Genomic DNA, 144179 nt, shown 5'->3' on the forward strand with positions numbered 1-144179 from the left:
GCCCCAGGCCCGGGACTGGTGTGCCCCAGGACCGGTTTGAACTGGCATATGCACCGAGGCTCCTTGTGAGCCACAGGCATGTCTGGTTTCTTTCAAGCCCTACCTGACCAATACACAAAATCCTGTCTGGGGTGGTGCATGCACCTCCCCTGGCAGGAAACCCTTTGTCCACACCTCCCAAGCTGGAAGGACTCCCAGCAGCAGGAGGGCAGACTTGTGTCTGTGGTGGCAGCATCCATTTTGTGGAGCTGAGGCTATATCTGATTTTACCCTGGTTTCAGGTACTGTACATGTTGTGTCCCTCTAGAAGGGTGGAATGCTAACCCCGTCGCCAGAACTGGCGAGGGGTTAGTATTCCAATTCGTATGACACCTTACTCGACATGTTTTGATAAAGTCAAACCAAAGATAGCATTTAACCGCGAGGTTCATAATGCACTCAAGAGTATATGGTATGACGATATCTGGAAACGGTAGAAGGAAGTTGTTCCGACCACTGCAGACAGGCTCAGCTCATGCCAGAGCACCATCTCACATGGAACCAAGCACTCTGCCTTCAGGATTGTTAAGGCCTGCCATAGGAGTGACTTAGAGGTTAACATGTGTTCCATTTAAGGTTAGGTATAGGTATACTACACCTAAGTAAGAGGTGATTACACCAACTTACCCCAGCTGAGTGATCAGCCAGTTGTGTCAGATTGTTAGGCCAAGCCTGGGGTGGCATAATACATGCTTCAGCCCCTGGCAGGCCTTGGGTACACCAATGCCCTGGGTACCTAGTGTACACTGGTACAGAGCTGACAGGGTGATCCACTTCCAATTGGTTATGCACCTAGGGTGCATAGTGTAAATTTAGTAGAGAGAACAGCAGGCTGGGGGTCTGATTGGCAGGCCCACAGCCTCAATATGTCAAAAACCAGTGAAGCAAAAAGCAAAAATTTGGGGTGACCATAGGATAGCAGACCCTACTCTCCTACACTGACTGACACTGACTGACTGACACTGACTGACACTGACTGACACTGACTGACTGACACTGGCACTGACTGACTGACACTGACTGACACTGACTGACTGACACTGACTGACTCTCACTGACTGACACAGACTGACTGACACTGACTGACTGACACTGACTGACTGACACTGACTGACTGCCTGACTGACACTGACTGACACTGACTGGCACTGACTGACTGACACTGACTGACACTGACTGGCTGACACTGACACTGACTGATACTGCCTGACTGACACTGATTGACACTAACTGACTGACACTGTATGATACTGCCTGACTCACACTGACTGACTGACACTGACTGGCTGACACTGACTGACTGACACTGACTGACTGACATTGACTGACACTGACTGACATTGACTGACACTGACTGACACTGACTGACACTGACTGACACTGACTGACAGACACTCACTGACACTCACTGACACTCACTGACACTCACTGACTGACAGACACTCACTGACTGACACTGACTGACTGACACTGACTGCCTGACATTGACTGACGCTGACTGACATTGACTGACAATGACTGACTCGGACTGACTGACACTGACTGACTGACACTGACTGACACTGACTGACACTAACCGACTGACACTGACCGACTGACACTGACTGACACTCACTGACTGACACTCACTGACTGACATTTACTGTCACTGACTGACACTGACCGGATGACACTGACCGACTGACACTGACTGACACTGACTGACACTGACTAACACTGACTGACACTGACTGACTGACACTCACTGACTGACACTCACTGACACTCACTGACTGACACTGATTGACAGTGACTCATTGACAGTGATTGACACTGACTCACTGACACTGATTGACACTGACTCACTGACACTGACTGACACTGACTGACTGACTGATACTGACTGACTGACTGACTGACACTGATTGACACTGATTGACTGACACTGACTGACACTGACTGACTGACACTGACTGACACTGACTGATACTGCCTGACTGACACTGACTGACACTGACTGACTGACACTGACTGATACTGCCTGGCTGACACTTGCTGACTGACACTGACTGATACTGCCTGACTGGTACTGACTGACACTGACTGACTGACACTGGCAGATACTGCCTGACAGACACTGACTGACACTGACTGACTGATACTGACTGACTTACACTGATTGACTGACACTGGCAGATACTGCCTGACTGACACTGACTGACACTGACTGACTGATACTGACTGACTTACACTGATTGACTGACACTGACTGACACAGACTGACTGACACTGATTGACTGACACTGACTGACAATGACTGACTGGCACTGACACTGACTGACTGACACTGACACTGACTGACACTGACTGACACTGACTGACTGACACTGACTGACTGACACTGACTGCCACTGACTGACACTGACTGACTGACACTGACTGACACTGACTGACTCTCACTGACTGACACTGACTGACTGACATTGACTGACTGACACTGACTGACTGACAATGACTGACACTGACTGACACTGACTGACTGACATTGACTGACACTGACTGACACTGACTGACACTGACTGACACTGACTAACACAGACTGACACTCACTGACTGACACTCACTGACTGACACTTACTGACACTCACTGACTGACACTGATTGACACTGCCTCACTGACACTGATTGGCACTGACTCACTGACACTGATTGACACTCACTCACTGACACTGACTGAAACTGACTGACTGGCACTGACTGACACTCACTGACTGACATTCACTGACTGACACTGACTGACACTGACTGACATAACTGACACTGACTGACACTTACTGACACTCACTGACACTTACTGACTGACATTCACTGACTGACACTGACTGACACTGACTGAAATTGACTGACACTGACTGACACTTACAGACACTCACTGACACTCACTGACTGACACTGACTGACTGACACCGACTGACACTCACTGACTGACAGACACTCACTGGCTAACACTGACTGACTGACACTGACTGACTGACATTGACTGACACTGACTGACATTGACTGACACTGACTGTAGGAGAGTAGGGTCTGCTATCCTATGGTCACCCCAAATTTTTGCTTTTTGCTTCACTGGTTTTTGACATATTGAGGCTGTGGGCCTGCCAATCAGACCCCCAGCCTGCTGTTCTCTGTACTAAATTACAACTATGCACCCTAGGTGCATAACCAATTGGAAGTGGATCACCCTGTCAGCCCCTGTACCAGTGTACACTAGGTACCCAGGGCATTGGTGTACCCAAGGCCTGCCAGGGGCTGCAGCATGTATTATGCCACCCCAGGCTTGGCCTAACAATCTGACACAACTAGCTGATCACTCAGCTGGGGTAAGTTGGTGTAATCACCTCTTACTTAGGTGTAGTAGACCTATACCTAACCTTAAATGGGACACCTGGTAACCTATAAGTCACTCCTATGGTTTCGCCTTAACAATCCTGAAGGCAGAGTGCTTGGTTCCATGTGAGATGGTGCTCTGGCATGAGCTGAGCCTGTCTGCAGTGGTCGGAACAACTTCCTTCTACTGTTTCCAGATATCGTCATACCATATACTCTTAAGTGCATTATGAACCTCGCGGTTAAATGCTAACTTTGGTTTGGCTTTATCAAAACATGTCGAGTAAGGTGTCATACGAATTGGAATACTAACCCCTCGCCAATTCTGGCGACGGGGTTAGCATTCCACCCTTCTAGAGGGACACGACATGTACAGTGCCTCACCCGGGTAAAATCAGACATAGCCTCAGCTCCACAAAATGGATGCTGCCACCACAGACACAAGTCTGCCCTCCTGCTGCTGGGAGTCCTTCCAGCTTGGGAGGTGTGGACAAAGGGTTTCCTGCCAGGGGAGGTGCGTGCCCCACCCCAGACAGGATTTTGTGTATTGGTCAGGTAGGGCTTGAAAGAAACCAGACATGCCTGTGGCTCACAAGGAGCCTCGGTGCATATGCCAGTTCAAACCGGTCCTGGGGCACGCCAGTCCCGGGCCTGGGGCGAGCTGGACAAAGGATTGGGGGTGTAACCACCCCCCTTCCTGGTCCCACCCATAGGGAGGGACCTAGCAGGTAGTCCGGCCCCTAGAATCCGCTTAAAGGTAGGAGCAGTGTCCTAAGACTTCAGACATCCTGGAATCAACTTAAAACTAAGAAGAAGACGGGAACTTCGACGCTCTGCTGCACAGAGGACTGAAGCCAATCTCCCCTGTGGTCAGGGAGTGACCACCTTGCTAACGCAAGCACCATCCAGCGAATCAACGTCTGCTTTGCCGCCGCCTCCCGCCGGAGCCCGAGCCCAGAGACTGACAAGACCTGGACCTCCAGACCTCTCACCGCCCGATCCACAGTCCCTGAAAAGAGGAGACCCGTGGAGGCACCGAGACACGTGGAGCCAGCCATCTTGGAACGACTACGACAAGCTGACAAGTGCAACAACCGAGGCTCCCTCCAAGTTGTGCTTTGGGATCTGAGAAGCCCAACACCCGAGCAGCATCTGCACCAAAGGTGAGCCCTCCAGCATCTCCACGATCTGCGTGGGGCCCTTCTGCATTTTGCCACTCGACGCGCCTAACCGGTTGCTGGCCCGCTGGCTAGTAGCCATCTTGGCGACGAACTTCAAGAAATACACCGCTGGTCTGGTTGCTCCAGACTGGCCCTTGCTCCCCTCCAAAGGAGCAGTCCTTCTGACCTTGCTGGTCAGAACCATCAGCTTATTTCCTTTTCCTACAACAATTGCTTTTGCCAAGGCTTGTTTGCTTCAATCAAGTCGCCGACACCGCCGACAGCGAGAGCCTGCGTGGGACAGCTCGTGAGCCGACTCCTGGACGTCGTCGACCTCCAGGGACCACGTGGCTGCAGAGACAAGCTACCCCTTTCTTCCTGTTTGCACCCGACATTGCCTGGTACCCACCTGGTGCCACGCTGGTCACTGGCTAGTGACTGTGAACACTGTCCCCTCTGCTTACAGGTCTTCAACATCTCCGATCCACTCTTGGATCCACTGCATCTCTCCCGGACCGACCGCCTGCAGCATCTTTGTCTTCAAGCTCCACGGAACAGATAGAAGAAACCCGACGCACTTCGAGGCCTATGCACCCGCTTCCTGTGGGTGAGGTAAAGCTGGCACACCTGTGCCCAAGTGTAGTATTACATCTCTAGTGCCTGTGTTCCAAATCTTGAGTTCCTAGTCCATCCGGAAGATCCTCTTTGCAGTAACTTTGTACTTTTTACGCACCCATTGAAACCTATGGGAGCACGCGTGTGACTATTTGCTCTGCACACGCCACCCGTGGACCTCCTGGTCACTAACTGACGTTAGCTCCTTGTAGGCCCAGCGATTCTAGAGGCCCTAGGCCTTTTCCCTTTTCTGTTCGTGGTACTTATACCACTATTTTAGTATATGGTTTGAGTGGCCACCAGGGCCTATCCATATAACGTGCAACTTCTGTGTATTCTGTGATAATCTTGTTTGACGATTTGTGCTCCTGTGCTCATAAAGAGACTAGGGGTTACTTTGAGAAATAAATACATATATATTTTGAATATATATCTGTGTTGTGTCCTTTCATTGGTATAAAAGGGGGTTGCATTTGGTAAAACAGCTGGCTTAACACGCTTCACGAGTTTAGCCTCAAAGACTGCTTAGCCTACGCTACCACTAGGGCAGCTAGTCCGAAAAGGTTGACTTACAACCACACCATAAGGGTTGCTTGGCATGGTACAAGGTGATCACTTTAACTAGTGAGCATCATATACCAGGCCAACTTCTCACATTGGTGAGCAGCGGTTGGATTTGAGCTTGCTGTGTTTTACCATTGTAATCTCTTGGTTACCAATTGAAAGATCACATAGGTACCTGTAGGTACATATAAAACAAGATTAGATATACATAAGTTCTACTGAACTTAGTTGTTGTAGAGCAAAGGGAGTAGCACACCCTGACTACAACTGCTAGATAGGTTTAGTAGGCAAACCCAAGTGTAGGTAGATTGCAACACATCCACCCACACTTAAGAGCAATGGCCGGGGCAGAGGGGTCCACTGTACCCATCTCTGTTGAGAGTGACCCCCAGAGGGCACCATCCAGCTTTGCTACCCTTAATCAGAATGAGCTCAGGCATTTGGCAACTCTTAGAGGCCTTAAACAGCCCAAGAACCCTAACTCTGCTGAGCTCAGAGAACTCTTACAGAATGATGAGAATCAGAGAGAACTCAAGAAAGCTTCCCAGTTAGCCCCCTTAGGGACAGGAACAGGAGGCCCCCCTTCTGAAGATGCCACAGAGGTACCCCCTTTCAATAGTCACCCCTTAGATGGGATGCCTACCACAGAGGAAGAAAGTGATGGGGATACAGATGTGAGTGGGGATGAAGGGAGAACTAGCCCAGTGCCAAGTGTTATACTTGGCCCAGCTAAACTAAGGCTATTGGGGACTGACAGTGGGTTCACCCCATTGGATCTCCCCAGTGGACTTAACACAGGGCTTGGAAGGCAAAGGAATCGCTCAGGTGACTCCAATGCTTCCCATGGCTCTAGAGGCTCTCAAGATCACTCCAGAAGGAGACTGACCACCCCTCAGAGGAGGGAACATGAGGCCAGAATGCAGGAAGCCCAGCTGAGGATCAGGAAGCAGGAGCTAGAAGTAGCCCTGATGGAAGAAAAACTGAACAAGGCTAGGCAACCTAGAGAGAGTGGGTCTATACCCACTGGTGGCAGCATTGTCCCTAAGGACAAAGATAGGGTCTTTGATAATAGGAACCTGTCTAAGGTTGTGCCCCCCTACAAAAGTGGGGATGACATCCACAAATGGATAACTGCTCTTGAGAGAGCCTGCAAAGTACAGCAGGTTCCTGAAGACCAGTGGGCAGCAATCCTCTGGCTCTCCTTTGAAGGAAGAGGCAGAGACAGACTCCTCACTGCTAGAGAAGAGGATGTCAGAAACTACAGAGTCCTGAAGAGTGTTCTGGTAGATGGGTTAGGCTTAACCACTGAACAGTACAGGTTAATGTTCAGAGACACCCAAAAGACACAGACTCAGGACTGGTCTGAATATGTTGAATGTGCCACTAAGGCTTTGGAGGGTTGGTTGCTGGGAAGTAAGGTATCTGATTTTACAGGATTGTATAATTTGATGATGAGAGAACAGATTTTAAACAACTGTCAAAACCAGCAACTGCATCAACACTTGGTTGACTCTGATCTGACCTCTCCCCAAGAATTGGGAAAGAAGGCAGACAAATGGGTCAGAACCAGGGTTAAGCAAAAGAACCAGAACCAGGGCCAAGGGGGTGATCAGAAGAAAACAGACCAAAAGGGTGGAGATCAGAAACCTAAAGACCAGAAGTCTTCAACAGGGCCCCAAACTACTGCTAAGGAGGGTGGGTCCCAACAACAGTCCAAAAAGAAGAAAGAAGGTCAAAAGAAACCCTGGTGCAATCATTGCAAAAATACAACTCACTGGACTAGTGATTGCAAAAAGGGTGGAGCCCCCAACACTGTTGCCCCTAAGGCACCTGCTCCCAGTACTACTGTTAGCAGTGTTGGTCCCCAGACAAAGGGTGTAGTGGGAATCACTATGGGAACTGAAGGAGATTCTGACTTAGACAGAACCCTGACACAGGCAGTCTTGATCTGTGATGGGGACATTGATTTGTCCCTGACTGTGAGCCCCAGTAACCTGGGCAAGTACAGACAGACTCCTTTAATTAATGACAAAGTGGCTCAAGCCTACAGGGACACATGTGCCAGTGTCACTATGGTGACACCAGGCTTTGTGGACCCTGGACAGTACATACCAGGTGAGAACTACCTGGTGACCAATGCCAGCAATGCCACTACTTCACACAGTGTGGCAGTTGTTAACTTCTCATGGGGAGGGGTAACTGGCCTCAAAAGGGTTGTGGTTAGTGCAGACCTCCCAGTAGAATGTTTGTTGGGCAATGACCTAGAGAGTTCTCTATGGTCAGAAGTGGAGTACAGGACTCATGCAGAGATGTTAGGTATATCATCACATGTCCTTGCTGTGACCAGGTCACAGGCCAAAAAGTGCCTCACTGAACCTCAGGTCTTGGATCCTGGAACAATGGACCAAGCACCTACCAAGAAGAAGAACAGGAGGGTCAAGGCTGTGCCTTCCCCCCTGCCTCAGAGTGATGATCAGCCTTCCCAGGAAGCTGATCTAGAGGACCCTGAAGGAACTATCCCTGAAGAGCTTGAACCTGATCAGGTTGAGTTTCTGGGGACAGGGGGACCTTCAAGGGCTGACTTGAGGCAGGCTCAGTTATCCTGTCCCTCTCTTGAACCCCTCAGACAGCTGGCTGCTGCTGAGGCTGCTGGGAATGCTCAAGGTACCCATAAAGTGTATTGGGATGAAGGGCTCCTTTATTCAGAGGCTAGAGACCCCAAGCCTGGTGCAACCAGGAGGTTGGTTATACCTCTGCAATTTAGGGGCTTCCTTCTTACCTTGGCCCATGACATTCCTTTAGCAGGACACTTAGGCCAGAACAAGACTTGGGACAGACTTGTCCCTCACTTTCACTGGCCTCATATGAATGAAGATACAAAGGAGTTTTGTCGCTCCTGTGTTACCTGCCAAGCCAGTGGCAAATCAGGTGGCACAACAAGGGCCCCCCTGATACCACTACCTGTGGTGGGGGTCCCCTTTGAAAGAGTGGGAATAGATATAGTGGGTCCCATGGATCCTCCCACTGCATCTGGGCACAGATTTATACTGGTGGTAGTGGATCATGCCACCAGGTACCCAGAGGCAATTCCCCTTAGGACCACTACAGCACCTGTTGTGGCCAGGGCCCTGCTGGGAGTATTCTCCAGAGTGGGGTTTCCTAAGGAGGTAGTATCTGACAGAGGTACCAACTTTATGTCAGGATACTTGACAGCTATGTGGAAGGAATGTGGTGTCAACTACAAGTTCACCACCCCTTATCACCCACAATGCAATGGGCTTGTTGAGAGATTCAACAAGACCCTAAAGGGTATGATCAAAGGATTACCTGAAAAGCTCAGGCGAAGATGGGACATCCTTCTACCCTGCCTTCTGTTTGCTTACAGAGAGGTCCCACAAAAGGGGGTTGGCTACAGCCCCTTTGAATTGTTGTTTGGGCACCCTGTGAGAGGCCCACTGTGTTTGGTGAAGGAAGGATGGGAGTTACCTCTCAAAAAGCCTAAGCTAGACATAGTGGACTATGTACTTGGTCTCCGCTCCAGGATGGCTGAGTATATGGAGAAGGCATCCAAAAACCTTGAGGCAAGCCAGGCCTTACAGAAAGCTTGGCATGACCAAAAGGCTGTCTTGGTTGAGTTTCAGCCAGGACAGAAGGTATGGGTGTTGGAGCCAGTGGCCCCAGCAGCACTCCAAGACAAATGGTCTGGACCCCATACAATCCTGGAAAAGAAGGGAGAGGTCACCTACTTGGTCGACCTAGGAACTCCCAGGAGTCCCCACAGGGTACTCCATGTTAACAGGCTTAAAGCATATGTTGACAGGGCAGACATGGGCTTGCTCATGGCTACAGATGAGGGACAGGAGGAAGAGAGTGACCCTCTCCCAGACCTGTTGTCTCAGAACCCTGAAGATGGCTCAGTTGAAGGAGTGACCCTTGGAGGCAACCTCACTGCCCATCAGCAGACTGAATGTAGACAGGTTCTACAATCATTTTCACATATGTTTTCCTTGATACCTAGTCAAACTGACTGGTGTACCCATGTGGTGGACACTGGTGACAGTCTGCCTGTAAAGAACAAGCTTTACAGACAACATGACCACGTCAGGGACTGTATAAAGGCTGAGGTACATAAAATGCTGGAATTAGGTGTCATTGAAACCTCGAAGAGCCCCTGGGCTAGCCCAGTGGTTCTGGTCCCCAAACCTCACATCAAAGATGGCAAGAGAGAGATGAGGTTCTGTGTGGATTACAGAGGACTCAATGCTGTCACCAGGACAGATGCACACCCTATTCCAAGGGCAGATGAGCTCATAGACAAACTAGCTTCTGCAAAGTTTTTGAGCACATTTGACTTAACAGCTGGCTATTGGCAAATCAGATTAGCTGAGGAGTCTAAGGCCAAAACAGCATTCTCAACCCCAGGTGGGCACTACCAGTTTGTGGTGATGCCCTTTGGTCTGAAGAATGCACCTGCCACCTTCCAAAGGCTGGTGAACCAAGTCCTTACTGGGTTGGATGACTTTTGTGCAGCATATCTTGATGACATTGCTGTCTTTAGCTCCACCTGGGAGGATCACCTGATCCACCTGAAGAAGGCTCTTGAGGCCCTGCAGAGGGCAGGCCTCACTATCAAGGCTACTAAGTGCCAGATAGGGCAGAGTAAGGTTGTATATTTGGGCCACCTTGTAGGTGGAGGCCAAGTTCAACCACTGGAGAGTAAGATACAATCCATCAAGGACTGGTCCCCTCCAACCACCCAGACTCACGTTCGAGCTTTCTTGGGCTTGACTGGGTACTACAGGAAGTTTGTTAAGAACTATGGGTCCATTGTGACTCCTCTTAATGATCTGACATCCAAGAAGATGCCCAAAAAGGTTCAGTGGACAGTAAGCTGTCAAAAGGCATTTGATGACCTGAAGGAGGCCATGTGCTCTGCACCTATCCTGAAAAGTCCTGACTACTCCAAAGAGTTTATTGTCCAAACAGATGCTTCTGAGTTGGGTGTGGGAGCTGTGCTGTCACAACTTAATGTAGATGGTCAAGACCAACCCATTGCTTTTATTAGCAGAAGGTTGACCCCCAGAGAGAAGAATTGGTCAGCTATTGAGAGGGAGGCCTTTGCTGTGGTGTGGGCCCTGAAGAAGCTGAGGCCATACTTGTTTGGCACTCACTTCAAGATTCAGACCGACCATAAGCCCCTCTTGTGGCTAAATCAGATGAAGGGTGAAAACCCCAAACTGCTTAGGTGGTCCATTTCCCTACAGGGGATGGACTTTACAGTGGAGCACCGGCCAGGTACTGACCATGGGAATGCAGATGGTCTCTCCAGGTACTTCCACTTAGGACATGAAGACGAGACTGGTCAAGGCTAGTTTAATGTCCCAGCGTTTGGGGGGGGGTTGTGTAGGAGAGTAGGGTCTGCTATCCTATGGTCACCCCAAATTTTTGCTTTTTGCTTCACTGGTTTTTGACATATTGAGGCTGTGGGCCTGCCAATCAGACCCCCAGCCTGCTGTTCTCTCTACTAAATTACAACTATGCACCCTAGGTGCATAACCAATTGGAAGTGGATCACCCTGTCAGCCCCTGTACCAGTGTACACTAGGTACCCAGGGCATTGGTGTACCCAAGGCCTGCCAGGGGCTGCAGCATGTATTATGCCACCCCAGGCTTGGCCTAACAATCTGACACAACTAGCTGATCACTCAGCTGGGGTAAGTTGGTGTAATCACCTCTTACTTAGGTGTAGTATACCTATACCTAACCTTAAATGGGACACCTGGTAACCTATAAGTCACTCCTATGGCAGGCCTTAACAATCCTGAAGGCAGAGTGCTTGGTTCCATGTGAGATGGTGCTCTGGCATGAGCTGAGCCTGTCTGCAGTGGTCGGAACAACTTCCTTCTACTGTTTCCAGATATCGTCATACCATATACTCTTAAGTGCATTATGAACCTCGCGGTTAAATGCTAACTTTGGTTTGGCTTTATCAAAACATGTCGAGTAAGGTGTCATACGAATTGGAATACTAACCCCTCGCCAATTCTGGCGACGGGGTTAGCATTCCACCCTTCTAGAGGGACACGACATGTACAGTGCCTCACCCGGGTAAAATCAGACATAGCCTCAGCTCCACAAAATGGATGCTGCCACCACAGACACAAGTCTGCCCTCCTGCTGCTGGGAGTCCTTCCAGCTTGGGAGGTGTGGACAAAGGGTTTCCTGCCAGGGGAGGTGCGTGCACCACCCCAGACAGGATTTTGTGTATTGGTCAGGTAGGGCTTGAAAGAAACCAGACATGCCTGTGGCTCACAAGGAGCCTCGGTGCATATGCCAGTTCAAACCGGTCCTGGGGCACGCCAGTCCCGGGCCTGGGGCGAGCTGGACAAAGGATTGGGGGTGTAACCACCCCCCTTCCTGGTTCCACCCATAGGGAGGGACCTAGCAGGTAGTCCGGCCCCTAGAATCCGCTTAAAGGTAGGAGCTGTGTCCTAAGACTTCAGACATCCTGGAATCAACTTAAAACTAAGAAGAAGACGGGAACTTCGACGCTCTGCTGCACAGAGGACTGAAGCCAATCTCCCCTGTGGTCAGGGAGTGACCACCTTGCTAACGCAAGCACCAACCAGCGAATCAACGTCTGCTTTGCCGCCGCCTCCCGCCGGAGCCCGAGCCCAGAGACTGACAAGACCTGGACCTCCAGACCTCTCACCGCCCGATCCACAGTCCCTGAAAAGAGGAGACCCGTGGAGGCACCGAGACACGTGGAGCCAGCCATCTTGGAACGACTACGACAAGCTGACAAGTGCAACAACCGAGGCTCCCTCCAAGTTGTGCTTTGGGATCTGAGAAGCCCAACACCCGAGCAGCATCTGCACCAAAGGTGAGCCCTCCAGCATCTCCACGATCTGCGTGGGGCCCTTCTGCATTTTGCCACTCGACGCGCCTAACCGGTTGCTGGCCCGCTGGCTAGTAGCCATCTTGGCGACGAACTTCAAGAAATACACCGCTGGTCTGGTTGCTCCAGACTGGCCCTTGCTCCCCTCCAAAGGAGCAGTCCTTCTGACCTTGCTGGTCAGAACCATCAGCTTATTTCCTTTTCCTACAACAATTGCTTTTGCCAAGGCTTGTTTGCTTCAATCAAGTCGCCGACACCGCCGACAGCGAGAGCCTGCGTGGGACAGCTCGTGACTCGACTCCTGGACGTCGTCGACCTCCAGGGACCACGTGGCTGCAGAGACAAGCTACCCCTTTCTTCCTGTTTGCACCCGACATTGCCTGGTACCCACCTGGTGCCACGCTGGTCACTGGCTAGTGACTGTGAACACTGTCCCCTCTGCTTACAGGTCTTCAACATCTCCGATCCACTCTTGGATCCACTGCATCTCTCCCGGACCGACCGCCTGCAGCATCTTTGTCTTCAAGCTCCACGGAACAGATAGAAGAAACCCGACGCACTTCGAGGCCTATGCACCCGCTTCCTGTGGGTGAGGTAAAGCTGGCACACCTGTGCCCAAGTGTAGTATTACATCTCTAGTGCCTGTGTTCCAAATCTTGAGTTCCTAGTCCATCCGGAAGATCCTCTTTGCAGTAACTTTGTACTTTTTACGCACCCATTGAAACCTATGGGAGCACGCGTGTGACTATTTGCTCTGCACACGCCACCCGTGGACCTCCTGGTCACTAACTGACGTTAGCTCCTTGTAGGCCCAGCGATTCTAGAGGCCCTAGGCCTTTTCCCTTTTCTGTTCGTGGTACTTAAACCACTATTTTAGTATATGGTTTGAGTGGCCACCAGGGCCTATCCATATAACGTGCAACTTCTGTGTATTCTGTGATAATCTTGTTTGACGATTTGTGCTCCTGTGCTCATAAAGAGACTAGGGGTTACTTTGAGAAATAAATACATATATATTTTGAATATATATCTGTGTGGTGTCCTTTCATTGGTATAAAAGGGGGTTGCATTTGGTAAAACAGCTGGCTTAACACGCTTCACGAGTTTAGCCTCAAAGACTGCTTAGCCTACGCTACCACTAGGGCAGCTAGTCCGAAAAGGTTGACTTACAACCACACCATAAGGGTTGCTTGGCATGGTACAAGGTGATCACTTTAACTAGTGAGCATCATATACCAGGCCAACTTCTCACATTGGTGAGCAGCGGTTGGATTTGAGCTTGCTGTGTTTTACCATTGTAATCTCTTGGTTACCAATTGAAAGATCACATAGGTACCTGTAGGTACATATAAAACAAGATTAGATATACATAAGTTCTACTGAACTTAGTTGTTGTAGAGCAAAGGGAGTAGCACACCCTGACTACAACTGCTAGATAGGTTTAGTAGGCAAACCCAAGTGTAGGTAGATTGCAACACATCCACCCACACTTAAGAGCAATGGCCGGGGCAGAGGGGTCCACTGTACCCATCTCTGTTGAGAGTGACCCCCAGAGGGCACCATCCAGCTTTGCTACCCTTAATCAGAATGAGCTCAGGCATTTGGCAACTCTTAGAGGCCTTAAACAGCCCAAGAACCCTAACTCTGCTGAGCTCAGAGAACTCTTACAGAATGATGAGAATCAGAGAGAACTCAAGAAAGCTTCCCAGTTAGCCCCCTTAGGGACAGGAACAGGAGGCCCCCCTTCTGAAGATGCCACAGAGGTACCCCCTTTCAATAGTCACCCCTTAGATGGGATGCCTACCACAGAGGAAGAAAGTGATGGGGATACAGATGTGAGTGGGGATGAAGGGAGAACTAGCCCAGTGCCAAGTGTTATACTTGGCCCAGCTAAACTAAGGCTATTGGGGACTGACAGTGGGTTCACCCCATTGGATCTCCCCAGTGGACTTAACACAGGGCTTGGAAGGCAAAGGAATCGCTCAGGTGACTCCAATGCTTCCCATGGCTCTAGAGGCTCTCAAGATCACTCCAGAAGGAGACTGACCACCCCTCAGAGGAGGGAACATGAGGCCAGAATGCAGGAAGCCCAGCTGAGGATCAGGAAGCAGGAGCTAGAAGTAGCCCTGATGGAAGAAAAACTGAACAAGGCTAGGCAACCTAGAGAGAGTGGGTCTATACCCACTGGTGGCAGCATTGTCCCTAAGGACAAAGATAGGGTCTTTGATAATAGGAACCTGTCTAAGGTTGTGCCCCCCTACAAAAGTGGGGATGACATCCACAAATGGATAACTGCTCTTGAGAGAGCCTGCAAAGTACAGCAGGTTCCTGAAGACCAGTGGGCAGCAATCCTCTGGCTCTCCTTTGAAGGAAGAGGCAGAGACAGACTCCTCACTGCTAGAGAAGAGGATGTCAGAAACTACAGAGTCCTGAAGAGTGTTCTGGTAGATGGGTTAGGCTTAACCACTGAACAGTACAGGTTAATGTTCAGAGACACCCAAAAGACACAGACTCAGGACTGGTCTGAATATGTTGAATGTGCCACTAAGGCTTTGGAGGGTTGGTTGCTGGGAAGTAAGGTATCTGATTTTACAGGATTGTATAATTTGATGATGAGAGAACAGATTTTAAACAACTGTCAAAACCAGCAACTGCATCAACACTTGGTTGACTCTGATCTGACCTCTCCCCAAGAATTGGGAAAGAAGGCAGACAAATGGGTCAGAACCAGGGTTAAGCAAAAGAACCAGAACCAGGGCCAAGGGGGTGATCAGAAGAAAACAGACCAAAAGGGTGGAGATCAGAAACCTAAAGACCAGAAGTCTTCAACAGGGCCCCAAACTACTGCTAAGGAGGGTGGGTCCCAACAACAGTCCAAAAAGAAGAAAGAAGGTCAAAAGAAACCCTGGTGCAATCATTGCAAAAATACAACTCACTGGACTAGTGATTGCAAAAAGGGTGGAGCCCCCAACACTGTTGCCCCTAAGGCACCTGCTCCCAGTACTACTGTTAGCAGTGTTGGTCCCCAGACAAAGGGTGTAGTGGGAATCACTATGGGAACTGAAGGAGAATCTGACTTAGACAGAACCCTGACACAGGCAGTCTTGATCTGTGATGGGGACATTGATTTGTCCCTGACTGTGAGCCCCAGTAACCTGGGCAAGTACAGACAGACTCCTTTAATTAATGACAAAGTGGCTCAAGCCTACAGGGACACATGTGCCAGTGTCACTATGGTGACACCAGGCTTTGTGGACCCTGGACAGTACATACCAGGTGAGAACTACCTGGTGACCAATGCCAGCAATGCCACTACTTCACACAGTGTGGCAGTTGTTAACTTCTCATGGGGAGGGGTAACTGGCCTCAAAAGGGTTGTGGTTAGTGCAGACCTCCCAGTAGAATGTTTGTTGGGCAATGACCTAGAGAGTTCTCTATGGTCAGAAGTGGAGTACAGGACTCATGCAGAGATGTTAGGTATATCATCACATGTCCTTGCTGTGACCAGGTCACAGGCCAAAAAGTGCCTCACTGAACCTCAGGTCTTGGATCCTGGAACAATGGACCAAGCACCTACCAAGAAGAAGAACAGGAGGGTCAAGGCTGTGCCTTCCCCCCTGCCTCAGAGTGATGATCAGCCTTCCCAGGAAGCTGATCTAGAGGACCCTGAAGGAACTGTCCCTGAAGAGCTTGAACCTGATCAGGTTGAGTTTCTGGGGACAGGGGGACCTTCAAGGGCTGACTTGAGGCAGGCTCAGTTATCCTGTCCCTCTCTTGAACCCCTCAGACAGCTGGCTGCTGCTGAGGCTGCTGGGAATGCTCAAGGTACCCATAAAGTGTATTGGGATGAAGGGCTCCTTTATTCAGAGGCTAGAGACCCCAAGCCTGGTGCAACCAGGAGGTTGGTTATACCTCTGCAATTTAGGGGCTTCCTTCTTACCTTGGCCCATGACATTCCTTTAGCAGGACACTTAGGCCAGAACAAGACTTGGGACAGACTTGTCCCTCACTTTCACTGGCCTCATATGAATGAAGATACAAAGGAGTTTTGTCGCTCCTGTGTTACCTGCCAAGCCAGTGGCAAATCAGGTGGCACAACAAGGGCCCCCCTGATACCACTACCTGTGGTGGGGGTCCCCTTTGAAAGAGTGGGAATAGATATAGTGGGTCCCATGGATCCTCCCACTGCATCTGGGCACAGATTTATACTGGTGGTAGTGGATCATGCCACCAGGTACCCAGAGGCAATTCCCCTTAGGACCACTACAGCACCTGTTGTGGCCAGGGCCCTGCTGGGAGTATTCTCCAGAGTGGGGTTTCCTAAGGAGGTAGTATCTGACAGAGGTACCAACTTTATGTCAGGATACTTGACAGCTATGTGGAAGGAATGTGGTGTCAACTACAAGTTCACCACCCCTTATCACCCACAATGCAATGGGCTTGTTGAGAGATTCAACAAGACCCTAAAGGGTATGATCAAAGGATTACCTGAAAAGCTCAGGCGAAGATGGGACATCCTTCTACCCTGCCTTCTGTTTGCTTACAGAGAGGTCCCACAAAAGGGGGTTGGCTACAGCCCCTTTGAATTGTTGTTTGGGCACCCTGTGAGAGGCCCACTGTGTTTGGTGAAGGAAGGATGGGAGTTACCTCTCAAAAAGCCTAAGCTAGACATAGTGGACTATGTACTTGGTCTCCGCTCCAGGATGGCTGAGTATATGGAGAAGGCATCCAAAAACCTTGAGGCAAGCCAGGCCTTACAGAAAGCTTGGCATGACCAAAAGGCTGTCTTGGTTGAGTTTCAGCCAGGACAGAAGGTATGGGTGTTGGAGCCAGTGGCCCCAGCAGCACTCCAAGACAAATGGTCTGGACCCCATACAATCCTGGAAAAGAAGGGAGAGGTCACCTACTTGGTCGACCTAGGAACTCCCAGGAGTCCCCACAGGGTACTCCATGTTAACAGGCTTAAAGCATATGTTGACAGGGCAGACATGGGCTTGCTCATGGCTACAGATGAGGGACAGGAGGAAGAGAGTGACCCTCTCCCAGACCTGTTGTCTCAGAACCCTGAAGATGGCTCAGTTGAAGGAGTGACCCTTGGAGGCAACCTCACTGCCCATCAGCAGACTGAATGTAGACAGGTTCTACAATCATTTTCACATATGTTTTCCTTGATACCTAGTCAAACTGACTGGTGTACCCATGTGGTGGACACTGGTGACAGTCTGCCTGTAAAGAACAAGCTTTACAGACAACATGACCACGTCAGGGACTGTATAAAGGCTGAGGTACATAAAATGCTGGAATTAGGTGTCATTGAAACCTCGGAGAGCCCCTGGGCTAGCCCAGTGGTTCTGGTCCCCAAACCTCACATCAAAGATGGCAAGAGAGAGATGAGGTTCTGTGTGGATTACAGAGGACTCAATGCTGTCACCAGGACAGATGCACACCCTATTCCAAGGGCAGATGAGCTCATAGACAAACTAGCTTCTGCAAAGTTTTTGAGCACATTTGACTTAACAGCTGGCTATTGGCAAATCAGATTAGCTGAGGAGTCTAAGGCCAAAACAGCATTCTCAACCCCAGGTGGGCACTACCAGTTTGTGGTGATGCCCTTTGGTCTGAAGAATGCACCTGCCACCTTCCAAAGGCTGGTGAACCAAGTCCTTACTGGGTTGGATGACTTTTGTGCAGCATATCTTGATGACATTGCTGTCTTTAGCTCCACCTGGGAGGATCACCTGATCCACCTGAAGAAGGCTCTTGAGGCCCTGCAGAGGGCAGGCCTCACTATCAAGGCTACTAAGTGCCAGATAGGGCAGAGTAAGGTTGTATATTTGGGCCACCTTGTAGGTGGAGGCCAAGTTCAACCACTGGAGAGTAAGATACAATCCATCAAGGACTGGTCCCCTCCAACCACCCAGACTCACGTTCGAGCTTTCTTGGGCTTGACTGGGTACTACAGGAAGTTTGTTAAGAACTATGGGTCCATTGTGACTCCTCTTAATGATCTGACATCCAAGAAGATGCCCAAAAAGGTTCAGTGGACAGTAAGCTGTCAAAAGGCATTTGATGACCTGAAGGAGGCCATGTGCTCTGCACCTATCCTGAAAAGTCCTGACTACTCCAAAGAGTTTATTGTCCAAACAGATGCTTCTGAGTTGGGTGTGGGAGCTGTGCTGTCACAACTTAATGTAGATGGTCAAGACCAACCCATTGCTTTTATTAGCAGAAGGTTGACCCCCAGAGAGAAGAATTGGTCAGCTATTGAGAGGGAGGCCTTTGCTGTGGTGTGGGCCCTGAAGAAGCTGAGGCCATACTTGTTTGGCACTCACTTCAAGATTCAGACCGACCATAAGCCCCTCTTGTGGCTAAATCAGATGAAGGGTGAAAACCCCAAACTGCTTAGGTGGTCCATTTCCCTACAGGGGATGGACTTTACAGTGGAGCACCGGCCAGGTACTGACCATGGGAATGCAGATGGTCTCTCCAGGTACTTCCACTTAGGACATGAAGACGAGACTGGTCAAGGCTAGTTTAATGTCCCAGCGTTTGGGGGGGGGGTTGTGTAGGAGAGTAGGGTCTGCTAGCCTATGGTCACCCCAAATTTTTGCTTTTTGCTTCACTGGTTTTTGACATATTGAGGCTGTGGGCCTGCCAATCAGACCCCCAGCCTGCTGTTCTCTCTACTAAATTACAACTATGCACCCTAGGTGCATAACCAATTGGAAGTGGATCACCCTGTCAGCCCCTGTACCAGTGTACACTAGGTACCCAGGGCATTGGTGTACCCAAGGCCTGCCAGGGGCTGCAGCATGTATTATGCCACCCCAGGCTTGGCCTAACAATCTGACACAACTAGCTGATCACTCAGCTGGGGTAAGTTGGTGTAATCACCTCTTACTTAGGTGTAGTATACCTATACCTAACCTTAAATGGGACACCTGGTAACCTATAAGTCACTCCTATGGCAGGCCTTAACAATCCTGAAGGCAGAGTGCTTGGTTCCATGTGAGATGGTGCTCTGGCATGAGCTGAGCCTGTCTGCAGTGGTCGGAACAACTTCCTTCTACTGTTTCCAGATATCGTCATACCATATACTCTTAAGTGCATTATGAACCTCGCGGTTAAATGCTAACTTTGGTTTGGCTTTATCAAAACATGTCGAGTAAGGTGTCATACGAATTGGAATACTAACCCCTCGCCAATTCTGGCGACGGGGTTAGCATTCCACCCTTCTAGAGGGACACGACATGTACAGTGCCTCACCCGGGTAAAATCAGACATAGCCTCAGCTCCACAAAATGGATGCTGCCACCACAGACACAAGTCTGCCCTCCTGCTGCTGGGAGTCCTTCCAGCTTGGGAGGTGTGGACAAAGGGTTTCCTGCCAGGGGAGGTGCGTGCACCACCCCAGACAGGATTTTGTGTATTGGTCAGGTAGGGCTTGAAAGAAACCAGACATGCCTGTGGCTCACAAGGAGCCTCGGTGCATATGCCAGTTCAAACCGGTCCTGGGGCACGCCAGTCCCGGGCCTGGGGCGAGCTGGACAAAGGATTGGGGGTGTAACCACCCCCCTTCCTGGTTCCACCCATAGGGAGGGACCTAGCAGGTAGTCCGGCCCCTAGAATCCGCTTAAAGGTAGGAGCTGTGTCCTAAGACTTCAGACATCCTGGAATCAACTTAAAACTAAGAAGAAGACGGGAACTTCGACGCTCTGCTGCACAGAGGACTGAAGCCAATCTCCCCTGTGGTCAGGGAGTGACCACCTTGCTAACGCAAGCACCAACCAGCGAATCAACGTCTGCTTTGCCGCCGCCTCCCGCCGGAGCCCGAGCCCAGAGACTGACAAGACCTGGACCTCCAGACCTCTCACCGCCCGATCCACAGTCCCTGAAAAGAGGAGACCCGTGGAGGCACCGAGACACGTGGAGCCAGCCATCTTGGAACGACTACGACAAGCTGACAAGTGCAACAACCGAGGCTCCCTCCAAGTTGTGCTTTGGGATCTGAGAAGCCCAACACCCGAGCAGCATCTGCACCAAAGGTGAGCCCTCCAGCATCTCCACGATCTGCGTGGGGCCCTTCTGCATTTTGCCACTCGACGCGCCTAACCGGTTGCTGGCCCGCTGGCTAGTAGCCATCTTGGCGACGAACTTCAAGAAATACACCGCTGGTCTGGTTGCTCCAGACTGGCCCTTGCTCCCCTCCAAAGGAGCAGTCCTTCTGACCTTGCTGGTCAGAACCATCAGCTTATTTCCTTTTCCTACAACAATTGCTTTTGCCAAGGCTTGTTTGCTTCAATCAAGTCGCCGACACCGCCGACAGCGAGAGCCTGCGTGGGACAGCTCGTGACTCGACTCCTGGACGTCGTCGACCTCCAGGGACCACGTGGCTGCAGAGACAAGCTACCCCTTTCTTCCTGTTTGCACCCGACATTGCCTGGTACCCACCTGGTGCCACGCTGGTCACTGGCTAGTGACTGTGAACACTGTCCCCTCTGCTTACAGGTCTTCAACATCTCCGATCCACTCTTGGATCCACTGCATCTCTCCCGGACCGACCGCCTGCAGCATCTTTGTCTTCAAGCTCCACGGAACAGATAGAAGAAACCCGACGCACTTCGAGGCCTATGCACCCGCTTCCTGTGGGTGAGGTAAAGCTGGCACACCTGTGCCCAAGTGTAGTATTACATCTCTAGTGCCTGTGTTCCAAATCTTGAGTTCCTAGTCCATCCGGAAGATCCTCTTTGCAGTAACTTTGTACTTTTTACGCACCCATTGAAACCTATGGGAGCACGCGTGTGACTATTTGCTCTGCACACGCCACCCGTGGACCTCCTGGTCACTAACTGACGTTAGCTCCTTGTAGGCCCAGCGATTCTAGAGGCCCTAGGCCTTTTCCCTTTTCTGTTCGTGGTACTTATACCACTATTTTAGTATATGGTTTGAGTGGCCACCAGGGCCTATCCATATAACGTGCAACTTCTGTGTATTCTGTGATAATCTTGTTTGACGATTTGTGCTCCTGTGCTCATAAAGAGACTAGGGGTTACTTTGAGAAATAAATACATATATATTTTGAATATATATCTGTGTGGTGTCCTTTCATTGGTATAAAAGGGGGTTGCATTTGGTAAAACAGCTGGCTTAACACGCTTCACGAGTTTAGCCTCAAAGACTGCTTAGCCTACGCTACCACTAGGGCAGCTAGTCCGAAAAGGTTGACTTACAACCACACCATAAGGGTTGCTTGGCATGGTACAAGGTGATCACTTTAACTAGTGAGCATCATATACCAGGCCAACTTCTCACACTGACTGACACTGACTGACACTGACTGACACTGACTGACTGACACTGACTGACTGACACTGACTGACTGCCTGACTGACACTGACTGACACTGACTGACACTGACTGACTGACACTGACTGACACTGATTGGCTGACACTGACACTGACTGATACTGCCTGACTGACACTGATTGACACTAACTGACTGACACAATATGATACTGCCTGACTCACACTGACTGACTGACACTGACTGACACTGACTAACTGACACTGACTGATACTGCCTGACTAACACTGACTGACACTGACTGACACTGATTGACTGACACTGATTGACTGACACTGACTGACACTGACTGACTGACACTGACACTGACTGACTGACACTGTCTGACAATGACTGACTGACAGTGACTGACTGACACTGACACTGACTGACTGACACTGACTGACACTGACTGACACTGACTGACTGACACTGACACTGACTGACTGACACTGACTGATACTGACTGACTGACACTGACTGACACTGACTGACTGACACTGACTGACACTGACTGACTGACTCTGACTGACTGACACTGACTGACACTGACTGACTGACACTGACTGATACTGCCAGACTGACACTGTCTAACACTGACCGACACTGACTGACACTGACTGACTGACACTGACTGATACTGCCTCACTGACTTACTGACACTGACTGACTGACACTGACTGATACTGCCTGACTGACACTGACTGACTGACTGATACTGACTGACTGACTGACTGACACTGATTGACACGGATTGACTGACACTGACTGACACTGACTGACTGACACTGACTGACACTGACTGATACTGCCTGACTGACACTGACTGACACTGACTGACTGACACTGACTGATACTTCCTGGCTGACACTTGTTGACTGACACTGACTGATACTGCCTGACTGGTACTGACTGACACTGACTGACTGACACTGACAGATACTGCCTGACTGACACTGACTGACACTGACTGACTGATACTGACTGACTTACACTGATTGACTGACACTGATTGACTGACACTGACTGACACAGACTGACTGACACTGACTGACTGACACTGACTGACAATGACTGACTGACACTGACACTGACTGACTGACACTGACACTGACTGACACTGACTGACTGACACTGACTGACTGACACTGACTGACACTGACTGACACTGACTGACTGACACAGACTGACACTGACTGACTCTCACTGACTGACGCTGACTGACTGACATTGACTGACTGACACTGACTGACTGACAATGACTGACACTGACTGACACTGACTGACTGACATTGACTGACACTGACTGACACTGACTGACACTGACTAACACAGACTGACACTCACTGACTGACACTCACTGACTGACACTTACTGACACTCACTGACTGACACTGATTGACACTGCCTCACTGACACTGATTGGCACTGACTCACTGACACTGACTGACACTGACTGACTGTCACTGACTGACACTCACTGACTGACATTCACTGACTGACACTGACTGACACTGACTGACATTGACTGACACTGACTGACACTCACTGACACTCACTGACACTCACTGACTGACAGACACTCACTGACTGACACTGACTGACTGACACCGACTGACACTCACTGACCTACAGACACTCACTGGCTGACACTGACTGACTGAAACTGACTGACTGACTGTAGGAGAGTAGGGTCTGCTATCCTATGGTCACCCCAAATTTTTGCTTTTTGCTTCACTGGTTTTTGACATATTGAGGCTGTGGGCCTGCCAATCAGACCCCCAGCCTGCTGTTCTCTCTACTAAATTAAAACTATGCACCCTAGGTGCATAACCAATTGGAAGTGGATCACCCTGTCAGCCCCTGTACCAGTGTACACTAGGTACCCAGGGCATTGGTGTACCCAAGGCCTGCCAGGGGCTGCAGCATGTATTATGCCACCCCAGGCTTGGCCTAACAATCTGACACAACTGGCTGATCACTCAGCTGGGGTAAGTTGGTGTAATCACCTCTTACTTAGGTGTAGTATACCTATACCTAACCTTAAATGGGACACCTGGTAACCTCTAAGTCACTCCTATGGCAGGCCTTAACAATCCTGAAGGCAGAGTGCTTGGTTCCATGTGAGATGGTGCTCTGGCATGAGCTGAGCCTGTCTGCAGTGGTCGGAACAACTTCCTTCTACTGTTTCCAGATATCGTCATACCATATACTCTTAAGTGCATTATGAACCTCGCGGTTAAATGCTATCTTTGGTTTGGCTTTATCAAAACATGTCGAGTAAGGTGTCATACGAATTGGAATACTAACCCCTCGCCAATTCTGGCGACGGGGTTAGCATTCCACCCTTCTAGAGGGACACGACATGTACAGTACCTGAAACCCGGGTAAAATCAGACATAGCCTCAGCTCCACAAAATGGATGCTGCCACCACAGACACAAGTCTGCCCTCCTGCTGCTGGGAGTCCTTCCAGCTTGGGAGGTGTGGACAAAGGGTTTCCTGCCAGGGGAGGTGCGTGCACCACCCCAGACAGGATTTTGTGTATTGGTCAGGTAGGGCTTGAAAGAAACCAGACATGCCTGTGGCTCACAAGGAGCCTCGGTGCATATGCCAGTTCAAACCGGTCCTGGGGCACACCAGTCCCGGGCCTGGGGCGAGCTGGACAAAGGATTGGGGGTGTAACCACCCCCCTTCCTGGTCCCACCCATAGGGAGGGACCTAGCAGGTAGTCCGGCCCCTAGAATCCGCTTAAAGGTAGGAGCTGTGTCCTAAGACTTCAGACATCCTGGAATCAACTTGAAACTAAGAAGAAGACGGGAACTTCGACATTCTGCTGCACAGAAGACTGAAGAAAATCTCCCCTGTGGTCAGGGAGTGACCACCTTGCTAACGCAAGCACCATCCAGCGAATCACCGTCTGCTTTGCCGCCGCCTCCCGCCGGAGCCCGAGCCCAGAGACTGACAAGACCTGGACCTCCAGACCTCTCACCGCCCGATCCACAGTCCCTGAAAAGAGGAGACCCGTGGAGGCACCGAGACACGTGGAGCCAGCCATCTTGGAACGACTACGACAAGCTGACCAGTGCAACAACCGAGGCTCCCTCCAAGTTGTGCTTTGGGTCCTGAGAAGCCCAACCCTCGAGCAGCATCTGCACCAAAGTTGAGCCCTCCAGCATCTCCACGATCTGCGTGGGGCCCTTCTGCATTTTGCCACTCGACGCGCCTAACCGGTTGCTGGCCCGCTGGCTAGTGGCCATCTTGGCGACGAAATCTACGACAAACACCGCTGGTCTGGTTGCTCCAGACTGGCCCTTGCTCCCCTCCAAAGGAGCAATCCCTCTGACCTTGCTGGTCAGAACCAACAGCTGATTTCCGAATCCTCCTGCAATTGCTTTTGCCAAGGCTTGTTTGCTTCGATCAAGTCGCCGACACCGCCGACAGCGAGAGCCTGCGTGGGACAGCTCGTGAGCCGACTCCTGGACGTCGTCGACCTTCAGGGACCACGTGGCTGCGGAGACAAGCTACCCCTCATCACCTGTTTGCACCCGACATCGCCTGGTACCCACCTGGTGCCACGCTGGTCACTGGCTAGTGACTGTGAACACTGTCCCCTCTGCTTACAGGTCTTCAACATCTCCGATCCACTCTTGGACCCACTGCATCTCTTCCCGACCGACCGCCTGCAGCATCTTTGTCCCAGGCTCAACGGAACAGATAGAAGAAACCCGACGCACTTTGAGGCCTATGCACCCGCTTCCTGTGGGTGAGGTAAAGCTGGCACTCCGGTGCCCATGTGTAGTAATACATCTCTAGTGCCTGTGTTCCAAATCTTAAGTTCCTAGGTCATCCGGAAGATTCCTTTTGCAGTAACTTTGTACTTTTTACGCACCCATTGAAACCTATGGGAGCCCGCGTGTGACTATTTGCTCTGCACACGCCACCCGTGGACCTCCTGGTCACTAACTGACGTTAGCTCCTTGTAGGCCCAGCGATTCTAGAGGCCCTAGGCCTTTTCCCTTTTCTGTTCGTGGTACTTATACCACTATTTTAGTATATGGTTCGAGTGGCCACCAGGGCCTATCCATATAAAGTGCAACTTCTGTGTATTCTGTGATAATCTTGTTTGACGATTTGTGCTCCTGTGCTCATAAAGAGACTAGGGGTTACTTTGAGAAATAAATACATATATATTTTGAATATATATCTGTGTGGTGTCCTTTCATTGGTATAAAAGGGGGTTACTATTGGTAAAACAGCTTGCTTAACACGCATCACGAGTTTAGCCTCAAAGACTGCTTAGCCTACGCTACCACTAGGGCAGCTAGTCCAAAAATTTTGACTTACAACCACACCATAAGGGTTGCTTGGCATGGTACAAGGTGGTCACTAGAACTAGTGAACAGCATATACCAGGCCAACTTCTCACATTGGTGAGCAGCGGTTGGATTTGAGCTTGCTGTGTTTTACCATTGTAATCTCTTGGTTACCAATTGAAAGATCACATAGGTACCTGTAGGTACATATAAAACAAGATTAGATATACTTAAGTTCTACTGAACTTAGTTGTTGTAGAGCAAAGGGAGTAGCACACCCTGACTACAACTACTAGATAGGTTTAGTAGGTAAACCCAAGTGTAGGTAGATTGCAACACATCCACCCACACTTAAGAGCAATGGCCGGGGCAGAGGGGTCCACTGTACCCATCTCTGTTGAGAGTGACCCCCAGAGGGCACCATCCAGCTTTGCTACCCTTAATCAGAATGAGCTCAGGCATTTGGCAACTCTTAGAGGCCTTAAACAGCCCAAGAACCCAAACTCTGCTGAGCTCAGAGAGCTCTTACAGAATGATGAGAATCAGAGAGCACTCAAGAAAGCTTCCCAGTTAGCCCCCTTAGGGACAGGAACAGGAGGCCCCCCTTCTAAAGATGCCACTGAAGTACCCCTTCCCAATAGTCACCCCTTAGATGGGATGCCTACCACAGAGGATGAGAGTGAAAAGGATACTGACAGTAGTGAGGATGAAGGGAGAACTAGCCCAGTGCCAAGTATTATACTTGGCCCAGCTAAACCAAGGCTATTGGGGACTGACAGTGGGTTCAACCCACTGGATCTCCCCAGTGGACTTAACACAGGGCTTGGAAGGCAAAGGAATCGCTCAGGTGACTCCAATGCTTCCCATGGCTCTAGAGGCTCTCAAGGTCACTCCAGGAGAAGGATGACCACCCCTCAGAGGAGGGAACATGAGGCCAAGATGCAAGAGGCTCAGCTGAGGATCAGGAAGCAGGAGCTAGAAGTAGCCCTGATGGAAGAGAAACTTAGCAAGGCTAGACAGCATAAAGAGAGTGGGTCTATACCCACTGGTGGCAGCATTGTCCCTAAGGACAAAGATAGGGTCTTTGACAATAGGAACCTGTCTAAGGTTGTGCCCCCCTACAAAAGTGGGGATGACATCCACAAATGGATAACTGCTCTTGAGAGAGCCTGCAAAGTACAGCAGGTTCCTGAAGACCAGTGGGCAGCAATCCTCTGGCTCTCCTTTGAAGGAAGAGGCAGAGACAGACTCCTCACTGTTAGAGAAGAGGATGTCAGAAACTACAGAGTCCTGAAGAGTGTTCTGGTAGATGGGTTAGGCTTAACCACTGAACAGTACAGGTTAATGTTCAGAGACACCCAAAAGACACAGACTCAGGACTGGTCTGAATACATTGAATGTGCCACTAAGGCTTTGGAGGGTTGGTTGCTGGGAAGTAAGGTATCTGATTTTACAGGATTGTATAATTTGATGATGAGAGAGCAGATTTTAAATAACTGTCAAAACCAGCAACTGCATCAACACTTGGTTGACTCTGATCTGACCTCTCCCCAAGAATTGGGAAAGAAGGCAGACAAATGGGTCAGAACCAGGGTTAAGCAAAAGAACCAGAACCAGGGCCAAGGGGGTGATCAGAAGAAAACAGACCAAAAGGGTGGAGATCAGAAACCTAAAGACCAGAAGTCTTCAACAGGGCCCCAAACTACTACTAAGGAGGGTGGGTCCCAACAGTCCAAAAAGAAGAAAGAAGGTCAGAAGAAACCCTGGTGCAATCATTGTAAAAATACAACTCACTGGACTAGTGATTGCAAAAAGGGTGGAGCCCCCAACACTGTTGCCCCTAAGGCACCTGCTCCCAGTACTACTGTTAGCAGTGTTGGTCCCCAGACAAAGGGTGTAGTGGGAATCACTATGGGAACTGAAGGAGATTCTGACTTAGACAGAACCCTTACACAGGCAGTCTTGATCTGTGATGGGGACATTGATTTGTCCCTGACTGTGAGCCCCAGTAACCTGGGCAAGTACAGACAGACTCCTTTAATTAATGACAAAGTGGCTCAAGCCTACAGGGACACATGTGCCAGTGTCACTATGGTGACACCAGGCTTTGTGGATCCTGGACAGTACATACCAGGTGAGAACTACCTGGTGACCAATGCCAGCAATGCCACTACTTCACATAGTGTGGCAGTTGTTAACTTCTCATGGGGAGGGGTAACTGGCCTCAAAAGGGTTGTGGTTAGTGCAGACCTCCCAGTAGAATGTTTGTTGGGCAATGACCTAGAGAGTTCTCTATGGTCAGAAGTGGAGTACAGGACTCATGCAGAGATGTTAGGTATATCATCACATGTCCTTGCTGTGACCAGGTCACAGGCCAAAAAGTGCCTCACTGAACCACAGGTCTTGGATCCTGGAACAATGGACCAAGCACCTACCAAGAAGAAGAACAGGAGGGTCAAGGCTGTGCCTTCCCCCCTGCCTCAGAGTGATGATCAGCCTTCCCAGGAAGCTGATCTAGAGGACCCTGAAGGAACTGTCCCTGAAGAGCTTGAACCTGATCAGGTTGAGTTTCTGGGGACAGGGGGACCTTCAAGGGCTGACTTGAGGCAGGCTCAGTTATCCTGTCCCTCTCTTGAATCCCTCAGACAGCTGGCTGCTGCTGAGGCTGCTGGGAATGCTCAAGGTACCCATAAAGTGTATTGGGATGAAGGGCTCCTTTATTCAGAGGCTAGAGACCCCAAGCCTGGTGCAACCAGGAGGTTGGTCATACCTCTGCAATTTAGGGGCTTCCTTCTTACCTTGGCCCATGACATTCCTTTAGCAGGACACTTAGGCCAGAACAAGACTTGGGACAGGCTTGTCCCTCACTTTCACTGGCCTCATATGAATGAAGATACAAAGGAGTTTTGTCGCTCCTGTGTTACCTGCCAAGCCAGTGGCAAATCAGGTGGCACAACAAAGGCCCCCCTAATACCACTACCTGTGGTGGGGGTCCCCTTTGAAAGAGTGGGAATAGACATAGTGGGTCCCATGGATCCTCCCACTGCATCTGGACACAGATTTATACTGGTGGTAGTGGATCATGCCACCAGGTATCCAGAGGCAATTCCCCTTAGGACCACTACAGCTCCTGTTGTGGCCAGGGCCCTGCTGGGAGTATTCTCCAGAGTGGGGTTTCCTAAGGAGGTAGTATCTGACAGAGGTACCAACTTTATGTCAGGATACTTGACAGCTATGTGGAAGGAATGTGGTGTCAACTACAAGTTCACCACCCCTTATCACCCACAATGCAATGGGCTTGTTGAGAGATTCAACAAGACCCTAAAGGGTATGATCAAAGGATTACCTGAAAAGCTCAGGCGAAGATGGGATATCCTTCTACCCTGCCTTCTGTTTGCTTACAGAGAGGTCCCACAAAAAGGAGTTGGCTACAGCCCCTTTGAATTGTTGTTTGGGCACCCTGTGAGAGGCCCACTGTGTTTGGTGAAGGAAGGATGGGAGTTACCTCTCAAAAAGCCTAAGCTAGACATAGTGGACTATGTACTTGGTCTCCGCTCCAGGATGGCTGAGTATATGGAGAAGGCATCTAAAAACCTTGAGGCAAGCCAGGCCTTACAGAAAGCTTGGCATGACCAAAAGGCTGTCTTGGTTGAGTATCAGCCAGGACAGAAGGTATGGGTGTTGGAGCCGGTGGCCCCAGCAGCACTCCAAGACAAATGGTCTGGACCCCATACAATCCTGGAAAAGAAGGGAGAGGTCACCTACTTGGTCGACCTAGGAACTCCCAGGAGTCCCCACAGGGTACTCCATGTTAACAGGCTTAAAGCATATGTTGACAGGGCAGACATGGGCTTGCTCATGGCTACAGATGAGGGACAGGAGGAAGAGAGTGACCCTCTCCCAGACCTGTTGTCTCAGAACCCTGAAGATGGCTCAGTTGAAGGAGTGACCCTTGGAGGCAACCTCACTGCCCATCAGCAGACTGAATGTAGACAGGTTCTACAATCATTTTCACATATGTTTTCCTTGATACCTAGTCAAACTGACTGGTGTACCCATGTTGTGGACACTGGTGACAGTCTGCCTGTAAAGAACAAACTTTACAGACAACCTGACCACGTCAGGGACTGTATAAAGGCTGAGGTACATAAAATGCTGGAATTAGGTGTCATTGAACCCTCAGAGAGCCCCTGGGCTAGCCCAGTGGTTCTGGTCCCCAAACCTCACACCAAAGATGGCAAGAGAGAGATGAGGTTCTGTGTGGATTACAGAGGACTCAATGCTGTCACCAGGACAGATGCACACCCTATTCCAAGGGCAGATGAGCTCATAGACAAACTAGCTTCTGCAAAGTTTTTGAGCACATTTGACTTGACAGCTGGCTATTGGCAAATCAGGTTAGCTGAGGAGTCTAAGGCCAAAACAGCATTCTCAACCCCAGGTGGGCATTATCAGTTTGTGGTGATGCCCTTTGGTCTGAAGAATGCACCTGCCACCTTCCAAAGGCTGGTGAACCAAGTCCTTACTGGGTTGGATGACTTTTGCGCAGCATATCTTGATGACATTGCTGTCTTTAGTTCCACCTGGGAGGATCACCTGATCCACCTGAAGAAGGCTCTTGAGGCTCTGCAAAGGGCAGGCCTCACTATCAAGGCTACTAAGTGCCAGATAGGGCAGAGTAAGGTTGTGTATTTGGGCCACCTTGTAGGTGGGGGCCAAGTTCAACCACTGGAGAGTAAGATACAGTCCATCAAGGATTGGTCCCCTCCAACCACCCAGACTCAAGTTCGAGCTTTCTTGGGCTTGACTGGGTATTACAGGAAGTTTGTTAAGAACTATGGGTCCATTGTGACTCCTCTTAATGATCTGACATCCAAGAAGATGCCCAAAAAGGTTCAGTGGACAGTAAGCTGTCAAAAGGCATTTGATGACCTGAAGGAGGCCATGTGCTCTGCACCTATCCTGAAAAGTCCTGACTACTCCAAAGAGTTTATTGTCCAAACAGATGCTTCTGAGTTGGGTGTGGGAGCTGTGCTGTCACAACTTAATGTAGATGGTCAAGACCAACCCATTGCTTTTATTAGCAGAAGGTTGACCCCCAGAGAGAAGAATTGGTCAGCTATTGAGAGGGAGGCCTTTGCTGTGGTGTGGGCCCTGAAGAAGCTGAGGCCATACTTGTTTGGCACTCACTTCAAGATTCAGACCGACCATAAGCCCCTCTTGTGGCTAAATCAGATGAAGGGTGAAAACCCCAAACTGCTTAGGTGGTCCATTTCCCTACAGGGGATGGACTTTACAGTGGAGCACCGGCCAGGTACTGACCATGGGAATGCAGATGGTCTCTCCAGGTACTTCCACTTAGGACATGAAGACGAGACTGGTCAAGGCTAGTTTAATGTCCCAGCGTTTGGGGGGGGGTTGTGTAGGAGAGTAGGGTCTGCTATCCTATGGTCACCCCAAATTTTTGCTTTTTGCTTCACTGGTTTTTGACATATTGAGGCTGTGGGCCTGCCAATCAGACCCCCAGCCTGCTGTTCTCTCTACTAAATTAAAACTATGCACCCTAGGTGCATAACCAATTGGAAGTGGATCACCCTGTCAGCCCCTGTACCAGTGTACACTAGGTACCCAGGGCATTGGTGTACCCAAGGCCTGCCAGGGGCTGCAGCATGTATTATGCCACCCCAGGCTTGGCCTAACAATCTGACACAACTGGCTGATCACTCAGCTGGGGTAAGTTGGTGTAATCACCTCTTACTTAGGTGTAGTATACCTATACCTAACCTTAAATGGGACACCTGGTAACCTCTAAGTCACTCCTATGGCAGGCCTTAACAATCCTGAAGGCAGAGTGCTTGGTTCCATGTGAGATGGTGCTCTGGCATGAGCTGAGCCTGTCTGCAGTGGTCGGAACAACTTCCTTCTACTGTTTCCAGATATCGTCATACCATATACTCTTAAGTGCATTATGAACCTCGCGGTTAAATGCTATCTTTGGTTTGGCTTTATCAAAACATGTCGAGTAAGGTGTCATACGAATTGGAATACTAACCCCTCGCCAATTCTGGCGACGGGGTTAGCATTCCACCCTTCTAGAGGGACACGACATGTACAGTACCTGAAACCCGGGTAAAATCAGACATAGCCTCAGCTCCACAAAATGGATGCTGCCACCACAGACACAAGTCTGCCCTCCTGCTGCTGGGAGTCCTTCCAGCTTGGGAGGTGTGGACAAAGGGTTTCCTGCCAGGGGAGGTGCGTGCACCACCCCAGACAGGATTTTGTGTATTGGTCAGGTAGGGCTTGAAAGAAACCAGACATGCCTGTGGCTCACGAGGAGCCTCGGTGCATATGCCAGTTCAAACCGGTCCTGGGGCATACCAGTCCCGGGCCTGGGGCGAGCTGGACAAAGGATTGGGGGTGTAACCACCCCCCTTCCTGGTCCCACCCATAGGGAGGGACCTAGCAGGTAGTCCGGCCCCTAGAATCCGCTTAAAGGTAGGAGCTGTGTCCTAAGACTTCAGACATCCTGGAATCAACTTGAAACTAAGAAGAAGACGGGAACTTCGACATTCTGCTGCACAGAAGACTGAAGAAAATCTCCCCTGTGGTCAGGGAGTGACCACCTTGCTAACGCAAGCACCATCCAGCGAATCACCGTCTGCTTTGCCGCCGCCTCCCGCCGGAGCCCGAGCCCAGAGACTGACAAGACCTGGACCTCCAGACCTCTCACCGCCCGATCCACAGTCCCTGAAAAGAGGAGACCCGTGGAGGCACCGAGACACGTGGAGCCAGCCATCTTGGAACGACTACGACAAGCTGACCAGTGCAACAACCGAGGCTCCCTCCAAGTTGTGCTTTGGGTCCTGAGAAGCCCAACCCTCGAGCAGCATCTGCACCAAAGGTGAGCCCTCCAGCATCTCCACGATCTGCGTGGGGCCCTTCTGCATTTTGCCACTCGACGCGCCTAACCGGTTGCTGGCCCGCTGGCTAGTGGCCATCTTGGCGACGAAATCTACGACAAACACCGCTGGTCTGGTTGCTCCAGACTGGCCCTTGCTCCCCTCCAAAGGAGCAATCCCTCTGACCTTGCTGGTCAGAACCAACAGCTGATTTCCGAATCCTCCTGCAATTGCTTTTGCCAAGGCTTGTTTGCTTCGATCAAGTCGCCGACACCGCCGACAGCGAGAGCCTGCGTGGGACAGCTCGTGAGCCGACTCCTGGACGTCGTCGACCTTCAGGGACCACGTGGCTGCGGAGACAAGCTACCCCTCATCACCTGTTTGCACCCGACATCGCCTGGTACCCACCTGGTGCCACGCTGGTCACTGGCTAGTGACTGTGAACACTGTCCCCTCTGCTTACAGGTCTTCAACATCTCCGATCCACTCTTGGACCCACTGCATCTCTTCCCGACCGACCGCCTGCAGCATCTTTGTCCCAGGCTCAACGGAACAGATAGAAGAAACCCGACGCACTTTGAGGCCTATGCACCCGCTTCCTGTGGGTGAGGTAAAGCTGGCACTCCGGTGCCCATGTGTAGTAATACATCTCTAGTGCCTGTGTTCCAAATCTTAAGTTCCTAGGTCATCCGGAAGATTCCTTTTGCAGTAACTTTGTACTTTTTACGCACCCATTGAAACCTATGGGAGCCCGCGTGTGACTATTTGCTCTGCACACGCCACCCGTGGACCTCCTGGTCACTAACTGACGTTAGCTCCTTGTAGGCCCAGCGATTCTAGAGGCCCTAGGCCTTTTCCCTTTTCTGTTCGTGGTACTTATACCACTATTTTAGTATATGGTTCGAGTGGCCACCAGGGCCTATCCATATAAAGTGCAACTTCTGTGTATTCTGTGATAATCTTGTTTGACGATTTGTGCTCCTGTGCTCATAAAGAGACTAGGGGTTACTTTGAGAAATAAATACATATATATTTTGAATATATATCTGTGTGGTGTCCTTTCATTGGTATAAAAGGGGGTTACTATTGGTAAAACAGCTTGCTTAACACGCATCACGAGTTTAGCCTCAAAGACTGCTTAGCCTACGCTACCACTAGGGCAGCTAGTCCAAAAAGGTTGACTTACAACCACACCATAAGGGTTGCTTGGCATGGTACAAGGTGGTCACTAGAACTAGTGAACAGCATATACCAGGCCAACTTCTCACACTGACATTGACTGACACTGACTGACACTGACTGACACTGACTGACACTGACTGACTGACACTGACTGACACTCACTGACACTCACTGACACTCACTGACTGACAGACACTCACTGACTGACACTGCCTGACTGACACTCACTGACTGACACTGACTGATACTGCCTCACTGACTTACTGACACTGACTGACTGACACTGACAGATACTGCCTGACTGACACTGACTGACACTGACTGACTGATACTGACTGACTGACACTGATTGACTGACACTGATTGACTGACACTGACTGACACAGACTGACTGACACTGACTGACTGACACTGACTGACAATGACTGACTGACACTGACTGACTGACACTGACACTGACTGACACTGAATGACACTGACTGACTGACACTGACACTGACTGACTGACACTGACTGACTGATAGTAACTGGCTGACACTGACTGACTCTCACTGACTGACACTGACTGACTGACACTGACTGACTGACACTGACTGACTGACACTGACTGACTGCCTGACTGACACTGACTGACACTGACTGACACTGACTGACTGACACTGACTGGCTGACACTGACACTGACTGATACTGCCTGACTGACACTGATTGACACTAACTGACTGACACTATATGATACTTCCTGACTCACACTGACTGACTGACACTGACTGACACTGACTAACTGACACTGACTGATACTGCCTGACTAACACTGACTGACACTGACTGACACTGATTGACTGACACTGATTGACTGACACTGACTGACACTGACTGACTGACACTGACACTGACTGACTGACACTGTCTGACAATGACTGACTGACACTGACTGACTGACACTGACACTGACTGACTGACACTGACTGACACTGACTGACACTGACTGACACTGACTGACTGACACTGACACTGACTGACTGACACTGACTGACACTGACTGACTGACACTGACTGACACTGACTGACTGACACTGACTGACACTGACTGACTGACTCTGACTGACTGACACTGTGAGAAGTTGGCCTGGTATATGATGCTCACTAGTTAAAGTGATCACCTTGTACCATGCCAAGCAACCCTTATGGTGTGGTTGTAAGTCAACCTTTTCGGACTAGCTGCCCTAGTGGTAGCGTAGGCTAAGCAGTCTTTGAGGCTAAACTCGTGAAGCGTGTTAAGCCAGCTGTTTTACCAAATGCAACCCCCTTTTATACCAATGAAAGGACACCACACAGATATATATTCAAAATATATATGTATTTATTTCTCAAAGTAACCCCTAGTCTCTTTATGAGCACAGGAGCACAAATCGTCAAACAAGATTACAGTAGAATACACAGAAGTTGCACTTTATATGGATAGGCCCTGGTGGCCACTCAAACCATATACTAAAATAGTGGTATAAGTACCACGAACAGAAAAGGGAAAAGGCCTAGGGCCTCTAGAATCGCTGAGCCTACAAGGAGCTAACGTCAGTTAGTGACCAGGAGGTCCACGGGTGGCGTGTGCAGAGCAATTAGTCACACGCGTGCTCCCATAGGTTTCAATGGGTGCGTAAAAAGTACAAAGTTACTGCAAAGAGGATCTTCCGGATGGACTAGGAACTCAAGATTTGGAACACAGGCACTAGAGATGTAATACTACACTTGGGCACAGGTGTGCCAGCTTTACCTCACCCACAGGAAGCGGGTGCATAGGCCTCGAAGTGCGTCGGGTTTCTTCTATCTGTTCCGTGGAGCCTGAAGACAAAGATGCTGCAGGCGGTCGGTCCGGGAGAGATGCAGTGGATCCAAGAGTGGATCGGAGATGTTGAAGACCTGTAAGCAGAGGGGACAGTGTTCACAGTCACTAGCCAGTGACCAGTGTGGCACCAGGTGGGTACCAGGCAATGTCGGGTGCAAACAGGAAGAAAGGGGTAGCTTGTCTCTGCAGCCACGTGGTCCCTGGAGGTCGACGACGTCCAGGAGTCGAGTCACGAGCTGTCCCACGCAGGCTCTCGCTGTCGGCGGTGTCGGCGACTTGATTGAAGCCAACAAGCCTTGGCAAAAGCAATTGTTGTAGGAAAAGGAAATAAGCTGATGGTTCTGACCAGCAAGGTCAGAAGGACTGCTCCTTTGGAGGGGAGCAAGGGCCAGTCTGGTGCAACCAGACCAGCAGTGTATTTCTTGAAGTTCGTTGCCAAGATGGCTACTAGCCAGCGGGCCAGCAACCGGTTAGGCGCGTCGAGTGGCAAAATGCAGAAGGGCCCCACGCAGATCGTGGAGATGCTGGAGGGCTCACCTTTGGTGCAGATGCTGCTCGGGTGTTGGGCTTCTCAGATCCCAAAGCACAACTTGGAGGGAGCCTCGGTTGTTGCACTTGTCAGCTTGTCGTAGTCGTTCCAAGATGGCTGGCTCCACGTGTCTCGGTGCCTCCACGGGTCTCCTCTTTTCAGGGACTGTGGATCGGGCGGTGAGAGGTCTGGAGGTCCAGGTCTTGTCAGTCTCTGGGCTCGGGCTCCGGCGGGAGGCGGCGGCAAAGCAGACAATGATTCGCTGGATGGTGCTTGCGTTAGCAAGGTGGTCACTCCCTGACCACAGGGGAGATTGGCTTCAGTCCTCTGTGCAGCAGAGCGTCGAAGTTCCCGTCTTCTTCTTAGTGTTAAGTTGATTCCAGGATGTCTGATTTTACCCGGGTTTCAGGCACTGTACATGTCGTGTCCCTCTAGAAGGGTGGAATGCTAACCCCGTCGCCAGAATTGGCGAGGGGTTAGTATTCCAATTCGTATGACACCTTACTCGACATGTTTTGATAAAGCCAAACCAAAGTTAGCATTTAACCGCGAGGTTCATAATGCACTTAAGAGTATATGGTATGACGATATCTGGAAACAGTAGAAGGAAGTTGTTCCGACCACTGCAGACAGGCTCAGCTCATGCCAGAGCACCATCTCACATGGAACCAAGCACTCTGCCTTCAGGATTGTTAAGGCCTGCCATAGGAGTGACTTATAGGTTACCAGGTGTCCCATTTAAGGTTAGGTATAGGTATACTACACCTAAGTAAGAGGTGGTTACACCAACTTACCCCAGCTGAGTGATCAGCCAGTTGTGTCAGATGTGTTAGGCCAAGCCTGGGGTGGCATAATACATGCTTCAGCCCCTGGCAGGCCTTGGATACACCAATGCCCTGGGTACCTAGTGTACACTGGTACAGGGGCTGACAGGGTGATCCAACCAATTGGGTATGTACCTAGGGTACATGGAGTCCATTTTACAGAGAGAGCAGATAGCCTGAGAGCCTGAATGGCAGGATCTCAGGCCAACTAAGTCGAAAAACCAGCTAGACACTAGGCAAAAATTTGGGGGTAACCATAGTCAGATATCCACCTTCCTACACAACCCCCCCCCAAACGAAGGGAGATAAGGCTGACCTTGACCAGGTAAGCCTATATTGCCCAAGTGGCCATATAAGGAGGAACCAGCACTGGCATGGTTACCCCCTGTCTCATGGTCCACTAAGCAATCCCTCACCCTAAGGGTATCAGAGGGTCTCCACCATAGGGAATCTCTACCTGTGGTGTGTCTTGGCAAAGTAAAAGGCTGGTGTTGAGATGGAGTACTGAAGTGAGTGTCCTCAAAGTGAGGCCTCAGCTTCCTCCAATCATCCTCCACCATGGATGCCTTTCTTTCTTTAACTGAGTTGCACTGTGCTCTCAGGGTCAGCCTCTGGCTACCTAAAGCTGGAGGCTGGGTCCCTTTTGTGGGCTTACTGGAGGGACAGGTCAGGTTTGGGGCCCTAGGGTCCCATGTTTGCCTGTGCCCAACAGAATCCCCCTGGGGGAGGTCCCTAACTACCTGTAAAGGAGATCCCTCAGGAATGTTTTTACCCATCACCTGACTAGGGCTACTAGCCAGGCAATCCTCATTCTTTTGATGGGGGGGTTCTTGTGGACAGGGGCCCTCTGGGGGTCCACTGGCCTCCCTGACCTCTGCAGCCCTGGGCTGACTGAGGCAGGGTAGAGAGAGGCAGGCTACCTGCACCAGACTGGATCCCACCTTGGAAGGGGCCACTGACATCAGAGGCTCTGCCAGGCCAGGCCTGGCTACCTCTGGGGCAGTTCCTTCACAAGGGGTGAGGTCAGATCCCTGAGGAGGCTGACCTTTTCCTAATGTCTGGGGAGAGGGAGACTTTTCTTCCTCCCCACTACTCTCAGTTTGTGTGGAGTGATCCATTGTTTCAGGCTTCACTACACCTATGTCGGTCTGAGTATAGGCTGAGACCATTACAGCCTTGCCAACCTTTTCAGGGGGGCACTCAGTTTGTGTTTGAGCTGTGACTGTCACAGCTCTGCCAGTCCCTACAGGGAAGTCTGTCTGTGCCTGGGCTGTGGCTACCACTGCCCTTCCAACCTTTTCAGGGAGGAAATCTATTTGGACAGGGGTTGTGAATGGCACAACCCCCCTACCCTTTTGTGAAAGGCCTACCATTTTAGAATGGGTGTCTTGTTCAACTCCAGCCCAAGCTGAGAGTTCTAAGTCATTCCCCAGTAAGCAGTCTACAGGCAAGGTTGGGGACACTGCTACCCTTTTAGGGCCAGTGACCCCTCCCCAGCTGAGACATACCTCTGCCATGGGATGACTGTTCTGTTTGCCATCAATGTTAGTCACCTGGTAGGAGAAACCGGGCAAAAGCTGCTCAGAGGGAACTAGCCAATGGGCCACCATTGTGATGCTAGCCCCAGTGTCTCTGTAGGCCTCAGCTTTTGTACCATTGATGTAGGGCTCCTGTCTGTACCTACCCAAAGTGTTGGGACAGGCAGTGAAGTTGGCAAACCCCATGCCACCATCACAGACAAGAGTGGTTGCTGTAGGGGAATTGGCTAAGCCAGGGTCCCCCTGTGTTCCCCAAGTAAACCCACCCAGATTTCTGGGGGCACTCCCACCACCTGGGGGATTACTGCTGACAGTAATAGGTGGTGTGACAGGAGTAATTGGAGGAACAGTTTTGTTTTTAGCCCTTGGGCAACCGCTGTCAGTTTTCCAATGCCCAGGAGTTTTACACTCATGGCAGTAGGGCTTTTTAGCTGTGGTAGAGGAGGGAGCTTGGGACCCACCACCCTGTGTGGAGTTTTGGGGCCCTGAGGAAGGTTTCTCTTTTTCTTTATCCCCACCCTTCTCTTGAGGCTTGGTGGTATCTTTCTTTTGGTCACCACCCTGGTTTTTAGGCCTGATCCTGGTCCTGACCCATTTATCTACCCTCTTTCCCAATTCTTGGGTAGAGGTCAAATCTGAGTCTACCAGGTGTTGATGGAGAAGCTGGTTTTGACAATTACTTAAAATCTGCTCTCTCATCATCAAATTGTACAATCCTGTATAATCAGACACCTTACTTCCCAGCAACCAACCCTCCAAAGCCTTAGTGGCACATTCCACATATTCAGACCAGTCCTGAGTCTGTGTCTTCTGGGTGTCTCTGAACATTAACCTGTACTGTTCAGTGGTTAAGCCTAACCCATCAACTAGGACACTCTTCAGGACTCTGTAATTTCTGACATCCTCTTCTCTAACAGTGAGGAGTCTATCTCTGCCTCTCCCCTCAAAGGAGAGCCATAAGATTGCTGCCCACTGGTCTTCAGGAACCTGCTGCACTTTGCAGGCTCTCTCAAGAGCAGTCATCCATTTGTGGATGTCATCCCCACTTTTGTAGGGGGGCACAATCTTGGACAGGTTCCTATTGTCAAAGACCCTATCTTTGTCCCTAGGGACATTGCTGCCACCAGTGGGTATAGACCCACTCTCTCTATGCTGCCTAGCCTTGCTCAGTTTCTCTTCCATCAGGGCTACTTCTAGCTCCTGCTTCCTGATCCTCAGCTGGGCTTCTTGCATTCTGGCCTCATGTTCCCTCCTCTGAGGGGTGGTCAGTCTCCTTCTGGAGTGACCTTGAGAGCCTCTAGAGCCATGGGAAGCATTGGATTCACCTGAGTGATTCCTTTGCCTCCCAAGCCCTGGGTTAAGTCCACTGGGGAGATCCAATGGGGTGAACCCACTGTCAGTCCCCAATAGCCTTAGTTTAGCTGGGCCAAGTTTAACACTTGGCACTGGGCTAGTTCTCCCTTCATCCCCACTCACATCTGTATCCCCATCACTTTCTTCCTCTGTGGTATGCATCCCATCTAAGGGGTGACTATTGGAAGGGGGTACCTCTGTGGCATCTTCAGAAGGGGGGCCTCCTGTTCCTGTCCCTAAGGGGGCTAACTGGGAAGCTTTCTTGAGTTCTCTCTGATTCTCATCATTCTGTAAGAGTTCTCTGAGCTCAGCAGAGTTAGGGTTCTTGGGCTGTTTAAGGCCTCTAAGAGTTGCCAAATGCCTGAGCTCATTCTGATTAAGGGTAGCAAAGCTGGATGGTGCCCTCTGGGGGTCACTCTCAACAGAGATGGGTACAGTGGACCCCTCTGCCCCGGCCATTGCTCTTAAGTGTGGGTGGATGTGTTGCAATCTACCTACACTTGGGTTTACCTACTAAACCTATCTAGTAGTTGTAGTCAGGGTGTGCTACTCCCTTTGCTCTACAACAACTACGTTCAGTAGAACTTATGTATATCTAATCTTGTTTTATATGTACCTACAGGTACCTATGTGATCTTTCAATTGGTAACCAAGAGATTACAATGGTAAAACACAGCAAGCTCAAATCCAACCGCTGCTCACCAATGTGAGAAGTTGGCCTGGTATATGATGCTCACTAGTTAAAGTGATCACCTTGTACCATGCCAAGCAACCCTTATGGTGTGGTTGTAAGTCAACCTTTTCGGACTAGCTGCCCTAGTGGTAGCGTAGGCTAAGCAGTCTTTGAGGCTAAACTCGTGAAGCGTGTTAAGCCAGCTGTTTTACCAAATGCAACCCCCTTTTATACCAATGAAAGGACACCACACAGATATATATTCAAAATATATATGTATTTATTTCTCAAAGTAACCCCTAGTCTCTTTATGAGCACAGGAGCACAAATCGTCAAACAAGATTACAGTAGAATACACAGAAGTTGCACTTTATATGGATAGGCCCTGGTGGCCGCTCAAACCATATACTAAAATAGTGGTATAAGTACCACGAACAGAAAAGGGAAAAGGCCTAGGGCCTCTAGAATCGCTGGGCCTACAAGGAGCTAACGTCAGTTAGTGACCAGGAGGTCCACGGGTGGCGTGTGCAGAGCAATTAGTCACACGCGTGCTCCCATAGGTTTCAATGGGTGCGTAAAAAGTACAAAGTTACTGCAAAGAGGATCTTCCGGATGGACTAGGAACTCAAGATTTGGAACACAGGCACTAGAGATGTAATACTACACTTGGGCACAGGTGTGCCAGCTTTACCTCACCCACAGGAAGCGGGTGCATAGGCCTCGATGTGCGTCGGGTTTCTTCTATCTGTTCCGTGGAGCCTGAAGACAAAGATGCTGCAGGCGGTCGGTCCGGGAGAGATGCAGTGGATCCAAGAGTGGATCGGAGATGTTGAAGACCTGTAAGCAGAGGGGACAGTGTTCACAGTCACTAGCCAGTGACCAGCGTGGCACCAGGTGGGTACCAGGCAATGTCGGGTGCAAACAGGAAGAAAGGGGTAGCTTGTCTCTGCAGCCACGTGGTCCCTGGAGGTCGACGACGTCCAGGAGTCGAGTCACGAGCTGTCCCACGCAGGCTCTCACTGTCGGCGGTGTCGGCGACTTGATTGAAGCCAACAAGCCTTGGCAAAAGCAATTGTTGTAGGAAAAGGAAATAAGCTGATGGTTCTGACCAGCAAGGTCAGAAGGACTGCTCCTTTGGAGGGGAGCAAGGGCCAGTCTGGAGCAACCAGACCAGCGGTGTATTTCTTGAAGTTCGTCGCCAAGATGGCTACTAGCCAGCAGGCCAGCAACCGGTTAGGCGCGTCGAGTGGCAAAATGCAGAAGGGCCCCACGCAGATCGTGGAGATGCTGGAGGGCTCACCTTTGGTGCAGATGCTGCTCGGGTGTTGGGCTTCTCAGATCCCAAAGCACAACTTGGAGGGAGCCTCGGTTGTTGCACTTGTCAGCTTGTCGTAGTCGTTCCAAGATGGCTGGCTCCACGTGTCTCGGTGCCTCCACGGGTCTCCTCTTTTCAGGGACTGTGGATCGGGCGGTGAGAGGTCTGGAGGTCCAGGTCTTGTCAGTCTCTGGGCTCGGGCTCCGGCGGGAGGCGGCGGCAAAGCAGACGTTGATTCGCTGGATGGTGCTTGCGTTAGCAAGGTGGTCACTCCCTGACCACAGGGGAGATTGGCTTCAGTCCTCTGTGCAGCAGAGCGTCGAAGTTCCCGTCTTCTTCTTAGTGTTAAGTTGATTCCAGGATGTCTGATTTTACCCGGGTTTCAGGCACTGTACATGTCGTGTCCCTCTAGAAGGGTGGAATGCTAACCCCGTCGCCAGAATTGGCGAGGGGTTAGTATTCCAATTCGTATGACACCTTACTCGACATGTTTTGATAAAGCCAAACCAAAGTTAGCATTTAACCGCGAGGTTCATAATGCACTTAAGAGTATATGGTATGACGATATCTGGAAACAGTAGAAGGAAGTTGTTCCGACCACTGCAGACAGGCTCAGCTCATGCCAGAGCACCATCTCACATGGAACCAAGCACTCTGCCTTCAGGATTGTTAAGGCCTGCCATAGGAGTGACTTATAGGTTACCAGGTGTCCCATTTAAGGTTAGGTATAGGTATACTACACCTAAGTAAGAGGTGGTTACACCAACTTACCCCAGCTGAGTGATCAGCCAGTTGTGTCAGATGTGTTAGGCCAAGCCTGGGGTGGCATAATACATGCTTCAGCCCCTGGCAGGCCTTGGATACACCAATGCCCTGGGTACCTAGTGTACACTGGTACAGGGGCTGACAGGGTGATCCAACCAATTGGGTATGTACCTAGGGTACATGGAGTCCATTTTACAGAGAGAGCAGATAGCCTGAGAGCCTGAATGGCAGGATCTCAGGCCAACTAAGTCGAAAAACCAGCTAGACACTAGGCAAAAATTTGGGGGTAACCATACTCAGATATCCACCTTCCTACACAACCCCCCCCCAAACGAAGGGAGATAAGGCTGACCTTGACCAGGTAAGCCTATATTGCCCAAGTGGCCATATAAGGAGGAACCAGCACTGGCATGGTTACCCCCTGTCTCATGGTCCACTAAGCAATCCCTCACCCTAAGGGTATCAGAGGGTCTCCACCATAGGGAATCTCTACCTGTGGTGTGTCTTGGCAAAGTAAAAGGCTGGTGTTGAGATGGAGTACTGAAGTGAGTGTCCTCAAAGTGAGGCCTCAGCTTCCTCCAATCATCCTCCACCATGGATGCCTTTCTTTCTTTAACTGAGTTGCACTGTGCTCTCAGGGTCAGCCTCTGGCTACCTAAAGCTGGAGGCTGGGTCCCTTTTGTGGGCTTACTGGAGGGACAGGTCAGGTTTGGGGCCCTAGGGTCCCATGTTTGCCTGTGCCCAACAGAATCCCCCTGGGGGAGGTCCCTAACTACCTGTAAAGGAGATCCCTCAGGAATGTTTTTACCCATCACCTGACTAGGGCTACTAGCCAGGCAATCCTCATTCTTTTGATGGGGGGGTTCTTGTGGACAGGGGCCCTCTGGGGGTCCACAGGCCTCCCTGACCTCTGCAGCCCTGGGCTGACTGAGGCAGGGTAGAGAGAGGCAGGCTACCTGCACCAGACTGGATCCCACCTTGGAAGGGGCCACTGACATCAGAGGCTCTGCCAGGCCAGGCCTGGCTACCTCTGGGGCAGTTCCTTCACAAGGGGTGAGGTCAGATCCCTGAGGAGGCTGACCTTTTCCTAATGTCTGGGGAGAGGGAGACTTTTCTTCCTCCCCACTACTCTCAGTTTGTGTGGAGTGATCCATTGTTTCAGGCTTCACTACACCTATGTCGGTCTGAGTATAGGCTGAGACCATTACAGCCTTGCCAACCTTTTCAGGGGGGCACTCAGTTTGTGTTTGAGCTGTGACTGTCACAGCTCTGCCAGTCCCTACAGGGAAGTCTGTCTGTGCCTGGGCTGTGGCTACCACTGCCCTTCCAACCTTTTCAGGGAGGAAATCTATTTGGACAGGGGTTGTGAATGGCACAACCCCCCTACCCTTTTGTGAAAGGCCTACCATTTTAGAATGGGTGTCTTGTTCAACTCCAGCCCAAGCTGAGAGTTCTAAGTCATTCCCCAGTAAGCAGTCTACAGGCAAGGTTGGGGACACTGCTACCCTTTTAGGGCCAGTGACCCCTCCCCAGCTGAGACATACCTCTGCCATGGGATGACTGTTCTGTTTGCCATCAATGTTAGTCACCTGGTAGGAGAAACCGGGCAAAAGCTGCTCAGAGGGAACTAGCCAATGGGCCACCATTGTGATGCTAGCCCCAGTGTCTCTGTAGGCCTCAGCTTTTGTACCATTGATGTAGGGCTCCTGTCTGTACCTACCCAAAGTGTTGGGACAGGCAGTGAAGTTGGCAAACCCCATGCCACCATCACAGACAAGAGTGGTTGCTGTAGGGGAATTGGCTAAGCCAGGGTCCCCCTGTGTTCCCCAAGTAAACCCACCCAGATTTCTGGGGGCACTCCCACCACCTGGGGGATTACTGCTGACAGTAATAGGTGGTGTGACAGGAGTAATTGGAGGAACAGTTTTGTTTTTAGCCCTTGGGCAACCGCTGTCAGTTTTCCAATGCCCAGGAGTTTTACACTCATGGCAGTAGGGCTTTTTAGCTGTGGTAGAGGAGGGAGCTTGGGACCCACCACCCTGTGTGGAGTTTTGGGGCCCTGAGGAAGGTTTCTCTTTTTCTTTATCCCCACCCTTCTCTTGAGGCTTGGTGGTATCTTTCTTTTGGTCACCACCCTGGTTTTTAGGCCTGATCCTGGTCCTGACCCATTTATCTGCCCTCTTTCCCAATTCTTGGGGAGAGGTCAAATCTGAGTCTACCAGGTGTTGATGGAGAAGCTGGTTTTGACAATTACTTAAAATCTGCTCTCTCATCATCAAATTGTACAATCCTGTATAATCAGACACCTTACTTCCCAGCAACCAACCCTCCAAAGCCTTAGTGGCACATTCCACATATTCAGACCAGTCCTGAGTCTGTGTCTTCTGGGTGTCTCTGAACATTAACCTGTACTGTTCAGTGGTTAAGCCTAACCCATCAACTAGGACACTCTTCAGGACTCTGTAATTTCTGACATCCTCTTCTCTAACAGTGAGGAGTCTATCTCTGCCTCTCCCCTCAAAGGAGAGCCATAAGATTGCTGCCCACTGGTCTTCAGGAACCTGCTGCACTTTGCAGGCTCTCTCAAGAGCAGTCATCCATTTGTGGATGTCATCCCCACTTTTGTAGGGGGGCACAATCTTGGACAGGTTCCTATTGTCAAAGACCCTATCTTTGTCCCTAGGGACATTGCTGCCACCAGTGGGTATAGACCCACTCTCTCTATGCTGCCTAGCCTTGCTCAGTTTCTCTTCCATCAGGGCTACTTCTAGCTCCTGCTTCCTGATCCTCAGCTGGGCTTCTTGCATTCTGGCCTCATGTTCCCTCCTCTGAGGGGTGGTCAGTCTCCTTCTGGAGTGACCTTGAGAGCCTCTAGAGCCATGGGAAGCATTGGATTCACCTGAGTGATTCCTTTGCCTCCCAAGCCCTGGGTTAAGTCCACTGGGGAGATCCAATGGGGTGAACCCACTGTCAGTCCCCAATAGCCTTAGTTTAGCTGGGCCAAGTATAACACTTGGCACTGGGCTAGTTCTCCCTTCATCCCCACTCACATCTGTATCCCCATCACTTTCTTCCTCTGTGGTATGCATCCCATCTAAGGGGTGACTATTGGAAGGGGGTACCTCTGTGGCATCTTCAGAAGGGGGGCCTCCTGTTCCTGTCCCTAAGGGGGCTAACTGGGAAGCTTTCTTGAGTTCTCTCTGATTCTCATCATTCTGTAAGAGTTCTCTGAGCTCAGCAGAGTTAGGGTTCTTGGGCTGTTTAAGGCCTCTAAGAGTTGCCAAATGCCTGAGCTCATTCTGATTAAGGGTAGCAAAGCTGGATGGTGCCCTCTGGGGGTCACTCTCAACAGAGATGGGTACAGTGGACCCCTCTGCCCCGGCCATTGCTCTTAAGTGTGGGTGGATGTGTTGCAATCTACCTACACTTGGGTTTACCTACTAAACCTATCTAGTAGTTGTAGTCAGGGTGTGCTACTCCCTTTGCTCTACAACAACTAAGTTCAGTAGAACTTATGTATATCTAATCTTGTTTTATATGTACCTACAGGTACCTATGTGATCTTTCAATTGGTAACCAAGAGATTACAATGGTAAAACACAGCAAGCTCAAATCCAACCGCTGCTCACCAATGTGAGAAGTTGGCCTGGTATATGATGCTCACTAGTTAAAGTGATCACCTTGTACCATGCCAAGCAACCCTTATGGTGTGGTTGTAAGTCAACCTTTTTGGACTAGCTGCCCTAGTGGTAGCGTAGGCTAAGCAGTCTTTGAGGCTAAACTCGTGAAGCGTGTTAAGCCAGCTGTTTTACCAAATGCAACCCCCTTTTATACCAATGAAAGGACACCACACAGATATATATTCAAAATATATATGTATTTATTTCTCAAAGTAACCCCTAGTCTCTTTATGAGCACAGGAGCACAAATCGTCAAACAAGATTACAGTAGAATACACAGAAGTTGCACTTTATATGGATAGGCCCTGGTGGCCACTCAAACCATATACTAAAATAGTGGTATAAGTACCACGAACAGAAAAGGGAAAAGGCCTAGGGCCTCTAAAATCGCTGGGCCTACAAGGAGCTAACGTCAGTTAGTGACCAGGAGGTCCACGGGTGGCGTGTGCAGAGCAATTAGTCACACGCGTGCTCCCATAGGTTTCAATGGGTGCGTAAAAAGTACAAAGTTACTGCAAAGAGGATCTTCCGGATGGACTAGGAACTCAAGATTTGGAACACAGGCACTAGAGATGTAATACTACACTTGGGCACAGGTGTGCCAGCTTTACCTCACCCACAGGAAGCGGGTGCATAGGCCTCGAAGTGCGTCGGGTTTCTTCTATCTGTTCCGTGGAGCCTGAAGACAAAGATGCTGCAGGCGGTCGGTCCGGGAGAGATGCAGTGGATCCAAGAGTGGATCGGAGATGTTGAAGACCTGTAAGCAGAGGGGACAGTGTTCACAGTCACTAGCCAGTGACCAGCGTGGCACCAGGTGGGTACCAGGCAATGTCGGGTGCAAACAGGAAGAAAGGGGTAGCTTGTCTCTGCAGCCACGTGGTCCCTGGAGGTCGACGACGTCCAGGAGTCAAGTCACGAGCTGTCCCACGCAGGCTCTCGCTGTCGGCGGTGTCGGCGACTTGATTGAAGCCAACAAGCCTTGGCAAAAGCAATTGTTGTAGGAAAAGGAAATAAGCTGATGGTTCTGACCAGCAAGGTCAGAAGGACTGCTCCTTTGGAGGGGAGCAAGGGCCAGTCTGGAGCAACCAGACCAGCAGTGTATTTCTTGAAGTTTGTCGCCAAGATGGCTACTAGCCAGCGGGCCAGCAACCGGTTAGGCGCGTCGAGTGGCAAAATGCAGAAGGGCCCCACGCAGATCGTGGAGATGCTGGAGGGCTCACCTTTGGTGCAGATGCTGCTCGGGTGTTGGGCTTCTCAGATCCCAAAGCACAACTTGGAGGGAGCCTCGGTTGTTGCACTTGTCAGCTTGTCGTAGTCGTTCCAAGATGGCTGGCTCCACGTGTCTCGGTGCCTCCACGGGTCTCCTCTTTTCAGGGACTGTGGATCGGGTGGTGAGAGGTCTGGAGGTCCAGGTCTTGTCAGTCTCTGGGCTCGGGCTCCGGCGGGAGGCGGCGGCAAAGCAGACGTTGATTCGCTGGATGGTGCTTGCGTTAGCAAGGTGGTCACTCCCTGACCACAGGGGAGATTGGCTTCAGTCCTCTGTGCAGCAGAGCGTCGAAGTTCCCGTCTTCTTCTTAGTGTTAAGTTGATTCCAGGATGTCTGATTTTACCCGGGTTTCAGGCACTGTACATGTCGTGTCCCTCTAGAAGGGTGGAATGCTAACCCCGTCGCCAGAATTGGCGAGGGGTTAGTATTCCAATTCGTATGACACCTTACTCGACATGTTTTGATAAAGCCAAACCAAAGTTAGCATTTAACCGCGAGGTTCATAATGCACTTAAGAGTATATGGTATGACGATATCTGGAAACAGTAGAAGGAAGTTGTTCCGACCACTGCAGACAGGCTCAGCTCATGCCAGAGCACCATCTCACATGGAACCAAGCACTCTGCCTTCAGGATTGTTAAGGCCTGCCATAGGAGTGACTTATAGGTTACCAGGTGTCCCATTTAAGGTTAGGTATAGGTATACTACACCTAAGTAAGAGGTGGTTACACCAACTTACCCCAGCTGAGTGATCAGCCAGTTGTGTCAGATGTGTTAGGCCAAGCCTGGGGTGGCATAATACATGCTTCAGCCCCTGGCAGGCCTTGGATACACCAATGCCCTGGGTACCTAGTGTACACTGGTACAGGGGCTGACAGGGTGATCCAACCAATTGGGTATGTACCTAGGGTACATGGAGTCCATTTTACAGAGAGAGCAGATAGCCTGAGAGCCTGAATGGCAGGATCTCAGGCCAACTAAGTCGAAAAACCAGCTAGACACTAGGCAAAAATTTGGGGGTAACCATAGTCAGATATCCACCTTCCTACAGACACTGACTGACACTGACTGACTGACACTGACTGATACTGCCTGACTGACACTGTCTAACACTGACTGACACTGACTGACTGACACTGACTGATACTGCCTCACTGACTTACTGACACTGACTGACTGACACTGACTGATACTGCCTGACTGACACTGACTGACTGACTGATACTGACTGACTGACTGACTGACACTGATTGACACTGATTGACTGACACTGACTGACACTGACTGACTGACACTGACTGACACTGACTGATACTGCCTGACTGACACTGACTGACACTGACTGACTGACACTGACTGATACTTCCTGGCTGACACTTGCTGACTGACACTGACTGATACTGCCTGACTGGTACTGACTGACACTGACTGACTGACACTGACAGATACTGCCTGACTGACACTGACTGACACTGACTGACTGATACTGACTGACTTACACTGATTGACTGACACTGATTGACTGACACTGACTGACACAGACTGACTGACACTGACTGACTGACACTGACTGACAATGACTGACTGACACTGACACTGACTGACTGACACTGACACTGACTGACACTGACTGACACTGACTGACTGACACTGACTGACTGACACTGACTGACACTGACTGACACTGACTGACTGACACAGACTGACACTGACTGACTCTCACTGACTGACACTGACTGACTGACATTGACTGACTGACACTGACTGACTGACAATGACTGACACTGACTGACACTGACTGACTGACATTGACTGACACTGACTGACACTGACTGACACTGACTGACACTGACTAACACAGACTGACAATCACTGACTGACACTCACTGACTGACACTTACTGACACTCACTGACTGACACTGATTGACACTGCCTCACTGACACTGATTGGCACTGACTCACTGACACTGACTGACACTGACTGACTGTCACTGACTGACACTCACTGACTGACATTCACTGACTGACACTGACTGACACTGACTGACATTGACTGACACTGACTGACACTCACTGACACTCACTGACACTCACTGACTGACAGACACTCACTGACTGACACTGACTGACTGACACCGACTGACACTCACTGACTGACAGACACTCACTGGCTGACACTGACTGACTGACACTGACTGACTGACATTGACTGACACTGACTGACATTGACTGACATTGACTGACACTGACTGACACTGACTGACACTGACTGACACTCACTGACTGACACTGACTGACACTCACTGACACTCACTGACTGACAGACACTCACTGACTGACACTGACTGACTGACACCGACTGACTGACACTGACTGATACTGCCTGACTGATACTGACTGACACTGACGGACTGACACTGACAGATACTGCCTGACTGACACTGACTGACACTGACTGACTGATACTGACTGACTGACACTGATTGACTGACACTGATTGACTGACACTGACTGACACAGACTGACTGACACTGACTGACTGACAATGACTGACAATGACTGACTGACAATGACTGACTGACACTGACTGACACTGACTGACTGACACTGACTGACACTGACTGACTGACTCTGACTGACTGACACTGACTGACACTGACTGACTGACACCGACTGATACTGCCTGACTGACACTGTCTAACACTGACTGACACTGACTGACACTGACTGACTGACACTGACTGATACTGCCTCACTGACTTACTGACACTGACTGACTGACACTGACTGATACTGCCTGACTGACACTGACTGACACTGGCTGACTGATACAGACTGACTGACACTGATTGACTGACACTGATTGACTGACACTGACAAACACTGACTGACTGACACTGACACTGACTGACTGACACTAACTGACTGACACTGACTGACAATGACTGACTGACATTGACAATGACTGACTGACACGGACTGACTGACACTAACTGACACTGACTGACACTGACTGACACTGACTGACTGACACTGACTGACACTGACTGACACTGACTGACTGACACTGACTGACTGACACTGACTGCCACTGAATGACACTGACTGACTGACACTGACTGAAACTGACTGACTGACACTGACTGATACTGCCTGACTGACACTGTCTAACACTGACTGACTGACACTGACTGACTGACACTGACTGACTCACACTGACTCACACTGACTGACACTGACTGTCACTGACTGACTGACATTGACTGACACTCACTGACTGACACTCACTGACTGACACTCACTAACTGACACTGACTGACTGACACTGACTGACACTCACTGACTGACAGACACTCACTGACTGACACTGACTGACATTCACTGACTGACAGATACTCACTGACTGACACTGACTGACTGACACTGACTGACTGACATTGACTGACACTTACTGACATTGACTGACACTGACTAACACTGACTGACTGACACTGACTGACTGACACGGACTAACACTGACTGGCACTGACTGACTGACACTGACTGACACTGACTGACTGACACTGACTCACACTGACTCACACTGACTGACTGACACTGACTGACTCACACTGACTGACTCACACTGACTCACACTGACTGACACTGACTGTCACTGACTGACTGACATTGACTGACACTCACTGACTGACACTCACTGACTGACACTCACTGACTGACACTCACTAACTGACACTGACTGACTGACACTGACTGACACTCACTGACTGACAGATACTCACTGACTGACACTGACTGACTGACACTGACTGACTGACATTGACTGACACTTACTGACATTGACTGACACTGACTAAAACTGACTGACTGACACTGACTGACTGACACGGACTAACACTGACTGGCACTGACTGACTGACACTGACTGACACTGACTGACTGACACTGACTCACACTGACTCACACTGACTCACACTGACTGACTCACACTGACTCACACTGACTGACTGACACTGACTGACACTGTCTGAGACTGACTGACACTGACTGACTGACACTAACTTACTGACACTGACTGACACTGACTGACTGACACTTTCTGACTGACAATGACTGACCGACACTGACTAACACTGACTGAAATTGACTGACACTGACTAAAACTGACTGACACTGACTGAAACTGACTGACTGACACTGACTAACATTGACTGACTGACTGACACTGACTAACATTGACTGACTGACACTGAACGACTGACACTGACTGACACTGGCTGACTAACACTGACTGACACTGACTAATACTGACTGACACTTACTAACACTGACTGAAACTGTCTGACACTGACTGACTGACACTGACTGATACGGACTGACTGATACTGACTGACTGACACTGATTGACAGACACTGACGGACACTGACTTACTGACACTGACTGACACTGACTGACACTGACTGAAACTGACTGACACTGACTGACTGACACTGACTGACACTAACTGACTGACACTGACTGAAACTGACTGATACTGACTGACTGACACTGAATGACACTGACTGACTGACACTGACTAACACTGACTGAAACTGACTGACACTGACTGACTGACACTGACTGACTGACTGACACTGACTGACACTAGCTGACTAACACTGACTAACACTGACTGACACTGACTAACACTGACTGAAACTGACTGACACTGACTGACTGAGACTGACTGACTGACTGACGGACACTGACTGACACTGACTGACACTGACTGACTGACACTGACTGACACTGACTGACTGACACTGACTGACACTGACTGATACTGACTGACTGACACTGACTGACACTAACTGACACTAACTGAATGACACTGACTGATACTGCCTGACTGACTGACTGACACTGACTGATACTGCCTGACTGACACTGACTGAATGACACTGACTGATACTGCCTGACTGACACTGACTGACACTGACTGACACTGACTGACACTGACTGACTGATACTGACTGACTGATACTGATTGACTGACACTGACTGACACTGAATGACTGACACTGACACTGATTGAGACTGATTGACTGACACTGATTGACTGACACTGACTGACACTGACTGACTGACACTGACTGACACTGACTGATACTGCCTGACTGACACTGACTGACACTGGCTGACTAACACTGACTGATACTGCCTGGCTGACACTGACTGACTTTCACTGACTGATACTGCCTGACTGATACTGACTGACACTGACTGACTGACACTGACAGATACTGACTGACTGACACTGACTGACACTAACTGACACTAACTGAATGACACTGACTGATACTGCCTGACTGACTGACTGACACTGACTGACACTGACTGATACTGCCTGACTTACTGACACTGACTAACACTGACTGATTGATACTGACTGACTTACACTGATTGACTGACACTGATTGACTGACACTGACTGACACAGACTGACTGACACTGACTGACTGACACTGACTGACAATGACTGACTGACACTGACACTGACTGACTGACACTGACACTGACTGACACTGACTGACACTGACTGACTGACACTGACTGACACTGACTGACTGACACTGACCGACACTGACTGACTCTCACTGACTGACACTGACTGACTGACATTGACTGACTGAAACTGACTGACTGACAATGACTGACACTGCCTGACACTGACTGACACTGACTGACTGACATTGACTGACACTGACTGACACTGACTGACTGACACTGACTGACACAGACTGACTGACACTGACTGACTGACACTGACTGACAATGACTGACTGACACTGACTGACTGACACTGACACTGACTGACACTGACTGACACTGACAGACACTGACTGACTGACACTGACACTGACTGACTGACACTGACTGACACTTACTGACTGAAACTGACCGACACTGACTGACTCTCACTGACTGACACTGACTGACTGACATTGACTGACTGACACTGACTGACTGACAATGACTGACACTGACTGACACTGACTGACACTGACTGACTGACATTGACTGACACTGACTGACACTGACTGACTGACACTGACTGACACTGACTGACACTGACTAACACTGACTGACACTGACTGACTGACACTTACTGACACTCACTGACTGACACTGATTGACACTGCCTCATTGACACTGATTGACACTGACTCACTGACACTGATTGACACTGACTCACTGACATTGACTGACAGTGACTGACTGGCACTGACTGACACTCACTGACTGACATTCACTGACTGACACTGACTGACACTGACTGACATTGACTGACACTCACTGACACTCACTGACACTCACTGACTGACAGACACTCACTGACTGACACTGACTGACTGACACCGACTGACACTCACTGACCTACAGACACTCACTGGCTGACACTGACTGACTGAAACTGACTGACTGACATTGACTGACACTGACTGACATTGACTGACACTGACTGACACTGACTGACACTGACTGACACTGACTGACTGACACTCACTGACACTCACTGACACTCACTGACTGACAGACACTCACTGACTGACACTGCCTGACTGACACTGACTGATACTGCCTGACTGATACTGACTGACACTGACTGACTGACACTGACAGATACTGCCTGACTGACACTGACTGACACTGACTGACTGATACTGACTGACTGACACTGATTGACTGACACTGATTGACTGACACTGACTGACACAGACTGACTGACACTGACTGACTGACACTGACTGACAATGACTGACTGACACTGACTGACTGACACTGACACTGACTGACACTGACTGACACTGACTGACTGGCACTGACTGACACTCACTGACTGACACTCACTGACTGACATTCACTGACTAACACTGACTGACACTGACTGACATTGACTGATACTCACTGACACTCACTGACACTCACTGACACTCACTGACTGACAGACACTGACTGACTGACACTGACTGACTGACACCGACTGACACTCACTGACTGACAGACACTCACTGGCTGACACTGACTGACTGACACTGACTGACTGACGTTGACTGACACTGACTGACATTGACTGACACTGACTGACACTGACTGACACTGACTGACACTGACTGACACTGACTGACTGACACTCACTGACACTCACTGACACTCACTGACTGACAGACACTCACTGACTGACACTGACTGACTGACACTGACTGACTGACATTGACTGACACTGACTGACATTGACTGAAAATGACTGACTCTGACTGACTGACACTGACTGACTGACACTGACTGACACTGACCGACTGACACTGACCGGCTGACACTGACTGACACTCACTTACTGACACTGACTGACTGACATTGACTGTCACTCACTGACTGACACTGATTGACAGTGACTCACTGACAGTGATTGACACTGACTCACTGACACTGATTGACACTGACTCACTGACACTGACTGACACTGACTGACTGACACTGACTGACACTGACTGATACTGCCTGACTGACACTGACTGACACTGACTGACTGACACTGACTGATACTGCCTGTCTGACACTGACTGACTGACACTGACTGATACTGCCTGACTGATACTGACTGACACTGACTAACTGACACTGACAGATACTGCCTGACTGACACTGACTGACACTGACTGATTGATACTGACTGACTTACACTGATTGACTGACACTGATTGACTGACACTGACTGACACAGACTGACTGACACTGACTGACTGACACTGACTGACAATGACTGACTGACACTGACACTGACTGACTGACACTGACTGACACTGACTGACTGACACTGACACTGACTGACTGACACTGACTGACACTGACTGACACTGACTGACTGACACTGACCAACACTGACTGACTCTCACTGACTGACACTGACTGACTGACATTGACTGACTGACACTGACTGACTGACAATGACTGACACTGACTGACACTGACTGACTGACACTGACTGACTGACACTGACAGACACTGACTGACACTGTCTGACTGACACAGACTGACACTGACTGACTCTCACTGACTGACACTGACTGACTGACACTGACTGACTGACACTGACAGACACTGACTGACACTGTCTGACTGACACAGACTGACACTGACTGACTCTCACTGACTGACACTGACTGACTGACATTGACTGACTGACACTGACTAACACTGACTGACACTCACTGACTGACACTCACTGACTGACAATTACTGACACTCACTGACTGACACTGATTGACACTGACTCACTGACACTGATTGACACTGACTCACTGACACTGACTGACACTGACTGACTGGCACTGACTGACACTCACTGACTGACATTCACTGACTGACACTGACTGACACTGACTGACATTGACTGACACTGACTGACACTCACTGACACTCACTGACTGACAGACACTCACTGACTGACACTGACTGACTGACACCGACTGACACTCACTGACCTACAGACACTCACTGGCTGACACTGACTGACTGAAACTGACTGACTGACATTGACTGACACTGACTGACATTGACTGACACTGACTGACACTGACTGACACTGACTGACACTGACTAACTGACACTGACTGACACTCACTGACAGTCACTGACACTAACTGACTGACAGACACTCACTGACTGACACTGCCTGACTGACACTGACAGATACTGCCTGACTGACACTGACTGACACTGACTGACTGACACTGACAGATACTGCCTGACTGACTGACACTGACTGACTGATACTGACTGACTGACACTGATTGACTGACACTGATTGACTGACACTGACTGAAACAGAGTGACTGACACTGACTGACTGACACTGACTGACAATGACTGACTGATGTAGGAGAGTAGGGTCTGCAATCCTATGATCACCCAGATTTTTTTTTGCTTTTGCTTCATTGGTTTACGACTTTCTCCGGCTGTGGGCCTGCCAATCAGACCCACAGCCTAGCTGTTCTCTCTCGAAATTAACACACATGTACGTTAGGTGCATCCACTAATTGGAACTGGGCCACCTTGTCAGTCCCTGTCTCAGCATACCACAGGTATCCAGGGCATCGGTGTACCCAGGGCCTACCAGGGGCTGAAGCATGTATTATGCCACCCCTGGAATGGCCGCCCAAATCTGACACAACTGGCTGCACGACAGCTGGGGCCACGTGGTGTAATCACCCGTTGCTGTAGGTGTAGTATTCCTACACCTAACCCTAAAATGGACACATGGATTCCTATCAGTCACTCCTATAGCAGGCCTTATCAATCCTGAAGGCAGAGTGCAGGGAATCATGTGGGACGGTGCTCTGGCGCGAGCTGAGCCCGTCGACGGCTTGCGGAACCAAGCCCTAATAGCCGTTCCATGGTGACGCGGGCCAACTACTTTTAAGGCATTATAATCCTTGCGGTTATTTGCTAACTTTGGCATCGCATCACCTATACATGTCGAGTAAGGTGTCATACGAATGGGAATACGAACCCCTCGCCAGTCCTGGTGACGGGGTTAGCATTCCCCCCTTTTAGAGGGACACGACATGGAAGTAACCTTGAACCCCGGTTAAAGTTGACTCAAGCCTCAGCATCACAAAATGGATGCTGCCACCAGACACAAGTCTGACCTCCTGCTGCTGGGTGACCTTCCAGCAAGGGGAGCTTGGACAAAGGGTTTCCTGTCGAGGGCAGTGTTAGCACCGTCCCAGACAGGGTTTGTGTATCCCAGGTAGGCAGGGCTGAAAGGAAGGTGACTGCAAGTGGCACCCCGGTGCTCACTGTGCATAGCCCGGCTCAAACCAGTTTCGGGGGCACACCAGCCCCTGAGCTGGCGCGAAGCCGGACAAAGGATAGGGGTGTAACCACCCCCCTCCTGGCTCCACCCATAGGTAGAACCTAGTCACGGGCCAGCCCCTTTCTCTTAGAATAAAAGTAGGAGCGAGTCCCCTTCCCAAATTGGATAATCAGATAATCGGATAACTCCGAATCACGAACTACTTTCCACGAAAGGAACTCTTGACTATTTCTGAAGACTCTCCCTTGTGGCTAAGGAGTAGCCACCCTGCACCAGCAGGCACCATCTAAGCGCTTGCGGTTTGCTGTAAGTCTCTCCTACGGATCAAGACTGCCCAGCTCGACGAGACCCGAGTTCCCTGCCATCTCTGACCTTTTACCTCCCTCATCAGCCCAGCTGAGAGTCGTAGGTGTGATGAGACCTGCGGGACCGGCTATCTTCAGAACCTGCACGACGCTTATCTAGCACGCCCACCGAGGGACCCTCGAGTGAGTGCACCTAGGGTTTGAGAAGCCCTAACCCTGAGCAGCTCCAGCATCGAAGTCTGCCTCCCCAGCATCCCCGAGAACTGCGTGGGGGCCCTTCCGCTCCTTGTTGTTCACCGCGTTGTTCGACCACTTGCCGACCGGCTTGTGGCCCTCTTCACGACGCACCACGATTGTTTCATCACTAGTCTGGTTGCTCCAGACTGGCTCTTGCTCCCCTTCAACAGAGGAGTACCACGGACCCTCCTGGTCCACTCCCGACGCCATCTTGACTCCCCCGCCTGGGTGGCCACTGCCAAGATCCGCTGCCCCTTCCTGGGCCCAGCATCATCGACAGCAGACACCTTCGTGGGACAGCTCGCCCTCCATCCTGGTCGCCGCCGCGCCTCCTGGTCCGAGGAACAGCCGAGTCCGACGTCACCCACTCACCTGGTCGAGGTGACTTCAGCCGGTACCCTCCTGGTACCCACACGATCGCTGGCTAGCGGTTGAGAACTGAGTCCCCTCTGCTTTCAGGTTTTCCTTCACCACCGATCCAGGCTTGGATCGCTCTGAACATCGTCACTGGTCGCCTGCCAGCAACTTCTTCTTTCAGGCTCCTGAGACTACACGAGGACTCCCGACATCTTGACGAACTTCACGCAGCCGCAGCCTCCGGGCTAGGTAACTCGAGCATCTCGGTGCTCCATCGCAGGTTCGCTCTACAAGTGTCCAGTTCCTTTTTCGTTTAGTCCCACTGATCGGATCACTCCGGAATCAGTATCTCCAGACTCTAACCATTCGCATTTCACTGTTAGTGTAGATGGTTTCTCGTGCCCCTCGGGCATTTGTGTAAATTGTGCAACTGAAGTATTTTCCTAAGAGTTTTGTAGTGTGCTTAGCTCCCTGACTCATAAAGAGCCAGGGTAGTCTTGTCATAAATAAATATCATTTTATTTTCATAACAACTTGTGTGGTGTCCTTTCACTTGGTGTTCAAGGGGTATATGTGATGGTAAACAGCTGGCTTAACACGCCCTCTAGAGTTTAGCCTAAGACTGCTCGTATCCACGCTACTAGGATAGCTGGTCTAAAAGGTTGACTTACAACCAATCATCAATAAGGGTCGTTTGGAATGATACACAGTGATCACTAGAATAGTGAGCACTACATATCAGGCCAACTTCTCACATTGGTGAGCAGCGGTTGGGATTTGAGCTTGCTGTTGTTTTACCACACACGTATCCTAAGAATATCGCAGTGAAAGATCACATAAGTACCCAGGTACATATAACTTAACTTAGAATACTCCGAGTTCTACTGAACCGGCTGTTGTAGTGTAACAGGGCTTAGCACACCCTGACTACAACTCTTAGCAAGGGATCAGTAGGTAAACCCATAGTGTAGGTAGGTGCAACACTTACACCTCACTAGAAAAGCATGTCGGTCCACGGAGAGTCTGCAGGGACTCCCTTAGTGGTCAGTGACCCTCCACAGGTCGTGTCACGATATGCAACTCTTAGCTTCAAGGAGATGAGACAACTGTGTGCCTCCCGGAAGCTAAACCAGGGTTCTAACCCTACCATCGCAATACTGATAGGTCTCTTAGAGGCGTACGATGCTAGGAGGTCCTCTAACCCAGGTCCCCCCAGTGCAGATGGGAACATGCCTCCCTTAGAGGGAACCCTCGGTGACCCAGACCTCGACCTCCACACAGAGGAGGAGGACGAGGACGAGTTATCGGGAGACGAGGCAGACAAAGGTCCAGTGGTAGTCGGCAGGCTTACAAGGACCAACTTAAGCAGGCATGAGAATGGAACTGGGGGAGCCCCGGGCCCACGCTCAAGCAGGCTTAACCTTGGGAACGGACGAGCTAGGTCTCTCTCCAGAGGCTCTGGCAGATCGGTTCATACACACGTCTCTCAGGCACCTTCTCAGAGAGGAATGACTTCCCCTCAGAGGAGGGAGCATGAAGCGAAGATGCGGGAGGTCAATCTGAGGATCGAGCGGGAAGAACTTGCCCTCGCCAAAGAAAGACTTGCCTTAGCCCGAGAGCAGAAATTAAGTGGGTTAGATCCCACTGGTGGCAGCGTTCTCAATAGAGAGAAAGACAGGGGTATAGACACTAGACACCTGAGTAAAATAGTGCCCCCCTTTAAACAAGGGGACGACATCCACAAGTGGATAACTGCCTTGGAGAGGGCCTGCACTGTCCAGTGCGTCCCCCCAAGTCAGTGGGCAGCTATACTGTGGCTTTCCTTTGAAGGTAAAGGAAGGGACAAGCTCCTCACTACAAGAGCTGAGGATGCTAACAACTACCAAGTCCTGAAGAACACACTGATTGATGGGTTCGGCTTAACCACGGAACAGTACCGGGTGCTGTTCCGAGACACCCAGAAAATTCAGTCTCAGGATTGGGCTGACTTTGTCGATTGTGCCACTAAGGCTTTGGAAGGCTGGTTGCTGGGTAGCAAGGTTACTGATTACACAGGATTGTACAATCTTATCATGCGAGAACAGATTTTAAACAACTGTCAGAACCAATTGTTGCATCAGCACCTTGTCGACTCGGATCTGACCTCTCCCCAAGAATTGGGAAAGAAGGCAGACAGATGGGTCAGAACAAGGGTCAAGCAGAACCAGAATCAGAACCAGGGTGGTCAGAAGAAAGCAGACCAGAAGGGTAACAAGAACGAACAAAATGACCAGAAGTCTTCGACAGGTCCCCAACAAACCAAAGAGGGTGGGGGTCAGGCTTCACAGAAGAAGAAGACTCAAGAAGGCCAGTCAAAAAGGTGGTGCCAATACTGTAAAAGTAAGACTCACTGGTTTAGTGAGTGCACCAAGAAAGGAGGGCAAACTCCTACCACTGCAGCCCCTAAGGCACCTGCGCCCCCTAGTACAGTCAGCAGTGGTAGTGCGCCTCCCAAGGCATTAGTTGGGTTAACCTTGGGAACCGAGGGGAGTGACGACTTAGTCGGCACGCTCACTCAGGCCGTCCTTGTCTGTACAGGGGATATGGATATGTCCCCTGATGCCAGTCCCAATACTTTGGGCAAATACAGGCAGACACCTTTGATAAATGGAAGAGTGGCTCAGGCCTACAGGGACACGTGTGCCAGTGTCACCATGGTGACGCCTAACTTCGTGGACCCTGGACAGATCATGCTAGGTACCAGTTACCTAGTGACCAATGCCAGCAACGTCACTACCAATCACAGTATGGCAGTTGTTGATTTCTCCTGGGGAGGGGTAAGTGGCCCGAAAAAGGTTGTGGTTAGTTCAGACCTCCCCGTAGAATGTCTGTTGGGCAATGATTTGGAAACGTCACAATGGTCAGAAGTGGAGCAGAGGACTCACATGGAAATGTTAGGTTTGCCAGCACATGTCCTTGCTGTGACCAGGTCACAGGCCAAAAGATGCCCCACTGAACAGGTGCTGGATCCTGGAAGAACGGACCAGACACCTTCCAAGAAAAGGAGCAGTAAGGGTAAGGCTTCGCCTTCCCCCTTGCCCCAGGTCGTGGATCAAGTCTCCGAGGAGGCTGACCTTAAAGAACTGAGGGAAACTGAGCCGCAAGAGCTTGAACCTGGTCAGGTTGAGTTTCTGGGCTCAGGGGGACCCTCCAGGGAAGACCTGGGGAAGGCACAGTTAGACTGCCCCTCACTTGAACCCCTCAGACAGCAGGCCGCTGCTGAGGCTGCAGGGAACGCCACGGGTACCCACAAAGTGTACTGGGACGATGGACTCCTGTACTCTGAGGCAAGAGACCCCAAACCTGGTGCGACCAGGAGGCTGGTCATCCCCTTGTCTCTGAGAGGTTTCCTTCTCACCTTGGCCCACGAGATTCCCCTTGCAGGTCACTTAGGCCAGAATAAGACTTGGGACAGAATTGTTCCACACTTTCACTGGCCCCACATGTCCGAAGATACGAAGGAGTTTTGCCGCTCCTGTGTCACTTGCCAAGCCAGTGGTAAGTCAGGTGGCACGACAAAGGCCCCCCTCATACCACTACCAGTGGTGGGGGTACCCTTTGAACGAGTGGGGATCGACATTGTCGGACCAATGGAACCCCAGACAGCATCAGGGCACAAGTTTATACTGGTGGTGGTGGACCACGCCACCAGGTATCCTGAAGCTATTCCCCTTAGGACCACTACAGCACCTGTGGTGGCACGGGCCCTACTTGGAGTGTTCTCCAGGGTGGGCTTCCCTAAGGAGGTCGTCTCAGACAGAGGTGCAAACTTCATGTCGGGATATCTGACTGCTATGTGGAAGGAATGTGGTGTCAACTACAAGTTCACCACACCCTATCACCCACAATGCAATGGGCTGGTTGAGAGATTCAACCGGACCCTAAAAGGGATGATTCACGGACTACCTGAAAAGCTTCGGCGGAGATGGGATGTCCTGATACCCTGCCTCTTGTTCGCCTACAGAGAGGTCCCGCAGAAGGGGGTTGGCTACAGCCCTTTTGAGCTTCTGTTCGGACATCCTGTAAGGGGACCCCTTTGTTTGGTAAAGGAAGGATGGGAGAGACCTCTCAGAAAGCCGGCATCAAACATTGTGGACTATGTGCTCGGTCTCCGCTCGCGGATGGCGGAGTACATGGAAAAGGCGTCTAAAAACCTTGAGGCGAGCCAAGAATTACAGAAAGCTTGGCACGACCAAAAGGCTGTCCTGACTGTGTATCAGCCTGGACAGAAGGTGTGGGTGCTGGAGCCAGTGGCCCCAGCAGCACTCAAAGACAAATGGTCTGGGCCCCACACGATCATTGAGCAAAAGGGAGAGGTCACCTACCTGGTAGACCTGGGAACTCCCCGGAGCCCCCACAGGGTGCTCCACGTAAACAGGCTCAAGGCGTATGTCGACAGGGAGGGCATGGGCTTGCTCATGGCCACAGATGAGGGACAGGAGGAGGAGAGTGACCCTCTCCCGGACCTGCTCTCTCAGAACCCTGACGATGGATCAGTAGATGGTGTTGTCTTTTGTGGCAGCCTCTCTGGACATCAACAAGAGGATTGTAAACAGGTTCTTCAATCCTTTCGACATATGTTCTCTCTGACACCCAGTCAGACCAAGTGGTGTACCCACGAGGTCGACACTGGGGACAGTCTGCCCGTAAAGAGTAAAATCTATCGGCAACCTGATCATGTCAGAGACTGCATCAAGACAGAGGTGCAGAAAATGTTGGAGCTGGGAGTCATTGAACCCTCGGACAGCCCCTGGGCTAGTCCCGTAGTGCTCGTGCCGAAACCTCACACCCAGGGCGGTAAGAAAGAGATGAGGTTTTGCGTGGACTACAGAGGTCTCAATGCGGTCACTAAGACCGACGCCCACCCGATACCAAGAGCAGACGAACTTATCGACCGGTTGGCCTCGGCCAACTACTTAAGTACGTTTGACCTGACAGCTGGGTATTGGCAAATCAGGTTAGCTGAGGAGGCCAAGCCCAAAACAGCATTTTCTACCCCGGGTGGGCATTATCAGTTCGTGGTAATGCCCTTTGGTTTGAAAAATGCACCTGCCACCTTCCAAAGGCTGGTGAATCGAGTTCTCACTGGGTTGGACGACTTCTGTGCGGCGTATCTGGACGATATCGCTGTCTTTAGCTCCACCTGGGAGGATCACCTGGTCCACCTGAGGAAAGTGTTAGAGGCCCTGCAGAAGGCAGGCCTCACTATCAAGGCCACCAAGTGCCAGATAGGGCAGACACAGGTTGTATACCTGGGCCACCTTGTAGGTGGAGGCCAGGTTCAACCATTGGAGAGCAAAATACAGGCCATCCAGGACTGGGCTCCTCCAACCACCCAGACTCAGGTTCGAGCTTTCTTGGGCCTGACTGGTTATTACCGGAAATTTGTCAGAAATGATGGATCCATTGTGACCCCGCTAAACGACCTGACAAGTAAAAAGATGCCAAAAAAAGTTCAGTGGACAGCAAGCTGTCAGAAGGCATTCGATGACCTAAAGCAGGCCATGTGCACAGCACCTATCCTAAAGAGTCCAGACTACTCCAAACCATTCATTGTCCAAACAGACGCTTCGGAGCTGGGTGTGGGAGCTGTTCTATCGCAACTGAATTTTGATGGTCATGACCAGCCCATAGCTTTTATTAGCAGGAGGCTGACCCCCAGAGAGAAGAATTGGTCAGCTATTGAGAGGGAGGCCTTTGCTGTGGTTTGGGCCCTGAAGAAGTTGAGGCCATACTTGTTTGGCACTCACTTCAAGATTCAGACCGACCATAAGCCCCTCTTGTGGCTAAATCAAATGAAGGGTGAAAACCCCAAACTACTTAGGTGGTCCATTTCCCTACAGGGGATGGACTTCACAGTGGAGCATAGACCTGGCACTGATCATGGCAATGCAGATGGGCTCTCCAGGTATTTCCACTTAGAGCAAGAAGACTCACCTGGTCAAGGTTAGCTTATTGTCCCAAAGTTTGGGGGGGGGTCATGTAGGAGAGTAGGGTCTGCAATCCTATGATCACCCAGATTTTTTTTTGCTTTTGCTTCATTGGTTTACGACTTTCTCCGGCTGTGGGCCTGCCAATCAGACCCACAGCCTAGCTGTTCTCTCTCGAAATTAACACACATGTACGTTAGGTGCATCCACTAATTGGAACTGGGCCACCTTGTCAGTCCCTGTCTCAGCATACCACAGGTATCCAGGGCATCGGTGTACCCAGGGCCTACCAGGGGCTGAAGCATGTATTATGCCACCCCTGGAATGGCCGCCCAAATCTGACACAACTGGCTGCACGACAGCTGGGGCCACGTGGTGTAATCACCCGTTGCTGTAGGTGTAGTATTCCTACACCTAACCCTAAAATGGACACATGGATTCCTATCAGTCACTCCTATAGCAGGCCTTATCAATCCTGAAGGCAGAGTGCAGGGAATCATGTGGGACGGTGCTCTGGCGCGAGCTGAGCCCGTCGACGGCTTGCGGAACCAAGCCCTAATAGCCGTTCCATGGTGACGCGGGCCAACTACTTTTAAGGCATTATAATCCTTGCGGTTATTTGCTAACTTTGGCATCGCATCACCTATACATGTCGAGTAAGGTGTCATACGAATGGGAATACGAACCCCTCGCCAGTCCTGGTGACGGGGTTAGCATTCCCCCCTTTTAGAGGGACACGACATGGAAGTAACCTTGAACCCCGGTTAAAGTTGACTCAAGCCTCAGCATCACAAAATGGATGCTGCCACCAGACACAAGTCTGACCTCCTGCTGCTGGGGGACCTTCCAGCAAGGGGAGCTTGGACAAAGGGTTTCCTGTCGAGGGCGGTGTTAGCACCGTCCCAGACAGGGTTTGTGTATCCCAGGTAGGCAGGGCTGAAAGGAAGGTGACTGCAAGTGGCACCCCGGTGCTCACTGTGCATAGCCCGGCTCAAACCAGTTTCGGGGGCACACCAGCCCCTGAGCTGGCGCGAAGCCGGACAAAGGATAGGGGTGTAACCACCCCCCTCCTGGCTCCACCCATAGGTAGAACCTAGTCACGGGCCAGCCCCTTTCTCTTAGAATAAAGGTAGGAGCGAGTCCCCTTCCCAAATTGGATAATCAGATAATCGGATAACTCCGAATCACGAACTACTTTCCACGAAAGGAACTCTTGACTATTTCTGAAGACTCTCCCTTGTGGCTAAGGAGTAGCCACCCTGCACCAGCAGGCACCATCTAAGCGCTTGCGGTTTGCTGTAAGTCTCTCCTACGGATCAAGACTGCCCAGCTCGACGAGACCCGAGTTCCCTGCCATCTCTGACCTTTTACCTCCCTCATCAGCCCAGCTGAGAGTCGTAGGTGTGACGAGACCTGCGGGACCGGCTATCTTCAGAACCTGCACAACGCTTATCTAGCACGCCCACCGAGGGACCCTCGAGTGAGTGCACCTAGGGTTTGAGAAGCCCTAACCCTGAGCAGCTCCAGCATCGAAGTCTGCCTCCCCAGCATCCCCGAGAACTGCGTGGGGGCCCTTCCGCTCCTTGTTGTTCACCGCGTTGTTCGACCACTTGCCGACCGGCTTGTGGCCCTCTTCACGACGCACCACGATTGTTTCATCACTAGTCTGGTTGCTCCAGACTGGCTCTTGCTCCCCTTCAACAGAGGAGTACCACGGACCCTCCTGGTCCACTCCCGACGCCATCTTGACTCCCCCGCCTGGGTGGCCACTGCCAAGATCCGCTGCCCCTTCCTGGGCCCAGCATCATCGACAGCAGACACCTTCGTGGGACAGCTCGCCCTCCATCCTGGTCGCCGCCGCGCCTCCTGGTCCGAGGAACAGCCGAGTCCGACGTCACCCACTCACCTGGTCGAGGTGACTTCAGCCGGTACCCTCCTGGTACCCACACGATCGCTGGCTAGCGGTTGAGAACTGAGTCCCCTCTGCTTTCAGGTTTTCCTTCACCACCGATCCAGGCTTGGATCGCTCTGAACATCGTCACTGGTCGCCTGCCAGCAACTTCTTCTTTCAGGCTCCTGAGACTACACGAGGACTCCCGACATCTTGACGAACTTCACGCAGCCGCAGCCTCCGGGCTAGGTAACTCGAGCATCTCGGTGCTCCATCGCAGGTTCGCTCTACAAGTGTCCAGTTCCTTTTTCGTTTAGTCCCACTGATCGGATCACTCCGGAATCAGTATCTCCAGACTCTAACCATTCGCATTTCACTGTTAGTGTAGATGGTTTCTCGTGCCCCTCGGGCATTTGTGTAAATTGTGCAACTGAAGTATTTTCCTAAGAGTTTTGTAGTGTGCTTAGCTCCCTGACTCATAAAGAGCCAGGGTAGTCTTGTCATAAATAAATATCCTTTTATTTTCATAACAACTTGTGTGGTGTCCTTTCACTTGGTGTTCAAGGGGTATATGTGATGGTAAACATCTGGCTTAACACGCCCTCTAGAGTTTAGCCTAAGACTGCTCGTATCCACGCTACTAGGATAGCTGGTCTAAAAGGTTGACTTACAACCAATCATCAATAAGGGTCGTTTGGAATGATACACAGTGATCACTAGAATAGTGAGCACTACATATCAGGCCAACTTCTCACAACTGACACTGACTGACTGACACTGACTGACACTGACTGACACTGACTGACTGACACTGACACTGACTGACTGACACTGACTGACTGACACTGACTGACACTGACTGACTGACACTGACTGACACTGACTGACTCTCACTGACTGACACAGACTGACTGACACTGACTGACTGACACTGACTGACTGACACTGACTGACTGACACTGACTGACTGCCTGACTGACACTGACTGACACTGACTGGCACTGACTGACTGACACTGACTGACACTGACTGGCTGACACTGACACTGACCGACTGACACTGACTGACACTCACTGACTGACACTGACTGACTGACATTGACTGTCACTGACTGACACTGACCGGATGACACTGACCGACTGACACTGACTGACACTGACTGACACTGACTAACACTGACTGACACTGACTGACTGACACTCACTGACTGACACTCACTGACACTCACTGACTGACACTGATTGACAGTGACTCACTGACAGTGATTGACACTGACTCACTGACACTGATTGACACTGACTCACTGACACTGACTGATACTGACTGACTGACTGATACTGACTGACTGACTGACACTGATTGACACTGATTGACTGACACTGACTGACACAGACTGACTGACACTGACTGACTGACACTGACTGACAATGACTGACTGACACTGACACTGACTGACTGACAGTGACACTGACTGACACTGACTGACACTGACTGACTGACACTGACTGACTGACACTGACTGACACTGACTGACACTGACTGACTGACACTGACCAACACTGACTGACTCTCACTGACTGACACTGACTGACTGACATTGACTGACTGACACTGACTGACTGACAATGACTGACACTGACTGACACTGACTGACTGACACTGACTGACTGACACTGACAGACACTGACTGACACTTTCTGACTGACACAGACTGACACTGACTGACTCTCACTGACTGACACTGACTGACTGACATTGACTGACTGACACTGACTAACACTGACTGACACTCACTGACTGACACTCACTGACTGACAATTACTGACACTCACTGACTGACACTGATTGACACTGACTCACTGACACTGATTGACACTGACTCACTGACACTGACTGACACTGACTGACTGGCACTGACTGACACTCTCTGACTGACATTCACTGACTGACACTGACTGACACTGACTGACATTGACTGACACTGACTGACACTCACTGACACTCACTGACTGACAGACACTCACTGACTGACACTGACTGACTGACACCGACTGACACTCACTGACCTACAGACACTCACTGGCTGACACTGACTGACTGAAACTGACTGACTGACATTGACTGACACTGACTGACATTGACTGACACTGACTGACACTGACTGACACTGACTAACACTGACTGACTGACACTGACTGACACTCACTGACAGTCACTGACACTCACTGACTGACAGACACTCACTGACTGACACTGCCTGACTGACACTGACAGATACTGCCTGACTGACACTGACTGACTGACACTGACAGATACTGCCTGACTGACTGACACTGACTGACTGATACTGACTGACTGACACTGATTGACTGACACTGATTGACTGACACTGACTGACACAGACTGACTGACACTGACTGACTGACACTGACTGACAATGACTGACTGACACTGACTGACTGACACTGACTGACTGACACTGACTGACACTGACTGACTGACACTGACTGACACTGACTGACTCTCACTGACTGACACAGACTGACTGACACTGACTGACTGACACTGACTGACTGACACTGACTGACTGCCTGACTGACACTGACTGACACTGACTGGCACTGACTGACTGACACTGACTGACACTGACTGGCTGACACTGACACTGACTGATACTGCCTGACTGACACTGATTGACACTAACTGACTGACACTGTATGATACTGCCTGACTCACACTGACTGACTCACACTGACAGGCTGACACTGACTGAAACTGACTGACTGACATTGACTGACACTGACTGACATTGACTGACACTGACTGACACTGACTGACACTGACTGACACTGACTGACAGACACTCACTGACACTCACTGACACTCACTGACTGACAGACACTCACTGACTGACACTGACTGACTGACACTGACTGCCTGACATTGACTGACGCTGACTGACATTGACTGACAATAACTGACTCGGACTGACTGACACTGACTGACTGACACTGACTGACACTGACTGACACTGACCGACTGACACTGACCGACTGACACTGACTGACACTCACTGACTGACACTGACTGACTGACATTGACTGTCACTGACTGACACTGACCGGATGACACTGACCGACTGACACTGACTGACACTGACTGACACTGACTAACACTGACTGACACTGACTGACTGACACTCACTGACTGACACTCACTGACACTCACTGACTGACACTGATTGACAGTGACTCACTGACAGTGATTGACACTGACTCACTGACACTGATTGACACTGACTCACTGACACTGACTGACAATGACTGACTGACTGATACTGACTGACTGACTGACACTGATTGACACTGATTGACTGACACTGACTGACACTGACTGACACTGACTGATACTGCCTGACTGACACTGACTGACACTGACTGACTGACACTGACTGATACTGCCTGGCTGACACTTGCTGACTGACACTGACTGATACTGCCTGACTGGTACTGACTGACACTGACACTGACTGACACTGGCAGATACTGCCTGACTGACACTGACTGACACTGACTGACTGATACTGACTGACTTACACTGATTGACTGACACTGATTGACTGACACTGACTGACTGATACTGACTGACTTACACTGATTGACTGACACTGATTGACTGACACTGACTGACACAGACTGACTGACACTGACTGACTGACACTGACTGACAATGACTGACTGACACTGACACTGACTGACACTGACACTGACTGACACTGACTGACACTGACTGACTGACACTGACTGACTGACACTGACTGACACTGACTGACACTGACTGACTGACACTGACTGACACTGACTGACTCTCACTGACTGACACTGACTGACTGACATTGACTGACTGACACTGACTGTCTGACAATGACTGACACTGACTGACACTGACTGACTGACATTGACTGACACTGACTGACACTGACTGACACTGACTGACACTGACTGACTGACACTGACACTGACTGACTGACACTGACTGACTAACACTGACTGACACTGACTGACTGACACTGACTGACACTGACTGACTCTCACTGACTGACACAGACTGACTGACACTGACTGACTGACACTGACTGACTGACACTGACTGACTGCCTGACTGACACTGACTGACACTGACTGGCACTGACTGACTGACACTGACTGACACTGACTGGCTGACACTGACACTGACTGATACTGCCTGACTGACACTGATTGACACTTACTGACAGACACTGTATGATACTGCCTGACTCACACTGACTGACTGACTGGCTGACACTGACTGACTGACACTGACTGACTGACATTGACTGACACTGACTGACATTGACTGACACTGACTGACACTGACTGACACTGACTGACACTGACTGACAGACACTCACTGACACTCACTGACACTCACTGACACTCACTGACTGACAGACACTCACTGACTGACACTGACTGACTGACACTGACTGCCTGACATTGACTGACGCTGACTGACATTGACTGACAATAACTGACTCGGACTGACTGACTGACACTGACTGACAATGACTGACTGACACTGACTGACTGACACTGACACTGACTGACACTGACTGACTGACACTGACACTGACTGACTGACACTGACTGACTGACACTGACTGACACTGACTGACTGACACTGACTGACACTGACTGACTCTCACTGACTGACACAGACTGACTGGCACTGACTGACTGACACTGACTGACTGACACTGACTGACTGCCTGACTGACACTGACTGACACTGACTGGCACTGACTGACTGACACTGACTGACACTGACTGGCTGACACTGACACTGACTGATACTGCCTGACTGACACTGATTGACACTAACTGACTGACACTGTATGATACTGCCTGACTCACACTGACTGACTGACACTGACTGGCTGACACTGACTGACTGACACTGACTGACTGACGTTGACTGACACTGACTGACATTGACTGACACTGACTGACACTGACTGACACTGACTGACACTGACTGACAGACACTCACTGACACTCACTGACACTCACTGACACTCACTGACTGACAGACACTCACTGACTGACACTGACTGACTGACACTGACTGCCTGACATTGACTGACGCTGACTGACATTGACTGACAATAACTGACTCGGACTGACTGACACTGACTGACTGACACTGACTGACACTGACTGACACTGACCAACTGACACTGACCGACTGACACTGACTGACACTCACTGACTGACTGACATTGACTGTCACTGACTGACACTGACCGGATGACACTGACCGACTGACACTGACTGACACTGACTGACACTGACTGACACTGACTGACACTCACTGACTGACACTGATTGACAGTGACTCACTGACAGTGATTGACACTGACTCACTGTAGGAGAGTAGGGTCTGCTATCCTATGGTCACCCCAAATTTTTGCTTTTTGCTTCACTGGTTTTTGACATATTGAGGCTGTGGGCCTGCCAATCAGACCCCCAGCCTGCTGTTCTCTCTACTAAATTACAACTATGCACCCTAGGTGCATAACCAATTGGAAGTGGATCACCCTGTCAGCCCCTGTACCAGTGTACACTAGGTACCCAGGGCATTGGTGTACCCAAGGCCTGCCAGGGGCTGCAGCATGTATTATGCCACCCCAGGCTTGGCCTAACAATCTGACACAACTGGCTGATCACTCAGCTGGGGTAAGTTGGTGTAATCACCTCTTACTTAGGTGTAGTATACCTATACCTAACCTTAAATGGGACACCTGGTAACCTATGAGTCACTCCTATGGCAGGCCTTAACAATCCTGAAGGCAGAGTGCTTGGTTCCATGTGAGATGGTGCTCTGGCATGAGCTGAGCCTGTCTGCAGTGGTCGGAACAACTTCCTTCTACTGTTTCCAGATATCGTCATACCATATACTCTTAAGTGCATTATGAACCTCGCGGTTAAATGCTATCTTTGGTTTGGCTTTATCAAAACATGTCGAGTAAGGTGTCATACGAATTGGAATACTAACCCCTCGCCAATTCTGGCGACGGGGTTAGCATTCCACCCTTCTAGAGGGACACGACATGTACAGTACCTGAAACCCGGGTAAAATCAGACATAGCCTCAGCTCCACAAAATGGATGCTGCCACCACAGACACAAGTCTGCCCTCCTGCTGCTGGGAGTCCTTCCAGCTTGGGAGGTGTGGACAAAGGGTTTCCTGCCAGGGGAGGTGCGTGCACCACCCCAGACAGGATTTTGTGTATTGGTCAGGTAGGGCTTGAAAGAAACCAGACATGCCTGTGGCTCACAAGGAGCCTCGGTGCATATGCCAGTTCAAACCGGTCCTGGGGCACACCAGTCCCGGGCCTGGGGCGAGCTGGACAAAGGATTGGGGGTGTAACCACCCCCCTTCCTGGTCCCACCCATAGGGAGGGACCTAGCAGGTAGTCCGGCCCCTAGAATCCGAATAAAGGTATGAGCTGTGTCCTAAGACTTCAGACATCCTGGAATCAACTTGAAACTAAGAAGAAGACGGGAACTTCGACATTCTGCTGCACAGAAGACTGAAGAAAATCTCCCCTGTGGTCAGGGAGTGACCACCTTGCTAACGCAAGCACCATCCAGCGAATCACCGTCTGCTTTGCCGCCGCCTCCCGCCGGAGCCCGAGCCCAGAGACTGACAAGACCTGGACCTCCAGACCTCTCACTGCCCGATCCACAGTCCCTGCAAAGAGGAGACCCGTGGAGGCACCGAGACACGTGGAGCCAGCCATCTTGGAACGACTACGACAAGCTGACCAGTGCAACAACCGAGGCTCCCTCCAAGTTGTGCTTTGGGTCCTGAGAAGCCCAACCCTCGAGCAGCATCTGCACCAAAGGTGAGCCCTCCAGCATCTCCACGATCTGCGTGGGGCCCTTCTGCATTTTGCCACTCGACGCGCCTAACCGGTTGCTGGCCCGCTGGCTAGTGGCCATCTTGGCGACGAAATCTACGACAAACACCGCTGGTCTGGTTGCTCCAGACTGGCCCTTGCTCCCCTCCAAAGGAGCAATCCCTCTGACCTTGCTGGTCAGAACCAACAGCTGATTTCCGAATCCTCCTGCAATTGCTTTTGCCAAGGCTTGTTTGCTTCGATCAAGTCGCCGACACCGCCGACAGCGAGAGCCTGCGTGGGACAGCTCGTGAGCCGACTCCTGGACGTCGTCGACCTTCAGGGACCACGTGGCTGCGGAGACAAGCTACCCCTCATCACCTGTTTGCACCCGACATCGCCTGGTACCCACCTGGTGCCACGCTGGTCACTGGCTAGTGACTGTGAACACTGTCCCCTCTGCTTACAGGTCTTCAACATCTCCGATCCACTCTTGGATCCACTGCATCTCTTCCCGACCGACCGCCTGCAGCATCTTTGTCCCAGGCTCAACGGAACAGATAGAAGAAACCCGACGCACTTTGAGGCCTATGCACCCGCTTCCTGTGGGTGAGGTAAAGCTGGTACTCCGGTGCCCATGTGTAGTAATACATCTCTAGTGCCTGTGTTCCAAATCTTAAGTTCCTAGGTCATCCGGAAGATTCCTTTTGCAGTAACTTTGTACTTTTTACGCACCCATTGAAACCTATGGGAGCACGCGTGTGACTATTTGCTCTGCACACGCCACCCGTGGACCTCCTGGTCACTAACTGACGTTAGCTCCTTGTAGGCCCAGCGATTCTAGAGGCCCTAGGCCTTTTCCCTTTTCTGTTCGTGGTACTTATACCACTATTTTAGTATATGGTTCGAGTGGCCACCAGGGCCTATCCATATAAAGTGCAACTTCTGTGTATTCTGTGATAATCTTGTTTGACGATTTGTGCTCCTGTGCTCATAAAGAGACTAGGGGTTACTTTGAGAAATAAATACATATATATTTTGAATATATATCTGTGTGGTGTCCTTTCATTGGTATAAAAGGGGGTTACTATTGGTAAAACAGCTTGCTTAACACGCTTCACGAGTTTAGCCTCAAAGACTGCTTAGCCTACGCTACCACTAGGGCAGCTAGTCCGAAAAGGTTGACTTACAACCACACCATAAGGGTTGCTTGGCATGGTACAAGGTGGTCACTAGAACTAGTGAACAGCATATACCAGGCCAACTTCTCACATTGGTGAGCAGCGGTTGGATTTGAGCTTGCTGTGTTTTACCATTGTAATCTCTTGGTTACCAATTGAAAGATCACATAGGTACCTGTAGGTACATATAAAACAAGATTAGATATACTTAAGTTCTACTGAACTTAGTTGTTGTAGAGCAAAGGGAGTAGCACACCCTGACTACAACTACTAGATAGGTTTAGTAGGTAAACCCAAGTGTAGGTAGATTGCAACACATCCACCCACACTTAAGAGCAATGGCCGGGGCAGAGGGGTCCACTGTACCCATCTCTGTTGAGAGTGACCCCCAGAGGGCACCATCCAGCTTTGCTACCCTTAATCAGAATGAGCTCAGGCATTTGGCAACTCTTAGAGGCCTTAAACAGCCCAAGAACCCAAACTCTGCTGAGCTCAGAGAGCTCTTACAGAATGATGAGAATCAGAGAGCACTCAAGAAAGCTTCCCAGTTAGCCCCCTTAGGGACAGGAACAGGAGGCCCCCCTTCTAAAGATGCCACTGAAGTACCCCTTCCCAATAGTCACCCCTTAGATGGGATGCCTACCACAGAGGATGAGAGTGAAAAGGATACTGACAGTAGTGAGGATGAAGGGAGAACTAGCCCAGTGCCAAGTATTATACTTGGCCCAGCTAAACCAAGGCTATTGGGGACTGACAGTGGGTTCAACCCACTGGATCTCCCCAGTGGACTTAACACAGGGCTTGGAAGGCAAAGGAATCGCTCAGGTGACTCCAATGCTTCCCATGGCTCTAGAGGCTCTCAAGGTCACTCCAGGAGAAGGATGACCACCCCTCAGAGGAGGGAACATGAGGCCAAGATGCAAGAGGCCCAGCTGAGGATCAGGAAGCAGGAGCTAGAAGTAGCCCTGATGGAAGAGAAACTTAGCAAGGCTAGACAGCATAAAGAGAGTGGGTCTATACCCACTGGTGGCAGCATTGTCCCTAAGGACAAAGATAGGGTTTTCGACAATAGAAACCTGTCTAAGGTTGTGCCCCCCTACAAAAGTGGGGATGACATCCACAAGTGGATAACTGCTCTTGAGAGAGCCTGCAAAGTACAGCAGGTTCCTGAAGATCAGTGGGCAGCAATCCTCTGGCTCTCCTTTGAAGGAAGAGGCAGAGACAGACTCCTCACTGTTAGAGAAGAGGATGTCAGAAACTACAGAGTCCTGAAGAGTGTTCTAGTTGATGGGTTAGGCTTAACCACTGAGCAGTACAGGTTAATGTTCAGAGACACCCAAAAGACACAGACTCAGGACTGGTCTGAATACATTGAATGTGCCACTAAGGCTTTGGAGGGTTGGTTGCTGGGAAGTAAGGTATCTGATTTTACAGGATTGTATAATTTGATGATGAGAGAACAGATTTTAAATAACTGTCAAAACCAGCAACTGCATCAACACTTGGTTGACTCTGATCTGACCTCTCCCCAAGAATTGGGAAAGAAGGCAGACAAATGGGTCAGAACCAGGGTTAAGCAAAAGAACCAGAACCAGGGCCAAGGGGGTGATCAGAAGAAAACAGACCAAAAGGGTGGAGATCAGAAACCTAAAGACCAGAAGTCTTCAACAGGGCCCCAAACTACTGCTAAGGAGGGTGGGTCCCAACAGTCCAAGAAGAAGAAAGAAGGTCAGAAGAAACCCTGGTGCAATCATTGTAAAAATACAACTCACTGGACTAGTGATTGCAAAAAGGGTGGAGCCCCCAACACTGTTGCCCCTAAGGCACCTGCTCCCAGTACTACTGTTAGCAGTGTTGGTCCCCAGACAAAGGGTGTAGTGGGAATCACTATGGGAACTGAAGGAGATTCTGACTTAGACAGAACCCTTACACAGGCAGTCTTGATCTGTGATGGGGACATTGATTTGTCCCTGACTGTGAGCCCCAGTAACCTGGGCAAGTACAGACAGACTCCTTTAATTAATGACAAAGTGGCTCAAGCCTACAGGGACACATGTGCCAGTGTCACTATGGTGACACCAGGCTTTGTGGACCCTGGACAGTACATATCAGGTGAGAACTACCTGGTGACCAATGCCAGCAATGCCACTACTTCACACAGTGTGGCAGTTGTTAACTTCTCATGGGGAGGGGTAACTGGCCTCAAAAGGGTTGTGGTTAGTGCAGACCTCCCAGTAGAATGTTTGTTGGGCAATGACCTAGAGAGTTCTCTATGGTCAGAAGTGGAGTACAGGACTCATGCAGAGATGTTAGGGATATCATCACGTGTCCTTGCTGTGACCAGGTCACAGGCCAAAAAGTGCCTCACTGAACCACAGGTCTTGGATCCTGGAACAATGGACCAAGCACCTACCAAGAAGAAGAACAGGAGGGTCAAGGCTGTGCCTTCCCCCCTGCCTCAGAGTGATGATCAGCCTTCCCAGGAAGCTGATCTAGAGGACCCTGAAGGAACTGTCCCTGAAGAGCTTGAACCTGATCAGGTTGAGTTTCTGGGGACAGGGGGACCTTCAAGGGCTGACTTGAGGCAGGCTCAGTTATCCTGTCCCTCTCTTGAACCCCTCAGACAGCTGGCTGCTGCTGAGGCTGCTGGGAATGCTCAAGGTACCCATAAAGTGTATTGGGATGAAGGGCTCCTTTATTCAGAGGCTAGAGACCCCAAGCCTGGTGCAACCAGGAGGTTGGTTATACCTCTGCAATTTAGGGGCTTCCTTCTTACCTTGGCCCATGACATTCCTTTAGCAGGACACCTAGGCCAGAACAAGACCTGGGACAGACTTGTCCCTCACTTTCACTGGCCTCATATGAATGAAGATACAAAGGAGTTTTGTCGCTCCTGTGTTACCTGCCAAGCCAGTGGCAAATCAGGTGGCACAACAAAGGCCCCCCTGATACCACTACCTGTGGTGGGGGTTCCCTTTGAAAGAGTGGGAATAGACATAGTGGGTCCCATGGATCCTCCCACTGCATCTGGGCACAGATTTATACTGGTGGTAGTGGATCATGCCACCAGGTACCCAGAGGCAATTCCCCTTAGGACCACTACAGCTCCTGTTGTGGCCAGGGCCCTGCTGGGAGTATTCTCCAGAGTGGGGTTTCCTAAGGAGGTAGTATCTGACAGAGGTACCAACTTTATGTCAGGATACTTGACAGCTATGTGGAAGGAATGTGGTGTCAACTACAAGTTCACCACCCCTTATCACCCACAATGCAATGGGCTTGTTGAGAGATTCAACAAGACCCTAAAGGGTATGATCAAAGGATTACCTGAAAAGCTCAGGCGAAGATGGGATATCCTTCTACCCTGCCTTCTGTTTGCTTACAGAGAGGTCCCACAAAAAGGAGTTGGCTACAGCCCCTTTGAATTGTTGTTTGGGCACCCTGTGAGAGGCCCACTGTGTTTGGTGAAGGAAGGATGGGAGTTACCTCTCAAAAAGCCTAAGCTAGACATAGTGGACTATGTACTTGGTCTCCGCTCCAGGATGGCTGAGTATATGGAGAAGGCATCTAAAAACCTTGAGGCAAGCCAGGCCTTACAGAAAGCTTGGCATGACCAAAAGGCTGTCTTGGTTGAGTATCAGCCAGGACAGAAGGTATGGGTGTTGGAGCCAGTGGCCCCAGCAGCACTCCAAGACAAATGGTCTGGACCCCATACAATCCTGGAAAAGAAGGGAGAGGTCACCTACTTGGTCGACCTAGGAACTCCCAGGAGTCCCCACAGGGTACTCCATGTTAACAGGCTTAAAGCATATGTTGACAGGGCAGACATGGGCTTGCTCATGGCTACAGATGAGGGACAGGAGGAAGAGAGTGACCCTCTCCCAGACCTGTTGTCTCAGAACCCTGAAGATGGCTCAGTTGAAGGAGTGACCCTTGGAGGCAACCTCACTGCCCATCAGCAGACTGAATGTAGACAGGTTCTACAATCATTTTCACATATGTTTTCCTTGATACCTAGTCAAACTGACTGGTGTACCCATGTTGTGGACACTGGTGACAGTCTGCCTGTAAAGAACAAACTTTACAGACAACCTGACCACGTCAGGGACTGTATAAAGGCTGAGGTACATAAAATGCTGGAATTAGGTGTCATTGAACCCTCAGAGAGCCCCTGGGCTAGCCCAGTGGTTCTGGTCCCCAAACCTCACACCAAAGATGGCAAGAGAGAGATGAGGTTCTGTGTGGATTACAGAGGACTCAATGCTGTCACCAGGACAGATGCACACCCTATTCCAAGGGCAGATGAGCTCATAGACAAACTAGCTTCTGCAAAGTTTTTGAGCACATTTGACTTAACAGCTGGCTATTGGCAAATCAGATTAGCTGAGGAGTCTAAGGCCAAAACAGCATTCTCAACCCCAGGTGGGCATTATCAGTTTGTGGTGATGCCCTTTGGTCTGAAGAATGCACCTGCCACCTTCCAAAGGCTGGTGAACCAAGTCCTTACTGGGTTGGATGACTTTTGTGCAGCATATCTGGATGACATTGCTGTCTTTAGCTCCACCTGGGAGGATCACCTGATCCACCTGAAGAAGGCTCTTGAGGCCCTGCAGAGGGCAGGCCTCACTATCAAGGCTACTAAGTGCCAGATAGGGCAGAGTAAGGTTGTATATTTGGGCCACCTTGTGGGTGGAGGCCAAGTTCAACCACTGGAGAGTAAGATACAATCCATCAAGGACTGGTCCCCTCCAACCACCCAGACTCAAGTTCGAGCTTTCTTGGGCTTGACTGGGTACTACAGGAAGTTTGTTAAGAACTATGGGTCCATTGTGACTCCTCTTAATGATCTGACATCCAAGAAGATGCCCAAAAAGGTTCAGTGGACAGTAAGCTGTCAAAAGGCATTTGATGACCTGAAGGAGGCCATGTGCTCTGCACCTATCCTGAAAAGTCCTGACTACTCCAAAGAGTTTATTGTCCAAACAGATGCTTCTGAGTTGGGTGTGGGAGCTGTGCTGTCACAACTTAATGTAGATGGTCAAGACCAACCCATTGCTTTTATTAGCAGAAGGTTGACCCCCAGAGAGAAGAATTGGTCAGCTATTGAGAGGGAGGCCTTTGCTGTGGTGTGGGCCCTGAAGAAGCTGAGGCCATACTTGTTTGGCACTCACTTCAAGATTCAGACCGACCATAAGCCCCTCTTGTGGCTAAATCAGATGAAGGGTGAAAACCCCAAACTGCTTAGGTGGTCCATTTCCCTACAGGGGATGGACTTTACAGTGGAGCACCGGCCAGGTACTGACCATGGGAATGCAGATGGTCTCTCCAGGTACTTCCACTTAGGACATGAAGACGAGACTGGTCAAGGCTAGTTTAATGTCCCAGCGTTTGGGGGGGGGTTGTGTAGGAGAGTAGGGTCTGCTATCCTATGGTCACCCCAAATTTTTGCTTTTTGCTTCACTGGTTTTTGACATATTGAGGCTGTGGGCCTGCCAATCAGACCCCCAGCCTGCTGTTCTCTCTACTAAATTACAACTATGCACCCTAGGTGCATAACCAATTGGAAGTGGATCACCCTGTCAGCCCCTGTACCAGTGTACACTAGGTACCCAGGGCATTGGTGTACCCAAGGCCTGCCAGGGGCTGCAGCATGTATTATGCCACCCCAGGCTTGGCCTAACAATCTGACACAACTGGCTGATCACTCAGCTGGGGTAAGTTGGTGTAATCACCTCTTACTTAGGTGTAGTATACCTATACCTAACCTTAAATGGGACACCTGGTAACCTATGAGTCACTCCTATGGCAGGCCTTAACAATCCTGAAGGCAGAGTGCTTGGTTCCATGTGAGATGGTGCTCTGGCATGAGCTGAGCCTGTCTGCAGTGGTCGGAACAACTTCCTTCTACTGTTTCCAGATATCGTCATACCATATACTCTTAAGTGCATTATGAACCTCGCGGTTAAATGCTATCTTTGGTTTGGCTTTATCAAAACATGTCGAGTAAGGTGTCATACGAATTGGAATACTAACCCCTCGCCAATTCTGGCGACGGGGTTAGCATTCCACCCTTCTAGAGGGACACGACATGTACAGTACCTGAAACCCGGGTAAAATCAGACATAGCCTCAGCTCCACAAAATGGATGCTGCCACCACAGACACAAGTCTGCCCTCCTGCTGCTGGGAGTCCTTCCAGCTTGGGAGGTGTGGACAAAGGGTTTCCTGCCAGGGGAGGTGCGTGCACCACCCCAGACAGGATTTTGTGTATTGGTCAGGTAGGGCTTGAAAGAAACCAGACATGCCTGTGGCTCACAAGGAGCCTCGGTGCATATGCCAGTTCAAACCGGTCCTGGGGCACACCAGTCCCGGGCCTGGGGCGAGCTGGACAAAGGATTGGGGGTGTAACCACCCCCCTTCCTGGTCCCACCCATAGGGAGGGACCTAGCAGGTAGTCCGGCCCCTAGAATCCGAATAAAGGTAGGAGCTGTGTCCTAAGACTTCAGACATCCTGGAATCAACTTGAAACTAAGAAGAAGACGGGAACTTCGACATTCTGCTGCACAGAAGACTGAAGAAAATCTCCCCTGTGGTCAGGGAGTGACCACCTTGCTAACGCAAGCACCATCCAGCGAATCACCGTCTGCTTTGCCGCCGCCTCCCGCCGGAGCCCGAGCCCAGAGACTGACAAGACCTGGACCTCCAGACCTCTCACTGCCCGATCCACAGTCCCTGCAAAGAGGAGACCCGTGGAGGCACCGAGACACGTGGAGCCAGCCATCTTGGAACGACTACGACAAGCTGACCAGTGCAACAACCGAGGCTCCCTCCAAGTTGTGCTTTGGGTCCTGAGAAGCCCAACCCTCGAGCAGCATCTGCACCAAAGGTGAGCCCTCCAGCATCTCCACGATCTGCGTGGGGCCCTTCTGCATTTTGCCACTCGACGCGCCTAACCGGTTGCTGGCCCGCTGGCTAGTGGCCATCTTGGCGACGAAATCTACGACAAACACCGCTGGTCTGGTTGCTCCAGACTGGCCCTTGCTCCCCTCCAAAGGAGCAATCCCTCTGACCTTGCTGGTCAGAACCAACAGCTGATTTCCGAATCCTCCTGCAATTGCTTTTGCCAAGGCTTGTTTGCTTCGATCAAGTCGCCGACACCGCCGACAGCGAGAGCCTGCGTGGGACAGCTCGTGAGCCGACTCCTGGACGTCGTCGACCTTCAGGGACCACGTGGCTGCGGAGACAAGCTACCCCTCATCACCTGTTTGCACCCGACATCGCCTGGTACCCACCTGGTGCCACGCTGGTCACTGGCTAGTGACTGTGAACACTGTCCCCTCTGCTTACAGGTCTTCAACATCTCCGATCCACTCTTGGATCCACTGCATCTCTTCCCGACCGACCGCCTGCAGCATCTTTGTCCCAGGCTCAACGGAACAGATAGAAGAAACCCGACGCACTTTGAGGCCTATGCACCCGCTTCCTGTGGGTGAGGTAAAGCTGGTACTCCGGTGCCCATGTGTAGTAATACATCTCTAGTGCCTGTGTTCCAAATCTTAAGTTCCTAGGTCATCCGGAAGATTCCTTTTGCAGTAACTTTGTACTTTTTACGCACCCATTGAAACCTATGGGAGCACGCGTGTGACTATTTGCTCTGCACACGCCACCCGTGGACCTCCTGGTCACTAACTGACGTTAGCTCCTTGTAGGCCCAGCGATTCTAGAGGCCCTAGGCCTTTTCCCTTTTCTGTTCGTGGTACTTATACCACTATTTTAGTATATGGTTCGAGTGGCCACCAGGGCCTATCCATATAAAGTGCAACTTCTGTGTATTCTGTGATAATCTTGTTTGACGATTTGTGCTCCTGTGCTCATAAAGAGACTAGGGGTTACTTTGAGAAATAAATACATATATATTTTGAATATATATCTGTGTGGTGTCCTTTCATTGGTATAAAAGGGGGTTACTATTGGTAAAACAGCTTGCTTAACACGCTTCACGAGTTTAGCCTCAAAGACTGCTTAGCCTACGCTACCACTAGGGCAGCTAGTCCGAAAAGGTTGACTTACAACCACACCATAAGGGTTGCTTGGCATGGTACAAGGTGGTCACTAGAACTAGTGAACAGCATATACCAGGCCAACTTCTCACACTCACTGACACTGATTGACACTGACTCACTGACACTGACTGACACTGACTGACTGACTGATACTGACTGACTGACTGACTGACACTGATTGACACTGATTGACTGACACTGACTGACACTGACTGACACTGACTGATACTGCCTGACTGACACTGACTGACACTGACTGACTGACACTGACTGATACTGCCTGGCTGACACTTGCTGACTGACACTGACTGATACTGCCTGACTGGTACTGACTGACACTGACACTGACTGACACTGGCAGATACTGCCTGACTGACACTGACTGACACTGACTGACTGATACTGACTGACTTACACTGATTGAATGACACTGATTGACTGACACTACCTGACACAGACTGACTGACACTGACTGACTGACACTGACTGACAATGACTGACTGACACTGACACTGACTGACTGACACTGACACTGACTGACACTGACTGACTGACACTGACTGACTGACACTGACTGACACTGACTGACTGACACTGACTGACACTGACTGACTCTCACTGACTGACACTGACTGACTGACATTGACTGACTGACTGACAATGACTGACACTGACTGACACTGACTGACTGACATTGACTGACACTGACTGACACTGACTGACACTGACTGACACTGACTAACACAGACTGACACTCACTGACTGACACTCACTGACTGACACTTACTGACACTCACTGACTGACACTGATTGACACTGCCTCACTGACACTGATTGGCACTGACTCACTGACACTGATTGACACTGACTCACTAACACTGACTGACACTGACTGACTGGCACTGACTGACACTCACTGACTGACATTCACTGACTGACACTGACTGACACTGACTGACATTGACTGACACTGACTGACACTCACTGACACTCACTGACTGACAGACACTTACTGACTGACACTGACTGACTGACACCGACTGACACTCACTGACTGACAGACACTCACTGGCTGACACTGACTGACTGACACTGACTGACTGACGTTGACTGACACTGACTGACATTGACTGATACTGACTGACACTGACTGACACTGACTGACACTGACTGACTGACACTGACTGACACTCACTGACACTCACTGACTGACAGACACTCACTGACTGACACTGACTGACTGACACTCACTGACTGACACTGACTGATACTGCCTGATTGATACTGACTGACACTGACTGACTGACACTGACAGATACTGCCTGACTGACACTGACTGACACTGACTGACTGATACTGACTGACTGACACTGATTGACTGACACTGATTGACTGACACAGACTGACTGACACTGACTGACAATGACTGACTGACACTGACTGACTGACACTGACTGACACTGAATGACACTGACTGACTGACACTGACACTGACTGACTGACACTGACTGACTGAAACTGACTGGCTGACACTGACTGATTCTCACTGACTGACACTGACTGACTGACACTGACTGGCTGACACTGACTGACTGACACTGACTGACTGCCTGACTGACACTGACTGACACTGACTGACACTGACTGACTAACACTGACTGACACTGACTGGCTGACACTGACTGATACTGCCTGACTGACACTGATTGACACTAACTGACTGACACTGTATGATACTGCCTGACTCACACTGACTGACTGACACTGACTGACACTGACTAACTGACACTGACTGATACTGCCTGACTAACACTGACTGACACTGACTGACACTGATTGACTGACACTGATTGACTGACACTGACTGACACTGACTGACTGACACTGACACTGACTGACTGACACTGTCTGACAATGTCTGACTGACACTTACTGACTGACACTGACACTGACTGACTGACACTGACTGACACTGACTGACACTGACTGACTGACACTGACACTGACTGACTGACACTGACTGATACTGACTGACTGACACTGACTGACACTGACTGACTGACACTGACTGACACTGACTGACTGACTCTGACTGACTGACACTGACTGACACTGACTGACTGACACTGACTGATACTGCCTGACTGACACCGTCTAACACTGACTGACACTGACTGACACTGACTGACACTGACTGACTGACACTGACTGATAATGCCTCACTGACTTACTGACACTGACTGACTGACACTGACTGATACTGCCTGACTGACACTGACTGACTGACTGATACTGACTGACTGACTGACTGACACTGATTGACACTGATTGACTGTCACTGACTGACACTGACTGACTGACACTGACTGACACTGACTGATACTGCCTGACTGACACTGACAGACACTGACTGACTGACACTGACTGATACTGCTTGGCTGACACTTGCTGACTGACACTGACTGATACTGCCTGACTGGTACTGACTGACACTGACTGACTGACACTGACAGATACTGCCTGACTGACACTGACTGACACTGACTGACTGATACTGACTGACTTACACTGATTGACTGACACTGATTGACTGACACTGACTGACACAGACTGACTGACACTGACTGACTGACTGACACTGACTGACAATGACTGACTGACACTGACACTGACTGACTGACACTGACACTGACTGACACTGACTGACACTGACTGACTGACACTGACTGACTGACACTGACAGACACTGACTGACACTGTCTGACTTACACAGACTGACACTGACTGACTCTCACTGACTGACACTGACTGACTGACATTGACTGACTGACACTGACTGACTGACACTGACTGACACTGACTGACACTGACTGACTGACATTGACTGACACTGACTGACACTGACTGACACTGACTAACACAGACTGACACTCACTGACTGACACTCACTGACTGACACTTACTGACACTCACTGACTGACACTGATTGACACTGCCTCACTGACACTGATTGGCACTGACTCACTGACACTGATTGACACTGACTCACTGACACTGACTGACACTGACTGACTGGCACTGACTGACACTCACTGACTGACATTCACTGACTGACACTGACTGACACTGACTGACATTGACTGACACTCACTGACACTCACTGACACTCACTGACACTCACTGACTGACAGACACTCACTGACTGACACTGACTGACTGACACCGACTGACACTCACTGACTGACAGACACTCACTGGCTGACACTGACTGACTGACACTGACTGACTGGCGTTGACTGACACTGACTGACATTGACTGACACTGACTGACACTGACTGACACTGACTGACACTGACTGACTGACACTGACTGACACTCACTGACACTCACTGACTGTCAGACACTCACTGACTGACACTGACTGACTGACACTGACTGACTGACACTGACTGATACTGCCTGACTGATACTGACTGACACTGACTGACTGACACTGACAGATACTGCCTGACTGACACTGACTGATTGATACTGACTGACTGACACTGACTGACTGACACTGACTGACTGACACTGACACTGACTGACACTGAATGACACTGACTGACTGACACTGACACTGACTGACTGACACTGACTGACTGATACTGACTGATACTGACTGGCTGACACTGACTGACTGATACTGACTGATACTGACTGGCTGACACTGACTGACTCTCACTGACTGACACTGACTGACTGACTGACACTGACTGACTGACACTGACTGACTGCCTGACTGACACTGACTGACACTGACTGACACTGACTGACTGACACTGACTGGCTGACACTGACACTGACTGATACTGCCTGACTGACACTGATTGACTGTGAGAAGTTGGCCTGGTATATGATGCTCACTAGTTAAAGTGATCACCTTGTACCATGCCAAGCAACCCTTATGGTGTGGTTGTAAGTCAACCTTTTCGGACTAGCTGCCCTAGTGGTAGCGTAGGCTAAGCAGTCTTTGAGGCTAAACTCGTGAAGCGTGTTAAGCCAGCTGTTTTACCAAATGCAACCCCCTTTTATACCAATGAAAGGACACCACACAGATATATATTCAAAATATATATGTATTTATTTCTCAAAGTAACCCCTAGTCTCTTTATGAGCACAGGAGCACAAATCGTCAAACAAGATTACAGTAGAATACACAGAAGTTGCACTTTATATGGATAGGCCCTGGTGGCCGCTCAAACCATATATTAAAATAGTGGTATAAGTACCACGAACAGAAAAGGGAAAAGGCCTAGGGCCTCTAGAATCGCTGGGCCTACAAGGAGCTAACTTCAGTTAGTGACCAGGAGGTCCACGGGTGGAGTGTGCAGAGCAAATAGTCATACGCGTGCTCCCATAGGTTTCAATGGGTGCGCAAAAAGTACAAAGTTACTGCAAAGAGGATCTTCCGGATGGACTAGGAACTCAAGATTTGGAACATAGGCACTAGAGATGTAATACTACACTTGGGAACAGGTGTGCCAGCTTTACCTCACCCACAGGAAGCGGGTGCATAGGCCTCGAAGTGCGTCGGGTTTCTTCTATCTGTTCCGTGGAGCCTGTGGACAAAGATGCTGCAGGCGGTCGGTCCGGGAGAGATGCGGTGGATCCAAGGGTGGATCTGAGTTGTAGAAGACCTGTAAGCAGAGGGGACAGTGTTCACAGTCACTAGCCAGTGACCAGCGTGGCACCAGGTGGGTACCAGGCAATGTCGGGTGCAAACAGGAAGAAAGGTGTAGCTTGTCTCTGCAGCCACGTGGTCCCTGGAGGTCGACGACATCCAGGAGTTGGTTCACTAGCTGTCCCACGCAGGTTCTCGCTGACGGCGCTGTCGGCGACTTGATCGAATCAAACAAGCCTTGGCAAAAGCAATTGTTGTGGAGAACAAGATAAGCTGATGGTTCTGACCAGCAAGGTCAGAGGGACTGCTCCTTTGGAGGGGAGCAATGGCCAGTCTGGAGCAACCAGACCAGCGGCGTATTTCTTGAAGTTCGTCACCAAGATGGCCACTAGCCAGCGGGCCATCAACCGGTTAGGCGCGTCAAGTGGCAAAATGCAGAAGGGCCCCACGCAGATCGTGGAGATGCTGGAGGGCTCACCTTTGGTGCAGATGCTGCTCGGGTGTTGGGCTTCTCAGATCCCAAAGCACAACTTGGAGGGAGACTCGGTTGTTGTGCTTGCAGCTTGTCGTTGTCGTTCCAAGATGGCTGGCTCCACGTGTCTCGGTGCCTCCACGGGTCTCCTCTTTTCAGGGACTGTGGATGGGGGGGTGAGAGGTCTGGAGGTCCAGGTCTTGTCAGTCTCTGGGCTCGGGCTCCGGCGGGAGGCGGCGGCAAAGCAGACATTGATTCGCTGGATGGTGCTTGCGTTAGCAAGGTGGTCACTCCCTGACCACAGGGGAGATTTCCTTCAGTCTTCTGTGCAGCAGAATGTCGAAGTTCCCGTCTTCTTCTTAGTTTCAAGTTGATTCCAGGATGTCTGAAGTCTTAGGACACAGCTCCTACCTTTAAGCGGATTCTAGGGGCCGGACTACCTGCTAGGTCCCTCCCTAAGGGTGGGACCAGGAAGGGGGGTGGTTACACCCCCAATCCTTTGTCCAGCTCGCCCCAGGCCCGGGACTGGTGTGCCCCAGGACCGGTTCGAACTCGCATATGCACCGAGGCTCAGCCAGTTGTGTCAAATTTGTTAGGCCAAGCCTGGGGTGGCATAATACATGCTTCAGCCCCTGGCAGGCCTTGGAGACACCAATGCCCTGGGTACCTAGTGTACACTGGTACAGGGGCTCACAGGGTGATCCACTTCCAATTGGTTATGCACCTAGGGTGCATAGTGTAAATTTAGTAGAGAGAACAGCAGGCTGGGGGTCTGATTGGCAGGCCCACAGCCTCAATATGTCAAAAACCAGTGAAGCAAAAAGCAAAAATTTGGGGTGACCATAGGATAGCAGACCCTACTCTCCTACACAACCCCCCCCAAACGCTGGGACATTAAACTAGCCTTGACCAGTCTCGTCTTCATGTCCTAAGTGGAAGTACCTGGAGAGACCATCTGCATTCCCATGGTCAGTACCTGGCCGGTGCTCCACTGTAAAGTCCATCCCCTGTAGGGAAATGGACCACCTAAGCAGTTTGGGGTTTTCACCCTTCATCTGATTTAGCCACAAGAGGGGCTTATGGTCGGTCTGAATCTTGAAGTGAGTGCCAAACAAGTATGGCCTCAGCTTCTTCAGGGCCCACACCACAGCAAAGGCCTCCCTCTCAATAGCTGACCAATTCTTCTCTCTGGGGGTCAACCTTCTGCTAATAAAAGCAATGGGTTGGTCTTGACCATCTACATTAAGTTGTGACAGCACAGCTCCCACACCCAACTCAGAAGCATCTGTTTGGACAATAAACTCTTTGGAGTAGTCAGGACTTTTCAGGATAGGTGCAGAGCACATGGCCTCCTTCAGGTCATCAAATGCCTTTTGACAGCTTACTGTCCACTGAACCTTTTTGGGCATCTTCTTGGATGTCAGATCATTAAGAGGAGTCACAATGGACCCATAGTTCTTAACAAACTTCCTGTAGTACCCAGTCAAGCCCAAGAAAGCTCGAACTTGAGTCTGGGTGGTTGGAGGAGACCAGTCCTTGATGAATTGTATCTTACTCTCCAGTGGTTGAACTTGGCCTCCACCTACAAGGTGGCCCAAATATACAACCTTGCTCTGCCCTATCTGGCACTTCGTAGCCTTGATAGTGAGGCCTGCCCTTTGCAGGGCCTTAAGAGCCTTCTTCAGGTGGATCAGGTGATCCTCCCAGGTGGAGCTAAAGACAGCAATGTCATCAAGATATGCTGCGCAAAAGTCATCCAACCCAGTAAGGACTTGGTTCACCAGCCTTTGGAAGGTGGCAGGTGCATTCTTCAGACCAAAGGGCATCACCACAAACTGGTAGTGCCCACCTGGGGTTGAGAATGCTGTTTTGGCCTTAGACTCCTCAGCTAATCTAATTTGCCAATAGCCAGCTGTCAAGTCAAATGTGCTCAAAAACTTTGCAGAAGCTAGTTTGTCTATGAGCTCATCTGCCCTTGGAATAGGGTGTGCATCTGTCCTGGTGACAGCATTGAGACCCCTGTAGTCCACACAGAACCTCATCTCTCTCTTGCCATCTTTGGTGTGAGGTTTGGGGACTAGAACCACTGGGCTAGCCCAGGGGCTCTCTGAAGGTTCAATGACACCTAATTCCAGCATTTTATGTACCTCAGCCTTTATACAGTCCCTGACGTGGTCAGGTTGTCTGTAGAGCTTGTTCTTTACAGGCAGACTGTCACCAGTGTCCACCACATGGGTACACCAGTCAGTTTGGCTAGGTATTAGGGAAAACAGATGTTGAAATGATTGTAGAACTTGTCTACATTCAGTCTGCTGATGGGCAGTGAGGTTGCCTCCAAGGGTCACTCCTTCAACTGAGCCATCTTCAGGGTTCTGAGACAACAGGTCTGGGAGAGGGTCACTCTCTTCCTCCTGTCCCTCATCTGTAGCCATGAGCAAGCCCATGTCTGCCCTGTCAACATATGCTTTTAACTTGTTAACATGGAGTACCCTGTGGGGACTCCTGAGAGTTCCTAGGTCTACCAAGTAGGTGACCTCTCCCTTCCTTTCCAGGATTGCATGGGGTCCAGACCATTTGTCTTGGAGTGCTGCTGGGGCCACTGGCTCCAACACCCATACCTTCTGTCCTGGCTGAAACTCAACCAAGATAGCCTTTTGGTCATGCCAAGCTTTCTGTAAGGCCTGGTGTGAGAAGTTGGCCTGGTATACGATGCTCACTAGTTAAAGTGATCACCTTGTACCATGCCAAGCAACCCTTATGGTGTGGTTGTAAGTCAACCTTTTCGGACTAGCTGCTCTAGTGGTAGCGTAGGCTAAGCAGTCTTTGAGGCTAAACTCGTGAAGCGTGTTAAGCCAGCTGTTTTACCAAATGTAACCCCCTTTTATACCAATGAAAGGACACCACACAGATATATATTCAAAATATATATGTATTTATTTCTCAAAGTAACCCCTAGTCTCTTTATGAGCACAGGAGCACAAATCGTCAAACAAGATTATCACAGAATACACAGAAGTTGCACGTTATATGGATAGGCCCTGGTGGCCACTCAAACCATATACTAAAATAGTGGTATAAGCACCACGAACAGAAAAGGGAAAAGGCCTAGGGCCTCTAGAATCGCTGGGCCTACAAGGAGCTAACGTCAGTTAGTGACCAGGAGGTCCACGGGTGGCGTGTGCAGAGCAAATAGTCACACGCGTGCTCCCATAGGTTTCAATGGGTGCGTAAAAAGTACAAAGTTACTGCAAAGAGGATCTTCCGGATGGACTAGGAACTCAAGATTTGGAACACAGGCACTAGAGATGTGCTACTACACTTGGGCACAGGTGTGCCAGCTTTACCTCACCCACAGGAAGCGGGTGCATAGGCCTCGAAGTGCGTCGGGTTTCTTCTATCTGTTCCGTGGAGCTTGAAGACAAAGATGCTGCAGGCGGTCGGTCCGGGAGAGATGCAGTGGATCCAAGAGTGGATCGGAGATGTTGAAGACCTGTAAGCAGAGGGGACAGTGTTCACAGTCACTAGCCAGTGACCAGCGTGGCACCAGGTGGGTACCAGGCGATGTCGGGTGCAAACAGGTGATGAGGGGTAGCTTGTCTCCGCAGCCACGTGGTCCCTGAAGGTCGACGACGTCCAGGAGTCGGCTCAAGAGCTGTCCCTTGCAGGCTCTCGCTGTCGGCGGTGTCGGCGACTTGATCGAAGCAAACAAGCCTTGGCAAAAGCAATTGTAGTAGGATTCGGAAATCAGCTGTTGGTTCTGACCAGCAAGGTCAGAGGGATTGCTCCTTTGGAGGGGAGCAAGGGCCAGTCTGGAGCAACCAGACCAGCAGTGTATTTTGTAGAGTTCGTCGCCAAGATGGCCACTGGCCAGCGGGCCATCAACCGGTTAGGCGCGTCGAGTGGCAAAATGCAGAAGGGCCCCACGCAGATCGTGGAGATGCTGGAGGGCTCACCTTTGGTGCAGATGCTGCTCGGGGGTTGGGCTTCTCAGATCCAAAAGCACAACTTGGAGGGAGCCTCGGTTGTTGCACTTGTCAGCTTGTCGTAGTCGTTCCAAGATGGCTGGCTCCACGTGTCTCGGTGCCTCCACGGGTCTCTTCTTCTCAGGGACTGTGGATCGGGCGGTGAGAGGTCTGGAGGTCCAAGTCTTGTTGGTCTCTGGGCTCGGGCTCCGGCGGGAGGCGGCGGCAAAGCAGACGTTGATGCGCTGGATGGTGCTTGCGTTAACAAGGTGGTCACTCCCTGACCACAGGGGAGATTTTTCTTCAGTCTTCTGTGCAGCAGAATGTCGAAGTTCCCGTCTTCTTCTTAGTTTCAAGTTGATTCCAGGATGTCTGAAGTCTTAGGACACAGCTCCTACCTTTAAGCGGATTCTAGGGGCCGGACTACCTGCTAGGTCCCTCCCTATGGGTGGGACCAGGAAGGGGGGTGGTCACACCCCCAATCCTTTGTCCAGCTCGCCCCAGGCCCGGGACTGGTGTGCCCCAGGACCGGTTTGAACTGGCATATGCACCGAGGCTCCTTGTGAGCCACAGGCATGTCTGGTTTCTTTCAAGCCCTACCTGACCAATACACAAAATCCTGTCTGGGGTGGTGCCCGCACCTCGCCTGGCAGGAAACCCTTTGTCCACACCTCCCAAGCTCGAAGGACTCCCAGCAGCAGGAGGGCAGACTTGTGTCTGTGGTGGCAGCATCCATTTTGTGGAGCTGAGGCTATGTCTGATTTTACCCGGGTTTCAGGCACTGTACATGTCGTGTCCCTCTAGAAGGGTGGAATGCTAACCCCGTCGCCAGAATTGGCGAGGGGTTAGTATTCCAATTCGTATGACACCTTACTCGACATGTTTTGATAAAGCCAAACCAAAGATAGCATTTAACCGCGAGGTTCATAATGCACTTAAGAGTATATGGTATGACGATATCTGGAAACAGTAGAAGGAAGTTGTTCCGACCACTGCAGACAGGCTCAGCTCATGCCAGAGCACCATCTCACATGGGACCAAGCACTCTGCCTTCAGGATTGTTAAGGCCTGCCATAGGAGTGACTTATAGGTTACCAGGTGTCCCATTTAAGGTTAGGTATAGGTATACTACACCTAAGTAAGAGGTGATTACACCAACTTACCCCAGCTGAGTGATCAGCCAGTTGTGTCAGATTGTTAGGCCAAGCCTGGGGTGGCATAATACATGCTGCAGCCCTTGGCAGGCCTTGGGTACACCAATGCCCTGGGTACCTAGTGTACACTGGTACAGGGGCTGACAGGGTGATCCACTTCCAATTGGTTATGCACCTAGGGTGCATAGTTTTAATTTAGTAGAGAGAACAGCAGGCTGGGGGTCTGATTGGCAGGCCCACAGCCTCAATATTGTCAAAAACCAGTGAAGCAAAAAGCAAAAATTTGGGGTGACCATAGGATAGCAGACCCTACTCTCCTACACAACCCCCCCCCCAAACGCTGGGACATTAAACTAGCCTTGACCAGTCTCGTCTTCATGTCCTAAGTGGAAGTACCTGGAGAGACCATCTGCATTCCCATGGTCAGTACCTGGCCGGTGCTCCACTGTAAAGTCCATCCCCTGTAGGGAAATGGACCACCTAAGCAGTTTGGGGTTTTCACCCTTCATCTGATTTAGCCACAAGAGGGGCTTATGGTCGGTCTGAATCTTGAAGTGAGTGCCAAACAAGTATGGCCTCAGCTTCTTCAGGGCCCACACCACAGCAAAGGCCTCCCTCTCAATAGCTGACCAATTCTTCTCTCTGGGGGTCAACCTTCTGCTAATAAAAGCAATGGGTTGGTCTTGACCATCTACATTAAGTTGTGACAGCACAGCTCCCACACCCAACTCAGAAGCATCTGTTTGGACAATAAACTCTTTGGAGTAGTCAGGACTTTTCAGGATAGGTGCAGAGCACATGGCCTTCTTCAGGTCATCAAATGCCTTTTGACAGCTTACTGTCCACTGAACCTTTTTGGGCATCTTCTTGGATGTCAGATCATTAAGAGGAGTCACAATGGACCCATAGTTCTTAACAAACTTCCTGTAGTACCCAGTCAAGCCCAAGAAAGCTCGAACTTGAGTCTGGGTGGTTGGAGGGGACCAGTCCTTGATGGATTGTATCTTACTCTCCAGTGGTTGAACTTGGCCTCCACCTACAAGGTGGCCCAAATATACAACCTTACTCTGCCCTATCTGGCACTTAGTAGCCTTGATAGTGAGGCCTGCCCTCTGCAGGGCCTCAAGAGCCTTCTTCAGGTGGATCAGGTGATCCTCCCAGGTGGAGCTAAAGACAGCAATGTCATCAAGATATGCTGCACAAAAGTCATCCAACCCAGTAAGGACTTGGTTCACCAGCCTTTGGAAGGTGGCAGGTGCATTCTTCAGACCAAAGGGCATCACCACAAACTGATAATGCCCACCTGGGGTTGAGAATGCTGTTTTGGCCTTAGACTCCTCAGCTAATCTGATTTGCCAATAGCCAGCTGTTAAGTAAAATGTGCTCAAAAACTTTGCAGAAGCTAGTTTGTCTATGAGCTCATCTGCCCTTGGAATAGGGTGTGCATCTGTCCTGGTGACAGCATTGAGTCCTCTGTAATCCACACAGAACCTCATCTCTCTCTTGCCATCTTTGGTGTGAGGTTTGGGGACCAGAACCACTGGGCTAGCCCAGGGGCTATCTGAGGGTTCAATGACACCTAATTCCAGCATTTTATGTACCTCAGCCTTTATACAGTCCCTGACATGGTCAGGTTGTCTGTAAAGCTTGTTCTTTACAGGCAGACTGTCACCAGTGTCCACCACATGGGTACACCAGTCAGTTTGACTAGGTATCAAGGAAAACATATGTGAAAATGATTGTAGAACCTGTCTACATTCAGTCTGCTGATGGGCAGTGAGGTTGCCTCCAAGGGTCACTCCTTCAACTGAGCCATCTTCAGGGTTCTGAGACAACAGGTCTGGGAGAGGGTCACTCTCTTCCTCCTGTCCCTCATCTGTAGCCATGAGCAAGCCCATGTCTGCCCTGTCAACATATGCTTTAAGCCTGTTAACATGGAGTACCCGGTGGGGACTCCTGGGAGTTCCTAGGTCCACCAAGTAGGTGACCTCCCCCTTCTTTTCCAGGATTGTATGGGGTCCAGACCATTTGTCTTGGAGTGCTGCTGGGGCCACTGGCTCCAACACCCATACCCTCTGTCCTGGCTGATACTCAACCAAGACAGCCTTTTGGTCATGCCAAGCTTTCTGTAAGGCCTGGCTTGCCTCAAGGTTTTTGGATGCCTTCTCCATATACTCAGCCATCCTGGAGCGGAGACCAAGTACATAGTCCACTATGTCTAGCTTAGGCTTTTTGAGAGGTAACTCCCATCCTTCCTTCACCAAACACAGTGGGCCTCTCACAGGGTGCCCAAACAACAATTCAAAGGGGCTGTAGCCAACTCCTTTTTGTGGGACCTCTCTGTAAGCAAACAGAAGGCAGGGTAGAAGGATGTCCCATCTTCGCCTGAGCTTTTCAGGTAATCCTTTGATCATACCCTTTAGGGTCTTGTTGAATCTCTCAACAAGCCCATTGCATTGTGGGTGGTAAGGGGTGGTGAACTTGTAGTTGACACCACATTCCTTCCACATAGCTGTCAAGTATCCTGACATAAAGTTGGTACCTCTGTCAGATACTACCTCCTTAGGAAACCCCACTCTGGAGAATACTCCCAGCAGGGCCCTGGCCACAACAGGTGCTGTAGTGGTCCTAAGGGGAATTGCCTCTGGATACCTGGTGGCATGATCCACTACCACCAGTATAAATCTGTGCCCAGATGCAGTGGGAGGATCCATGGGACCCACTATGTCTATTCCCACTCTTTCAAAGGGGACCCCCACCACAGGTAGTGGGATTAGGGGGGCCTTTGTTGTGCCACCTGATTTGCCACTGGCTTGGCAGGTGACACAGGAGCGACAAAACTCCTTTGTATCTTCATTCATATGAGGCCAGTGAAAGTGAGGGACAAGCCTGTCCCAAGTCTTGTTCTGGCCTAAGTGTCCTGCTAAAGGAATGTCATGGGCCAAGGTAAGAAGGAAGCCCCTAAATTGCAGAGGTATGACCAACCTCCTGGTAGCACCAGGCTTGGGGTCTCTAGCCTCTGAATAAAGGAGCCCTTCATCCCAATACACTTTATGGGTACCTTGAGCATTCCCAGCAGCCTCAGCAGCAGCCAGCTGTCTGAGGGGTTCAAGAGAGGGACAGGATAACTGAGCCTGCCTCAAGTCAGCCCTTGAAGGTCCCCCTGTCCCCAGAAACTCAACCTGATCAGGTTCAAGCTCTTCAGGGACAGTTCCTTCAGGGTCCTCTAGATCAGCTTCCTGGGAAGGCTGATCATCACTCTGAGGCAGGGGGGAAGGCACAGCCTTGACCCTCCTGTTCTTCTTCTTGGTAGGTGCTTGGTCCATTGTTCCAGGATCCAAGACCTGAGGTTCAGTGAGGCACTTTTTGGCCTGTGACCTGGTCACAGCAAGGACATGTGATGATATACCTAACATCTCTGCATGAGTCCTGTACTCCACTTCTGACCATAGAGAACTCTCTAGGTCATTGCCCAACAAACATTCTACTGGGAGGTCTGCACTAACCACAACCCTTTTGAGGCCAGTTACCCATAGCTGACCAATTCTTCTCTCTGGGGGTCAGACTCCTGCTAATAAAAGCTATGGGCTGGTCATGACCATCAAAATTCAGTTGCGATAGAACAGCTCCCACACCCAGCTCCGAAGCGTCTGTTTGGACAATGAATGGTTTGGAGTAGTCTGGACTCTTTAGGATAGGTGCTGTGCACATGGCCTGCTTTAGGTCATCGAATGCCTTCTGACAGCTTGCTGTCCACTGAACTTTTTTTGGCATCTTTTTACTTGTCAGGTCGTTTAGCGGGGTCACAATGGATCCATAATTTCTGACAAATTTCCGGTAATAACCAGTCAGGCCCAAGAAAGCTCGAACCTGAGTCTGGGTGGTTGGAGGAGCCCAGTCCTGGATGGCCTGTATTTTGCTCTCCAACGGTTGAACCTGGCCTCCACCTACAAGGTGGCCCAGGTATACAACCTGTGTCTGCCCTATCTGGCACTTGGTGGCCTTGATAGTGAGGCCTGCCTTCTGCAGGGCCTCTAACACTTTCCTCAGGTGGACCAGGTGATCCTCCCAGGTGGAGCTAAAGACAGCGATATCGTCCAGATACGCCGCACAGAAGTCGTCCAACCCAGTGAGAACTCGATTCACCAGCCTTTGGAAGGTGGCAGGTGCATTTTTCAACCCAAAGGGCATTACCACGAACTGATAGTGCCCACCCGGGGTAGAAAATGCTGTTTTGGGCTTGGCCTCCTCAGCTAACCTGATTTGCCAATACCCAGCTGTCAGGTCAAACGTACTTAAGTAGCTGGCCGAGGCCAACCGGTCGATAAGTTCGTCTGCTCTTGGTATCGGGTGGGCGTCAGTCTTAGTGACTGCATTGAGACCTCTGTAGTCCACGCAGAACCTCATCTCTTTCTTACCGCCCTGGGTGTGAGGTTTCGGCACGAGCACTACGGGACTAGCCCAGGGGCTGTCCGAGGGTTCAATGACTCCCAGCTCCAACATTTTCTGCACCTCTGTCTTGATGCAGTCTCTGACATGATCAGGTTGCCGATAGATTTTACTCTTGACGGGCAGACTGTCCCCAGTGTCGACCTCATGGGTACACCACTTGGTCTGACTGGGTGTCAGAGAGAACATATGTCGAAAGGATTGAAGAACCTGTTTACAATCCTCTTGTTGATGTCCAGAGAGGCTGCCACAAAAGACAACACCATCTACTGATCCATCGTCAGGGTTCTGAGAGAGCAGGTCTGGGAGAGGGTCACTCTCCTCCTCCTGTCCCTCATCTGTGGCCATGAGCAAGCCCATGCCCTCCCTGTCGACATATGCCTTGAGCCTGTTTACATGGAGCACCCTGTGGGGGCTCCGAGGAGTTCCCAGGTCTACCAAGTAGGTGACCTCTCCCTTTTGCTCAATGATCGTGTGGGGCCCAGACCATTTGTCTTTGAGTGCTGCTGGGGCCACTGGCTCCAGCACCCACACCTTCTGTCCAGGCTGGTACACAGTCAGGACAGCCTTTTGGTCGTGCCAAGCTTTCTGTAATTCTTGGCTCGCCTCCAGGTTTTTAGACGCCTTTTCCATGTACTCCGCCATCCGCGAGCGGAGACCGAGCACATAGTCCACAATGTTTGATGCCGGCTTTCTGAGAGGTCTCTCCCATCCTTCCTTTACTAAACAAAGGGGTCCCCTTACAGGATGTCCGAACAGAAGCTCGAAAGGGCTGTAGCCAACCCCCTTCTGTGGGACCTCTCTGTAGGCGAACAAGAGGCAGGGTATCAGGACATCCCATCTCCGCCGAAGCTTTTCAGGTAGTCCGTGAATCATCCCTTTTAGGGTCCGGTTGAATCTCTCAACCAGCCCATTGCATTGTGGGTGATAGGGTGTGGTGAACTTGTAGTTGACACCACATTCCTTCCACATAGCAGTCAGATATCCCGACATGAAGTTTGCACCTCTGTCTGAGACGACCTCCTTAGGGAAGCCCACTCTGGAGAACACTCCAAGTAGGGCCCGTGCCACCACAGGTGCTGTAGTGGTCCTAAGGGGAATAGCTTCAGGATACCTGGTGGCGTGGTCCACCACCACCAGTATGAACTTGTGCCCTGATGCTGTCTGGGGTTCCATCGGTCCGACAATGTCGATCCCCACTCGTTCAAAGGGTACCCCCACCACTGGCAGTGGTATGAGGGGGGCCTTTGTCGTGCCACCTGACTTACCACTGGCTTGGCAAGTGACACAGGAGCGGCAAAACTCCTTCGTATCTTCGGACATGTGGGGCCAGTGAAAGTGTGGAACAATTCTGTCCCAAGTCTTATTCTGGCCTAAGTGACCTGCAAGGGGAATCTCGTGGGCCAAGGTGAGAAGGAAACCTCTCAGAGACAAGGGGATGACCAACCTCCTGGTCGCACCAGGTTTGGGGTCTCTTGCCTCGGAGTACAGGAGTCCATCGTCCCAGTACACTTTGTGGGTACCTGTGGCGTTCCCTGCAGCCTCAGCAGCGGCCTGCTGTCTGAGGGGTTCAAGGGAGGGGCAGTCTAACTGTGCCTTCCCCAGGTCTTCCCTGGAGGGTCCCCCTGAGCCCAGAAACTCAACCTGACCAGGTTCAAGCTCTTGCGGCTCAGTTTCCCTCAGTTCTTTAAGGTCAGCCTCCTCGGAGACTTGATCCACGACCTGGGGCAAGGGGGAAGGCGAAGCCTTACCCTTACTGCTCCTTTTCTTGGAAGGTGCCTGGTCCGTTCTTCCAGGATCCAGCACCTGTTCAGTGGGGCATCTTTTGGCCTGTGACCTGGTCACAGCAAGGACATGTGCTGGCAAGCCTAACATCTCCATGTGAGTCCTCTGCTCCACCTCTGACCATTGTGACGTTTCCAAATCATTGCCCAACAGACATTCTACGGGGAGGTCTGAACTAACCACAACCTTTTTCGGGCCACTTACCCCTCCCCAGGAGAAATCAACAACTGCCATACTGTGTGTGAGAAGTTGGCCTGGTATATGATGCTCACTAGTTAAAGTGATCACCTTGTACCATGCCAAGCAACCCTTATGGTGTGGTTGTAAGTCAACCTTTTCGGACTAGCTGCCCTAGTGGTAGCGTAGGCTAAGCAGTCTTTGAGGCTAAACTCGTGAAGCGTGTTAAGCAAGCTGTTTTACCAATAGTAACCCCCTTTTATACCAATGAAAGGACACCACACAGATATATATTCAAAATATATATGTATTTATTTCTCAAAGTAACCCCTAGTCTCTTTATGAGCACAGGAGCACAAATCGTCAAACAAGATTATCACAGAATACACAGAAGTTGCACGTTATATGGATAGGCCCTGGTGGCCACTCAAACCATATACTAAAATAGTGGTATAAGTACCACGAACAGAAAAGGGAAAAGGCCTAGGGCCTCTAGAATCGCTGGGCCTACAAGGAGCTAACGTCAGTTAGTGACCAGGAGGTCCACGGGTGGCGTGTGCAGAGCAAATAGTCACACGCGTGCTCCCATAGGTTTCAATGGGTGCGTAAAAAGTACAAAGTTACTGCAAAAGGAATCTTCCGGATGACCTAGGAACTTAAGATTTGGAACACAGGCACTAGAGATGTATTACTACACATGGGCACCGGAGTACCAGCTTTACCTCACCCACAGGAAGCGGGTGCATAGGCCTCGAAGTGCGTCGGGTTTCTTCTATCTGTTCCGTGGGGCCTGTAGACAAAAGTGCTGCAGGCGGTCGGTCGGGAAGAGATGCAGTGGATCCAAGAGTGGATCGGAGATGTTGAAGACCTGTAAGCAGAGGGGACAGTGTTCACAGTCACTAGCCAGTGACCAGCGTGGCACCAGGTGGGTACCAGGCGATGTCGGGTGCAAACAGGAAGGAAGGTGTAGCTTGACTCTGCAGCCACGTGGTCCCTGAAGGTCGACGACGTCCAGGAGTCGAGTCACGAGCTGTCCCACGCAGGCTCTCGCTGTCGGCTGTGTCGGCGACTTGATCGAAGCAAACAAGCCTTGGCAAAAGCAATTGTTGTAGGCAAGGAGTTTAAGCTGATGGTTCTGACCAGCAAGGTCAGAGGAACTGCTCCTTTGGAGGGGAGCAAGGGCCAGTCTGGAGCAACCAGACCAGCGGTGTTTGTCGTAGATTTCGTCGCCAAGATGGCCACTAGCCAGCGGGCCAGCAACCGGTTAGGCGCGTCGAGTGGCAAAATGCAGAAGGGCCCCACGCAGATCGTGGAGATGCTGGAGGGCTCACCTTTGGTGCAGATGCTGCTCGAGGGTTGGGCTGCTCAGGACCCAAAGCACAACTTGGAGGGAGCCTCGGTTGTTGCACTTGTCAGCTTGTCGTAGTCGTTCCAAGATGGCTGGCTCCATGTGTCTCGGTGCCTCCACGGGTCTCCTCTTTGCAGGGACTGTGGATCGGGCGGTGAGAGGTCTGGAGGTCCAGGTCTTGTCAGTCTCTGGGCTCGGGCTCCGGCGGGAGGCGGCGGCAAAGCAGACGGTGATTCGCTGGATGGTGCTTGCGTTAGCAAGGTGGTCACTCCCTGACCACAGGGGAGATTTTCTTCAGTCTTCTGTGCAGCAGAATGTCGAAGTTCCCGTCTTCTTCTTAGTTTCAAGTTGATTCCAGGATGTCTGAAGTCTTAGGACACAGCTCCTACCTTTATTCGGATTCTAGGGGCCGGACTACCTGCTAGGTCCCTCCCTATGGGTGGGACCAGGAAGGGGGGTGGTTACACCCCCAATCCTTTGTCCAGCTCGCCCCAGGCCCGGGACTGGTGTGCCCCAGGACCGGTTTGAACTGGCATATGCACCGAGGCTCCTTGTGAGCCACAGGCATGTCTGGTTTCTTTCAAGCCCTACCTGACCAATACACAAAATCCTGTCTGGGGTGGTGCACGCACCTCCCCTGGCAGGAAACCCTTTGTCCACACCTCCCAAGCTGGAAGGACTCCCAGCAGCAGGAGGGCAGACTTGTGTCTGTGGTGGCAGCATCCATTTTGTGGAGCTGAGGCTATGTCTGATTTTACCCGGGTTTCAGGTACTGTACATGTCGTGTCCCTCTAGAAGGGTGGAATGCTAACCCCGTCGCCAGAATTGGCGAGGGGTTAGTATTCCAATTCGTATGACACCTTACTCGACATGTTTTGATAAAGCCAAACCAAAGATAGCATTTAACCGCGAGGTTCATAATGCACTTAAGAGTATATGGTATGACGATATCTGGAAACAGTAGAAGGAAGTTGTTCCGACCACTGCAGACAGGCTCAGCTCATGCCAGAGCACCATCTCACATGGAACCAAGCACTCTGCCTTCAGGATTGTTAAGGCCTGCTATAGGAGTGACTTATAGGTTACCAGGTGTCCCATTTAAGGTTAGGTATAGGTATACTACACCTAAGTAAGAGGTGATTACACCAACTTACCCCAGCTGAGTGATCAGCCAGTTGTGTCAAATCGTTAGGCCAAGCCTGGGGTGGCATAATACATGCTGCAGCCCTTGGCAGGCCTTGGGTACACCAATGCCCTGGGTACCTAGTGTACACTGGTACAGGGGCTGACAGGGTGATCCACTTCCAATTGGTTATGCACCTAGGGTGCATAGTTTTAATTTAGTAGAGAGAACAGCAGGCTGGGGGTCTGATTGGCAGGCCCACAGCCTCAATATGTCAAAAACCAGTGAAGCAAAAAGCAAAAATTTGGGGTGACCATAGGATAGCAGACCCTACTCTCCTACACAACCCCCCCCCAAACGCTGGGACATTAAACTAGCCTTGACCAGTCTCGTCTTCATGTCCTAAGTGGAAGTACCTGGAGAGACCATCTGCATTCCCATGGTCAGTACCTGGCCGGTGCTCCACTGTAAAGTCCATCCCCTGTAGGGAAATGGACCACCTAAGCAGTTTGGGGTTTTCACCCTTCATCTGATTTAGCCACAAGAGGGGCTTATGGTCGGTCTGAATCTTGAAGTGAGTGCCAAACAAGTATGGCCTCAGCTTCTTCAGGGCCCACACCACAGCAAAGGCCTCCCTCTCAATAGCTGACCAATTCTTCTCTCTGGGGGTCAACCTTCTGCTAATAAAAGCAATGGGTTGGTGTGAGAAGTTGGCCTGGTATATGCTGTTCACTAGTTCTAGTGACCACCTTGTACCATGCCAAGCAACCCTTATGGTGTGGTTGTAAGTCAACCTTTTTGGACTAGCTGCCCTAGTGGTAGCGTAGGCTAAGCAGTCTTTGAGGCTAAACTCGTGAAGCGTGTTAAGCAAGCTGTTTTACCAATAGTAACCCCCTTTTATACCAATGAAAGGACACCACACAGATATATATTCAAAATATATATGTATTTATTTCTCAAAGTAACCCCTAGTCTCTTTATGAGCACAGGAGCACAAATCGTCAAACAAGATTACAGTAGAATACACAGAAGTTGCACTTTATATGGATAGGCCCTGGTGGCCACTCAAACCATATACTAAAATAGTGGTATAAGTACCACGAACAGAAAAGGGAAAAGGCCTAGGGCCTCTAGAATCGCTGGGCCTACAAGGAGCTAACGTCAGTTAGTGACCAGGAGGTCCACGGGTGGCGTGTGCAGAGCAAATAGTCACACGCGGGCTCCCATAGGTTTCAATGGGTGCGTAAAAAGTACAAAGTTACTGCAAAAGGAATCTTCCGGATGACCTAGGAACTTAAGATTTGGAACACAGGCACTAGAGATGTATTACTACACATGGGCACCGGAGTACCAGCTTTACCTCACCCACAGGAAGCGGGTGCATAGGCCTCAAAGTGCGTCGGGTTTCTTCTATCTGTTCCGTTGAGCCTGGGACAAAGATGCTGCAGGCGGTCGGTCGGGAAGAGATGCAGTGGATCCAAGAGTGGATCGGAGATGTTGAAGACCTGTAAGCAGAGGGGACAGTGTTCACAGTCACTAGCCAGTGACCAGCGTGGCACCAGGTGGGTACCAGGCGATGTCGGGTGCAAACAGGTGATGAGGGGTAGCTTGTCTCCGCAGCCACGTGGTCCCTGAAGGTCGACGACGTCCAGGAGTCGGCTCACGAGCTGTCCCACGCAGGCTCTCGCTGTCGGCGGTGTCGGCGACTTGATCGAAGCAAACAAGCCTTGGCAAAAGCAATTGCAGGAGGATTCGGAAATCAGCTGTTGGTTCTGACCAGCAAGGTCAGAGGGATTGCTCCTTTGGAGGGGAGCAAGGGCCAGTCTGGAGCAACCAGACCAGCGGTGTTTGTCGTAGATTTCGTCGCCAAGATGGCCACTAGCCAGCGGGCCAGCAACCGGTTAGGCGCGTCGAGTGGCAAAATGTAGAAGGGCCCCACGCAGATCGTGGAGATGCTGGAGGGCTCACCTTTGGTGCAGATGCTGCTCGAGGGTTGGGCTTCTCAGGACCCAAAGCACAACTTGGAGGGAGCCTCGGTTGTTGCACTGGTCAGCTTGTCGTAGTCGTTTCAAGATGGCTGGCTCCACGTGTCTCGGTGCCTCCACGGATCTCCTCTTTTCAGGGACTGTGGATCGGGCAGTGAGAGGTCTGGAGGTCCAGGTCTTGTCAGTCTCTGGGCTCGGGCTCCGGCGGGAGGCGGCGGCAAAGCAGACGGTGATTCGCTGGATGGTGCTTGCGTTAGCAAGGTGGTCACTCCCTGACCACAGGGGAGATTTTCTTCAGTCTTCTGTGCAGCAGAATGTCGAAGTTCCCGTCTTCTTCTTAGTTTCAAGTTGATTCCAGGATGTCTGAAGTCTTAGGACACAGCTCCTACCTTTAAGCGGATTCGAGGGGCCGGACTACCTGCTAGGTCCCTCCCTATGGGTGGGACCAGGAAGGGGGGTGGTTACACCCCCAATCCTTTGTCCAGCTCGCCCCAGGCCCGGGACTGGTGTGCCCCAGGACCGGTTTGAACTGGCATATGCACCGAGGCTCCTTGTGAGCCACAGGCATGTCTGGTTTCTTTCAAGCCCTACCTGACCAATACACAAAATCCTGTCTGGGGTGGTGCACGCACCTCCCCTGGCAGGAAACCCTTTGTCCACACCTCCCAAGCTGGAAGGACTCCCAGCAGCAGGAGGGCAGACTTGTGTCTGTGGTGGCAGCATCCATTTTGTGGAGCTGAGGCTATGTCTGATTTTACCCGGGTTTCAGGTACTGTACATGTCGTGTCCCTCTAGAAGGGTGGAATGCTAACCCCGTCGCCAGAATTGGCGAGGGGTTAGTATTCCAATTCGTATGACACCTTACTCGACATGTTTTGATAAAGCCAAACCAAAGATAGCATTTAACCGCGAGGTTCATAATGCACTTAAGAGTATATGGTATGACGATATCTGGAAACAGTAGAAGGAAGTTGTTCCGACCACTGCAGACAGGCTCAGCTCATGCCAGAGCACCATCTCACATGGAACCAAGCACTCTGCCTTCAGGATTGTTAAGGCCTGCCATAGGAGTGACTCATAGGTTACCAGGTGTCCCATTTAAGGTTAGGTATAGGTATACTACACCTAAGTAAGAGGTGATTACACCAACTTACCCCAGCTGAGTGATCAGCCAGTTGTGTCAGATTGTTAGGCCAAGCCTGGGGTGGCATAATACATGCTGCAGCCCCTGGCAGGCCTTGGGTACACCAATGCCCTGGGTACCTAGTGTACACTGGTACAGGGGCTGACAGGGTGATCCACTTCCAATTGGTTATGCACCTAGGGTGCATAGTTTTAATTTAGTAGAGAGAACAGCAGGCTGGGGGTCTGATTGGCAGGCCCACAGCCTCAATATGTCAAAAACCAGTGAAGCAAAAAGCAAAAATTTGGGGTGACCATAGGATAGCAGACCCTACTCTCCTACACAACCCCCCCCCAAACGCTGGGACATTAAACTAGCCTTGACCAGTCTCGTCTTCATGTCCTAAGTGGAAGTACCTGGAGAGACCATCTGCATTCCCATGGTCAGTACCTGGCCGGTGCTCCACTGTAAAGTCCATCCCCTGTAGGGAAATGGACCACCTAAGCAGTTTGGGGTTTTCACCCTTCATCTGATTTAGCCACAAGAGGGGCTTATGGTCGGTCTGAATCTTGAAGTGAGTGCCAAACAAGTATGGCCTCAGCTTCTTCAGGGCCCACACCACAGCAAAGGCCTCCCTCTCAATAGCTGACCAATTCTTCTCTCTGGGGGTCAACCTTCTGCTAATAAAAGCAATGGGTTGGTCTTGACCATCTACATTAAGTTGTGACAGCACAGCTCCCACACCCAACTCAGAAGCATCTGTTTGGACAATAAACTCTTTGGAGTAGTCAGGACTTTTCAGGATAGGTGCAGAGCACATGGCCTCCTTCAGGTCATCAAATGCCTTTTGACAGCTTACTGTCCACTGAACCTTTTTGGGCATCTTCTTGGATGTCAGATCATTAAGAGGAGTCACAATGGACCCATAGTTCTTAACAAACTTCCTGTAATACCCAGTCAAGCCCAAGAAAGCTCGAACTTGAGTCTGGGTGGTTGGAGGGGACCAATCCTTGATGGACTGTATCTTACTCTCCAGTGGTTGAACTTGGCCCCCACCTACAAGGTGGCCCAAATACACAACCTTACTCTGCCCTATCTGGCACTTAGTAGCCTTGATAGTGAGGCCTGCCCTTTGCAGAGCCTCAAGAGCCTTCTTCAGGTGGATCAGGTGATCCTCCCAGGTGGAACTAAAGACAGCAATGTCATCAAGATATGCTGCGCAAAAGTCATCCAACCCAGTAAGGACTTGGTTCACCAGCCTTTGGAAGGTGGCAGGTGCATTCTTCAGACCAAAGGGCATCACCACAAACTGATAATGCCCACCTGGGGTTGAGAATGCTGTTTTGGCCTTAGACTCCTCAGCTAATCTGATTTGCCAATAGCCAGCTGTTAAGTCAAATGTGCTCAAAAACTTTGCAGAAGCTAGTTTGTCTATGAGCTCATCTGCCCTTGGAATAGGGTGTGCATCTGTCCTGGTGACAGCATTGAGTCCTCTGTAATCCACACAGAACCTCATCTCTCTCTTGCCATCTTTGGTGTGAGGTTTGGGGACCAGAACCACTGGGCTAGCCCAGGGGCTCTCTGAGGGTTCAATGACACCTAATTCCAGCATTTTATGTACCTCAGCCTTTATACAGTCCCTGACGTGGTCAGGTTGTCTGTAAAGTTTGTTCTTTACAGGCAGACTGTCACCAGTGTCCACAACATGGGTACACCAGTCAGTTTGACTAGGTATCAAGGAAAACATATGTGAAAATGATTGTAGAACCTGTCTACATTCAGTCTGCTGATGGGCAGTGAGGTTGCCTCCAAGGGTCACTCCTTCAACTGAGCCATCTTCAGGGTTCTGAGACAACAGGTCTGGGAGAGGGTCACTCTCTTCCTCCTGTCCCTCATCTGTAGCCATGAGCAAGCCCATGTCTGCCCTGTCAACATATGCTTTAAGCCTGTTAACATGGAGTACCCTGCGGGGACTCCTGGGAGTTCCTAGGTCGACCAAGTAGGTGACCTCTCCCTTCTTTTCCAGGATTGTATGGGGTCCAGACCATTTGTCTTGGAGTGCTGCTGGGGCCACCGGCTCCAACACCCATACCTTCTGTCCTGGCTGATACTCAACCAAGACAGCCTTTTGGTCATGCCAAGCTTTCTGTAAGGCCTGGCTTGCCTCAAGGTTTTTAGATGCCTTCTCCATATACTCAGCCATCCTGGAGCGGAGACCAAGTACATAGTCCACTATGTCTAGCTTAGGCTTTTTGAGAGGTAACTCCCATCCTTCCTTCACCAAACACAGTGGGCCTCTCACAGGGTGCCCAAACAACAATTCAAAGGGGCTGTAGCCAACTCCTTTTTGTGGGACCTCTCTGTAAGCAAACAGAAGGCAGGGTAGAAGGATATCCCATCTTCGCCTGAGCTTTTCAGGTAATCCTTTGATCATACCCTTTAGGGTCTTGTTGAATCTCTCAACAAGCCCATTGCATTGTGGGTGATAAGGGGTGGTGAACTTGTAGTTGACACCACATTCCTTCCACATAGCTGTCAAGTATCCTGACATAAAGTTGGTACCTCTGTCAGATACTACCTCCTTAGGAAACCCCACTCTGGAGAATACTCCCAGCAGGGCCCTGGCCACAACAGGTGCTGTAGTGGTCCTAAGGGGAATTGCCTCTGGATACCTGGTGGCATGATCCACTACCACCAGTATAAATCTGTGCCCAGATGCAGTGGGAGGATCCATGGGACCCACTATGTCTATTCCCACTCTTTCAAAGGGAACCCCCACCACAGGTAGTGGTATCAGGGGGGCCTTTGTTGTGCCACCTGATTTGCCACTGGCTTGGCAGGTAACACAGGAGCGACAAAACTCCTTTGTATCTTCATTCATATGAGGCCAGTGAAAGTGAGGGACAAGTCTGTCCCAGGTCTTGTTCTGGCCTAGGTGTCCTGCTAAAGGAATATCATGGGCCAAGGTAAGAAGGAAGCCCCTAAATTGCAGAGGTATAACCAACCTCCTGGTTGCACCAGGCTTGGGGTCTCTAGCCTCTGAATAAAGGAGCCCTTCATCCCAATACACTTTATGGGTACCTTGAGCATTCCCAGCAGCCTCAGCAGCAGCCAGCTGTCTGAGGGGTTCAAGAGAGGGACAGGATAACTGAGCCTGCCTCAAGTCAGCCCTTGAAGGTCCCCCTGTCCCCAGAAACTCAACCTGATCAGGTTCAAGCTCTTCAGGGACAGTTCCTTCAGGGTCCTCTAGATCAGCTTCCTGGGAAGGCTGATCATCACTCTGAGGCAGGGGGGAAGGCACAGCCTTGACCCTCCTGTTCTTCTTCTTGGTAGGTGCTTGGTCCATTGTTCCAGGATCCAAGACCTGTGGTTCAGTGAGGCACTTTTTGGCCTGTGACCTGGTCACAGCAAGGACATGTGATGATATACCTAACATCTCTGCATGAGTCCTGTACTCCACTTCTGACCATAGAGAACTCTCTAGGTCATTGCCCAACAAACATTCTACTGGGAGGTCTGCACTAACCACAACCCTTTTGAGGCCAGTTACCCCTCCCCATGAGAAGTTAACAACTGCCACACTGTGTGAAGTAGTGGCATTGCTGGCATTGGTCACCAGGTAGTTCTCACCTGGTATGTACTGTCCAGGGTCCACAAAGCCTGGTGTCACCATAGTGACACTGGCACATGTGTCCCTGTAGGCTTGAGCCACTTTGTCATTAATTAAAGGAGTCTGTCTGTACTTGCCCAGGTTACTGGGGCTCACAGTCAGGGACAAATCAATGTCCCCATCACAGATCAAGACTGCCTGTGTAAGGGTTCTGTCTAAGTCAGAATCTCCTTCAGTTCCCATAGTGATTCCCACTACACCCTTTGTCTGGGGACCAACACTGCTAACAGTAGTACTGGGAGCAGGTGCCTTAGGGGCAACAGTGTTGGGGGCTCCACCCTTTTTGCAATCACTAGTCCAGTGAGTTGTATTTTTACAATGATTGCACCAGGGTTTCTTCTGACCTTCTTTCTTCTTCTTGGACTGTTGGGACCCACCCTCCTTAGCAGTAGTTTGGGGCCCTGTTGAAGACTTCTGGTCTTTAGGTTTCTGATCTCCACCCTTTTGGTCTGTTTTCTTCTGATCACCCCCTTGGCCCTGGTTCTGGTTCTTTTGCTTAACCCTGGTTCTGACCCATTTGTCTGCCTTCTTTCCCAATTCTTGGGGAGAGGTCAGATCAGAGTCAACCAAGTGTTGATGCAGTTGCTGGTTTTGACAGTTATTTAAAATCTGTTCTCTCATCATCAAATTATACAATCCTGTAAAATCAGATACCTTACTTCCCAGCAACCAACCCTCCAAAGCCTTAGTGGCACATTCAATGTATTCAGACCAGTCCTGAGTCTGTGTCTTTTGGGTGTCTCTGAACATTAACCTGTACTGTTCAGTGGTTAAGCCTAACCCATCTACCAGAACACTCTTCAGGACTCTGTAGTTTCTGACATCCTCTTCTCTAACAGTGAGGAGTCTGTCTCTGCCTCTTCCTTCAAAGGAGAGCCAGAGGATTGCTGCCCACTGGTCTTCAGGAACCTGCTGTACTTTGCAGGCTCTCTCAAGAGCAGTTATCCACTTGTGGATGTCATCCCCACTTTTGTAGGGGGGCACAACCTTAGACAGGTTTCTATTGTCGAAAACCCTATCTTTGTCCTTAGGGACAATGCTGCCACCAGTGGGTATAGACCCACTCTCTTTATGCTGTCTAGCCTTGCTAAGTTTCTCTTCCATCAGGGCTACTTCTAGCTCCTGCTTCCTGATCCTCAGCTGAGCCTCTTGCATCTTGGCCTCATGTTCCCTCCTCTGAGGGGTGGTCATCCTTCTCCTGGAGTGACCTTGAGAGCCTCTAGAGCCATGGGAAGCATGGGAGTCACCTGAGCGATTCCTTTGCCTTCCAAGCCCTGTGTTAAGTCCACTGGGGAGATCCAGTGGGTTGAACCCACTGTCAGTCCCCAATAGCCTTGGTTTAGCTGGGCCAAGTATAATACTTGGCACTGGGCTAGTTCTCCCTTCATCCTCACTACTGTCAGTATCCTTTTCACTCTCATCCTCTGTGGTAGGCATCCCATCTAAGGGGTGACTATTGGAACTGGGTACCTCTGTAGTATCTTCAGAAGGGGGGCCTCCTGTTCCTGACCCTAAGGGGGCTAACTGGGAAGCTTTCTTGAGTGCTCTCTGATTCTCATCATTCTGTAAGAGCTCTCTGAGCTCAGCAGAGTTTGGGTTCTTGGGCTGTTTAAGGCCTCTAAGAGTTGCCAAATGCCTGAGCTCATTCTGATTAAGGGTAGCAAAGCTGGATGGTGCCCTCTGGGGGTCACTCTCAACAGAGATGGGTACAGTGGACCCCTCTGCCCCGGCCATTGCTCTTAAGTGTGGGTGGATGTGTTGCAATCTACCTACACTTGGGTTTACCTACTAAACCTATCTAGTAGTTGTAGTCAGGGTGTGCTACTCCCTTTGCTCTACAACAACTAAGTTCAGTAGAACTTAAGTATATCTAATCTTGTTTTATATGTACCTACAGGTACCTATGTGATCTTTCAATTGGTAACCAAGAGATTACAATGGTAAAACACAGCAAGCTCAAATCCAACCGCTGCTCACCAATGTGAGAAGTTGGCCTGGTATATGCTGTTCACTAGTTCTAGTGACCACCTTGTACCATGCCAAGCAACCCTTATGGTGTGGTTGTAAGTCAACCTTTTTGGACTAGCTGCCCTAGTGGTAGCGTAGGCTAAGCAGTCTTTGAGGCTAAACTCGTGAAGCGTGTTAAGCAAGCTGTTTTACCAATAGTAACCCCCTTTTATACCAATGAAAGGACACCACACAGATATATATTCAAAATATATATGTATTTATTTCTCAAAGTAACCCCTAGTCTCTTTATGAGCACAGGAGCACAAATCGTCAAACAAGATTACAGTAGAATACACAGAAGTTGCACTTTATATGGATAGGCCCTGGTGGCCACTCAAACCATATACTAAAATAGTGGTATAAGTACCACGAACAGAAAAGGGAAAAGGCCTAGGGCCTCTAGAATCGCTGGGCCTACAAGGAGCTAACGTCAGTTAGTGACCAGGAGGTCCACGGGTGGCGTGTGCAGAGCAAATAGTCACACGCGGGCTCCCATAGGTTTCAATGGGTGCGTAAAAAGTACAAAGTTACTGCAAAAGGAATCTTCCGGATGACCTAGGAACTTAAGATTTGGAACACAGGCACTAGAGATGTATTACTACACATGGGCACCGGAGTACCAGCTTTACCTCACCCACAGGAAGCGGGTGCATAGGCCTCAAAGTGCGTCGGGTTTCTTCTATCTGTTCCGTTGAGCCTGGGACAAAGATGCTGCAGGCGGTCGGTCGGGAAGAGATGCAGTGGATCCAAGAGTGGATCGGAGATGTTGAAGACCTGTAAGCAGAGGGGACAGTGTTCACAGTCACTAGCCAGTGACCAGCGTGGCACCAGGTGGGTACCAGGCGATGTCGGGTGCAAACAGGTGATGAGGGGTAGCTTGTCTCCGCAGCCACGTGGTCCCTGAAGGTCGACGACGTCCAGGAGTCGGCTCACGAGCTGTCCCACGCAGGCTCTCGCTGTCGGCGGTGTCGGCGACTTGATCGAAGCAAACAAGCCTTGGCAAAAGCAATTGCAGGAGGATTCGGAAATCAGCTGTTGGTTCTGACCAGCAAGGTCAGAGGGATTGCTCCTTTGGAGGGGAGCAAGGGCCAGTCTGGAGCAACCAGACCAGCGGTGTTTGTCGTAGATTTCGTCGCCAAGATGGCCACTAGCCAGCGGGCCAGCAACCGGTTAGGCGCGTCGAGTGGCAAAATGTAGAAGGGCCCCACGCAGATCGTGGAGATGCTGGAGGGCTCACCTTTGGTGCAGATGCTGCTCGAGGGTTGGGCTTCTCAGGACCCAAAGCACAACTTGGAGGGAGCCTCGGTTGTTGCACTGGTCAGCTTGTCGTAGTCGTTTCAAGATGGCTGGCTCCACGTGTCTCGGTGCCTCCACGGATCTCCTCTTTTCAGGGACTGTGGATCGGGCAGTGAGAGGTCTGGAGGTCCAGGTCTTGTCAGTCTCTGGGCTCGGGCTCCGGCGGGAGGCGGCGGCAAAGCAGACGGTGATTCGCTGGATGGTGCTTGCGTTAGCAAGGTGGTCACTCCCTGACCACAGGGGAGATTTTCTTCAGTCTTCTGTGCAGCAGAATGTCGAAGTTCCCGTCTTCTTCTTAGTTTCAAGTTGATTCCAGGATGTCTGAAGTCTTAGGACACAGCTCCTACCTTTAAGCGGATTCGAGGGGCCGGACTACCTGCTAGGTCCCTCCCTATGGGTGGGACCAGGAAGGGGGGTGGTTACACCCCCAATCCTTTGTCCAGCTCGCCCCAGGCCCGGGACTGGTGTGCCCCAGGACCGGTTTGAACTGGCATATGCACCGAGGCTCCTTGTGAGCCACAGGCATGTCTGGTTTCTTTCAAGCCCTACCTGACCAATACACAAAATCCTGTCTGGGGTGGTGCACGCACCTCCCCTGGCAGGAAACCCTTTGTCCACACCTCCCAAGCTGGAAGGACTCCCAGCAGCAGGAGGGCAGACTTGTGTCTGTGGTGGCAGCATCCATTTTGTGGAGCTGAGGCTATGTCTGATTTTACCCGGGTTTCAGGTACTGTACATGTCGTGTCCCTCTAGAAGGGTGGAATGCTAACCCCGTCGCCAGAATTGGCGAGGGGTTAGTATTCCAATTCGTATGACACCTTACTCGACATGTTTTGATAAAGCCAAACCAAAGATAGCATTTAACCGCGAGGTTCATAATGCACTTAAGAGTATATGGTATGACGATATCTGGAAACAGTAGAAGGAAGTTGTTCCGACCACTGCAGACAGGCTCAGCTCATGCCAGAGCACCATCTCACATGGAACCAAGCACTCTGCCTTCAGGATTGTTAAGGCCTGCCATAGGAGTGACTCATAGGTTACCAGGTGTCCCATTTAAGGTTAGGTATAGGTATACTACACCTAAGTAAGAGGTGATTACACCAACTTACCCCAGCTGAGTGATCAGCCAGTTGTGTCAGATTGTTAGGCCAAGCCTGGGGTGGCATAATACATGCTGCAGCCCCTGGCAGGCCTTGGGTACACCAATGCCCTGGGTACCTAGTGTACACTGGTACAGGGGCTGACAGGGTGATCCACTTCCAATTGGTTATGCACCTAGGGTGCATAGTTTTAATTTAGTAGAGAGAACAGCAGGCTGGGGGTCTGATTGGCAGGCCCACAGCCTCAATATGTCAAAAACCAGTGAAGCAAAAAGCAAAAATTTGGGGTGACCATAGGATAGCAGACCCTACTCTCCTACAGTTGGTCTTGACCATCTACATTAAGTTGTGACAGCACAGCTCCCACACCCAACTCAGAAGCATCTGTTTGGACAATAAACTCTTTGGAGTAGTCAGGACTTTTCAGGATAGGTGCAGAGCACATGGCCTCCTTCAGGTCATCAAATGCCTTTTGACAGCTTACTGTCCACTGAACCTTTTTGGGCATCTTCTTGGATGTCAGATCATTAAGAGGAGTCACAATGGATCCATAGTTCTTAACAAACTTCCTGTAATACCCAGTCAAGCCCAAGAAAGCTCGAACTTGAGTCTGGGTGGTTGGAGGGGACCAATCCTTGATGGACTGTATCTTACTCTCCAGTGGTTGAACTTGGCCCCCACCTACAAGGTGGCCCAAATACACAACCTTACTCTGCCCTATCTGGCACTTAGTAGCCTTGATAGTGAGGCCTGCCCTTTGCAGAGCCTCAAGAGCCTTCTTCAGGTGGATCAGGTGATCCTCCCAGGTGGAACTAAAGACAGCAATGTCATCAAGATATGCTGCGCAAAAGTCATCCAACCCAGTAAGGACTTGGTTCACCAGCCTTTGGAAGGTGGCAGGTGCATTCTTCAGACCAAAGGGCATCACCACAAACTGATAATGCCCACCTGGGGTTGAGAATGCTGTTTTGGCCTTAGACTCCTCAGCTAACCTGATTTGCCAATAGCCAGCTGTCAAGTCAAATGTGCTCAAAAACTTTGCAGAAGCTAGTTTGTCTATGAGCTCATCTGCCCTTGGAATAGGGTGTGCATCTGTCCTGGTGACAGCATTGAGTCCTCTGTAGTCCACACAGAACCTCATCTCTCTCTTGCCATCTTTGGTGTGAGGTTTGGGGACCAGAACCACTGGGCTAGCCCAGGGGCTCTCTGAGGGTTCAATGACACCTAATTCCAGCATTTTATGTACCTCAGCCTTTATACAGTCCCTGACGTGGTCAGGTTGTCTGTAAAGTTTGTTCTTTACAGGCAGACTGTCACCAGTGTCCACAACATGGGTACACCAGTCAGTTTGACTAGGTATCAAGGAAAACATATGTGAAAATGATTGTAGAACCTGTCTACATTCAGTCTGCTGATGGGCAGTGAGGTTGCCTCCAAGGGTCACTCCTTCAACTGAGCCATCTTCAGGGTTCTGAGACAACAGGTCTGGGAGAGGGTCACTCTCTTCCTCCTGTCCCTCATCTGTAGCCATGAGCAAGCCCATGTCTGCCCTGTCAACATATGCTTTAAGCCTGTTAACATGGAGTACCCTGTGGGGACTCCTGGGAGTTCCTAGGTCCACCAAGTAGGTGACCTCTCCCTTCTTTTCCAGGATTGTATGGGGTCCAGACCATTTGTCTTGGAGTGCTGCTGGGGCCACTGGCTCCAACACCCATACCTTCTGTCCTGGCTGATACTCAACCAAGACAGCCTTTTGGTCATGCCAAGCTTTCTGTAAGGCCTGGCTTGCCTCAAGGTTTTTAGATGCCTTCTCCATATACTCAGCCATCCTGGAGCGGAGACCAAGTACATAGTCCACTATGTCTAGCTTAGGCTTTTTGAGAGGTAACTCCCATCCTTCCTTCACCAAACACAGTGGGCCTCTCACAGGGTGCCCAAACAACAATTCAAAGGGGCTGTAGCCAACTCCTTTTTGTGGGACCTCTCTGTAAGCAAACAGAAGGCAGGGTAGAAGGATGTCCCATCTTCGCCTGAGCTTTTCAGGTAATCCTTTGATCATACCCTTTAGGGTCTTGTTGAATCTCTCAACAAGCCCATTGCATTGTGGGTGATAAGGGGTGGTGAACTTGTAGTTGACACCACATTCCTTCCACATAGCTGTTAAGTATCCTGACATAAAGTTGGTACCTCTGTCAGATACTACCTCCTTAGGAAACCCCACTCTGGAGAATACTCCCAGCAGGGCCCTGGCCACAACAGGAGCTGTAGTGGTCCTAAGGGGAATTGCCTCTGGATACCTGGTGGCATGATCCACTACCACCAGTATAAATCTGTGCCCAGATGCAGTGGGAGGATCCATGGGACCCACTATGTCTATTCCCACTCTTTCAAAGGGAACCCCCACCACAGGTAGTGGTATCAGGGGGGCCTTTGTTGTGCCACCTGATTTGCCACTGGCTTGGCAGGTAACACAGGAGCGACAAAACTCCTTTGTATCTTCATTCATATGAGGCCAGTGAAAGTGAGGGACAAGTCTGTCCCAGGTCTTGTTCTGGCCTAGGTGTCCTGCTAAAGGAATATCATGGGCCAAGGTAAGAAGGAAGCCCCTAAATTGCAGAGGTATAACCAACCTCCTGGTTGCACCAGGCTTGGGGTCTCTAGCCTCTGAATAAAGGAGCCCTTCATCCCAATACACTTTATGGGTACCTTGAGCATTCCCAGCAGCCTCAGCAGCAGCCAGCTGTCTGAGGGGTTCAAGAGAGGGACAGGATAACTGAGCCTGCCTCAAGTCAGCCCTTGAAGGTCCCCCTGTCCCCAGAAACTCAACCTGATCAGGTTCAAGCTCTTCAGGGACAGTTCCTTCAGGGTCCTCTAGGTCAGCTTCCTGGGAAGGCTGATCATCACTCTGAGGCAGGGGGGAAGGCACAGCCTTGACCCTCCTGTTCTTCTTCTTGGTAGGTACTTGGTCCATTGTTCCAGGATCCAAGACCTGAGGTTCAGTGAGGCACTTTTTGGCCTGTGACCTGGTCACAGCAAGGACATGTGATGATATACCTAACATCTCTGCATGAGTCCTGTACTCCACTTCTGACCATAGAGAACTCTCTAGGTCATTGCCCAACAAACATTCTACTGGGAGGTCTGCACTAACCACAACCCTTTTGAGGCCAGTTACCCCTCCCCATGAGAAGTTAACAACTGCCACACTATGTGAAGTAGTGGCATTGCTGGCATTGGTCACCAGGTAGTTCTCACCTGGTATGTACTGTCCAGGATCCACAAAGCCTGGTGTCACCATAGTGACACTGGCACATGTGTCCCTGTAGGCTTGAGCCACTTTGTCATTAATTAAAGGAGTCTGTCTGTACTTGCCCAGGTTACTGGGGCTCACAGTCAGGGACAAATCAATGTCCCCATCACAGATCAAGACTGCCTGTGTAAGGGTTCTGTCTAAGTCAGAATCTCATTCAGTTCCCATAGTGATTCCCACTACACCCTTTGTCTGGGGACCAACACTGCTAACAGTAGTACTGGGAGCAGGTGCCTTAGGGGCAACAGTGTTGGGGGCTCCACCCTTTTTGCAATCACTAGTCCAGTGAGTTGTATTTTTACAATGATTGCACCAGGGTTTCTTCTGACCTTCTTTCTTCTTCTTGGACTGTTGGGACCCACCCTCCTTAGCAGTAGTTTGGGGCCCTGTTGAAGACTTCTGGTCTTTAGGTTTCTGATCTCCACCCTTTTGGTCTGTTTTCTTCTGATCACCCCCTTGGCCCTGGTTCTGGTTCTTTTGCTTAACCCTGGTTCTGACCCATTTGTCTGCCTTCTTTCCCAATTCTTGGGGAGAGGTCAGATCAGAGTCAACCAAGTGTTGATGCAGTTGCTGGTTTTGACAGTTATTTAAAATCTGTTCTCTCATCATCAAATTATACAATCCTGTAAAATCAGATACCTTACTTCCCAGCAACCAACCCTCCAAAGCCTTAGTGGCACATTCAATGTATTCAGACCAGTCCTGAGTCTGTGTCTTTTGGGTGTCTCTGAACATTAACCTGTACTGCTCAGTGGTTAAGCCTAACCCATCAACTAGAACACTCTTCAGGACTCTGTAGTTTCTGACATCCTCTTCTCTAACAGTGAGGAGTCTGTCTCTGCCTCTTCCTTCAAAGGAGAGCCAGAGGATTGCTGCCCACTGATCTTCAGGAACCTGCTGTACTTTGCAGGCTCTCTCAAGAGCAGTTATCCACTTGTGGATGTCATCCCCACTTTTGTAGGGGGGCACAACCTTAGACAGGTTTCTATTGTCGAAAACCCTATCTTTGTCCTTAGGGACAATGCTGCCACCAGTGGGTATAGACCCACTCTCTTTATGCTGTCTAGCCTTGCTAAGTTTCTCTTCCATCAGGGCTACTTCTAGCTCCTGCTTCCTGATCCTCAGCTGGGCCTCTTGCATCTTGGCCTCATGTTCCCTCCTCTGAGGGGTGGTCATCCTTCTCCTGGAGTGACCTTGAGAGCCTCTAGAGCCATGGGAAGCATTGGAGTCACCTGAGCGATTCCTTTGCCTTCCCAGCCCTGTGTTAAGTCCACTGGGGAGATCCAGTGGGTTGAACCCACTGTCAGTCCCCAATAGCCTTGGTTTAGCTGGGCCAAGTATAACACTTGGCACTGGGCTAGTTCTCCCTTCATCCTCACTACTGTCAGTATCCTTTTCACTCTCATCCTCTGTGGTAGGCATCCCATCTAAGGGGTGACTATTGGGAAGGGGTACTTCAGTGGCATCTTTAGAAGGGGGGCCTCCTGTTCCTGTCCCTAAGGGGGCTAACTGGGAAGCTTTCTTGAGTGCTCTCTGATTCTCATCATTCTGTAAGAGCTCTCTGAGCTCAGCAGAGTTTGGGTTCTTGGGCTGTTTAAGGCCTCTAAGAGTTGCCAAATGCCTGAGCTCATTCTGATTAAGGGTAGCAAAGCTGGATGGTGCCCTCTGGGGGTAACTCTCAACAGAGATGGGTACAGTGGACCCCTCTGCCCCGGCCATTGCTCTTAAGTGTGGGTGGATGTGTTGCAATCTACCTACACTTGGGTTTACCTACTAAACCTATCTAGTAGTTGTAGTCAGGGTGTGCTACTCCCTTTGCTCTACAACAACTAAGTTCAGTAGAACTTATGTATATCTAATCTTGTTTTATATGTACCTACAGGTACCTATGTGATCTTTCAATTGGTAACCAAGAGATTACAATGGTAAAACACAGCAAGCTCAAATCCAACCGCTGCTCACCAATGTGAGAAGTTGGCCTGGTATATGATGCTCACTAGTTAAAGTGATCACCTTGTACCATGCCAAGCAACCCTTATGGTGTGGTTGTAAGTCAACCTTTTCGGACTAGCTGCCCTAGTGGTAGCGTAGGCTAAGCAGTCTTTGAGGCTAAACTCGTGAAGCGTGTTAAGCAAGCTGTTTTACCAATAGTAACCCCCTTTTATACCAATGAAAGGACACCACACAGATATATATTCAAAATATATATGTATTTATTTCTCAAAGTAACCCCTAGTCTCTTTATGAGCACAGGAGCACAAATCGTCAAACAAGATTATCACAGAATACACAGAAGTTGCACGTTATATGGATAGGCCCTGGTGGCCACTCAAACCATATACTAAAATAGTGGTATAAGTACCACGAACAGAAAAGGGAAAAGGCCTAGGGCCTCTAGAATCGCTGGGCCTACAAGGAGCTAACGTCAGTTAGTGACCAGGAGGTCCACGGGTGGCGTGTGCAGAGCAAATAGTCACACGCGTGCTCCCATAGGTTTCAATGGGTGCGTAAAAAGTACAAAGTTACTGCAAAAGGAATCTTCCGGATGACCTAGGAACTTAAGATTTGGAACACAGGCACTAGAGATGTATTACTACACATGGGCACCGGAGTACCAGCTTTACCTCACCCACAGGAAGCGGGTGCATAGGCCTCGAAGTGCGTCGGGTTTCTTCTATCTGTTCCGTGGGGCCTGTAGACAAAAGTGCTGCAGGCGGTCGGTCGGGAAGAGATGCAGTGGATCCAAGAGTGGATCGGAGATGTTGAAGACCTGTAAGCAGAGGGGACAGTGTTCACAGTCACTAGCCAGTGACCAGCGTGGCACCAGGTGGGTACCAGGCGATGTCGGGTGCAAACAGGAAGGAAGGTGTAGCTTGACTCTGCAGCCACGTGGTTCCTGAAGGTCGACGACGTCCAGGAGTCGAGTCACGAGCTGTCCCACGCAGGCTCTCGCTGTCGGCGGTGTCGGCGACTTGATCGAAGCAAACAAGCCTTGGCAAAAGCAATTGTTGTAGGCAAGGAGTTTAAGCTGATGGTTCTGACCAGCAAGGTCAGAGGAACTGCTCCTTTGGAGGGGAGCAAGGGCCAGTCTGGAGCAACCAGACCAGCGGTGTTTGTCGTAGATTTCGTCGCCAAGATGGCCACTAGCCAGCGGGCCAGCAACCGGTTAGGCGCGTCGAGTGGCAAAATGCAGAAGGGCCCCACGCAGATCGTGGAGATGCTGGAGGGCTCACCTTTGGTGCAGATGCTGCTCGAGGGTTGGGCTTCTCAGGACCCAAAGCACAACTTGGAGGGTGCCTCGGTTGTTGCACTTGTCAGCTTGTCGTAGTCGTTCCAAGATGGCTGGCTCCACGTGTCTCGGTGCCTCCACGGGTCTCCTCTTTGCAGGGACTGTGGATCGGGCGGTGAGAGGTCTGGAGGTCCAGGTCTTGTCAGTCTCTGGGCTCGGGCTCCGGCGGGAGGCGGCGGCAAAGCAGACGGTGATTCGCTGGATGGTGCTTGCGTTAGCAAGGTGGTCACTCCCTGACCACAGGGGAGATTTTCTTCAGTCTTCTGTGCAGCAGAATGTCGAAGTTCCCGTCTTCTTCTTAGTTTCAAGTTGATTCCAGGATGTCTGAAGTCTTAGGACACAGCTCCTACCTTTATTCGGATTCTAGGGGCCGGACTACCTGCTAGGTCCCTCCCTATGGGTGGGACCAGGAAGGGGGGTGGTTACACCCCCAATCCTTTGTCCAGCTCGCCCCAGGCCCGGGACTGGTGTGCCCCAGGACCGGTTTGAACTGGCATATGCACCGAGGCTCCTTGTGAGCCACAGGCATGTCTGGTTTCTTTCAAGCCCTACCTGACCAATACACAAAATCCTGTCTGGGGTGGTGCACGCACCTCCCCTGGCAGGAAACCCTTTGTCCACACCTCCCAAGCTGGAAGGACTCCCAGCAGCAGGAGGGCAGACTTGTGTCTGTGGTGGCAGCATCCATTTTGTGGAGCTGAGGCTATGTCTGATTTTACCCGGGTTTCAGGTACTGTACATGTCGTGTCCCTCTAGAAGGGTGGAATGCTAACCCCGTCGCCAGAATTGGCGAGGGGTTAGTATTCCAATTCGTATGACACCTTACTCGACATGTTTTGATAAAGCCAAACCAAAGATAGCATTTAACCGCGAGGTTCATAATGCACTTAAGAGTATATGGTATGACGATATCTGGAAACAGTAGAAGGAAGTTGTTCCGACCACTGCAGACAGGCTCAGCTCATGCCAGAGCACCATCTCACATGGAACCAAGCACTCTGCCTTCAGGATTGTTAAGGCCTGCTATAGGAGTGACTTATAGGTTACCAGGTGTCCCATTTAAGGTTAGGTATAGGTATACTACACCTAAGTAAGAGGTGATTACACCAACTTACCCCAGCTGAGTGATCAGCCAGTTGTGTCAAATCGTTAGGCCAAGCATGGGGTGGCATAATACATGCTGCAGCCCTTGGCAGGCCTTGGGTACACCAATGCCCTGGGTACCTAGTGTACACTGGTACAGGGGCTGACAGGGTGATCCACTTCCAATTGGTTATGCACCTAGGGTGCATAGTTTTAATTTAGTAGAGAGAACAGCAGGCTGGGGGTCTGATTGGCAGGCCCACAGCCTCAATATGTCAAAAACCAGTGAAGCAAAAAGCAAAAATTTGGGGTGACCATAGGATAGCAGACCCTACTCTCCTACACTGTGATTGGTAGTGACGTTGCTGGCATTGGTCACTAGGTAACTGGTACCTAGCATGATCTGTCCAGGGTCCACGAAGTTAGGCGTCACCATGGTGACACTGGCACACGTGTCCCTGTAGGCCTGAGCCACTCTTCCATTTATCAAAGGTGTCTGTCTGTATTTGCCCAAAGTATTGGGACTGGCGTCAGGGGACATATCCATATCCCCTGTACAGACAAGGACGGCCTGAGTGAGCGTGCCGACTAAGTCGTCACTCCCCTCGGTTCCCAAGTGTAGGAGAGTAGGGTCTGCTATCCTATGGTCACCCCAAATTTTTGCTTTTTGCTTCACTGGTTTTTGACATATTGAGGCTGTGGGCCTGCCAATCAGACCCCCAGCCTGCTGTTCTCTCTACTAAATTAAAACTATGCACCCTAGGTGCATAACCAATTGGAAGTGGATCACCCTGTCAGCCCCTGTACCAGTGTACACTAGGTACCCAGGGCATTGGTGTACCCAAGGCCTGCCAGGGGCTGCAGCATGTATTATGCCACCCCAGGCTTGGCCTAACAATCTGACACAACTGGCTGATCACTCAGCTGGGGTAAGTTGGTGTAATCACCTCTTACTTAGGTGTAGTATACCTATACCTAACCTTAAATGGGACACCTGGTAACCTCTAAGTCACTCCTATGGCAGGCCTTAACAATCCTGAAGGCAGAGTGCTTGGTTCCATGTGAGATGGTGCTCTGGCATGAGCTGAGCCTGTCTGCAGTGGTCGGAACAACTTCCTTCTACTGTTTCCAGATATCGTCATACCATATACTCTTAAGTGCATTATGAACCTCGCGGTTAAATGCTATCTTTGGTTTGGCTTTATCAAAACATGTCGAGTAAGGTGTCATACGAATTGGAATACTAACCCCTCGCCAATTCTGGCGACGGGGTTAGCATTCCACCCTTCTAGAGGGACACGACATGTACAGTACCTGAAACCCGGGTAAAATCAGACATAGCCTCAGCTCCACAAAATGGATGCTGCCACCACAGACACAAGTCTGCCCTCCTGCTGCTGGGAGTCCTTCCAGCTTGGGAGGTGTGGACAAAGGGTTTCCTGCCAGGGGAGGTGCGTGCACCACCCCAGACAGGATTTTGTGTATTGGTCAGGTAGGGCTTGAAAGAAACCAGACATGCCTGTGGCTCACAAGGAGCCTCGGTGCATATGCCAGTTCAAACCGGTCCTGGGGCACACCAGTCCCGGGCCTGGGGCGAGCTGGACAAAGGATTGGGGGTGTAACCACCCCCCTTCCTGGTCCCACCCATAGGGAGGGACCTAGCAGGTAGTCCGGCCCCTAGAATCCGCTTAAAGGTAGGAGCTGTGTCCTAAGACTTCAGACATCCTGGAATCAACTTGAAACTAAGAAGAAGACGGGAACTTCGACATTCTGCTGCACAGAAGACTGAAGAAAATCTCCCCTGTGGTCAGGGAGTGACCACCTTGCTAACGCAAGCACCATCCAGCGAATCACCGTCTGCTTTGCCGCCGCCTCCCGCCGGAGCCCGAGCCCAGAGACTGACAAGACCTGGACCTCCAGACCTCTCACCGCCCGATCCACAGTCCCTGAAAAGAGGAGACCCGTGGAGGCACCGAGACACGTGGAGCCAGCCATCTTGGAACGACTACGACAAGCTGACCAGTGCAACAACCGAGGCTCCCTCCAAGTTGTGCTTTGGGTCCTGAGAAGCCCAACCCTCGAGCAGCATCTGCACCAAAGGTGAGCCCTCCAGCATCTCCACGATCTGCGTGGGGCCCTTCTGCATTTTGCCACTCGACGCGCCTAACCGGTTGCTGGCCCGCTGGCTAGTGGCCATCTTGGCGACGAAATCTACGACAAACACCGCTGGTCTGGTTGCTCCAGACTGGCCCTTGCTCCCCTCCAAAGGAGCAATCCCTCTGACCTTGCTGGTCAGAACCAACAGCTGATTTCCGAATCCTCCTGCAATTGCTTTTGCCAAGGCTTGTTTGCTTCGATCAAGTCGCCGACACCGCCGACAGCGAGAGCCTGCGTGGGACAGCTCGTGAGCCGACTCCTGGACGTCGTCGACCTTCAGGGACCACGTGGCTGCGGATACAAGCTACCCCTCATCACCTGTTTGCACCCGACATCGCCTGGTACCCACCTGGTGCCACGCTGGTCACTGGCTAGTGACTGTGAACACTGTCCCCTCTGCTTACAGGTCTTCAACATCTCCGATCCACTCTTGGATCCACTGCATCTCTCCCGGACCGACCGCCTGCAGCATCTTTGTCTTCAAGCTCCACGGAACAGATAGAAGAAACCCGACGCACTTCGAGGCCTATGCACCCGCTTCCTGTGGGTGAGGTAAAGCTGGCACACCTGTGCCCAAGTGTAGTAATACATCTCTAGTGCCTGTGTTCCAAATCTTAAGTTCCTAGGTCATCCGGAAGATTCCTTTTGCAGTAACTTTGTACTTTTTACGCACCCATTGAAACCTATGGGAGCACGCGTGTGACTATTTGCTCTGCACACGCCACCCGTGGACCTCCTGGTCACTAACTGACGTTAGCTCCTTGTAGGCCCAGCGATTCTAGAGGCCCTAGGCCTTTTCCCTTTTCTGTTCGTGGTACTTATACCACTATTTTAGTATATGGTTTGAGTGGCCACCAGGGCCTATCCATATAACGTGCAACTTCTGTGTATTCTGTGATAATCTTGTTTGACGATTTGTGCTCCTGTGCTCATAAAGAGACTAGGGGTTACTTTGATAAATAAATACATATATATTTTGAATATATATCTGTGTGGTGTCCTTTCATTGGTATAAAAGGGGGTTGCATTTGGTAAAACAGCTGGCTTAACACGCATCACGAGTTTAGCCTCAAAGACTGCTTAGCCTACGCTACCACTAGGGCAGCTAGTCCGAAAAGGTTGACTTACAACCACACCATAAGGGTTGCTTGGCATGGTACAAGGTGATCACTTTAACTAGTGAGCATCATATACCAGGCCAACTTCTCACATTGGTGAGCAGCGGTTGGATTTGAGCTTGCTGTGTTTTACCATTGTAATCTCTTGGTTACCAATTGAAAGATCACATAGGTACCTGTAGGTACATATAAAACAAGATTAGATATACATAAGTTCTACTGAACTTAGTTGTTGTAGAGCAAAGGGAGTAGCACACCCTGACTACAACTACTAGATAGGTTTAGTAGGTAAACCCAAGTGTAGGTAGATTGCAACACATCCACCCACACTTAAGAGCAATGGCCGGGGCAGAGGGGTCTACTGTACCCATCTCTGTTGAGAGTGACCCCCAGAGGGCACCATCCAGCTTTGCTACCCTTAATCAGAATGAGCTCAGGCATTTGGCAACTCTTAGAGGCCTTAAACAGCCCAAGAACCCAAACTCTGCTGAGCTCAGAGAGCTCTTACAGAATGATGAGAATCAGAGAGCACTCAAGAAAGCTTCCCAGTTAGCCCCCTTAGGGTCAGGAACAGGAGGCCCCCCTTCTGAAGATACTACAGAGGTACCCAGTTCCAATAGCCATCCCTTAGATGAGAACCATACTACAGGGGAGGAAAGTGGTGAGGATACAGAAAGTAGTGATGATGAAGGGAGAACTAGCCCAGTGCCAAGTATTATACTTGGCCCAGCTAAACTAAGGCTATTGGGGACTGACAATGGGTTCCCCCCATTGGATCTCCCCAGTGGACTTAACACAGGGCTTGGGAGGCAAAGGAATCGCTCAGGTGACTCCAATGCTTCTCATGGCTCTAGGGGCTCTCAAGGTCACTCCAGGAAAAGGATGACCACCCCTCAGAGGAGGGAACATGAGGCCAGAATGCAGGAAGCCCAGCTGAGGATCAGGAAGCAGGAGCTAGAAGTAGCCCTGATGGAAGAAAAACTGAACAAGGCTAGGCAACCTAGAGAGAGTGGGTCTATACCCACTGGTGGCAGCATTGTCCCTAAGGACAAAGATAGGGTCTTTGACAATAGGAACCTGTCTAAGGTTGTGCCCCCCTACAAAAGTGGGGATGACATCCACAAATGGATAACTGCTCTTGAGAGAGCCTGCAAAGTACAGCAGGTTCCTGAAGACCAGTGGGCAGCCATCCTCTGGCTCTCCTTTGAAGGAAGAGGCAGAGACAGACTCCTCACTGTTAGAGAAGAGGATGTCAGAAACTACAGAGTCCTGAAGAGTGTTCTGGTAGATGGGTTAGGCTTAACCACTGAACAGTACAGGTTAATGTTCAGAGACACCCAAAAGACACAGACTCAGGACTGGTCTGAATACATTGAATGTGCCACTAAGGCTTTGGAGGGTTGGTTGCTGGGAAGTAAGGTATCTGATTTTACAGGATTGTATAATTTGATGATGAGAGAACAGATTTTAAATAACTGTCAAAACCAGCAACTGCATCAACACTTGGTTGACTCTGATCTGACCTCTCCCCAAGAATTGGGAAAGAAGGCAGACAAATGGGTCAGAACCAGGGTTAAGCAAAAGAACCAGAACCAGGGCCAAGGGGGTGATCAGAAGAAAACAGACCAAAAGGGTGGAGATCAGAAACCTAAAGACCAGAAGTCTTCAACAGGGCCCCAAACTACTGCTAAGGAGGGTGGGTCCCAACAGTCCAAGAAGAAGAAAGAAGGTCAGAAGAAACCCTGGTGCAATCATTGTAAAAATACAACTCACTGGACTAGTGATTGCAAAAAGGGTGGAGCCCCCAACACTGTTGCCCCTAAGGCACCTGCTCCCAGTACTACTGTTAGCAGTGTTGGTCCCCAGACAAAGGGTGTAGTGGGAATCACTATGGGAACTGAAGGAGATTCTGACTTAGACAGAACCCTTACACAGGCAGTCTTGATCTGTGATGGGGACATTGATTTGTCCCTGACTGTGAGCCCCAGTAACCTGGGCAAGTACAGACAGACTCCTTTAATTAATGACAAAGTGGCTCAAGCCTACAGGGACACATGTGCCAGTGTCACTATGGTGACACCAGGCTTTGTGGACCCTGGACAGTTCATACCAGGTGAGAACTACCTGGTGACCAATGCCAGCAATGCCACTACTTCACATAGGGTGGCAGTTGTTAACTTCTCATGGGGAGGGGTAACTGGCCTCAAAAGGGTTGTGGTTAGTGCAGACCTCCCAGTAGAATGTTTGTTGGGCAATGACCTAGAGAGTTCTCTATGGTCAGAAGTGGAGTACAGGACTCATGCAGAGATGTTAGGTATATCATCACATGTCCTTGCTGTGACCAGGTCACAGGCCAAAAAGTGCCTCACTGAACCTCAGGTCTTGGATCCTGGAACAATGGACCAAGCACCTACCAAGAAGAAGAACAGGAGGGTCAAGGCTGTGCCTTCCCCCCTGCCTCAGAGTGATGATCAGCCTTCCCAGGAAGCTGATCTAGAGGACCCTGAAGGAACTGTCCCTGAAGAGCTTGAACCTGATCAGGTTGAGTTTCTGGGGACAGGGGGACCTTCAAGGGCTGACTTGAGGCAGGCTCAGTTATCCTGTCCCTCTCTTGAACCCCTCAGACAGCTGGCTGCTGCTGAGGCTGCTGGGAAGGCTCAAGGTACCCATAAAGTGTATTGGGATGAAGGGCTCCTTTATTCAGAGGCTAGAGACCCCAAGCCTGGTGCAACCAGGAGGTTGGTCATACCTCTGCAATTTAGGGGCTTCCTTCTTACCTTGGCCCATGACATTCCTTTAGCAGGACACTTAGGCCAGAACAAGACTTGGGACAGGCTTGTCCCTCACTTTCACTGGCCTCATATGAATGAAGATACAAAGGAGTTTTGTCGCTCCTGTGTTACCTGCCAAGCCAGTGGCAAATCAGGTGGCACAACAAAGGCCCCCCTAATACCACTACCTGTGGTGGGGGTCCCCTTTGAAAGAGTGGGAATAGACATAGTGGGTCCCATGGATCCTCCCACTGCATCTGGGCACAGATTTATACTGGTGGTAGTGGATCATGCCACCAGGTATCCAGAGGCAATTCCCCTTAGGACCACTACAGCTCCTGTTGTGGCCAGGGCCCTGCTGGGAGTATTCTCCAGAGTGGGGTTTCCTAAGGAGGTAGTATCTGACAGAGGTACCAACTTTATGTCAGGATACTTGACAGCTATGTGGAAGGAATGTGGTGTCAACTACAAGTTCACCACCCCTTATCACCCACAATGCAATGGGCTTGTTGAGAGATTCAACAAGACCCTAAAGGGTATGATCAAAGGATTACCTGAAAAGCTCAGGCGAAGATGGGATATCCTTCTACCCTGCCTTCTGTTTGCTTACAGAGAGGTCCCACAAAAAGGAGTTGGCTACAGCCCCTTTGAATTGTTGTTTGGGCACCCTGTGAGAGGCCCACTGTGTTTGGTGAAGGAAGGATGGGAGTTACCTCTCAAAAAGCCTAAGCTAGACATAGTGGACTATGTACTTGGTCTCCGCTCCAGGATGGCTGAGTATATGGAGAAGGCATCTAAAAACCTTGAGGCAAGCCAGGCCTTACAGAAAGCTTGGCATGACCAAAAGGCTGTCTTGGTTGAGTATCAGCCAGGACAGAAGGTATGGGTGTTGGAGCCAGTGGCCCCAGCAGCACTCCAAGACAAATGGTCTGGACCCCATACAATCCTGGAAAAGAAGGGAGAGGTCACCTACTTGGTGGACCTAGGAACTCCCAGGAGTCCCCACAGGGTACTCCATGTTAACAGGCTTAAAGCATATGTTGACAGGGCAGACATGGGCTTGCTCATGGCTACAGATGAGGGACAGGAGGAAGAGAGTGACCCTCTCCCAGACCTGTTGTCTCAGAACCCTGAAGATGGCTCAGTTGAAGGAGTGACCCTTGGAGGCAACCTCACTGCCCATCAGCAGACTGAATGTAGACAGGTTCTACAATCATTTTCACATATGTTTTCCTTGATACCTAGTCAAACTGACTGGTGTACCCATGTTGTGGACACTGGTGACAGTCTGCCTGTAAAGAACAAACTTTACAGACAACCTGACCACGTCAGGGACTGTATAAAGGCTGAGGTACATAAAATGCTGGAATTAGGTGTCATTGAACCCTCAGAGAGCCCCTGGGCTAGCCCAGTGGTTCTGGTCCCCAAACCTCACACCAAAGATGGCAAGAGAGAGATGAGGTTCTGTGTGGACTACAGAGGACTCAATGCTGTCACCAGGACAGATGCACACCCTATTCCAAGGGCAGATGAGCTCATAGACAAACTAGCTTCTGCAAAGTTTTTGAGCACATTTGACTTGACAGCTGGCTATTGGCAAATCAGGTTAGCTGAGGAGTCTAAGGCCAAAACAGCATTCTCAACCCCAGGTGGGCATTATCAGTTTGTGGTGATGCCCTTTGGTCTGAAGAATGCACCTGCCACCTTCCAAAGGCTGGTGAACCAAGTCCTTACTGGGTTGGATGACTTTTGCGCAGCATATCTTGATGACATTGCTGTCTTTAGTTTCACCTGGGAGGATCACCTGATCCACCTGAAGAAGGCTCTTGAGGCTCTGCAAAGGGCAGGCCTCCCTATCAAGGCTACTAAGTGCCAGATAGGGCAGAGTAAGGTTGTGTATTTGGGCCACCTTGTAGGTGGGGGCCAAGTTCAACCACTGGAGAGTAAGATACAGTCCATCAAGGATTGGTCCCCTCCAACCACCCAGACTCAAGTTCGAGCTTTCTTGGGCTTGACTGGGTATTACAGGAAGTTTGTTAAGAACTATGGGTCCATTGTGACTCCTCTTAATGATCTGACATCCAAGAAGATGCCCAAAAAGGTTCAGTGGACAGTAAGCTGTCAAAAGGCATTTGATGACCTGAAGGAGGCCATGTGCTCTGCACCTATCCTGAAAAGTCCTGACTACTCCAAAGAGTTTATTGTCCAAACAGATGCTTCTGAGTTGGGTGTGGGAGCTGTGCTGTCACAACTTAATGTAGATGGTCAAGACCAACCCATTGCTTTTATTAGCAGAAGGTTGACCCCCAGAGAGAAGAATTGGTCAGCTATTGAGAGGGAGGCCTTTGCTGTGGTGTGGGCCCTGAAGAAGCTGAGGCCATACTTGTTTGGCACTCACTTCAAGATTCAGACCGACCATAAGCCCCTCTTGTGGCTAAATCAGATGAAGGGTGAAAACCCCAAACTGCTTAGGTGGTCCATTTCCCTACAGGGGATGGACTTTACAGTGGAGCACCGGCCAGGTACTGACCATGGGAATGCAGATGGTCTCTCCAGGTACTTCCACTTAGGACATGAAGACGAGACTGGTCAAGGCTAGTTTAATGTCCCAGCGTTTGGGGGGGGGTTGTGTAGGAGAGTAGGGTCTGCTATCCTATGGTCACCCCAAATTTTTGCTTTTTGCTTCACTGGTTTTTGACATATTGAGGCTGTGGGCCTGCCAATCAGACCCCCAGCCTGCTGTTCTCTCTACTAAATTAAAACTATGCACCCTAGGTGCATAACCAATTGGAAGTGGATCACCCTGTCAGCCCCTGTACCAGTGTACACTAGGTACCCAGGGCATTGGTGTACCCAAGGCCTGCCAGGGGCTGCAGCATGTATTATGCCACCCCAGGCTTGGCCTAACAATCTGACACAACTGGCTGATCACTCAGCTGGGGTAAGTTGGTGTAATCACCTCTTACTTAGGTGTAGTATACCTATACCTAACCTTAAATGGGACACCTGGTAACCTCTAAGTCACTCCTATGGCAGGCCTTAACAATCCTGAAGGCAGAGTGCTTGGTTCCATGTGAGATGGTGCTCTGGCATGAGCTGAGCCTGTCTGCAGTGGTCGGAACAACTTCCTTCTACTGTTTCCAGATATCGTCATACCATATACTCTTAAGTGCATTATGAACCTCGCGGTTAAATGCTATCTTTGGTTTGGCTTTATCAAAACATGTCGAGTAAGGTGTCATACGAATTGGAATACTAACCCCTCGCCAATTCTGGCGACGGGGTTAGCATTCCACCCTTCTAGAGGGACACGACATGTACAGTACCTGAAACCCGGGTAAAATCAGACATAGCCTCAGCTCCACAAAATGGATGCTGCCACCACAGACACAAGTCTGCCCTCCTGCTGCTGGGAGTCCTTCCAGCTTGGGAGGTGTGGACAAAGGGTTTCCTGCCAGGGGAGGTGCGTGCACCACCCCAGACAGGATTTTGTGTATTGGTCAGGTAGGGCTTGAAAGAAACCAGACATGCCTGTGGCTCACAAGGAGCCTCGGTGCATATGCCAGTTCAAACCGGTCCTGGGGCACACCAGTCCCGGGCCTGGGGCGAGCTGGACAAAGGATTGGGGGTGTAACCACCCCCCTTCCTGGTCCCACCCATAGGGAGGGACCTAGCAGGTAGTCCGGCCCCTAGAATCCGCTTAAAGGTAGGAGCTGTGTCCTAAGACTTCAGACATCCTGGAATCAACTTGAAACTAAGAAGAAGACGGGAACTTCGACATTCTGCTGCACAGAAGACTGAAGAAAATCTCCCCTGTGGTCAGGGAGTGACCACCTTGCTAACGCAAGCACCATCCAGCGAATCACCGTCTGCTTTGCCGCCGCCTCCCGCCGGAGCCCGAGCCCAGAGACTGACAAGACCTGGACCTCCAGACCTCTCACCGCCCGATCCACAGTCCCTGAAAAGAGGAGACCCGTGGAGGCACCGAGACACGTGGAGCCAGCCATCTTGGAACGACTACGACAAGCTGACCAGTGCAACAACCGAGGCTCCCTCCAAGTTGTGCTTTGGGTCCTGAGAAGCCCAACCCTCGAGCAGCATCTGCACCAAAGGTGAGCCCTCCAGCATCTCCACGATCTGCGTGGGGCCCTTCTGCATTTTGCCACTCGACGCGCCTAACCGGTTGCTGGCCCGCTGGCTAGTGGCCATCTTGGCGACGAAATCTACGACAAACACCGCTGGTCTGGTTGCTCCAGACTGGCCCTTGCTCCCCTCCAAAGGAGCAATCCCTCTGACCTTGCTGGTCAGAACCAACAGCTGATTTCCGAATCCTCCTGCAATTGCTTTTGCCAAGGCTTGTTTGCTTCGATCAAGTCGCCGACACCGCCGACAGCGAGAGCCTGCGTGGGACAGCTCGTGAGCCGACTCCTGGACGTCGTCGACCTTCAGGGACCACGTGGCTGCGGAGACAAGCTACCCCTCATCACCTGTTTGCACCCGACATCGCCTGGTACCCACCTGGTGCCACGCTGGTCACTGGCTAGTGACTGTGAACACTGTCCCCTCTGCTTACAGGTCTTCAACATCTCCGATCCACTCTTGGATCCACTGCATCTCTCCCGGACCGACCGCCTGCAGCATCTTTGTCTTCAAGCTCCACGGAACAGATAGAAGAAACCCGACGCACTTCGAGGCCTATGCACCCGCTTCCTGTGGGTGAGGTAAAGCTGGCACACCTGTGCCCAAGTGTAGTAATACATCTCTAGTGCCTGTGTTCCAAATCTTAAGTTCCTAGGTCATCCGGAAGATTCCTTTTGCAGTAACTTTGTACTTTTTACGCACCCATTGAAACCTATGGGAGCACGCGTGTGACTATTTGCTCTGCACACGCCACCCGTGGACCTCCTGGTCACTAACTGACGTTAGCTCCTTGTAGGCCCAGCGATTCTAGAGGCCCTAGGCCTTTTCCCTTTTCTGTTCGTGGTACTTATACCACTATTTTAGTATATGGTTTGAGTGGCCACCAGGGCCTATCCATATAACGTGCAACTTCTGTGTATTCTGTGATAATCTTGTTTGACGATTTGTGCTCCTGTGCTCATAAAGAGACTAGGGGTTACTTTGATAAATAAATACATATATATTTTGAATATATATCTGTGTGGTGTCCTTTCATTGGTATAAAAGGGGGTTGCATTTGGTAAAACAGCTGGCTTAACACGCATCACGAGTTTAGCCTCAAAGACTGCTTAGCCTACGCTACCACTAGGGCAGCTAGTCCGAAAAGGTTGACTTACAACCACACCATAAGGGTTGCTTGGCATGGTACAAGGTGATCACTTTAACTAGTGAGCATCATATACCAGGCCAACTTCTCACACCAAGGTTAACCCAACTAATGCCTTGGGAGGCGCACTACCACTGCTGACTGTACTAGGGGGTGCAGGTGCCTTAGGGGCTGCAGTGGCAGGAGTTTGCCCTCCTTTCTTGGTGCACTCACTAAACCAGTGAGTCTTACTTTTACAGTATTGGCACCACCTTTTTGACTGGCCTTCCTGAGTCTTCTTCTTCTGCGAAGCCTGACCCCCACCCTCTTTGGTTTGTTGGGGACCTGTCGAAGACTTCTGGTCATTTTGTTCGTTCTTGTTACCCTTCTGGTCTGCTTTCTTCTGACCACCCTGGTTCTGATTCTGGTTCTGCTTGACCCTTGTTCTGACCCATCTGTCCGCCTTCTTTCCCAATTCTTGGGGAGAGGTCAGATCCGAGTCGACAAGGTGCTGATGCAACAATTGGTTCTGACAGTTGTTTAAAATCTGTTCTCGCATGATAAGATTGTACAATCCTGTGTAATCAGTAACCTTGCTACCCAGCAACCAGCCTTCCAAAGCCTTAGTGGCACAATCGACAAAGTCAGCCCAATCCTGAGACTGAATTTTCTGGGTGTCCCGGAACAGCACCCGGTACTGTTCCGTGGTTAAGCCGAATCCATCAATCAGTGTGTTCTTCAGGACCTGGTAGTTGTTAGCATCCTCAGCTCTTGTAGTGAGGAGCTTGTCCCTTCCTTTACCTTCAAAGGAAAGCCACAGTATAGCTGCCCACTGACTTGGGGGGACGCACTGGACAGTGCAGGCCCTCTCCAAGGCAGTTATCCACTTGTGGATGTCGTCCCCTTGTTTAAAGGGGGGCACGATTTTACTCAGGTGTCTAGTGTCTATACCCCTGTCTTTCTCTCTAAGGAGAATGCTGCCACCAGTGGGATCTAACCCACTTAATTTCTGTTCTCGGGCCAAGGCAAGTCTTTCTTTGGCGAGGGCAAGTTCTTCCCGCTCGATCCTCAGATTGACCTCCCGCATCTTCGCTTCATGCTCCCTCCTCTGAGGGGAAGTCATTCCTCTCTGAGAGGATGCCTGAGAGACATGTGTATGAACCGATCTGCCAGAGCCTCTGGAGAGAGACCTAGCTCGTCCGTTCCCAAGGTTAAGCCTGCTTGAGCGTGGGCCCGGGGCTCCCCCAGTTCCATTCTCATGCCTGCTTAAGTTGGTCCTTGTAAGCCTGCCGACTACCGCTGGACCTTTGTCTGCCTCGTCTCCCGATAACTCGTCCTCGTCCTCCTCCTCTGTGTGAGGGTCGAGGTCCGGGTCACCGAGGGTTCCCTCTAAGGGCGGCATGTTCCCATCTGCACTGGGGGGACCTGTGTTAGAGGACCTCCTAGCATCGTACGCCTCTAAGAGACCTATCAGTATTGCGATGGTAGGGTTAGAACCCTGGTTTAGCTTCCTGGAGGCACACAGTTGTCGCATCTCCTTGAAGCTAAGAGTTGCATATCGTGACACGACCTGTGGAGGGTCACTGACCACTAAGGGAGTCTGCGAAGACTCTCCGTGGATCGACATGCTTTTCTAGTGAGGTGTAAGTGTTGCACCTACCTACACTATGGGTTTACCTACTGATCCCTTGCTAGGAGTTGTAGTCAGGGTGTGCTAAGCCCTGTTACACTACAACAGCCGGTTCAGTAGAACTCGGAGTATTCTAACTTAAGTTATATGTACCTGGGTACTTATGTGATCTTTCACTGCGATATTCTTAGGATACGTGTGTGGTAAAACAACAGCAAGCTCAAATCCCAACCGCTGCTCACCAATGTGAGAAGTTGGCCTGATATGTAGTGCTCACTATTCTAGTGATCACTGTGTATCATTCCAAACGACCCTTATTGATGATTGGTTGTAAGTCAACCTTTTAGACCAGCTATCCTAGTAGCGTGGATACGAGCAGTCTTAGGCTAAACTCTAGAGGGCGTGTTAAGCCAGCTGTTTACCATCACATATACCCCTTGAACACCAAGTGAAAGGACACCACACAAGTTGTTATGAAAATAAAAGGATATTTATTTATAACAGGACTACCCTGGCTCTTTATGAGTCAGGGAGCTAAGCACACTACAAAACTCTTAGGAAAATACTTCAGTTGCACAATTTACACAAATGCCCGAGGGGCACGAGAAACCACCTACACTAACAGTGAAATGCGAATGGTTAGAGTCTGGAGATACGGATCCCGGAGTGATCCGATCAGTGGGACTAAACGAAAAAGGAACTGGACACTTGTAGAGCGAACCTGCGATGGAGCACCGAGATGCTCGAGTTACCTAGCCCGGAGGCTGCGGCTGCGTGAAGTTCGTCAAGATGTCGGGAGTCCTCGTGTAGTCTCAGGAGCCTGAAAGAAGAAGTTGCTGGCAGGCGACCAGTGACGATGTTCAGAGCGATCCAAGCCTGGATCGGTGGTGAAGGAAACCTGAAAGCAGAGGGGACTCAGTTCTCAACCGCTAGCCAGCGATCGTGTGGGTACCAGGAGGGTACCGGCGGAAGTCACCTCGACCAGGTGAGTGGGTGACGTCGGACTCGGCTGTTCCTCGGACCAGGAGGCGCGGTGGCGACCAGGATGGAGGGCGAGCTGTCCCACGAAGTTGTCTGCTGTCGATGATGCTGGGCCCAGGAAGGGGCAGCGGATCTTGGCAGTGGCCACCCAAGCGGGGGAGTCAAGATGGCGTCGGGAGTGGACCAGGAGGGTCCGGGGTACTCCTCTGTTGAAGGGGAGCAAGAGCCAGTTTGGAGCAACCAGACTAGTGATGAAACAAAACGTGGTGCGTCGTGAAGCGGGCCACAAGCCGGTCGGCAAGTGGTCGGACAACGCGGTGAACAGCAAGGAGCGGAAGGGCCCCCCCACGCAGATCTCGTGGATGCTGGGGAGACAGACTTCGATGCTGGAGCTGCTCAGGGTTTAGGGTTTCTCAAACCCTAGGTGCACTCACTCGAGGGTCCCTCGGTGGGCGTGCTAGATAAGCGTCGTGCAGGTCCTGAAGATAGCCGGTCCCGCAGGTCTCGTCACACCTACGACTCTCAGCTGAGCTGATGAGGGAGGTAAAAGGTCAGAGATGGCAGGGAACTCGGGTCTCGTCGAGCTGGGCAGTCTTGATCCGTAGGAGAGACTTACAGCAAACCGCAAGCGCTTAGGTGGTGCCTGCTGGTGCAGGGTGGCTACTCCTTAGCCACAAGGGAGAGTCTTCAGAAATAGTCAAGAGTTCCTTTCGTGGAAAGTGGTTCGTGATTCGGAGGTATCCGATTATCTGATTATCCAATTTGGGAAGGGGACTCGCTCCTACCTTTATTCTAAGAAAAGGGGCTGGCCCGTGACTAGGTTCTACCTATGGGTGGAGCCAGGAGGGGGGTGGTTACACCCCTATCCTTTGTCCGGCTTCGCGCCAGCTCAGGGGCCGGTGTGCCCCCGAAACTGGTTTGAGCCGGGCTATGTACAGTGAGCACCGGGGTGCCACTTGCAGTCACCTTCCTTTCAGCCCTGCCCACCTGGGATACACAAACCCTGTCTGGGACGGTGCTAACACCGCCCTCGACAGGAAACCCTTTGTCCAAGCTCCCTTTGCTGGAAGGTCCCCCAGCAGCGGGAGGTCAGACTTGTGTCTGGTGGCAGCATCCATTTTGTGATGCTGAGGCTTGAGTCAACTTTAACCGGGGTTCAAGGTTACTTCCATGTCGTGTCCCTCTAAAAGGGGGGGAATGCCAACCCCGTCACCCGGACTGGCGAGGGGTTCGTATTCCCATTCGTATGACACCTTACTCGACATGTGTAGGTGATGCGAGGCCAAAGTTAGTGTAGGAGAGTAGGGTCTGCTATCCTATGGTCACCCCAAATTTTTGCTTTTTGCTTCACTGGTTTTTGACATATTGAGGCTGTGGGCCTGCCAATCAGACCCCCAGCCTGCTGTTCTCTCTACTAAATTAAAACTATGCACCCTAGGTGCATAACCAATTGGAAGTGGATCACCCTGTCAGCCCCTGTACCAGTGTACACTAGGTACCCAGGGCATTGGTGTACCCAAGGCCTGCCAAGGGCTGCAGCATGTATTATGCCACCCCAGGCTTGGCCTAACAATTTGACACAACTGGCTGATCACTCAGCTGGGGTAAGTTGGTGTAATCACCTCTTACTTAGGTGTAGTATACCTATACCTAACCTTAAATGGGACACCTGGTAACCTATAAGTCACTCCTATGGCAGGCCTTAACAATCCTGAAGGCAGAGTGCTTGGTTCCATGTGAGATGGTGCTCTGGCATGAGCTGAGCCTGTCTGCAGTGGTCGGAACAACTTCCTTCTACTGTTTCCAGATATCGTCATACCATATACTCTTAAGTGCATTATGAACCTCGCGGTTAAATGCTATCTTTGGTTTGGCTTTATCAAAACATGTCGAGTAAGGTGTCATACGAATTGGAATACTAACCCCTCGCCAATTCTGGCGACGGGGTTAGCATTCCACCCTTCTAGAGGGACACGACATGTACAGTACCTGAAACCCGGGTAAAATCAGACATAGCCTCAGCTCCACAAAATGGATGCTGCCACCACAGACACAAGTCTGCCCTCCTGCTGCTGGGAGTCCTTCCAGCTTGGGAGGTGTGGACAAAGGGTTTCCTGCCAGGGGAGGTGCGTGCACCACCCCAGACAGGATTTTGTGTATTGGTCAGGTAGGGCTTGAAAGAAACCAGACATGCCTGTGGCTCACAAGGAGCCTCGGTGCATATGCCAGTTCAAACCGGTCCTGGGGCACACCAGTCCCGGGCCTGGGGCGAGCTGGACAAAGGATTGGGGGTGTAACCACCCCCCTTCCTGGTCCCACCCATAGGGAGGGACCTAGCAGGTAGTCCGGCCCCTAGAATCCGAATAAAGGTAGGAGCTGTGTCCTAAGACTTCAGACATCCTGGAATCAACTTAAAACTAAGAAGAAGACGGGAACTTCGACGCTCTGCTGCACAGAGGACTGAAGCCAATCTCCCCTGTGGTCAGGGAGTGACCACCTTGCTAACGCAAGCACCATCCAGCGAATCAACGTCTGCTTTGCCGCCGCCTCCCGCCGGAGCCCGAGCCCAGAGACTGACAAGACCTGGACCTCCAGACCTCTCACCGCCCGATCCACAGTCCCTGCAAAGAGGAGACCCGTGGAGGCACCGAGACACGTGGAGCCAGCCATCTTGAAACGACTACGACAAGCTGACCAGTGCAACAACCAAAGCTCCCTCCAAGTTGTGCTTTGGGTCCTGAGAAGCCCAACCCTCGAGCAGCATCTGCACCAAAGGTGAGCCCTCCAGCATCTCCACGATCTGCGTGGGGCCCTTCTGCATTTTGCCACTCGACGCGCCTAACCGGTTGCTGGCCCGCTGGCTAGTGGCCATCTTGGCGACGAAATCTACGACAAACACCGCTGGTCTGGTTGCTCCAGACTGGCCCTTGCTCCCCTCCAAAGGAGCAGTTCCTCTGACCTTGCTGGTCAGAACCATCAGCTTAAACTCCTTGCCTACAACAATTGCTTTTGCCAAGGCTTGTTTGCTTCGATCAAGTCGCCGACACCGCCGACAGCGAGAGCCTGCGTGGGACAGCTCGTGACTCGACTCCTGGACGTCGTCGACCTTCAGGGACCACGTGGCTGCAGAGTCAAGCTACACCTTCCTTCCTGTTTGCACCCGACATCGCCTGGTACCCACCTGGTGCCACGCTGGTCACTGGCTAGTGACTGTGAACACTGTCCCCTCTGCTTTCAGGTCTTCAACATCTCCGATCCACTCTTGGATCCACTGCATCTCTTCCCGACCGACCGCCTGCAGCCCTTTTGTCTACAGGCCCCACGGAACAGATAGAAGAAACCCGACGCACTTCGAGGCCTATGCACCCGCTTCCTGTGGGTGAGGTAAAGCTGGCACACCTGTGCCCAAGTGTAGTATTACATCTCTAGTGCCTGTGTTCCAAATCTTAAGTTCCTAGGTCATCCGGAAGATTCCTTTTGCAGTAACTTTGTACTTTTTACGCACCCATTGAAACCTATGGGAGCACGCGTGTGACTATTTGCTCTGCACACGCCACCCGTGGACCTCCTGGTCACTAACTGACGTTAGCTCCTTGTAGGCCCAGCGATTCTAGAGGCCCTAGGCCTTTCCCCTTTTCTGTTCGTGGTACTTATACCACTATTTTAGTATATGGTTCGAGTGGCCACCAGGGCCTATCCATATAAAGTGCAACTTCTGTGTATTCTGTGATAATCTTGTTTGACGATTTGTGCTCCTGTGCTCATAAAGAGACTAGGGGTTACTTTGAGAAATAAATACATATATATTTTGAATATATATCTGTGTGGTGTCCTTTCATTGGTATAAAAGGGGGGTTACTATTGGTAAAACAGCTTGCTTAACACGCATCACGAGTTTAGCCTCAAAGACTGCTTAGCCTACGCTACCACTAGGGCAGCTGGTCCGAAAAGGTTGACTTACAACCACACCATAAGGGTTGCTTGGCATGGTACAAGGTGATCACTTTAACTAGTGAGCATCATATACCAGGCCAACTTCTCACATTGGTGAGCAGCGGTTGGATTTGAGCTTGCTGTGTTTTACCATTGTAATCTCTTGGTTACCAATTGAAAGATCACATAGGTACCTGTAGGTACATATAAAACAAGATTAGATATACTTAAGTTCTACTGAACTTAGTTGTTGTAGAGCAAAGGGAGTAGCACACCCTGACTACAACTACTAGATAGGTTTAGTAGGTAAACCCAAGTGTAGGTAGATTGCAACACATCCACCCACACTTAAGAGCAATGGCTGGGGCAGAGGGGTCCACTGTACCCATCTCTGTTGAGAGTGACCCCCCGAGGGCACCATCCATCTATGCTACCCTTAATCAAAATGAGCTCAGGCAGCTGGCAACTCTTAGAGGCCTTAAACAGCCCAAGAACCCTACCTCTGCTTTGCTCAGAGAGCTCTTGCAAGAAGATGAAAATCAAAAAGAGCTCAGGAAAGCTTCCCAGTTAGCCCCCTTAGGGACAGGAACAGGAGGCCCCCCTTCTGAAGATGCCACTGAAGTACCCCTTCCCAATAGTCACCCCTTAGATGGGATGCCTACCACAGAGGATGAGAGTGAAAAGGATACTGACAGTAGTGAGGATGAAGGGAGAACTAGCCCAGTGCCAAGTGTTATACTTGGCCCAGCTAAACTAAGGCTATTGGGGACTGACAGTGGGTTCACCCCACTGGATCCCCCCAGTGGACTTAACACAGGGCTTGGAAGGCAAAGGAATCGCTCAGGTGACTCCAATGCTTCCCATGGCTCTAGAGGCTCTCAAGGTCACTCCAGGAGAAGGATGACCACCCCTCAGAGGAGGGAACATGAGGCCAAGATGCAAGAAGCTCAGCTGAGGATCAGGAAGCAGGAGCTAGAAGTAGCCCTGATGGAAGAGAAACTTAGCAAGGCTAGACAGCATAAAGAGAGTGGGTCTATACCCACTGGTGGCAGCATTGTCCCTAAGGACAAAGATAGGGTTTTCGATAATAGAAACCTGTCTAAGGTTGTGCCCCCCTACAAAAGTGGGGATGACATCCACAAGTGGATAACTGCTCTTGAGAGGGCCTGCAAAGTACAGCAGGTTCCTGAAGACCAGTGGGCAGCAATCCTCTGGCTCTCCTTTGAGGGAAGAGGCAGAGACAGACTCCTCACTGTTAGAGAAGAGGATGTCAGAAACTACAGAGTCCTGAAGAGTGTTCTAGTTGATGGGTTAGGCTTAACCACTGAGCAGTACAGGTTAATGTTCAGAGACACCCAAAAGACACAGACTCAGGACTGGTCTGAATACATTGAATGTGCCACTAAGGCTTTGGAGGGTTGGTTGCTGGGAAGTAAGGTATCTGATTTTACAGGATTGTATAATTTGATGATGAGAGAACAGATTTTAAATAACTGTCAAAACCAGCAACTGCATCAACACTTGGTTGACTCTGATCTGACCTCTCCCCAAGAATTGGGAAAGAAGGCAGACAAATGGGTCAGAACCAGGGTTAAGCAAAAGAACCAGAACCAGGGCCAAGGGGGTGATCAGAAGAAAACAGACCAAAAGGGTGGAGATCAGAAACCTAAAGACCAGAAGTCTTCAACAGGGCCCCAAACTACTACTAAGGAGGGTGGGTCCCAACAGTCCAAAAAGAAGAAAGAAGGTCAAAAGAAACCCTGGTGCAATCATTGCAAGAATACAACTCACTGGACTAGTGATTGCAAAAAGGGTGGAGCCCCCAACACTGTGGCCCCTAAGGCACCTGCTCCCAGTACTACTGTTAGCAGTGTTGGTCCCCAGACAAAGGGTGTAGTGGGAATCACTATGGGAACTGAAGGAGATTCTGACTTAGACAGAACCCTGACACAGGCAGTCTTGATCTGCGATGGGGACATTGATTTGTCCCTGACTGTGAGCCCCAGTAACCTGGGCAAGTACAGACAGACTCCTTTAATTAATGACAAAGTGGCTCAAGCCTACAGGGACACATGTGCCAGTGTCACTATGGTGACCCCAGGCTTTGTGGACCCTGGACAGTACATACCAGGTGAGAACTACCTGGTGACCAATGCCAGCAATGCCACTACTTCACATAGTGTGGCAGTTGTTAACTTCTCATGGGGAGGGGTAACTGGCCTCAAAAGGGTTGTGGTTAGTGCAGACCTCCCAGTAGAATGTTTGTTGGGCAATGACCTAGAGAGTTCTCTATGGTCAGAAGTGGAGTACAGGACTCATGCAGAGATGTTAGGTATATCATCACATGTCCTTGCTGTGACCAGGTCACAGGCCAAAAAGTGCCTCACTGAACCACAGGTCTTGGATCCTGGAACAATGGACCAAGCACCTACCAAGAAGAAGAACAGGAGGGTCAATGCTGTGCCTTCCCCCCTGCCTCAGAGTGATGATCAGCCTTCCCAGGAAGCTGATCTAGAGGACCCTGAAGGAACTGTCCCTGAAGAGCTTGAACCTGACCAGGTTGAGTTTCTGGGGACAGGGGGACCTTCAAGGGCTGACTTGAGGCAGGCTCAGTTATCCTGTCCCTCTCTTGAACCCCTCAGACAGCTGGCTGCTGCTGAGGCTGCTGGGAATGCTCAAGGTACCCATAAAGTGTATTGGGATGAAGGGCTCCTTTATTCAGAGGCTAGAGACCCCAAGCCTGGTGCAACCAGGAGGTTGGTTATACCTCTGCAATTTAGGGGCTTCCTTCTTACCTTGGCCCATGATATTCCTTTAGCAGGACACCTAGGCCAGAACAAGACCTGGGACAGACTTGTCCCTCACTTTCACTGGCCTCATATGAATGAAGATACAAAGGAGTTTTGTCGCTCCTGTGTTACCTGCCAAGCCAGTGGCAAATCAGGTGGCACAACAAAGGCCCCCCTGATACCACTACCTGTGGTGGGGGTTCCCTTTGAAAGAGTGGGAATAGACATAGTGGGTCCCATGGATCCTCCCACTGCATCTGGGCACAGATTTATACTGGTGGTAGTGGATCATGCCACCAGGTATCCAGAGGCAATTCCCCTTAGGACCACTACAGCTCCTGTTGTGGCCAGGGCCCTGCTGGGAGTATTCTCCAGAGTGGGGTTTCCTAAGGAGGTAGTATCTGACAGAGGTACCAACTTTATGTCAGGATACTTAACAGCTATGTGGAAGGAATGTGGTGTCAACTACAAGTTCACCACCCCTTATCACCCACAATGCAATGGGCTTGTTGAGAGATTCAACAAGACCCTAAAGGGTATGATCAAAGGATTACCTGAAAAGCTCAGGCGAAGATGGGACATCCTTCTACCCTGCCTTCTGTTTGCTTACAGAGAGGTCCCACAAAAAGGAGTTGGCTACAGCCCCTTTGAATTGTTGTTTGGGCACCCTGTGAGAGGCCCACTGTGTTTGGTGAAGGAAGGCTGGGAGTTACCTCTCAAAAAGCCTAAGCTAGACATAGTGGACTATGTACTTGGTCTCTGCTCCAGGATGGCTGAGTATATGGAGAAGGCATCCAAAAACCTTGAGGCAAGCCAGGCCTTACAGAAAGCTTGGCATGACCAAAAGGCTGTCTTGGTTGAGTTTCAGCCAGGACAGAAGGTATGGGTGTTGGAGCCAGTGGCCCCAGCAGCACTCCAAGACAAATGGTCTGGACCCCATACAATCCTGTAAAAGAAGGGAGAGGTCACCTACTTGGTCGACCTAGGAACTCCCAGGAGTCCCCACAGGGTACTCCATGTTAACAGGCTTAAAGCATATGTTGACAGGGCAGACATGGGCTTGCTCATGGCTACAGATGAGGGACAGGAGGAAGAGAGTGACCCTCTCCCAGACCTGTTGTCTCAGAACCCTGAAGATGGCTCAGTTGAAGGAGTGACCCTTGGAGGCAACCTCACTGCCCATCAGCAGACTGAATGTAGACAGGTTCTACAATCATTTTCACATATGTTTTCCTTGATACCTAGCCAAACTGACTGGTGTACCCATGTTGTGGACACTGGTGACAGTCTGCCTGTAAAGAACAAACTTTACAGACAACCTGACCACGTCAGGGACTGTATAAAGGCTGAGGTACATAAAATGCTGGAATTAGGTGTCATTGAACCCTCAGAGAGCCCCTGGGCTAGCCCAGTGGTTCTGGTCCCCAAACCTCACACCAAAGATGGCAAGAGAGAGATGAGGTTCTGTGTGGATTACAGAGGACTCAATGCTGTCACCAGGACAGATGCACACCCTATTCCAAGGGCAGATGAGCTCATAGACAAACTAGCTTCTGCAAAGTTTTTGAGCACATTTGACTTAACAGCTGGCTATTGGCAAATCAGATTAGCTGAGGAGTCTAAGGCCAAAACAGCATTCTCAACCCCAGGTGGGCACTACCAGTTTGTGGTGATGCCCTTTGGTCTGAAGAATGCACCTGTCACCTTCCAAAGGCTGGTGAACCAAGTCCTTACTGGGTTGGATGACTTTTGCGCAGCATATCTTGATGACATTGCTGTCTTTAGCTCCACCTGGGAGGATCACCTGATCCACCTGAAGAAGGCTCTTGGGGCTCTGCAAAGGGCAGGCCTCACTATCAAGGCTACTAAGTGCCAGATAGGGCAGAGTAAGGTTGTATATTTGGGCCACCTTGTAGGTGGAGGCCAAGTTCAACCACTGGAGAGTAAGATACAATCCATCAAGGACTGGTCCCCTCCAACCACCCAGACTCAAGTTCGAGCTTTCTTGGGCTTGACTGGGTACTACAGGAAGTTTGTTAAGAACTATGGGTCCATTGTGACTCCTCTTAATGATCTGACATCCAAGAAGATGCCCAAAAAGGTTCAGTGGACAGTAAGCTGTCAAAAGGCATTTGATGACCTGAAGGAGGCCATGTGCTCTGCACCTATCCTGAAAAGTCCTGACTACTCCAAAGAGTTTATTGTCCAAACAGATGCTTCTGAGTTGGGTGTGGGAGCTGTGCTGTCACAACTTAATGTAGATGGTCAAGACCAACCCATTGCTTTTATTAGCAGAAGGTTGGACCCCAGAGAGAAGAATTGGTCAGCTATTGAGAGGGAGGCCTTTGCTGTGGTGTGGGCCCTGAAGAAGCTGAGGCCATACTTGTTTGGCACTCACTTCAAGATTCAGACCGACCATAAGCCCCTCTTGTGGCTAAATCAGATGAAGGGTGAAAACCCCAAACTGCTTAGGTGGTCCATTTCCCTACAGGGGATGGACTTTACAGTGGAGCACCGGCCAGGTACTGACCATGGGAATGCAGATGGTCTCTCCAGGTACTTCCACTTAGGACA

Source organism: Triturus cristatus, chromosome 1_1 (assembly GCF_964204655.1).
Source record: "Triturus cristatus chromosome 1_1, aTriCri1.1, whole genome shotgun sequence".
Lineage (NCBI taxonomy): Eukaryota > Metazoa > Chordata > Amphibia > Caudata > Salamandridae > Triturus > Triturus cristatus.